We start from the raw sequence: 144,179 nt of genomic DNA, 5'->3' as shown, positions 1-144,179 counted from the left end.
CTACTGGTCACATAATAATAATAATAATAATAATAATAATAATAATAATAATAATAATAATAATAATATCTTTATTGTCATTGCCCCCTCTCAGGGACAACGAAATTACTTGACTGCTCCATAAAAACACTAATTAAAACAATACAGTATAGTACAGCAAGGAAGATTAGATGACTTTCAAAGTCCAGGCTTCCCATTCAGGGCTGAGATCGCTCTGGAGAAGAAGCTGTTCTTAAGACGGCTCGTTCTTGTCTTCATCGTCCTGTATCTCCGTCCCGACGGCAGGAGCTCGAAGAGACAGTGACCAGGATGCGATGGATCTTTTACTATGTCCAGTGCCTTCCTATGGCACCTTGTGGCATAAATCTGCTCTAAGGTGGAGAGTGGGCAGCCAACAATGCTCTCTGCTGCCTTAACAACTCTGCACAACCCCATCCTGTCCTGGGTAGTACAGCTTCCGTACCACACACATAAGCCATAAGTGAGCACGCTCTCAATGGCACAGTGATAGAAGGCAAGCAGCAGTTTCTGCGGAAGATGGTTTTTCCTTAGAATTCTCAAAAAGTACAGTCTCTGCTGCGCCTTCTTCACAAGCCCCCTTGTGTTGACACTCCAGGACAGATCCTCTTGTAATTCAATGCCCAAAAATCTGAACGTTGTTACCCTCTCCACACAGACCCCATCAATCAAAAGTGGCTGGATATTGCTCTTCTGTCTCCTGAAGTCCACCACAAGCTCCTTTGTCTTCCTTGTATTTATGAGCAAGTTGTTAGCTCTGCACCACTCTGTCAGCCGCTCCACCTCATCTCTATAGTCCGTTTCACCCTCCCTTTCAGGGATGAGCCCAATCACGGTTGTGTCATCTGCAAATTTGACAACCCTATTACTAGGGTGAGCAGCGACACAATCGTACGTGTAGAGAATATAAAGGAGCGGACTGAGTACGCATCCCTGTGGTGTTCCTATGTTAGTCTTAAGCATTTTAGAGGTATAAGGGCCCAACCGAACCCTCTGGGAGCGGTCTGACAAAAAGTCCAATATCCACCCACAAAGTGATAACGGAATGACCTGGAAAGCTGTCTGTGGACAAACACCAGCTCTGCAATTCTATGATTCTATGACCATCGAAATAAATGGTGAAGAGGTGGAAGTTTCACAATGGCTGCATGTACATAACTTTTTTAAAAAATACCCGAAGGCACATGAAAACAATCACATGAAGATTTTACGCAGATTGACGAAATCATATATGGCATAGAGAAAGCAGCAGGATAGGTCCCCCCCCCACTGTCCTGTAAATTCTACAGCTCAGGGTCACTCAATAATATTGACTGGCAGTAGATCTCAGATAGACCAAGGAAAACCCTTCACAGAATGGATGGCTTGCGTAATTCACTGCCATGTGGTGATGTGATGGGTTAAAAAATGGGTTGAAAGTGGGCTCAGACAAATGCATGGTGGGTGGGTCTATCAACGGTCTATAAGAGCCAAACAGCCGCAGGGGAATTGCTGTAGCTCTGTGAGAGAGTATCGGTTTTGCATGCAGAAGATCGCAGATCAAATCCCCAGCATGTCTGAGTAAGGGCCATAGGCTGGTAGAGCATCTGTCTAGCATGCAGAAGTACCTACATAAGCACATGAGAACAGCCCTTCTGGATCAGGCCACTGGTCCATCTAGCTCAGCATCCTGTCCTCACAGTGGCCAACCAGGTGCCTCCCCTCTTCTGACCCCCAGCAACTGGTGTTCAGAAGAAACCCAGAGGAGCAATCCGTTTGTACCTGCTGCATTGCAGGACATATTTGGGAGAAGAAAAGGCTCAACAGTAAACCCTACACAAATCCAGAATGAAGTCCCTAAGATGGTTGGGTGGCCCCTTGTGCGTCTCCTTCTGGCAACTCCTGCAGCCAAGCTGGTGCTAAACACATTGCTCTGCTTTCTTTGGTCCACATCAGCAATACCGAGAAGGTGATCTTGTCGTCTGGGCAGCCCAGGACCTCCAGACACACTGCCCAGGCTTGATTGCGCTCTGGGAAGCTCACTTCGGTACTGCTAACACTGGTGTTCAGAACAGTAGCAGACCTTGGGGATTTCAGCAGCTCCCTGCGTGATGCCAAAATACAGCAGCCCTGCCTCTCGCCTTCCATTCTACAGGGGCACCCTTTGCAGCACCCCCAAGGCTCTGCACCCAGTGCAACCAAACTGATTGGTGTTGTTTAGTCGTTTAGTCGTGTCCGACTCTTCGTGACCCCCTTGACCAGAGCACGCCAGGCACTCCTGTCTTCCACTGCCTCCCGCAGTTCAGTCAAACTCATGCTGGTAGCTTTGAGAACACTGTCCCACCATCTCGTCCTCTGTCATCCCCTTCTCCATCTTTCTCAACATCAGGGTCTTTTCCAGGGAGTCTTCTCTTCTCATGTGGTGGCCAAAGTCTTGGAGCCTCAGCTTCAGGATCTGTCCTTCCAGTGAGCACTCAGGGCTGATTTCCTTCAGAATGGATCGGTTTGATCTTCCTGCAGTCCATGGGACTCTCAAGAGTCTCCTCCAGCACCATAATTCGAAAGCATCAATTCTTCGTCGATCAGCCTTCGTTATGGTCCAGCTCTCATTTCCATACATCACTACTGGGAAAACCATAGCTTTTACTATACGGACCTTTGTTGGCAAGGTGGTGTCTCTGCTTTTTAAGATAGGTTGGTCATTGCTTTTCTCCCAAGACCAAACTGTTTGTGCTCCTCCAAATCTACCTCTGTTCAGAACCCTGGTGCCTCTGAACGTGGAGGCAGAGTATAGCCATCATGACTAGGCCCAGCTCTGTGTGTCTCTGTTGTCACTGAGAAAACCAGTACAGCAAACCCTAATAATAATAATAATAATAATAATAATAATAATAATAATTATTTTATTTATGTATAACCCACCCATCTGCCTGGGTTTCCCCAGCCAGTGAGTTTTTACCCATGCCTAGATTGTACAACTTGCATGCAATGCAATGCAGCTGGCTCCCAGGTAAGCCAGTGTGCCTCCAGTTGTGCTACAGACATATATTTCTCTCTCAAGCACACAAAAACAACGCAACTTGTCCTTGGATTATTTATTGATGTGCACTTTGCAATTGCAAAAACCCACACAAACTGTTGCTCATCCAAATGGAGAGGACTCTTTAGCTGGGATGCAGTCAGTCAGTCAGTCAGTCAGTTTTACTGCACATAGCCAAAGGCTGCTGCATTGTACACAGAATCATTCAACAATTAAAAGATTAATACAAAAAAACTTTAAACATTTATATTATCAAGACATTACCTACTCTAAACAGAGCTATAAAAGTACCTTAGTATACAGGTTAAGACATTAAACAATAAAATTTATAGGCTAAAATCGTCACATGGCCACTAATATATTAAAAAATAATGTTAATTAATGCAATGTGCAATTATATTTGGAGTTTGGTGATAAAGACAGAATATGGCTTGATGCAGATAGGGTCAAATAAATTCATCTCCTTTACAGTTGGTGGCTATCTTGGCTATATAATTTGCTCTAATTTTCCTAGCGGCAGTTGCAAAGAGTGCTACACACCAGGTCACATACTTATCTGAGATATAAAATCATGTCAGAGGGGTTCTGGCCAGGGGACCTTGTCATTATAGGTGCTGGGACACTTTTCTCGGCAGGGATTGGGTATGCAGGTTGTTGTGGTGGTGCTATTAGGCTGGGATTTGTTTTTGCTGCCAACTTCGTAATGCACCTGAACCTCATTGCTGCAGGAACCTTGCTGAGCCAAGACTGGGAATCTCTGCTTTGCCTTCTCTTTCTGGTGTGCGTGTCAAGTGAGCATCTCTGGGAGATACCAAGCGAGCTTTTCTCCAGAGCGCTTTGTTTATGGGGTAGGAGGGGGCGACTCATTAACAGGAACTTGAGCGGAAACACACCGCTGGCAGGTGGAAGACAAATGCTGTGATGACTGTGTCATTTATCAAACCAAGGGGGAATGACCTTTGCTATCCATTTAGAAGGGAACGGAAAGCTTTGAGGTTTTTCAGCTTGCCTGGAGTGCAGACAGGATGCTCCCGTCGCTACACCTCCAATTGGTGCTTTGCCCAGATTAATCAGAGAATACACTTTGCAAGCATTTAACTAGAGGTTGTCCTTAGGGATGGGCTGATCTGTAAATTTCAGTATTGCTACAGTTTCTCCTTTTTTTCCCCAGCCTTAAATCCCACTCTTCACATTTCCACATCAGTTCGCATTTATTTTTTTAAAAGTCTTCATGCAAATTCGTCAGCATTCCAGTGCAAATTTCTCCTTATTTTTTTTGCATGAGTTTGCCTAATAGACACATTTTTGCAAAGCAATTTCCCCGAAGGTACCACATTTTTGCATCCCATTTTCAATTTAGTTATGCTTTTTCTGCAGACTTTATCCCAGCCGGTCCTTTTTTTCCTTTTACACATCACTTGGCTGGGGAACTGCACTGAAAAAAATTGGAGAACTGCAGATTTCTAAGGATGGCTGTGCATATTGTTTCAGAATGTGTGAATTAGGTAGGTTTGCTTTTAAAAGCAATATGGAATTGAATGTCTCCCCCAGAACACGCTATTTTTAAAAGAAGCCTTCAGAAGCACTGCTGTTATTTGAAAGTCTCTCTCCCCCCACAACTGCAATTTATCTGAATGCATACTGAGTGTTGTAATGGTCAGATTCATTGATTAACGGGGTGCAATACAACAAAGCCCACACAATGAATTCTGCTAACATAACAGGGTTTCTCTCCCCTCCTTCCATGCACCTCCCCACCTAAAAGGGTGTGCAACAGATCTATAAATCTAAGTTAGCTCCACGTATATTACCAATCGATCAAACCTCTCCGTTCTGAAGGAAATCAGCCCTGAGTGCTCACTGGAAGGACAGATCCTGAAGCTGAGACTCCAAGACTTTGGCCACCTCATGAGAAGAGAAGACTCCCTAGAAAAGACCCTGATGTTGGGGAAGATGGAGAAGGGGACGACAGAGGACGAGATGGTTGGACAGTGTTCTCAAAGCTACCAACATGAGTTTGACCAAGCTGCGGGAGGCAGTGGAAGACAGGAGTGCCTGGCGTGCTCTGGTCCATGGGGTCACGAAGAGTCGGACACGACTAAATGACTAAACAACAACAAATAGTACCAATCGCATCAGGAATGGATGGTTGGAAATTTAATCCAGGAAAATTGGGCACATTTGTGATCTGGAGAAGAAATGATTGGAGCTTTATCAAGATTGGGCACAAGTTCAAGCCTATGAAAAAGCAATGCAGAAAGTGCAATGTGATTCCTCCCCCCTCCAGGTTATACAAATAAAAGGCCTGTTTAAATAGATTAGACCAAAGGCAAACGATAACATAGAGAACAAGTTGAATTTGGGAAACTGTTAACAGAGAACAAACCAAAAATGTTCTCAAGGTTATGTAAAATGTTATCTAATGTAAAAATAAAAAATTCGCAAGGCAATATGTGATAGGGGATGGCGAAGAATATTGCAATATAACGGCACAAATTTGGTGCTTTTTATTTAACAGAGGTTCTACGTTTCTGGTTTCGAGCAGTTATAAAGAAAACTGTTTTAAAATGACGCATCAGTGTCACTGGACTCTTTAGAAGTCTTTTAAAGTTGGAAGAAGAGGTGGCAGTAAGTGTTGGCACCGTGGAGCAGATCATGAAGGTGACATTTCTCACCTTTGCTGGCGATGCAATAAAGTGAAAGTCTTTGGGCAGGTGGTTATTACTATGTGTAATGAAATCTTTGGACACCAGATTCTACCAGACCATCTTCTGCGCTCGCTAAACTACGCGGAAGGTCATGCAAGAAGATGCCATTCAAACCAAGTGTTATATATTGCAAGGCAGGCTGGAATATTAGATGCTAAGTCATGGGGAAATAACCGAAAACCTAGTAAAATAGAACTCGCAAGGAAGAAGTCAAAACGTCTAAATGTTGCTAAATTAATTAAGGAGCGAAGTTTAGAGAAGTTATCGGCCAGAAGAATCTGGTAATGCAATCTGTAAAAAGAGAGTTGGGAGTCCCAGGACAGGGAATAATAACATGTACCCATGACGTTAAATAATGTTAACTGTTCTGGGTAAACAATAGTGTGAGTTTTTAAAAAGAAGAATCAGGAACTAGTCAACCAATTAGATTACCCTCCTCATATTAAGTAACTGCATTGCAAATGCATATCTTTGTATTTTGTGAACTTTGAAAGGTTCCTCCCTCTCCTTCTGCTGGGTGGTATCCAGCAAACACGTCCCATCAGTGCAAGGATTTTCACTTGTGCTACTCCTTCCTATTCTCCCCTGACATATGCCACCCGCCCTCCCCAAATCTGCTCCAGAAGGCTGGGAGAACCCTTACGACAGATTTCGGGGGAATGTGGGGGAGAGAAGAGGGTGGGAAAGTTCTGTCACACAAACAGAAATCCTTATGCTGATGGGAACAAGTCACAACTTGCTACTTCGGATTCAGTCTGCTGTTTAGATCTTCATGCCACGCTTTGCATTGATTACATGGCATAAATATCAAATAAATAAAGGATCAGACCGGCCTTCTTCAAACTTGGGTTCCAGGATGTTGTTGGGCTACAACTCCCATCATCCCTGACCACTGGTTGTGGTAGCTAGGGATGATGGGAGTTGTAGTCCAACAACATTGGGGGGATTCAAGTTTGAGGAAGGCTGGATGAGACACCTCTATCCATGGCTATTTGTCGCAATGGCTGTATGGCACCTCCAGGCTGAGAGGCAGTAGACCACTGAATGTTGGGGACTAACACTGGGAGAAGTCTCTGGCCTTGTTGCCCTTCTTGGGGTCTTCTTGGAGACATCTAGTTGGCCTCTGTGGGAACAGGGTGGTGTCTCAGCAGCGCTCTTCTTATGTTCTTCACCCTGGATATGAGATGCATCTACCCCCTTTGGCTCAGAGATTTTAATTCTAGGAAGAATGGGTGGGGGAGGGGGTTGAGCAAGGTCTCAAGGGCATCTTTCAGACGAAGATTGCGCATGGACGGATATAATGATATTTGGAACGTATTTACTGAAACAATAGTGACATGTGAACTGATGTATACTAGAAGGAAATGAGCAGCTCATCTATTTACATATATACTACATAGTTTTGTAACCTTAATTACATTGTATTGTCATATCAATGTTGGTATTTTCTTCTGCTTTCTTCTGCTTTCTTTATGTATTTTTATATGCCTCTAACCAGGCCTTTGGCTGACTGATATCCTATTCCCTTTTAAAATGTGTTGGGGAGGGGAGATTATTGGGTTGTTCTTGTTTTTATTATGTATATTGTGTTTTTATGTTGTGTTGTGAAATGCCCTGAGAGCTGTATTTACAGGGTAGTATACAATTTTATTTTTATTTTTAATAATAATAATAATAATGCTTTCCTTTACTTAAATTCACTGCAAAACTCTCAGTTTTTAAAGAAGGCACCTCAAATTCTCCTGCAAAAGCAGAAAAGGGACACCAAGTTGCCAGGAAGAAGTACCGTATTTTTTGCTCTATAAGACTCACTTTTTCCCTCCTAAAAAGTGAGGGGAAATGTGTGTGCGTCTTATGGAGCGAATGCAGGCTGCGCAGCTATCCCAGAAGCCAGAACAGCAAGAGGGGTCGCTGCTTTCACTGCGCAGCGATCCCTCTTGCTGTTCTGGATTGTGAGATTCAGAATATTTTTTTCCTTGTTTTCCTCCTCCAAAAACTAGGTGCATCTTGTGGTCTGGTGCGTCTTATAGAGCGAAAAATATGGTAATTAGGAAACAGAATCGTAGAATGTAGAGCTGGAAGGGATCACAAGAGTGATCTAATCCAACCTCTTGCAATGCAGGAATCTTTTGCCCAACATCGACCATGAGATTAAGAGTCTCACACGCTACCGACTGATCTATGAGACGCTTGCAGAATATGGAGAAAGTCAGAACCACTTTGTTGCTATTTTCAGGTGGAATTCGATTGCACACTTGAAAATTCAGGATGCGCAATTAAGGCGGAGTCCATGCTCTCTTCCAAGAAACCCCGAACTCTTTGCGGTAAGGAAAGTGACAGGAACTTGCACTGGGAAGTGATAACATGAGCTCGACACAATGTTGTCTAGCCTCCCTACAAACAGATCGGGATGGATGCTCGTTAAACAGTGACTGAAGAGTGCGCAAATTTCATTCCTGTGAACCCAGACATCATTTCCAGTGAAATGAGAAGTTCAGTTTCTGCAGGGTGTGTGTGCACACACCTTCATTTCAAATCCTTCTTTGCTCTCTAGAGGACTGGGACAGTTCCAGCAGCCAAGTGGAATTTAAAACCTGAGAACTTCTCTTTATTGACAGCTCAAGAGTGTGGGAATGACCTTGAACGAAAGACTTTGTTATGGCAGATGGTAAACAGAAAGAAGATTCACAAGAAACAACTTTGAGATCTGGTAGACAATACAAAGTGGACTCTTCTATGCAAAGAAGGGCCTCTGTATCAGGGGCCTCGGGAACTGCAGCTGTCACAAAGGCAAGAGTGAAAACAATGTCTTCGGAAGAAGCGTTTACAAAGGCCTTGGGAAAAATAAGTGATTCTTTAGAGGAATTAAAGAAGCAAGGTGCTGAAACAAATAAGAAAATTGAAGAAATCTCTGGGAAAATTGATTTAAATACTAAAAGTATAACTGACCTTGGGAACAAAGTGAACTCTAATGCAGAAGCAATTGGGAAACTATTGGAAGATTCAACTACAACGCGAAAGATAGCTGAAGAAGCTAAGGAAATTGCTACTGCTGTTGAAGGGAAACTTCCACCGGTGTACAGGAAACTGGATGAGTATGAACTGACACTTTCTATGCAGGATATGCAACGCAAAGAGAAAAACCTGAGGATTAGACTTGTGCCGGAAAAGGAAGGAGACAACTTGGTGGATTATTTGACAAAAGAGTTTTCTGACTTCTGGAAGCAAGATCTGAAAGAAGAAGAGTTCAAAATAGAGAGTGCATTCAGGTTGGGAATAAGGCAGAAGAAGAATAGACCCAGAGATTGTTTGATAACTCTAAGATCCAAAGAAGAGCGAGATAAAATATTGAACCTGCACTACCAAACAACCCTTCGAATTGAGGATTTTCATATTGAGATCTTTAAAGATATCCCTAAAAGTATCTTGGATGCAAGAGGTCCTTACAAGGATCTGGTGACATTACTGAAGAGGAACTACATACTATTCAGGTGGGAGTTTCCCCAAGGCCTGTCTTTTAAATACAAGGGGAAGAAAAGAAGAATAAAAACAGTGAGTGATAAAGACAAGTTCCTGGGAGAACACGAAGAAGACCTACAGAAAGAGACCTATCCAGGAGAAAGACATCCTTCAAGACTAGATACGGACACAGAACCACCGACAAAGGACGAACAACAATTGGGAGCTGTAGGAGGAACTAAATAACCCCATCATGGCTTTGCAACTTCTAACTTGGAACTGTAATGGTCTAAACAACCCCCGAAAAAGGAAAAATATATTTCATGCTTTAAAGAAAGACCAATTGGACTTGATTTGTTTACAAGAGACCCACGTGACAAGAGCACATAGAAAACTGTTAATAAACAAGAGATTGGGACAAGAATTTATATCTTCAGACAAAGTAAAAAAAAGAGGAGTGGTGATCTACGTAAAGGAAAATTTGCAGCCGAAACAAATTTTTAAAGATGATCAAGGAAGATACCTGGCAATTGAAATTCAATCTCAAGGAGAAAAATTTTTGATAGTGGGGATATATGCACCAAATGAAGGGAAAGCAGAATTCTTTAAGAAGTTGCATGAGACTTTAATGGACTATATGGATTACAAACTGATTATGATGGGAGACATGAATGGAGTAGTTTCAACAAATATGGACAAAGCACAAAGACAGGTAGTCACAAAAGACGGAAGACTACCAAAAACTTTTTTTGAAATGACTGACAATATGGACTTGATTGACATTTGGAGAACAAAACACCCATTAGAAAGAGAGGGAACCTTCTTTTCTGAAGCCAAAATGACATGGACACGGATTGACCAAATTTGGGTGACTAGCAATATGGCGTCGAATATAAAGAAAGTGGAAATCTGCCCAAAAACCTTCTCCGACCATAACGCAGTTAAGATGGTGATGAAGCAAACAACAACTGGTTCCTTCAGATGGAGAATGAATGACACCTTATTTAGAGACGAGGAGATTTGTAAGAAGGCCCAAAAAACTTTGAAAGATTATTTTGAAATCAACTTAAGGACTAAAGTAGAAAAAAGAATAGTATGGGACGCAAGTAAAGCCGTGATGAGAGGGTTTTTGATACAGCAAAATTCACTAAAGAAAAGAAAGCAAAATGAGAGGAAAGAGAAAATCTTGGAAAAGATAAAAGAAGGGGAAAGGAAATTAAGACTGAAGCCAAAATCACAAGAGATTTTAAGAGAAATTAAATTGTATCAAACACAATATATGGAACTGATGAACCAAGAAATAGAATGGAAAATTAAACAAATGAGGCAAAAGACCTTTGAATCTGCAGATAAATGTGGCAAGTTATTGGCTTGGCAAATAAAGAAGAGACAAAAACTCAACACGGTAATAAATCTAGAAGTGGATGGAAAGAACATATGCAACCCAGTGGAAATTAGGAACTGTTTCCAGAGCTACTTTAGACAATTGTATACACAAGGGCCGCAGAAAGATAAAGACATACAACAATTCCTCGAGAAAAATGGGCTGAAAAAGATTTCCCAGGAAAGTAAGACAATTTTGAACCAGGAGATATCAGCACAGGAAATAGAAGATGCCATTCACAACATGACGTTGGGCAAAGCACCTGGACCGGATGGATTGACTTCCAAATACTACAAAGTTTTGAAGGAAGGGCTTATACAACCTTTGAAGGAAGTCTGCAACGAGATTATGGAGGGGAGAAGGGCACCCGATACGTGGAGAGAGGCCTACATTACACTTATACCAAAGACAGAGACTGAAAAGACTCAACTTAAGAACTACTGACCCATCTCCTTACTAAATGTGGATTACAAAATCTTTGCTGATGTTTTAGCAAAGAGACTGAAAAGAGTTTTGATGGAGGAGATTCATGGAGACCAGGCGGGCTTTCTCCCGAAAAGGTATTTGTCGGACAATGTAAGAAATATAATTGACATTTTGGAGAAGTTGGAAGTGAACATAAACACTAAGGCTGTTTTGATATTTGTGGACGCCGAGAAAGCCTTTGACAATATTTCTTGGAGTTTCATGTTGAAGAACCTCCGGGGGATGGGGGTAGGCCAAGGGTTTGAAAATGGTATAGGTGCAATATATTCTGAACAGAAAGCAAAATTAATTGTAAATAATGTGGTAACAGAAGAGTTTAAGATTGAAAAAGGGACACGACAGGGGTGCCCTATCTCCCCATTACTTTTTATATCGGTCCTAGAGGTTTTGCTTAATATGATTAGGAGGGATCAGTTGGTTAAAGGGATTCAGGTCGGAGCTAAACAATACAAACTGAGAGCATTTGCAGATGACCTAGTACTTACATTGCAAGAGCCAGAAGCTAGTACGAAAAGAGTTTTGGAAATAATCCAAGAGTTTGGTCAATTGGCAGGATTCAAATTGAATAAGTTAAAGACTAAGGTATTGGAGAAAAACTTAACACAGATTGAAAAAGAAAGGTTTCAGAATGAGACGGGGTTGACTGTGGTTAAAAAAGTGAAATATCTGGGTGTGAACATGACAGCTAAAAATGTGAATTTATTTAAAGATAATTATGAAAAAACTTGGACAGAAGTGAAAAAAGATCTGGAGATTTGGTCAAATCTGAAGCTTTCCTTGTTAGGTCGAATTGCAGTTATAAAAATGAATGTATTGCCAAGAATGTTGTTTTTGTTTCAAGCATTACAAATTATGGACAAAATGGATTGTTTCAAGAAGTGGCAGAAAGATATATCTAAATTTGTCTGGCAGGGCAAGAAGCCCAGAATAAAATTCAAGATATTAACGGATTCAAAGGAAAGAGGGGGGTTTGCCCTGCCAGACTTTAAATTGTACTATGAAGCGGCAGCTTTCTGCTGGCTAAAAGAATGGCTGCTTCTTGAAAATACAGACATTTTGGATTTGGAAGGATTTAATAATATTTTTGGGTGGCATGCATATTTGTGGTATGACAAGGTTAAAGCGCATAAAAGTTTCAAAAATCATATTGTCAGAAAAGCACTATTAAATGTCTGGGTTAGATATAAGGACTTGCTGGAAAATAAGACTCCAAGATGGCTATCACCAATGGAAGCTAAGGCTGTTAAAAAGCTAAATATGGAGTCGAAATGGCCAAGATATTGGGAAATCTTGGAAAAGGAAGGGGACAAATTGAGATTGCAGAGTTTTGAAAAACTAAAAGGGAAGGTGAGAGATTGGTTACATTACCATCAAATAAACGAAGTGTTTAAATTAGACAGTAAAATAGGCTTCCAGGTGGAAAAATCAAAATTAGAGACTGAACTGTTAGAATCCAGTACTAAGAATTTGTCAAAAATGTATGATCTGCTGCTGAAATGGAATACACAAGATGAAATGGTAAAATCAAGTATGATTAAATGGGCTCAGGACATTGGTCATAACATCATGTTTGCTGATTGGGAAAAGTTGTGGACCACCGGGTTGAAGTTTACGGCATGTAATGCCTTAAGAGAAAATATAATGAAAATGATTTATAGGTGGTACATAACCCCAGTCAAGCTTGCAAAGATCTACCATGTGCCTGACAATAAATGTTGGAAATGTAAAGAAAAGGAAGGTACATTTTTTCACCTCTGGTGGACGTGCCCGAAGATTAAGGCATTCTGGGAAATGATTTACAATGAACTGAAAAAGGTATTTAAATATACTTTCCCCAAGAAACCAGAGGCCTTTCTCTTGGGTATTGTCGGCCAGGGGGTGTTAAAGACAGATATAACTTTTTTTATGTATGCTACAACAGCAGCTAGAATACTTATTGCAAAGTACTGGAAGACACAGGATCTACCCACACTGGAAGAATGGCAGATGAAGGTGATGGACTACATGGGTTTGGCAGAAATGACGAGCAGAATCCGAAACCAGGGAAGAGAAGCGGCGGAAGAAGAATGGAAAAAGTTCAAGGACTATTTAAAGAAATATTACAAAATTAATGACAGTTAAAATGATGTTGGATTAAAATAAATGGTTACTATCAGTGTAGGTTAAGACAAAGAGAATAAGGATGATTAACATAAATCTATAGTAAAATAAGGGAAGATTCGCTGAATAATTGTAAGAACTTGGAATACAGAAACGGGAAGCAAGAGGAAGTCGAGGAAGTAAGGTTTAAGAAATTAGGATATGAAATGGTATTTGTTTTTTTTTGTTCTGTTATTGTTTGTGGTTTGTTTTTGTATGTGTTGTTTGTGTTAACATAAAAATTGTTTAATAAAAAATATTATTAAAAAAAAAAAAACAAATCCTTCTTTGCTGTCTTTAGCAATGCCTGTGACCTCTGTTGCAGAGAACTTGATATCTCGTCCCCCCTTCCCTCCTCCTGGAGCTGAGCTATGGCTGGTTTCCAAGACCTGGTGCAGAAATCTCTTCGGCAATAATGGAGCAGCGATGCCTCCTTCAACCCTCCGGTAGCAAATTAAACACAACTTTGTGGCTTTGGTGGTTTGCTGGGAAGCAGCAGCGCGGAGCTCCCTATTAATAGTTCATGACAGAGTTCCTCTAGAGTTTCCTTGGCAGCCAGGAATGCCTTGGCCTTAAATCCACTTGTGGCAAAAAAATAAACAACAGAAGCATTTTAGGAAATAAAAGCCATCTTTGGGGGTCAAGTGAACTGTGCAGGGGGCTGCAAGGGTCTGTAACTCCCTGCCCATCTCCTGGGTTTTGCCTTCTGTTTTTTTTAATAATATTTTTATTAAACAATTTTTATATTCATACAAACAAAACATACATAAACAAACAAAAGACAAAAACAAAACAAGAAACAAGTACCATTTCATGTCCTAATTTCTTAAACCTTTCTTCTTCGACTTCCTCATGCCTCCCGTTTCTGTATTCCAAATTCTAATCAATTGTTCAGCAAATCTTCCCTTATTTTGCTATAAATTTAAGCTAATCATCCTTATTCTCCTTGTCTTAACCATTACTGATAGTAACCATTTACTTCAGTCCAACATCATTCTAACTGTCATTAATTTTGTAATATTTCTTTAAATAGTCCTTAAACTTTTTCCATTCTTCTTCCGCCGCTTCTTTTCCCTGGTTTCGGATTCTGCTCGTCATTTCTGCCAAGCCCATGTAGTCCATCACCTTCATCTGCCATTCTTCCAGTGTGGGTAGATCCTGTGTCTTCCAGTACTTTGCAATGAGTATTCTAGCTGCTGTTGTAGCATACATAAAAAAAGTTATATCTGTCTTTAACACCCCTTGGCCGACAATGCCCAAGAGAAAGGCCTCTGGTTTCTTAGGAAAGGTATATTTAAATACCTTTTTCAGTTCATTATAAATCATTTCCCAGAATGCCTTAATCTTCGGGCACGTCCACCAGAGGTGAAAAAATGTACCTTCCTTTTCCTTACATTTCCAACATTTATTGTCAGGCAAGTGGTAGATCTTTGCAAGCTTGACTGGGGTTATGTACCACCTATAAATCATTTTCATTATATTTTCTCTTAAGGCATTACATGCCGTAAATTTCATCCCGGTGGTCCACAACTTTTCCCAGTCAGCGAACAAAATATTATGACCAATGTCCTGAGCCCATTTAATCATAGTTGATTTAACCGTTTCATCTTGTGTATTCCATTTCAGCAGCAAGTTATACATTTTTGACAAATTCTTAGTACTGGATTCTAACAGTTCAGTCTCTAATTTTGATTTTTCCACCTGGAAGCCAATTTTACTGTCCATTTTAAACACTTCATTTATTTGATGATAGTGCAACCAATCTCTCACCTTCCCTTTTAATTTCTCAAAACTCTGCAATCTCAATTTGTCCCCTTCCTTTTCCAGAATTTCCCAATATCTTGGCCATTTCAACTCCATATTTAACTTTTTAACTGCCTTAGCTTCCATTGGCGACAGCCACCTTGGAGTTTTATTTTCCAGCAAATCTTTATATCTAACCCAGACATTTAATAGTGCTTTTCTGACAATATGGTTTTTAAAACTTTTGTGTGCTTTAACCTTGTCATACCACAGATATGCATGCCACCCAAAAATATTGTTAAAACCTTCCAAATCCAAAATGTCTGTGTTTTCAAGAAGCAGCCAATCTTTTAGCCAGCAGAAAGCTGCCGCTTCATAGTACAATTTAAAGTCTGGCAGGGCAAACCCCCCTCTTTCCTTTGAATCCGTTAATATCTTAAATTTTATTCTGGGCTTCTTGCCCTGCCAGACAAATTTAGATATATCTTTCTGCCACTTCTTGAAACAGTCCATTTTATCCATTATTTGTAATGCTTGAAACAAAAACAACGTTCTTGGCAATACATTCATTTTTATAACTGCAATTCGACCTAACAAGGAAAGCTTCAAGTTTGACCAAATCTCCAGATCTTTTTTCACTTCTGTCCAAGTTTTTTCATAATTGTCTTTAAATAAATTCACATTCTTAGCTGTCATATTCACACCCAGGTATTTCACTTTTTTAACCACAGTCAACCCCTGGGTTTTGCCTTCTGACTAGGAAGGTCCAAAGGAGGACTTTAACCACATTCAGTTGAACGTGGTTGGAATCCTCCCACAACCAGGAACTCCTGTACAGTTTTTATTTCTTTATTCATTCCTTCAACAAGGTTTGTATACCGCTTAATCATATTGCTTGTTAGCAGGTAACACCTTTGCTCAGAGGTCTGCACTGGCTGCTGATTTCCTATGGGGCCAAGTTCAAGGTGTGACTATTGGTATATATACAGTGGTACCTCGGGTTAAGTACTTAATTCATTCCGGAGGTCCGTTTTTAACCTGAAACTGTTCTTAAACTGAAGCACCACTTTAGCTAATGGGGCCTCCCGCTGCTGCCGCAACACTGCCGCGCAATTTCTGTTCTCATCCTGAAGCAAAGTTCTTAAACCGAGGTACTATTTCTGGGTTAGCGGAGTCTGTAACCTGAAGCATCTGTAACCTGAAGCGTCTGTAACCTGAAGAGTCTGTAACCTGAGGTACCACTGTATATAAAAAAAGCACTCCAGTTGGAGAACAGCCTTTCCCAAAGGTGTCATGGGCTTTGAAGACACTCGAACGCAGGACAAAAGGGAGAAACGTGCTAAGAGGAAGGCGAGCTTGGCAAATCCACACCGTGATTAACTCCCTCCCGGAAACCTATGTCCCCACCGTGGAAGGATGTGTGGATCTAGAATTGGCCTCCACGGTCACTTACGGACTCATTGTTAAAACCGTGTCTTTGGAAGACAATCTTACTTGGCTACGAGTGATCGCCAAAGAAGAAGATTGGTATATAAACAACTTACTAATTGCATTTATATCCCCCACCTTTTTCTCCAAGGAGCTTGAGGTGGAACACACCGTTCTCCCTCTGAATAAGAGGCACAGCTCCTTACAAGATGGTGTAGTCTGGCATCTCAACACACGATTTTGGTTCCAAGATGGCAGCGGCAGCAGCTTCCCAGTTGGCGACTGAGGCAGGGATTTTCGGCACCCCCCCCCCCAAATAGCACTGCTGCTGCCCATAGATAAATCACAACTGTTCCAAGAGCAGTTAGCTGGAGTTTAGGCCGGGCTGCGGCGTCCGCTATTAGCCCTGGCCAGGAGGTCTCCCTGGAGGGTGCGCCGAGTAATCTTTCTCCTCTTGGCCATCATGCCTGGCTGCCTCACAGCCGCTCGGATGTCAAGTGAAACCAAATGGGCTTTGACTACAGGGCAGGAGAAAACAGATTCCTGGGATGAACTAAAAAAAAACCAAAACCACACACCCGGGGGGATTAGAGCCATTTATTTTCATGGCCGCCCTCCTGGTTTCAGGATGAAATGGGAAGATTGGGTTTGTTGGTGTTTTTCCTCCGTTCTGCATGCTGGTTTTCCATGCGCAAAGCCACAGATCTATCGCTGGAGGACTTTGCCTGCCTCTTCCAAGATGGCAGTGCAGGCCTGGTCTGTAGTCATATAAGAAAATTTGGGGGTGAAGCCCTGAGGCGGCAGCAGGCCGGGTCCACCACCCGGACTTTCCTGCCAGTCTTCTACCTCTGGCCCATTCTCAGTGTCCCATCCCTAGTCCCCTGGCTCTGAACCTTCTTCCTCTGGGGGTTCCCTTGGGGCAGGGACACCATCTAGGGGGGCCGAGGGACCCCAAACATTTTTCAAAGAGGGGGCCAGGCCCCTTCAATATTTCTCGGGCTGCATTGGGTCCCACTGGGCTTTCCCACAGCTGCAACGGGCCCCACTGGGTCTACCCACAGCTAGTAGAAGGTTGCACCGGGAAACACGTGTGATATCACGCGTCACATGTTTTATATCACATGTGTGTGCTGGGCCCCTTCGATCTTGGAGGCATCCCGGCGCCTGTGCCCCAGGGGTTCCCCGGATGGTGCCTCCCACCGCTCCTGAATTTTGGCCTCACACAGGGCACTGCTGAAATTTGAAAGACCAAAGTCTGCCCCTGATGTATCCTAAAGGCATCATAGTCTCTGCTGACCTTCATTCCAAGGGACCCTGGAGAAGGACTTGGAACTCCCAGAGTCTCCCAGACTCGATTATTGTAACTCGCTCTATGTGGGGCTGCCCTTGAGACTGACCCAGAAACTCCAGCAGGTGCAGAATGCTGCGGCGAGACTCCTTACGGGGTCCTCGCTGCGGGATCACATTCACCCGGTGCTATACCAGCTGCACTGGCTCCCGGTGGAGGACAGGGTCAGGTTTAAGGTGCTGGTTTTGACCTTTAAAGCCCTATACGGCCTAGGACCCTCGTACCTACGGGACCGCCTCTCCTGGTATGTCCCACGGAGGACCTTACGGTCTTCAAACAAAAACATCTTGGAGATCCCAGGCCACAGGGAGGTTAGGCTGGCCTCAACCAGAGCCAGGGCTTTTTCGGCTGTGGACCCAATCTGGTGGAACACTCTGTCAGAAGAGACTAGGGCCCTGCGGGACTTGACATCTTTCCACAGGGCCTGCAAGACAGAGCTGTTCCACCAGGCCTTTGGCCAGGGCGCAGCCTGACTCCCTCCCTCGGCAATCTTCGCGGAGCTCTGGCCCAATGGTTGCCATTAATTTGATTTGAACTGATTTTATAATGAAATGATTTTAGAATGTTGTATTATTTTACTGTTGTTAGCCGCTCTGAGCCTGGCTTTGGCTGGGGAGGGCGGGATATAAATAAAATATTATTATTATTATTATTATTATTATTATTATTACTCATAGATTGGGGTGTTAGAAAAATAATGTTGGTTATTTTTTTATTTATTAAAAAGACAACCCCATGCTAGAAGGCAACCAAGATAGAAACAGTCAGTGTAGAACCAAATTCATGCAGTGTGGGGCAAGGAAAGGGGGTGGCAAGGCTGGAACAAATCTGGGTTCATCGTCTCTGAGTCCAGCACAGCCATCGCTTTTGTGCTTCCCACCTCTGTGCTCAAAGTGTTCCTTGTTAACAGTGGCTCGTTTCAAGAAGCAGAAGGAGAGAGAGGGAAAAGGAGAGGCTTTGTCTCTGCAGCCTGACGGTGCCAGCCATGCTCTGTGGGCGAAGGGCACAGGGGCGGGGGAAGCCCAAGAGGCAACCCACCCCCTTTGGCACCACCGAGTGCCTATTGATCCGTCCATCAGCACAAACAATGGGGGAGCAAGCAGGCTGGAGACCGGTGGCTGCCACTGCTAGGAAGTGGTGGCGCTTATTGGATCCGGCAGATGTGCTTATTTGACGCTGCAGATAAGGCTGCGAAGGAATATGCTTCAGGCTGGCTGGAGATGCTGCAGACTTTGTGGGCAGGACAGAATGTTGCACAGAACTCGGGACGCCTGCCTAAAGTGGCAGGCTCGAGTCAACCCTTTGGTAGATGTGGAACAATTCATGTCCCCACATCTTCCTGCACAGGAAGAACCAGGTACACAAATATAAGCCGGGGGATACTTGGTTTACTAGCAGTACATGTGAAAAGGATCTAGGGGTCTTGGTGGACCACAAGCTGAACATGAGTCCACAGTGTGACTCAGCAGCAAAAAAGGCTAATGCTATTCTAGCATTAGGGACATGGGTGGCACTGTGGGTTAAACCACAGAGCCTAGGACTTGCCGATCAGAAGGTCGGCGGTTCGAATCCCCGCGATGGGGTGAGCTCCCATTCCTCGGTCCCTGCTCCTGCCAACCTAGCAGTTCAAAAGCACGTCAAAGTGCAAGTAGATAAATAGGTACCGCTCCGGTGGGAAGGTAAACGGCATTTCTGTGTGCTGCTCTGGTTCGCCAGAAGTGGCTTAGTCATGCTAGCCACATGACCTGGAAGCTGTCTGCGGACAAACGCTGGATCCCTCGGCCAATAAAGTGAGATGAGCGCCGCAACCCCAGAGTCGGTCACGACTGGACCTAACGGTCAGGGGTCCCTTTACCTTTATTCTAGCATTAGCTAGAAGAATATTATCCAGATCAAGGGAAGTAATAGCCCCACTCCATTCTGCCTTGGTCTGGCCACACCTGGAACTGTGTCCAGTTCTGGGTGCCACAATTTAAGAAGAATGTTGACAAGCTGGAGGGGCAACCAAGATGATCAAAGGTCTGGAAACCAAGCCGTACGAAGAACACTTGAGGGAGCTGGGGATATTTCGCCTGGAAAAGAGGAGACTGAGAGGAGATATGAAAGCCATCTTCAAATATCTCAAGAGCTGCCACATGGAAGAGGGAGCAAGTTGTTTTCTCCTGCTCTGGAGGGTAGGACTCAAACCTATGTCATCTCCGAATCTCCTCTTTTCCAGACTAAACATCAGGGGTGCCAACTTGAATAAAATATTTGGGGGCCCAAGTAAGTCCCACCCTGAATCACAGGATGCTGTGCACACATGCCATTTGAGTTGCAATGCCCATCAATTTGGGGGGCAGCCTCCTCAAATATTATTTATTGTGGGGTAGAGGCAAAGGGAAATTGACCCCCAGAAATTGGCTCCTATGCTAAGCATCCCCAATTCCATCAACTGTTCCCTCCCATTACGTATACACATTCTGTATTTTGGGTAGGAGAACACACAGGGAGGCCAGCCAAAATTAAAATTAAAATGCAGATATGATAAAGGGGAGGAAAAATAAAAACCTCCTCCAGTTCCATCTGTAGGCAGTGACCTTTGCATAATTGGGGACTTGTTCCTCGTGGTAAAAGTGGCGGGTGGCTGCATTGCTTTGGTTGCTCTCAGTCTTCTCTCGGTGGACTGGAATTCCGAAAATGATTGATTGGCTGCACATTTTTAACATTTCAGGATTTATAAGCAGTGAGTGTTAGCCGGAGGCCCTGGGAAGGGAGAGCTGCAAGGGCTTTTGGATCACAACTGCGGATGGAATGGGAGCAGGACGGAAGTCACTGTAGCATGTTCAGTGCAGCTAGTAAGAAGCGCATCGCCTTCCGGCTCCTTCAGAAGGGTGGGGTGTTTTGGGGTGGTTGCATTCCGCAATATGTAATTGATGCCTTTGCAGTGGATTTATGCTGGACCGTGCGCACGTCATTGGGCTTTGTTATCATTTCTTCATTGCATTTGCACCCCACCATTTCCCTCTGAGGAGCTCAAGGTGGCAGATCCACGGTTCTCGCTCTCCCCATTTTATCCTCACAACAACCCTGTGAGGTAGGCTAGGCTGAGAGACAGTCAATGGCCCAAGGTCACCCAGGGTCATGGACTGGTTGGACAAAGAGGAATGGTGGGAGGAACCAGCTGGGGAACCCCCAAGAGAAGAAGGCACAGCACCCAGGGAGTGGTGGTGGGACAAGGATGAGTGGTCAGAGGGATAATAATAATAATAATAATAATAATAATAATAATAATAATACCGTATTTTTCGCTCTATAACACACACCAGACCATAACACGCACATAGTTTTTAGAGGAGGAAAACGAAACAAAACAAAAATTCTAAACGAAGCAGTGGATGTATGATTTTTGTGGCTCATGCTGTGGCCACAGACATGTGATCTGACAGTGAGTTTGGAGTAGCCCAATGCAAACATCCTGAGGATCCATGTGGATCCATGCTTTGTAACCACATTTTTTGCACCACTGTGGCCCCAGGCAACAGTGGGTGCGTGATTTTTTTGGTGCAAGCTGTAGCCATGGACATGCTATGTGATCTGATGGTGAATTTGGGGTGACCCAGTGCAAAACTCCTGAGGATCCATATGGATCCGTGCTTTGTAACCACGTTTTAAGTGGGGAGGGAAGGAAAAGCACTCAAGGGACAAGGAGCACGCGTGGGGTGTGTGGAGAAAGGATGCTGCTAATAATGCAGAAGAGGGGTATAAGAGGAGAAGGCTCCTCTCCTCTCCCACTTTGCTCCTTTAAAGCAAGCAGGCTCTGCTTCTCTCCCTCTTCCCCGACTTAGTGAGCTGAAAAACTTTGCTGCTATTTAGCGAGCTGAGTGGGGAGGAGAGAGGGACACAGAGCCTGCTTGCTTTAAAGGAGCCAACTGGACAGGAGCCGCTTACAATCGTGTAAGCGGCTCCTCTCCTCTCCTGCTTTGCTCCTTTAAAGCAAGCAGGCTTTCTGTCCCTCTCTCCTCCCCACTCAGCGGCTCTTCTCCCGCTTTGCTGTTTCAAAGTGAGCCACGGAGGAGGGAAGGAAGGGGAACCATGGATCCTCTGCTCACGACTGCAGCAGATCCCCCCCCCCATCTGTAGGCATTCACTCCATAACACGCACAGACATTTCCCCTTACTTTCTAGGAGGAAAAAAGTGAGTGTTATGGAGCAAAAAATACGGTAATAATATTTGTACCCAGCCCATCTGGCTGGGTCTCCCCAACCACTCTGGGCGGCTACCAACAAAGATTAAAAATACATTAAAATGTCACACACAAAAACTTCCCTAAAGACTGGGGGGAGGAGGCAATGGAAGTGGAAGGAGTAACAGGGCTTAGGGAGCAGGGAGAATCAGTGGTAGAAAGTCTAAAATCAGAGGCTGAAGCAGGGGAGGAGGGAGGCCAGGAGGCAGAGATGAGTTGGGCTGGTGAAGAAGCACTTGCCTCCTGGTGAGACAAGTTCCCCTCCCCTTGGTCTCCCAGAATCAGAAGAGGGCTGAAATGGGCAGAGCAGTTACAGATTGCACATAGACGCAGTCTCTGATTGCTTGGGGACTTAGACAGCTCTGAGGAGGAAGGAACCTCCAGTCTCGGCAACTGATTTCATGGAGCAAGACTACAGAGAATGAGCTGCTGTTGCTAATTAGGCCTGACGCTCAGCCAAGTCTTTGCTCATAAAGAGTTAATGTCAACTGCGAATTGAGTGACTACTCACCAGCACACTCTGACACCCAGTGAGCTTCAGAGATTTGAACTCTGGTCTCCTAGATCCTAGCCTGACACTCTAACCACCACAGCACACTGGCAGTGCTTCCCCTGGTGTTATTCCATTATTGCCATCTGGGGAGGCAACAACGGCAGGACAGAAACTAATCCGGAACATTTGTGGTATAAGAATTACAGTCATACCTCAGGATGAATATGCTTTGGGTTAGGCAAATTCGGGTTGCGCTCCGCGGCGACCCGGAAGTAACGGAGCACGTTACTTCTGGGTTTCGCCACGCGCGCATGCGCAGACCGTCAAAATGACGTCACGTGCATGGGCAGAAGTGCCGAAACACGATCCGCGCACGCACAGACACACCATTGCGTCTTGTGTTCCATTCGGGATGCAAATAGGGCTCTGGAACGGATCCTGTTCGCATCCCGAGGTACCACTGTACAGTATTTGGGCAGGAAGTTATAGGACAAGCCCCGCTGAGAAACAAAGCAATCTTTCTGCCCCAAAAACCTTTGCAGGTGCTGTCCGTACTGAAAACAGGATCACACATTACTGCCCTGATAACCATGATAGGCAAAAACAATCATGAATGCACAATGAAAAATGTCTTGGTTAGCGGCAAATTCTGTCTGATGCACAGGGCAAAACACATTCAGTGGAATCTGTGGGGTTGTTTTTTGTGGTTTATCCCTAAACAGGGTTTGGATCTGGGTGCCTAAATATCACCACTATAGGACAGTTTGCGTCTTTCTCATCTCTCCCAGCAAAGGAAATGAATGCAACAAGTCAAATTCAAATTAGAAAGAAAGGAAAGCTTGCATCCCTGTGCGAGTAATTAATCACCGGAAAGAGTCCACCCAAGGAGACTCTGGCTTCGCCGTGGTTTGCATTCTTCAAATCAAGATTTAATTCACTTGCAGAAAGGGGTGCTTTTGGCCAAACTCAGCAGCTCGATTGAGGAGCAGGGGAGGAAATTCTGACACTGCGAGGCTCTCGCTGGGTGCTTCTGGTTTTTAAATTCAAGGCTCAGCCAAGGCAAATTAGGAGCACTGCCAACTGAAGGCTTTGAACTTGCATGTAGATTGAGAGTGCGAGAACACCAGGAGTCCCTCCTCGCCCTTTTCCGGACAGATGTGCAAACCACCGCCTTGCATCCTGCTTGGGAGAAGCAGGTTCTTCCAGTCTGCAAGAGCCTGGCTATGCAGAGTGCTGATTGGCTGGCTCAGCGGCAGAAGGTCTCAGGCTCAAACCCAGGTAGGCAGGTGACAGAGTCTCCTGCCTGAAACTCTGGAGTGCTACTGCCAGCCAGTGTAGACAGTACTGAGTTAGATGGACCAATGGCTCTGACTTGGCAGCTTCCGAGGTAAGATCTGGTTCATGCAGCCCAAAGTTCGCTGTCCGTGTCAGATGAGGAAGAGCAGCCACCCAAGCCAGCATCAAAAGCTCCAGGCCAAAGAGCAGTGACAGCGTGCATCTACAGACCCAGAGTGATTGTGTGGCTTGTGAGTAGGGGGTCTACTCATGAGTAAAGAAGTCCCTGAAACTCCTTGACTACCATTGGCTGGGTTAGGGTGTGAACTAGTATGTAAGGTCTCCCTGTTGAGCCTTCTAGCTGATAGAAACATCATCATCATCATCATCATCATTTTATTTATACCCTGCCCTCCCCAGCCAAGACCGGGCTCAGGGCGGCTAACACCCGATATAAAAACAATTGATTGAAATACAACTTAAAATCTTACAATCTTTAAATAATGCTGCAACTCTCCACCTCCAGGCCAAGGGATCTCTTCACTCTGCCTTTTCTCTCTCTGTTTCCCTTCTCGACCCCTCCCATTGACCTGTGGCCCTTCCCTTCACAGCACTGAAGCAGTTCGGCCAATGGCAGCTGCCCGGTCACTCTGTGACATAAGGGCAGCTCAGCCAATCACCATCAGAGGCTTTCTCACCAGCAGTGATGAGCATCAGTATTGATGAGCACATGGACGGTGGCTGGGTCATGAGATGAGAACCCTGAATATAGCCCTTCCTTGCTCTGTCAAAACAAGAAGCCAGATTTTTATTTTTTTGTAACCACTGCAACGATGCCAATGGCAAAACAGAAAAAGGGGGAGGCGGGGCGGAAAAAGAGAGGCACTTTTGCCAGAGCTATTTGTAAATGTCAGTACGGAGGAAAACTTCAACAAAAGGCCTCCTTCACCACTTTAGGAAGTCGGCATGAGTAATCCCAAAAGCACAAACCACGAGATATTTAAAGTTCTTGCCGATAATTGACTGCAGCTGTGAGAACACTCCTAAGCAACTGCTGCATTTGTTGCTTCAGTTACAAGGAGGAATTTTCTGCAACTGCTGGAAATCATGGTTACTGTTCCTCCTTGCGGGAGGCCATGCTGGGAGGACAAGTTGACCCACAACGCATGAAAGACACAGATTGGGACTTTCTGTTTCCAACCTGCCTGACTAGCCATAGGAACAAGAGAGTTTTCACATCAAACAGACCTGACATCCACAGAGTGGCCTGGTAGGGCTTCAGAAAGGCAGGGGAGCTGGGGTTGTTTGTTGTTGTTGTTTAGTCGTTTAGTCGTGTCCGACTCTTCGTGACCCCATGGACCAGAGCACGCCAGGCACTCCTGTCTTCCACTGCCTCCCGCAGTTCAGTCAAACTCATGATGCTAGCTTCGAGAACACTGTCCAACCATCTCGTCTTCTGTCGTCCCCTTCTCCTTGTGCCCTCCATCTTTCCCAACATCAGGGTCTTTTCCAGGGAGTCTTCTCTTCTCATGAGGTGGCCAAAGTATTGGAGCCTCAGCTTCAGGATCTGTCCTTCCAGTGAGCACTCAGGGCTGATTTCCTTAAGAATGGATGCGTTTGATCTTCTTGCAGTCCATGGGACTCTCCAGAGTCTCCTCCAGCACCATAATTCAAAAGCATCAATTCTTCGGTGCCCAGCCTTCGTGATGGTCCAGCTCTCACTTCCATACATCACTACTGGGAAAACCATGGCTTTAACTATACGGACCTTTGTTGGAGTTGTTTATATACCACCATTTCATAATCACATAGCAAAGCAAGAATATAGTCACAATTTCATAACAACATAGCAAAACAGTAGTAAATGTAATAACACAAACCCCACTTTTCAATGCTAGAAACAAAAGATTACTTAAACAACATGCAGCATGCGATAGCAATAGTAACTAGGGAGCGTCACAGTTTTACCTGAGTCCTAGAAACACTCTTCCCTAGAAGTTGCTCACAGTTTCTCTCCTGCAGCAGCTTGTTACGAGGCTTCCCACGATGTAACTGACTCTCGTCTTACGTTCTAATGTCCACGTTAAATATTCACATTGATTTTTCGTGGCGTTCTATTGCTTCTTTTATTTCTTGCAGCGCAACATGAGAAATAAAAGAAGCAATAGAAACAGAATTTCACATCATGCAGCCTCTAGCACAGATAATTTAACTGTTTCCACAACAGGAAAGAAAATTCATTAAACCCCAAGGCTATCAGCAATTCTTAAGTGGTCTGCAGGGAAAAGAAGTTTGAGAAGCACTGCTCTAGGCAACGCTGAGCTAGATGGGCCATTGGCCTGACTCTGAATAAGGCAGCTCCCTATGTCTGCCTGTGTGTTAAGACCATAAGAAGAAGAGCCTGCTTGGGGAGGGAGGCGCCGAATTTTAGCGTTGATGCTGAAATTTGCAAGCCCCAAATTTCACCGCTGGCAGAGTACAGCCATCATGGCTAGAAGCCTTTAACAGCCCTCTCCTCCATGAATTTGCCTCTGTTTTAAAGCCATCCAAGTTGGTGGCCATCACTGCCTGTTGTTCGAGATTCTGGGATCGGGGCAGACTGGTAATATGGAGCCCTGAGCAAGGGCAAAATTTGGCGAATGCACTTTTGCAAATATTTCGTAATTCCTTTTGGTACATGAAATATACTCGGAGTCGAGAATGGTTTTCATGCTCTTTATTCAGCTCATCGTGGTGAGGAGGAATGGAAGTTCCCCCACAATATCTACTTTATATACATTATTTACACAATGGGCTGCACGTGATTGGCTAATTCCGGGATTCTCCTGTAGGCCAATCAGGTTGTGGATTCACTTCCATCTGGAGCTGGATTGGTGGCTCCTGCGGACCAATCAGACTGCTGCATTCTGAATCCTATTGTTCTAGCACCAATCAGACTGCTGCATTTTGGATCCTATTCAACTCAGTACATATCAGTACAGTTGATTTTATGGATCTTCTCAGTAAGTACCTGTATAAATGTAGGTATGATGATGATGATGATGATGATGTTGCACCCCTCACTTTGGTGCCCTGTGCGGGGGAACTGCCCATACTGCCCCAAAACCAGCATTGTCAGGGTTCATCGTAGTGCACAGATGCCATTCATGTAGAGAACTGGCCTGTTAAGCCTTCACTTGCCTCTGCTTACAGCAAACTCTGGAACAAGGGCTAGATAGAAGGGAGGTCATGGTTGGGTGATGGGTGGACCCCTAGCCAATTTCTAGTTGTCCACTTTGTGTTTTCCAGTTGCTGCAATTCTTGCTGGACGAGATGAACTTTGCCTTGGCCTGATGCGTCCAGGCACTTGTGCTTCAGCCATTAAGAGGTCCTGAGTACGCACTCCTCTTTTGCAAATTTACAGTGCTCTGGTGGACCACAGGTATGCAAACAAAGAAGTCAGCCTGCCCCTGCCTTACAACGGCTGAATCAGAGCAAGATCAAAGTGCAGCTTGGAATGTAATTTCACACAAACTCTTAATGCTCTCTTTTCCATTCCTGCAGATTGGGTAGGTCTCAGACTCTCTCCGTTTATTCAGCAATGGCAACAACAAAATGCCTTTTGGAGTTTCCATCTCCTTCTAAGTCGGGCTGCTGAAATAAAGGAAGTTCTGGGGGAAATCAAGAGTGGAATTTTTATTTTTATTTTTTGCAAAAGGGGCAAGCACTCAGTTCTGGTACAGTCAAACCTCGGTTGTCGAACGTATTATTATTATTATTATTTATTATTTATACCCCGCCCATCTGGCTGGGCCTCCCCAGCCACTCTGGGCGGCTTCCATAGAAACCAAAAATACAGTAAAATATCACACGTTAAAAACTTCCCTGAACAGGGCTGCCTTAAGATGTCTTCTGAATGTCAGGTAGTTGTTTATCGCTTTGACATCTGCTGGAAGGGCGTTCCACAGGGTGGGCGCCACTACCGAGAAGGCCCTCTGCCTGGTTCCCTGTAGCTTTGCTTCTCGCAATGAGGGAACCGCCAGAAGGCCCTCGGCGCTGGACCTCAGCGTCCGGGCAGAATGATGGGGGTGGGGACGCTCCTTCAGGTATACTGGACCGAGGCCGTTTAGGGCTTTAAAGGTCAGCACCAACACTTTGAATTGTGCTCGGAAACGTACTGGGAGCCAATGTAGGTCTTTCAAGACCGGTGTTATATGGTCTCGGCGGCCGCCCCCAGTCACCAGTCTAGCTGCCGCATTCTGGATTAGTTGTAGTTTCCGAGTCACCTTCAAAGGTAGCCCCACGTAGAGTGTATTGCAGTAGTCCAAGCGGGAGATAACCAGAGCATGCACCACTCTGGCAAGACAGTCCGCAGGCAGATAGGGTCTCAGCCTACGTACCAGATGGAGCTGGTAAACAGCTGCCCTGGACACAGATTTGACCTGTGCCTCCATGGACAGCTGTGAGTCCAGAATGACTCCCAGGCTGCGCACCTGGTCCTTCAGGGGCACAGTTACCCCATTCAGGACCAGGGAATCCTCCACACCTGCCCGCCTCCTGTCCCCCAAAAACAGTACTTCTGTCTTGTCAGGATTCAACCTCAATCTGTTAGCCGCCATCCATCCTCCAACTGCCTCCAGACACTCACACAGGACCTTCACCGCCCTCACTGGTTCTGATTTAAAAGAGAGGTAGAGCTGGGTATCATCCGCATACTGATGCGTAATCCTTTCCGGAAGCTCATTTGACTTCCGAAATGTTCGACAACCGAGGCACAGCTTCTGATTGGTTGCAAGAGCTTCCTGCACTCAAGCGGAAGCTGCGTCAGACGTTCAGCTTCCGAAAAGCGTTTGAAAACCGGACCATTTACTTCCGGGTTTTTGGCATTCGGGAGCCAAAACGTTCAAAAACGGAGCCGTTCGGGAACCAAGGTTTGATTGCAATGGAAAAAAATTCCCTGGATTGTGCATGTGCTCAGAAAACCTCTGTTCCTGCGTATTTGCCGCTGCCCCCCCCCAATCTACTGTTTTCTTGATGGACCTTGGTGTTATAGACCACCCTACCCCCAAACATAGCCCACAAGGCTGACATCTACCCATTCGTGCCCTAGATTATAAGCCTGTAGACAAGGCCTTGTTCTGTTCTCTTTGTAGACTAGCTCGTTTTTTAAAAAAAGCACTTGATTATTCATATTATTAATGCCCTTGGACCAGGTCCAGAAGCACCAGCTGGTGTAAAATGCTGCAGCTAGACTGTTGGTGGGGGCAAAGTACCTCTGCTCCAGCAATTTATGGGCTTAAGAGCTTGCACAGGATGCCCGTCTGTTACTGGGCCAAGTTCAAAGCGTATTAATTTACAGGGCCCCTAACAACTTGGGTCCAGGGTACCTTAATGTACAAGCATGGCTCCTTATATCGCTGCCTGATCACTTCAGTCTCAACCTTAAGTGATATGTAAATTGTTAAGACTGATCAATAATCAATCGAATTAATGCAATACTGTACTTGGTTATCCTTAACATTATCCCTAAAACAAACAAATGTCTGGTGCCTCTCCAGCCGCTCCTTCCATTGCTTATTTCTATTTTCTGGATGCGAGGCTGCCTCTTGTCTCTCTGCCTTCTCCTCCCTCACCCCCCGCCCCTCTGCTCTGAAGTAGAGAAAATGTAATTTAAAGATGAAGAGGCTATTATTCCGCCTCACCCTCTTCGCTGCCCCAGCTCCGTAGCAGAGACAGTTCCACATAAGTCACTGTCAAAACAACAGACAAAAGCTTTTCGAAAACAAAAAACCACATTAACCCAGTGCTGGATGCCTGGGCTCCTGAGGTTATCTCCGAGGTAGATTCTGCAAGTAATGAGAAGAATACAAGCCTTTAACTCTTCTTTTTTTAGCCAAGCCAGCTCTGATCCCAAAGGGTGGAGTTTCCAGATGTGTTGGCTTCTAACAACAGGCTTGTATTTTGCAACACGAGTTTCCAACAACAGCAACAACAAAAAGACGCCCCTTTGCAATAACCTTGGTTCTGAGGCCACCACATCAATGTCACTGTTCTGACTTGACCAGACATGTCCCGTTGTGATTACTCGCATACTCTCTAATATTTCACAGCTGGAAAACAGGGACACCCTCATTCAATTGTATCAAAAAAACCATAGCAACAGCACATCTGGATATCTGATTCAAATTAAAGAGTGTTATTTCGGTCAATAATGTACACCAGAAAACTGGGATTGTCCTAAAATATGTTACTGGTTTTAGCAGTTCTAAGGGAATCTCCCCAGCTGGAATGTGTTAAATGGCTACTTGGTTCCTTAGTATGGGAGGCGCCCAAAAACTAGATTCCGTCTCTAGAAAATCAAGGGAGAAGAAGAGAATTGAAATCCTGAGGGTGGAAACTCCAGCAATCCGTACCTAAGAAATTTAAAGAAGGACTCTCCAGTCATTCAGTTCACCTTGGAATGTAAGCATTCACAAAGTACCAGAAATTTTATTTGCTCAAACAACGTGAATTAAAGTGCTCTGCTGCCCCAATGCAACAAATCTACCTAAAATGCAATGGACTTTTTGCGGTTAGGAAAGTGATGGGGAAAACGCACTGGAGAGTACGGGATGAATGAATCATCAACAACCCCATGAGCAACTCAAGATGAATCTCCATAGTCGTATAACTGCCCCTCAAACAAATAAGGGCAAATGCTCAATTAAACACCAGGCATAGTCTAACCCCCGTGTAAGTCTTGTGCAAGCAAATCAGGATGAAGGCTCAGTAAGTAGGTCATCTGCAAGTGCCCACAAAAGCAGAATATGAATAAAATTGGGACAATGATTTAGCAGCAGCATGTATTGCAGAAGAAGATTTCTGTCCAGTAAATCAGGATAGTTGCAGCAAGCGTAAGGTAAAGGTAAAGGGACCCCTGGCCATTAGGTCCAGTCGTGACTGACTCTGGGGTTGCGGCGCTCATCTCGCTTTATTGGCCGAGCACAATTCAAAGTGTTGGTGCTGACCTTTAAAGCCCTAAACGGCCTCGGTCCTTTATACCTGAGGGAGCCGGCGTACAGCTTCTGGGTCATGTGCCCAGCATGACTAAGCCACTTCTGGCGAACCAGAGCAGTGCACGGAAACACCGTTTACCTTCCTGCCGGAGCAGTACCTATTTATCTACTTGCACTTTGATGTGCTTTCGAACTGCTAGGTTGGCAGGAGCAGGGACCGAGCAACGGGAGATCACCCCATTCGAACTGCAACCTTCTGATCGGCAAGCCCTAGGCTCTGTGGTTTAACCCACAGCGCCACCAGCGGCGTGTAAATTTGTGTGTGTAGCAGGGCTCGCCCCGGGTGTTAGGGCTGAGCCATAGGCAGCTACTAGAGTGAAGCCAGGGCCAAGTAATAGCACCAAAGAGCAGAAACGCACCAGAGGGAGGACAACTGTTGCTGCCCAGGAAGAGTCCCCATCCACACAGGAAGCTGTTTATAGCTCTTCCTGCCCAGGAGAGCCCAACAGCCAACCTGGGAGGATGGAGCTACAATGGAGACCGAGAATACTTGACTGCAGGGGCTGAGGAACTGTGGATCAAGGTATCCAAGTCTCTCCCTCACTGGACCTCAGGAATTGCCCTCATCAGCCTTGTTCTCCACCCTCCTTTGGTGTTCCATGGACTGTAGGAACATAGGAAGTTGCCTAATACCAAATCAGACCATTGGTGCATCTCATACGCCTCAACTGTCTTGGTAAAATTGGGTCACCCCGTTTCTTCACACGAGAGCACGGTGACCATTTGGGGCACCGTGATCTCATCCTAAAAAAGTGCTTCTTCTGGAGCTACAATCTCACGAGGCGCCCCAAAATGGCTCAGGTGTGGGAAACAACAACAATTGCCAACAGTAGAAGAGTGGCAGCACAAGGTCATGGAATATGGGGAAGTAGCCAAATTAACGGGGAAAATTCGACAACAGGGTGATGAAACATTTCAAAAAGAATGGGGAAAATTTATGTTATACATAGGATAAGGTGAAATAGTGAAATCAGTAGAATGGAAACAAACCTCATAATGGGAAATTAAAAGAAACTTTATTGGATGTTAACGACAATATGAATTAAAATGTAAAATACAATCAAGGTAACTAATTGTATCTGTAAATGAATATAGAAAAACAACAAGAAGTGTATATACAGAAAAGTTTATTTTTATATAGACACTGTATGGATAAAGTTGAAAGAAGAACAACAATATACAAAATTGATAAAGACAATGCGAAAAACTTAGAGACGACATAAAAAAGCCAGAAGAAGGAAGGAGGGAAGTCAACTCTTAGGAGTAAATGTAAATGTAAAGTAATGTGTATATGTATAGTATGTAATCATAAAATCAATAAAGATTATCTTCAAAATGTGCGGTTTTGGGTGCTGTGCTCTTGTCAGAGAGCCCAGCTTCCCAAAAGTATGACTTTTGCGGCCGCAATCTTGCATGGGTCACGTGACTCACATGGGAGCCCAGCCACGGAAGATGTGCGTCCTGGTTTTTCGTGCATCCCAGTTGGAGGGTATGCCGTCCAGCTCAGCACAGTTGACACCAGCCAGCAGTAGCTCTTGGGAGTTTAAGGCAGGAATCTATCCCAACTCTACCTGGGGATGCCAGGGATTGAACCTGTAACCTGCATGCCAAACATTCGTTCTCCCCTGAGCTAAGGCTCCTGCTTCTGTATTAATGCCCCTCAAGGCCTAGGACCCTCGTACCTACGGGACCGCCTCTCCTGATAAGCCCCACGGAGGACCTTAAACAGCAACACCTTAGAGGTTCTGGGCCCTAAGGAAGACAGATTAGCCTCAACCAGAGCCCGGGCCTTTTCGAGACTGGCCCCGGCCTGGTGGAACGCTCTGTCTCATGAGAACAGGGCCCTGCAGGATCTGATTTCTTTCCGCAGAGCCTGTAAGACAGACTTGTTCCGCCTGGCCTTTGGCTTGGAATCAACTTGATCCCCTCCCCCTCTTTCCTTTTTCTTTTCTACTTCTGAGATGGAACTCCTATTTGGGGACTTCCCTGGCTTTTTTCTGGCCCATGTAAGTCTGGATACTTGGCCTTGGTGAAGATTTGACGTTTTCATCCCCCAAAAAGTTTTTGATTTGAGTTTCTACTGAAATGAGGCTGCATTTTAATGTTGTATTTTAATCTTGTTTTTAAGTTGTATTTCAATCAATTGTTTTTATATCAGGTGTTAGCCGCCCTGAGGGAGGGCGGGGTATAAATAAAAATTATTATTATTATTATTATTATTATTATTATTATTATTATTATTAGAGCCACATATCACAGAATCATAGAATTGTAAAGTTGGAAGGAACCCCAAGGTCATCTAGTCCAACCCCCTGCGATGCAATGTTTCTCCGCCCACTTTTGCCTAGTCTACACACCCCACCCAGACAAGAGGGTGCAAAGTGGGGCTGGTGAAGAGTGTGACCTTGGAAGAGGGGGCATGGGCTGTATAGTGTCCTGGGGGCCAGGCTGAGGCACGTGGAGGGCCGTGTAGGAGCCCCTGGGGGCTGAGGTTCCCCACCCCTTGCTCTAGGGACAGCCTGTGGGACATGGAAAGTGAGACTGATTTAGAGGAGGCAGAAGAGGTGTTTGCCATTGGAGTAAAATGTGGGGGTGCTCAATGAAGGCCAGCCGGCTGGTTTGATTTCTCACGTTGCTTGCCAAAACGTGTTTGCTTTCTCTGACAGCGAGTTACAGGCACAGCTTTCTTCAACGCTAACCAGGCCTAATAAAGAAGATAAATCTGTAATAATTCAGCTCCTGGTTTTTAATAAAATCTCATCTTTCTCCCTTCTCCCTCGGAAGACGCCAGAAAAACCCTCAGTGTTTTTAAGATTAGCTGCTTTCCCCCACATTTCCTTATCTCTGGAAATGACAGAGGCAGGTCTGCACCAGGGAAATGAAGAGCTGGAGATCATTTCAGTCAAGGAAACCGGAAACCCCTCAGTCAAGCAGGCTAGTCCTTTGGGTTCCTGAAGCCTTTGCACCAGCCTGAAAGTCCATAACTCAAATAGGGTTTGAGAGCCATCGGCTATCCTCACCTGGTTTTGCTGGCCAGTCAAAGCCATTTCCCAGGGTGTGGCCGCTGTGGCATGCTGGCAGCTTCTAGGAGCCACAGGTGAGAGCTGAGTGCAGGGTGGGGGCTAAAATTCTACGATTCTATGAAAGGTGGACAAACTATCCCAGAAGGAGCTAAAACCCCTCCCCTCCAGCCAAGCAATATGTACATAAATGCTTATGCATCAGGGTTAAGTGTGCATCTATTAGTGAAAAAAATATAGCAAAATGTGTTATATTAGGGGGAAGTTGAGCTGCAAAAATGTTTACATTAGTGGAAATTGCATACAAATGTGTGCTGTATTAGGAGGAATTTGCACTGAAACGATGGGGAATTTTCACAAGGACTTCTTCTTGTTGCAGCAAACTGATGTGGAAATCTGGAGGACCAAAATCAAGTGGAAAAATTGGAAATGGAGAGAACCCGAAATAGACAGATTCACTAATATTCAGAATAGTAACCATGAACTGCGCATTTATTCAAACAAAGGTGTCTGCGAACGTGACGTATGAAGGCTGGCAAAGCCAACCCTGCCCTGTGGGAATCCCTTGCAGACAACAGCAGAGCCTGGAGACAGACAGGTTGTGCATCCACTGGAGTGACCAGAGGAAGGATTACTGCTGGGAGGAGCACACAGAGAAGAAACGCCATGGTGCAGCAGCAGCAGCAGCACCAGATGCCTTCATCTGCCCCAGCTGTGCCCTCCATCTTTCCCAACATCAGGTCTTTTCCAGGGAGTCTTCTCTTCTCATAAGGTGGTCAAAGTCTTGGAGCCTCAGCTTCACGATCTGTCCTTCCAGTGAGCACTCAGGGCTGACTTCCTTAAGAATGGATAGGTTTGATCTTCTTGCAGTCCATGGGACTCTCAAGAGTCTCCTCCAGCACCATAATTCAAAAGCATCAATTCTTCGGCGATCAGCCTTCTTTAGGGTCCAGCTCTCACTTCCATACATCACTACTGGGAAAACCATAGCTTTAACTATACAGACCTTTGTTGGCAAGGTGATGTCTCTGCTTTTTAAGATGCTGTCTCGGTTTGTCATTGCTTTTCTCCCAAGAAGCAGGTGCCTTTTAATTTCGTGACTGCTGTCACCACCTGCAGTGATCATGGAGCCCAAGAAGATAAAATCTCTCACTGACTCCATTTCTTCCCCTTCTCCTTAATGGATCACTGGATTGCCATGGCGCAGGGGCTTGAATAACTCAGAGAGCTATGCCGTGCAGGGTCACCCAAGATGGACAGGTCATAGTGGAGAGTTTTGACCAAACGTGATCCACCTGGAGCAGGAACCAGCAAGCCACTCCAGTATCCCTGCCAAGAAAACCCCATGGACAAAGACAACAAGCATAAGCAATAGCTATACACAAAACGGACGTTCCCAGCAAGCAGTGCTGGAGTGTAAACAGACATGTGACATACAACAATCCACACATCTGTTCTTAAGGTGGAATGGAATATTCTAACAGTGGACTCTCTTAGCCTCCTCTTCTCCAGGCTAACACGACTTATTTTTCAGAAATCCATGCTGACTATTGGTGATCACAGCATTCCTTTCTAGGTGCTCACAGACTGTTTGCTTAATGATCTGCTCCAGAATCTTCCCTGGTATTGATGTCAGACTGACTGGGCGGTAATTATTTGGGTCCTCTCTTTTCCCCTTTTTGAAAATAGGGACAACATTTGCCCTCCTCCAGTCTGCCGGGACTTCGCCTGTTTTCCAGGAATTCTCAAAGATGACTGCCAGTGGTTCTGAAATCACATCTGCCAGTTCTTTTAATACTCTTGGATGCAGTTCATCTGGCCCTGGAGACTTGAATACATCTAGACTAGCCAAGTATTCTTGTACTATCTCCTTAGTTATTCTGGGCTGTGTTTCCTCTGCTGAATCATTTGCTCCAAATTCTTCAGGCCGGGCATTGTTTTCTTTATTGGAGAAGACTGAGGCAAAGAAGGCATTGAGGAGTTCAGCCCTTTCTGTGTCCCCTGTTTGCATTTCACCATCTTCTCCTCTGAGTGACCCCACTGCTTCTTTGTTCTTCCTTTTGCTACAAACATACCCATAAAAGCCTTTTTTGTTGCTTTTAACCTCTCTAGCAAGCCTGAGTTCATTCTGTGCTTTAGCTTTTCTGACTTTGTGTCTACACGTGCTGGCTATTTGTTTGAATTCCTCTTTGGTGGTTTCCCCCCTTTTCCATTTTTTGTACACATCCTTTTTTAATCTTAACTCAGTTAAAAGTTCTTTAGATAGCCACCCTGGCTTCTTTAGGCACCTTCCATGTTTCCGTCTCAATGGTATTGCCTGAAGTTGTGCTTTTACTATCTCCCTCTTAACAAACTCCCAGCCATCATGAACTCCCTTTCCTTTTAGTATTACTGTCCATGGGATCTCACCCAGCACTTCCCTAAGTTTTATGAAGTCGGCTTTCTTAAAGTCGAGAAATTGAGTCCTAGTATGCTTGGCTGCTCCTTTCCGCTGTATAGTAAACTTCAGAAGAGCATGATCACTCGCGCCTAATGATCCTTCCACTTCTACCCCACTAACCAGTGGGGTATATCTACTTGTCTGTCACGTAGCCCAACGGACATTAATAATTTGATCAACTGCTTTTATCCACAAGTCCAAACCAAAAAATGAGAGAGAAGGATGGAGAAAAATGTTCCTTTACATAAAAAAGAGAGAAAAGAATGATATAATAACCCTGCTCAGCTCCCTAAAGAGAAAGAGCTGTAAAGCTCAGGATACTTGTTAAGGCTGGAAAGATAAAACAGCATATAAATGACTCCAAAGAGGGAACATGGACTTTAAACATTTTCACTTTAAACTGTTCATTTAAAAAGTGTGTGTGTTTTTCTAAAAAAAAAATAAAACTCCCTGAAGAACAAAGAATCCAGCAGTTAAGACAATTTATTTTCATCTCAGAAGATGAAACAGAATGGAAGCGGTTGAGACCAGAGAATTTAAAACTGTCGTTTCCAATTGCTGATAAATTAAAGCCCAGAGAAGAAAAGTCACTTACCTCAGCTGCACACCGAACTTCTTGATCCCCCAAACAAGCCACACTGGATTTAAACCGGCACTTCTTCTCTGCCTTTGATGCCCTTCTTAGGGCAGACTCCAGGTTACATGCAGCTGGATATTTCTTTCCCTTGATTTTTCTGTATACTCTATTGAAAAACAGGCTTGGTGGCTGACATTCTGAGCAGAAGAGTGGTGGCGGTGGAAGAAAGTTTGCTTAAATCCTGTATCCGCTGTAGGTCAGAAAGCAGTCTCTGGTGGTGGGGTTTATGCTGATAGCCAAACACTACTGCTATTCTAAACAGGTGCACAAAACTTTTCTTCTGTGTACACATTACCAACTTAAAAAACACAGCTAGGTTGTTCCTTTTCTCAGTTTGGATCAAAGCTGGTTTGGGGAAAAACACAGAATCACAGAGTTGGAAATTGGCCATGTGCTCCTTGGATAAAGGTTGGTATATAAATTTAATAAATAAAACAAATAATATTAAATGTGGACACTGCTTTCCAAACCAGCACAAACCAGAGTCAATGGGAGAATGTGTAAACAGCTAGTTTACTTTTAAAAGACAACTGAAGGTGGCCCTGTTTAGGGGAGTTTTTAATGTCTGACGCTGTATTGTTTTTAATATTTGGTTGGAAGCCGCCCAGAGTGGCTGGGGAAACCCAACCAGACGGGCGAGGTATAAATAATAAATTATTATTATTATATATATTACACAGCCTAAATCTTTGAAGGAAAGCTATTCTGGCACAAGTCAATATTTCCTCTTATGCGGCAGTGTGCACTCAGTAGCCCTAGAGCTCTGCCTTCCTTGCTGGCATTAGCTCTACAGTTTTAATGAAAGGCCTGGTGTTGTGCTGTTTTTAATTGTAATAATTTGTATGGATTTGCATAGATTTTTTATGTGTGTGTACATGATCCTGTTGAAATTCCTGCATTGCGGGGGGTTGGAATACGTGACCCTCAGCATCCTTTTCAACTCTACAGTTTTTTATTCTATGATTCTATACCGTTTATTGCTTTGCTTTCTTTTTTGTTGTGTATTTTGAGTTTTTATCTTGTATTTTTCTGCCATGAACTGCTCTGACGTCTATGGATGAAGTGTTTCATATGACTTTTATGAATAATAAAAATAAGATAACAATGATGATGATGATGATAATAATAATAATAATAATAATAATAATAATAATATATACACATAATCAGGTGACATATATATCTATAAAAAGGTAAAGGGACCCCTGACCATTAGGTCCAGTCGTGACCGACTCTGGGGTTGCGGTGCTCATCTCACTTTACTGGCCGAGGGAGCCAGCGTACAGCTTCCGGGTCATGTGGCCAGCATGACCAAGCCGCTTCTGGTGAAACAGAGCAGCGCACGGAAACGTCGTTTACCTTCCCGCCAGAGTGGAACCTATTTATCTACTTGCACTTTGACGTGCTTTCGAACTGCTAGGTTGGCAGGAGCAGGGACCGAGCAACAGGAGCTCACCCCGTCGCGGGGATTCATAGAATCATAGAATCATAGAATCATAGAGTTGGAAGAGACCACAAGGGCCATCGAGTCCAACCCCCTGCCAAGCAGGAAACACCATCAGAGCACTCCTGACATATGGTTGTCAAGCCTCTGCTTAAAGACCTCCAAAGAAGGAGACTCCACCACACTCCTTGGCAGCAAATTCCACTGTCGAACAGCTCTTACTGTCAGGAAGTTCTTCCTAATGTTTAGGTGGAATCTTCTTTCTTGTAGTTTGGATCCATTGCTCCGTGTCCGCTTCTCTGGAGCAGCAGAAAACAACCTTTCTCCCTCCTCTATGTGACATCCTTTTATATATTTGAACATGGCTATCATATCACCCCTTAACCTCCTCTTCTCCAGGCTAAACATGCCCAGCTCCCTTAGCCGTTCCTCATAAGGCATCATTTCCAGGCCTTTGACCATTTTGGTTGCTCTCCTCTGGACACGTTCCAGTTTGTCAATGTCCTTCTTGAACTGTGGTGCCCAGAACTGGAAACAGTACTCCAGGTGAGGTCTGACCAGAGCAGAATACAGTGGCACTATTACTTCCCTTGATCTAGATGCTATACTCCTATTGATGCAGCCCAGAATTGCATTGGCTTTTTTAGCTGCCGCGTCACACTGTTGGCTCATGTCAAGTTTGTGGTCAACCAAGACTCCTAGATCCTTTTCACATGTAGTGCTCTCAAGCCAGGTGTCACCCATCTTGTATTTGTGCCTCTCATTTTTTTTGCCCAAGTGCAATGCTTTACATTTCTCCCTGTTAAAATTCATCTTGTTTGTTTTGGCCCAGTTCTCTAATCTGTCAAGGTCGTTTTGAAGTGTGTTCCTGTCCTCTGGGGTGTTAGCCACCCCTCCCAGTTTGGTGTCATCTGCAAATTTGATCAGGATGCCCTTGAGTCCATCATCCAAGTCGTTGATAAAGATGTTGAATAAGACCGGGCCCAAGACAGAACCCTGTGGCACCCCACTAGTCACTCTTCTCCAGGATGAAGAGGAACCATTGATGAGCACCCTTTGGGTTCGGTCAGTCAGCCAGTTACAAATCCACTGAGTGGTAGCATAGTCAAGACCGCATTTTACCAGCTTCTTTACAAGAATATCATGGGGCACCTTGTCAAATTCGAACCACCGACCTTCTGATCGGCAAATCCTAGGTTCTGTGGTTTAACCCACAGTGCCACCTGCATATATATAGATATACATCTGTATCTAGTTTTAATTCTATAAATTTCTAATTATGTTTTGATGGCTATTTCCACAGCTGTGTTTTTAGCTGTTCCTATTCTTGCCTACAAACCGCCTTGAGTCAGGTGGAGGATAGTTAATAATAGATAATATAGATGATGATGATGATGATGATGATAATAATAATAATAATTTCACGCAGTTTCCAACGTCGCCCATAGGGGGCGCTCCTCCTCCTCGCCCACTCCCAATCCTATACCTATGGTTTATGAAAGGCGGCATTGACTTTAAGAGGCGGCGGGCCCTTTAAGCGCCTCCCCCTCCCTTCCCCTTTACTCCTCTGTTTACATAACAGAGCGGACGATACCATCGCGGCTTTTGGGACGGGAACGGAGGGGGGTGTCGAAGGAGAGGCTGAGAGCCGAGGGGGCGGGGCCATTCCACGCCTCCTCCCCCTCCCCCTCTTCGGAGGCGGCGCTTACTGACTTGGTCTCTCCCGACCTCCCCCTCCGGCAGTTGGGGGCTGTTGTCGCTGGGCGCTCGCTGAGGAGGGGAGAGCGAGGAGTCTGCGGCGGGCGGGCGCGCGAAGAGTGGGGGAAACGGGGGACGATTTCGACCGACCGAGCGACTGACTGAGGGAAGAAAGAGAGAAAGAAAGAAAGAAAGAAAGAGAGAGGGCCGAGAAGCGGAGGGGAAGAAAGAGACGCCGGACGGACTTCTTTTTTTATATAGATAAATAACAAGAATAAATTATTATTCTTCGTTTTACCCGCCCCGCGTCAGGTTTTGTTGTTGTTGTTGTGGTTGTTGTTGCCCCGCATGGGATTATAGCGGAGGCTGAGGCGGCGGCGGCGGCGGCGGCGGCCCCATGTTTTCTCCCAGCCAGGAGGAGCACTGCGCGCCCAACAAGGAGCCCGTCAAATATGGGGAGCTCGTGGTGCTCGGGTGAGTCAACTCGCGCGCGCGCACACCTCTGTGTCTGTGTGTGTCTCGTGTGGACGCGCGTTCACGTGTGCGCGCGTGTTTCGCGAGGAATCCCGCCGGTGGTGCCGTTGCGATGGGGTGTGTGTGTGTGTGCGGACCCTTGTTTGTTTGTGGGGCCCCCCCTCTATTGTGTGTGTGTGTCGTGTGAACGCGCGTTCACGTGTGTGCGCGTGTTTCCTGAGGAATCCTGCCTGGTGGTGTTGTGTGGGGGTTTTTGAGAGAGAGGCTTGTTTGTGGGGGGACCCCCATTGTGTGTGTGTGTGTGTGTGTGTGATAGAAAGGGTGGGTTAAATTCCAGGGGGGGCGGTCTTTTTTGAGGGGTGGGTGACTCGTTTACTATGGGGGTGCCTGTTGTGATTGATCGGCCTTGTTGAGGGATCCCCCTCTTGTGAATTGACAATGTGTGAAAGTGTGTTGTTCTGTCCTGTTGGTGGGGTTCTGTTCAGAGATTGGGGTCTCCTCTTTTTTGAAGGGTGTGTTGAGTAACGGGGGGGACGTGATGCTGATAGTGGGGTGTCCCTTGGTGCCTTCCTGACCCTGTTTTTTTGGGGGGGAGCCCTTGGAGTTGGCCTGGGTGTGGGGATGTTGATAAAGTGGAGAGATACTTAGGGGGGGTCTTGTTTGTCTTGGAGAAAACTGGGGGGGTCTGTTGGGCGAGGGCTGCTGGCACCCCCACAATGTTTTTTTTTGGGGGGGATTGTTCAGAGAGAGTGCCCGCGAGGGGAGCCAGGACCCTTGTGCATTTGTGTAGAGAAGTCAGTAATATATTGGGCGGGTGAGGTCTTATTGGGGATCCCTTTCTCCCCAATTAAGGGAGGGGTGGAGGTGAGGAACGTGCAGGGGGGGAAGGGAAGAGAAGAAGGGTTTCCCCTGGGAAGTGACTCTGGAGTGAGACCCCGACGTGCCCCATGAGAGAGACCCCTAAAGTGATGGGGAGCGTTGGGCGTGCAAGGGAGGATATGTGTTAATCTCCTGTGTTCTTTCCCACCCATCTATGGCATAAAATAGTAATATATCTGTTACTACGACTGTGTTTCCTTTGAGATGCAAAGGGATCTCGGGAAAGGATGGTTGGAAAAGATTGTGTTTAGCTCTTGGGGTGAGGGTGAGGTTGCTTTCCCTTGGAAAATTACATCTTTCTCCCTCCCCCCCCCCTAATTTTTGGAAGCAGGAAAGCCTCTGGGGGCTGTTGGTGGGATGGGAAGACATCTGCCAGGAGTGTGTGTGTGTGTTCGTTGTCGGGAGAGGAGTCTTGTGTGTCAGCTGGCAGGGAGGAGGTAAAGAGGAGTTTGGTGGCTGGAGGAAGACCCCCTGCAAAGGGAAAGAAGCTAAAGGGGGTCTAGTCTGTGTGAGAAGTAAGGGGGGGATGGGGGGGAATCAGGAGGATTAGTGAGTGTGCTTGAGGGGTAGGAGTAGTTTGCATGTGGGAGGGGTGGAAAGGGTGCAGAGGGAGGGGCAGGCAGGTGCTAGCACGCCTGGGGCCCTGTATGCTTTGTGCTTGAAGTTAACAGATAGAGACAGATCCTAAAGTTGATTCGTTCATGTTTGGCTTTAGGAGAGGAGCCCCCATTCATTAACAGGGGGGTTGATCCTCCAGCTGCCTGCTCCTCATTTTCTCCTGGGATGTAAGGATGTGGGAGGGTGCACTGTTCTGGAAGAAAACACCCCCAGGGTGAAGTGAGGAGGGGATTCAATGGACTTCTTAAACTTTGGCCAACAAGCATGGCTTTTGTGTTTTTGCGTGTGTGTTGTTGGGGTTAGGGACTGGTTGTGTAGCCCTACAATTGTTGGGGGGGTGGGGCTTGCTTTCTGCAGACGTTAGTCACAGCTTGTCAGGAGGACATGTGCTTTGGTTAATCCTTGACCCACAGCTTAGTCAGTTCCCTTGGAGCTTGTGTTTGCCTCTGGCCTAATATGTATCTAGGACTGAATTCCCCCTCCTATCTTGGCTGAGCCTGCAGGATTGCCAGGCATAATAGCTTGGCTTGTTACATGGGAGCAGTAGAGCTGAGGGCTGTGTGCTTAGCCCTCTCAGGCATGCCACTGTTTCAGGGCAAGGGAGAAAGCTATCAGTGCCGTAAGATACAGGAGCTGCTTCCAGCTTGGATGGATCTCAAAGAAAACTTGCAACGTTCCCAAGTATGCAATATGACAGCAGCAGAGATGGTGACAGACTCTTTTTCTAAGTTCGTCACATACAGAGGAATGTGCAAAAGGAGATTATCCATCTCTGCACAGATCCTAGTCTGCAGATGGCTACTCCCTGCCTTTATGATGCTCTTTGTAATTAAAGGCTTCGTGCCATCCACTTCCTGACTCCTGGCAGTGTATTATTTACTGTGCTAGACATTGTTTTGTTTCCCCAGATGCTATGTGGTGTTGCTGATGCACAGTGGATGGCAGATGTGGGGGGGGGGCGGGATATATAAGAGATGGACAACACTCCTCCTTCACTGCCAGTTCATGGGGAGGGGGCTATTTGTGTAATCCGCTTGGTGTTATGCTTCAGCCCTGCTGTCCTAGCTTGGAGCCTCGCTGCTGAGTGCCACAGAAACTGATGCTGAACGTAAGGCATCTAAGCCCATGTTCACTGAGCCCCAGCAAGCCCTGCAAGTGTGTTTAATCTCGATAGCTGAGCGTGCATATGATGTACAGCGGGCAAGTGAACTTGTTTGATCGAATAAACAAAGCATGAAACACTCTGTGAAGCATAGTCCTCTGCATGGAAAACCCACCCCGCCTATGAAATAAGGCTCTGGAGTACACTCCAGTAAGCATTAGCTGTTTTTGGACATATCCGAAAGGATTCAGGATCAGTGGGCTTGAAACAAAGCCAGCAGCAGAAAACTGCTCTTACTTTAGCCTTCTGTTCTTGGTAAACCTTTGTAGCCTGTGGTGTGAGTTTCTTAACACTATTCTGTGTTTGGCAGCACAAGGAATCTGTCAAAATCTGGTTACTAAGGAATGGATTATTTTAGCAATCGCTGTGAAAATGTAACACGACTTCAAATACTTGAAAGGCTTGAGATGTGGCAAAGCTGTTTATCTCAGCAGTTTCAGGTGGAAAAATCCATGTTAAGTTGCTAACAGCAGCAGCGACGCGGACTTATAAAAAATATTGGGGGGGCCCGGGAAAGCTCATGAATAATAAATAAGCTCATGAATATGCAAATAAAGTGGCGCCGCCTCCTCGTGAGCGAATAGGGGAGAGCGTGCTGCGCCTATTAATCAGCTCCAAAGGAAATTGGGTGGAGCTTTTGCTCGGGAGGGAGGGCAGGAGGCATGCAGCCCGCCCCCCCTGTGCATTTTGGGCTGGGGGAGGGGCGGCGATGGCGCTCTGCTGGAGGGGCGCCGGAGATTATTGGGGGGGCGGAGCCCCCCCAAACGAATTTTTGAGGGGGCTCGGGCCCCCTCAAGCCCCATGGAGTCGGCGCCTATGAACAGCAGAGAGTGGTTTACTTGGAGTGGTGGCATGCTGAAAGCAGAGGGGGAACCTCAGCTGTGCTGTTCAGGTTGTGTCATTTCTGGAACTCCCATTTAATGTCAAATTCTTAATTTAATTAGGTAGGACAGATTCATTTTGTGCTGCAGCTGCTTGCTTGGTCACAGCTGGAATGGAAAGGAATTAGCTGTTGTGGTTTTTAATAGTAATTGAAAGTACAGAGGTGCAGGACACTTTGGTTGCAATTTGAACTTTGGTTTAGTTTCAAAACGTTTGTTAAGGGATATTCTTACTGATTGCTTTCTATGAACAAATGTATCCTGTAGCTGTATTTTACTGCATTGTGAAATAATAAAAACAATGTGTGTCCCCTTTCTCAGTAGTCTGCAGTCTTGGATTTAGGGGTTTGTGCTGTGTGCCCCCCCGAAAGCCCACCTCCCCCAGCTGTGTGTTGTGAAGCATTTGAGATTTTAAACTATATCTATGTAACTGATACACAATTTTAATTATTTTATAAAAGTACCAGCCACCAATATTAATAACACTGATATTAAAGAAGATTTATGCTTTTTACTGAAGCAGTTCTTCAGCTATGCCAGTGATACATCTAATCCTCTCCTGGCTGGATTGTAGCAAACCACGTTTTGAAACACAAGGTGCCATTAGGGCTGGAATATCTGGACAACAAAAATCTGTTGAGCGGACTGAGGGTGAGGTTTTCTGCTTGAGCCTGAACCAATTTATAGTAGTCTATTTTGGAAAAAGAAGAGGAGATTTTAAGTTGTTGTTTTACTCAAAACATCTTCCTCTCTTCCTTTTTCAAGATGCTTAATCATTCAGTACAGTGCTACAAATAGCATTTTGCTATTTTTCCCCCAGAATTGGATCATTAGTAGGAAATAATCACAGAACAGCTTGAACATCTGTTCAGCATTCTTTAAAAAAATTACAGAATAAGTAATCTTTGTGTAATCTTATGCTATTACCAGTGACTTAAAATGAAGAACTCCAGGTAACAAGGTTTTGAATGAGATAATCACATCCTTGGAGGATTAGAAATAACTTGAATGGTTTGTGGTTTAGAGGTGTTAATGTAATCATAACAGTGCATCTTGTTGTGACAATTGCTGAACTGTAGATATAGTAAAGTGATCTGTTTAATAATAAACAAACAAGCAAAGAAACAAATAAAACTAGCTAATTTCCCTTAAATAGCAAAGACGGGTTGTGCTGGAAATAACTTTAAAAATATAAGAAGACTGAAGTGAGTCATTAGCAATACTAAAGGAAATAATTTCGGACCTTCTGTCTGATTGAGTTATCTCTACCCTTCAGTGACTGCTTCACATTCAGACGTGTCTGTATAGGGATAGTTCTCTGTACAAATGTAAACTTGGGAAAAATTAATTGCGCTGGAAGAACTGTGCACACTTGCCAAAAATAGCATGTTATTGCTGCTGTAAATGCATTTTAATGACCTTTCCCCAGTAGCCTAGCTTGAATTCTTTGTAAATATAAGTAATGTGGTAGTAAATGTGTGAGAAAGGCTTTCTTGTATACTTTTATGTGGCTGATACTGTGATGAAGAAAATGCATGCTCCTGTAAATTAAGCCAGACCAGTAAAACAACTAGTTGAGAAGGACTATCTTTGTGATTTGTAAGAATATCCGGCAGAGTTGCCTACTCCTGATAATATATATAATACTTTGGTCCACTAATTGGGAAGCAGAGCAGCCTGCCTCAGATATGAAACCTAGGAAGTGCAAGAGACTTAGCCAGTCAGCAAGTCTGTATCCATGTGCTGTATGTGTGTTCATGCACGTTTCTAAAACATATATAGGCACAGGCACCAATTTCAATCCCTAGGGATAGCACTGAACCGTTGATTTTTTTCCTACTCTGTGTTTCCTGTTTCTTAGGACTTCTTTTGTTCCATAACTGTTAAGGTTACTCAAAAGTCTTTTGCAAGGTACTAAGACTTTTAAAATGCTTCTGACAAAGCACACAGTGTCAGTTGAACTTTATTTTAGTATTAAGGATAGCTGAATCTGTCCAGTTTGGTTTCTCTCAGTTTCTCATTTTTCCAATCTTAAGTTCAGTTATACACACTTTCACATCAGTTTCCTTAAAAAAAAAGCCATGAAATTTCACCAGCTTTTCCATGCAAATTTGTCATAATATTCACATGTTTGCAAAGCAATTGCCCTCCCATTATAATGCCATTTTAAAAATTTATTTTTAAAATAATTATATGCATTTTTATGCACACTTTACCTCACTATATTTTTGTATGCATTACTTGGCTGGAGAACTGCATTGCAAGATTTGGAGAAGGAGTGGAAATTTCAAAGAATGACTGTTTAAGTTTCTGTATGGTTTCAGAATGTGTGAATTAGGTAGGTCTGCCTTTAAATGTGAATCTATTTCCCCTTGCTTATCCTTGAGAAGGATGGAAAAGCATTTTTATAAGTACAGGGTGCAAGAATCAAAATGGGTGGTGATTTTAAGCATGCTGTTTGAGTGTGCATGTTTACTTTTACTTCTGGCATGATGTTGCTGATGCAAAGCAATCTCTGTCCTCATATAGTAATATATGAAGTCAGTAGGATGTACAGTGGTACCTCTGGTTACGTACTTAATTCGTTCCGGAGGTCCATTCTTAACCTGAAACTGTTCTTAACCTGAAGCACCACTTTAGCTAATGGGGCCTCCCGCTGTTGCTGTGCCGCTGCTGCACAATTTCTGTTCTCATCCTGAAGCAAAGTTCTTAACCTGAAGCACTATTTCTGGGTTAGCAGCGTCTGTAACCTGAAGCGTATGTAACTTGAAGCGTATGTAATCCGAGGTACCACTGTATAAGTAACAGAAGCATGGAAGCCCAGGTTTCTCTGCCATAAGGGAAGGCAGAAAAGAAGCTCAGGCCTGGATATCAGCTCCTGAAGTCAGCCTCAAAATGTTTTGTACCATTTGTTTGTTTAACATTTTAATTGTAAACCACCTTGGGTTCCTCAGCAGAAAGGCAGTATGTAAAGGCAGTAAAATAAGTAAGTGGCAACCAATAGTTTGCCTCTATAGTATATATAAATGTTTAAAATAGACTGCATACCTTTAGCTGCTTTGCTTTTAGAAAAAGAAAAAGGGAGGGGGAGAGATAAAGGTACTGCTGGTGGCCTATTGCTCTGAAAGAGTTCTTATACTTTGAGGATACTGAAATATTTACAGTAGGTGACAAACACACTTTCTTTTTTTTTTATAAAATTTTTATTGGTTTTTCAACATATAATATAAGACAATACAAACAACAAACACTAACAAACAAACATATAAACATGTATAATTTCATAAAATTTTTTCATATACCCAATTTCAACGACTTCCCCATGCCTCCCTTTTCTGCATCCTTGTTTTAAATTTTTCCAGCAACCCCTGGTCTTAGTTACTTATTAATTCCTTTCTTTAACCCTTTTCTTTCCTCATATCCAATCCTTTATCGCTGCAAATCTGCTATGCTTTACCCATGACATTTTAACACTCAATGATTTTACAAGAATTTTTAAGATAAAGTTTAAATTTCTTCCAATCTTCCTCCACCGTCTCTTTCCCTTGGTCACGGATTCTGCTCGTCATTTCTGCTAGTCCCATGTAGTCAATCACCTTCGTCTGCCACTCTTCCAGTGTGGGTAGTTCTTGAGTCTTCCAATACTTTGCTAGTAACACTCTTGCTGCTGTTGTAGCATACATAAAGAAAGTCCTATCTTTCTTTGACACCCATTGGCCCACTATGCCCAGGAGAAAAGCCTCTGGTTTTTTGTGAAAGGTACACTTAAGCACCTTCTTAATTTCATTATATATCGTTTCCCAGAAGGCCTTAATCCTTGGGCACGTCCACCAAAGGTGATAGAAAGTACCTTCAGTGACAAACACACTTTCAAACTGCCCTAGCCCTCTGCATCCTGTCCTCTTCAAAGAATCAATTTTTATGCAAGATACAGTATATTAAAAGGGCACTTGAAAAGCTTCTCCTTAGGATTGACTTTGTTTCTCAGGTGTAATACTTTGATGCAGCGCACATGTATTTCAAGGGATTTAGAATCTGCCTTCTAGAGCTACAGTCCAGCTAAAATGGGAATTGTTGTGCCCCTGGTTACATTAGTACAGTGGTACCTCTGGTTATGAACTTAATTCGTTCCGGAGGTCCGTTCTTAAGTTGAAACGGTTCTTATCCTGAGGTGCCATTAGTGAAAGTGCGCCTCCGGTGTGCGACTTCCACTCGCATCCCGGGGCAAAGTTCGCAACCGGGAGCAACTACTTCCGGGTTAGTGGAGCTCATAACCCAAAGCGTACGTAAACAGAAGCGTGCGTAACCAGAGGTACCACTGTACCAGCTATTTGGTATCCTGTGCTCAGCCAGCACCATCTTGCCCACTCCTCCGCCTAAAATTACAAAGTTAAACATCATAATGCAAGAACTGCAACATGCCCACTAGAGTCCAGTGCCACTTTACATTACTGCACAGTCTGCCAGTCATGCTTGCCATACCTGGACACAATCCCTAACACCAGCACCAGTCAGGATGCTGAAAGATAATTCTTTGTTGCTGCTAACACCTAACCTTTTGTTTTCCCTTTCCTCACTTCCTTCTGGACTGCTGTGTTGAAATTGTTCTTTAACTTGTGTTCTTGTTATTGCTGATGCTTTAACTCCCTTGAACACCTTTTGGTTGATAGGCAGGATACAAATGTAACAAAGATGCAAATAAATAAATAAATAGGTCTCCAGGGGTAAGAAATATTCTTAATTATTCTTCTCAGCCTGGAGCTGAGAAGCTATAACATATGAAGGTAGACCCATGAAAGCTTTGCCCAGCTGTGGATTTTGGAATTCTTATTTCTAGTGGATCGTGATCTACTTTTGCTATTTATGGTTTCTTTTTTTTAAAATATGAAGTTTTCTGAAGGAAAAGAAAATCTATATAGTGACTAAATATAAATGAATAAGTCTGTATTGATGGGTTGGGTTTGTATGAGTACGTTCATGAAGATGCTTGGGAGCAGTAGGTGTTGATAGAAATTAGTGTTTTATTGAACTGTTACACAGTGCATTTTTACTGACTGGGTAGGTCACTAACAGAGGCAAAGCTCTGTTTTCCTGTAGGTCAAACACCTGTATTATCCAACTGAGTTGTCTGTGTTTCGTTTTTGGTTTATTTCTTTGTTTGGTCCATTGTTTTCTCCCTAGCATTTATTGTACTACTTGCATCTTTGATGAAACTCATTAAAAACACAGGTGTTCTTATTTTATTTGTGCAGTGTTGTTACCTGTTCAATACATTTGCATGTATTCATACAAGGCAGCCATGTGATGAAACCTTGACTGGCTGACTTGACTGGATGATGGTCGTCCCCCCCCCGGGTTAGTGGGAGTGCTATTTTTTGGTGAGCATTTATGCTGGTAATGTCCTTCCTAATAGTAATAACTAACTGTTCTCTCTTTTCACCCCCCCCCCCGAGACATTCTACTTCCTCTTTGCTTCTGCGAGTCTGATTAATTGATCTAGAAAGAGAACAAAGGCCATCAAATCAGTATCCTGTTTGGTTTCATCTACCACCCGTGCCCTCCCCCTCCTAAAAATACCCCCTATAGTTTGTGTAATGGGAAATGGTGTTGCTCATGCGTAAAACTCCAAACTGCTCCAAGCAGGTTATATAGCTCAAACTTTCCCTGGTTTGACAGCGCCTTGCAAACGCGACTGTCTTAATCACTGCCAGAATCCGTCAGTGGGCGTTTCCTGAACTTCTTCCAACATAAAAATTCCTTGACAGCCAGTCTCCGCCTAGCTTCTCTGCGCGGAAGCCTTCTGCGCAGAGTAGGCGTGCCAAGCGGAGGTCCTGCGCTCTCCCCACTGGTCTCACTGGCAGAGTCTCGGAGCCTTCCCTCCGAAGTACTCTCAGCCTCCCCTTTCTTCCTGGTGTCACCTTGGTTTCCTTCCCCAGCCGAAGCTCTCCCTCTCTCCTTGCTGGTTCCCTCCCCTGCATCCTCGGAGCGACTTCCCTCTCCGTTGATCTTTGATGTCAGTTCCCTGACAGTTTGTATGCCAAAATCAGAAAGCTGGTATTCTGCAGGAAAGTACTATTTGGTTGTGGCTTCCAAGACATTTACACTTAAGGTCTTAGTAAAGAATGCAGATACTTCAGATATGCTGACTAACCGCACTTCCTGTCCCCCCCCCCCCATCTGCAGTGACAAAATATTCAGTCTACTTGGATGTTTTGAAAGAGCTCCTCTTCCCTGCTCAGGATTTGCTTCTCAAGTTATTTAGTTTAAGAAATAGGGTACATGTACATCAATCAGTCTGAAGATAGATGGGAATTGCAAGACCTCCAGCTGATTCCAAGAAAAGAATATATGTGTATGGCAGGACTTTTTGCTCACAAGGTTTCTTTTTGCTCAGAGACAGATGTAATAAATGTATGTGTACTTCTAATAAATGTACTTCTGGCATGACACAATAAATTGCTTTTAGATCATAATGCGCCTTGTAAGAATTTATCTTTTTTTAAAAAAGTGAGAACTGACCCTGAGCAGACAAAAATGGTTTAGGTTTTTTCCCAAGCATGGTCTGGTTCTTATTTTCTTTCTTGGGCCCATATATGAATCTGTCAATGACTTGCCCTTTTTACCAGTCCTGTGTCCTAGAAGGGAAAAGTGGGGTCCATAATGCAACACCACAGCTTTGAATTTTTTTTTAATGGTAATCAATAAGAATCATTCTGGGCATGATCACAGATTTTCTTCTCAGTGGACATGTAGAGGATTACATTGAACTCACTAGGACTTGCTCCTGGCTAAATGCAGACTATACCTTTGTAAACTTACCTGGAAAATTAATTTTATTTCAAAAACAGAATTTACCATACTTCAGAGTAAACATACATAGAACCATAGAATTGTAGAGCTAGAAGGGACCCGAGGATCATCTAGTCCAACCCCCTGCAGTGCAGGAATCCTGCCCACAGCCATCCCTGGGGGGGCTTGAACCAATCTTCTGGTTAAGAGCCAGACACACTGACCCATTGCACCACAGAAGAACATAGGATTGTGCTGCACATGTCTTATTTGCCTTTTCTTCCTTTGCTGTAGCTTATCTGAACTTAAATTGCCAGACTTTTACCCTGATCTGGCTGCACTAGGGAAAATAAATATTAAATGAAACAGAGCCTTTTAAATTTAAACATTATTCTAGCAGTTCACTCCTCTTGAACTGTGATTTAGAATTTTTGAAGAGATCTGAGAATGGATTTAAACTGAACATTGCCTCTGGGCAGAAAATGACAGCATTGTTTTCACACACACTTGGCTTGAACAGTCTTCTACAAGTTGTAGCCCTGAGGCTGTATTTTGGATAGGAGGAGTCCCGGAGGCTTCACTGAAATTTGCAATCGGCCCAGCCCGTCTGAAAAGTTCCTTGCAGATCTATTACAGTTAGATATTTGTGGACTTCTCTTTAAGTTTAATTTTATTACATATAGCAATGGCCTGGTTGGCACACAATGCTAAGCTAAACTATGATTTAGCATGGCAGGGGGTTGGACTCGATGGCCCTTGTGGTCTCTTCCAACTCTATGATTCTATGATTCTATGAAGGAGCAAGTGAACAGTAAGAAAGTCACAGCCCTTTACTCCTCCCTCAGTCCTCCTGCTGCTGCACTAAGCCATGGTTTGTTCTTAGCATTGTATGTGTTCCATACTCTGGGTTGCATCAAAGTAATGACAAGCTGCAGCCAGGGTTTGTTCTTGGCTTCAAACTTCAAAGTGAGTTTTCCATTATTCTTCAGTACAAATGGGGATACAGTTGTACCTTGAATCTCAAATGCCTTGGCTCCCAAACAAATTGGCTCCTGAACGATCGAAACCCGGAAGTGAGTGTTCCGGTTTTTGAACGATTTTCAGAAGCCGAACATCCGGTGAACTCCCGGAATGCATTCTGTTTGAGAACCAAGGTACAACTGTATTATATACTACACCACACAGATAAGTATCTTCAAGGCAACTCATTGGTGAGCTCTTTCCTAACTTGTTGAGATGCTCAAAGGACCTGAATGATTTCTCTGCCTTATCTCTGATAGAACTGCATAATACATTTCTACTGCTCTCTTGGTTTATGCAGTAACTGAGTTAGACATTACTACTGTAGTAGCTGCCTTGGGCAGCATTGCATATGAGTAGTTGTTCTACCTGATTTGTGGATTTAGTATACGCCTCAATGTACTCCAGATGTGTGGAACTGATGTGTGTTTTAATCTGTAATTTTAGGTTATACTTTTAGCACTAAAGCTTAATCATTATGCTTTTTATTACTTGCTTTTAACATTGGTTTTCCTGACATTTCTAATGCACGTTTTATGTTCTATGTAAACTGCTTAGAGGTTTTCATTACAGTTAAGCAGTATACAAATTTTGTTAAATAAACAAATTGTAGTCACTTACCAAGAAAAGTCAAACTTAGCTGCTGCTTAAGTAAAATTAAATATGATAGTAAAATATGCACTGTAGACCTTTCTGATAATGCTAGTCAGCTAGTGACTTCTGATAACAGCAAACTATGAGCATAAATTTTGCAATTCATATACATAGTGGAAAGTTTCTCAGCTGTTTTTAAAACCATGTGGTTGGTTTTTCTTCACTTACCTTGCCATAGTGAGCCCCTTAAGAGGAAAAAAAGTTTTGTTAGCTTTCATCTTAATTCAGCTTAATTTAGAAAAAAGTTGACATTCCTTCCTTGCAGGTAGGCACCCCCAACCCCCTTTATCTTCCTTTCTGCCACTGCGTATGTGGTTTCCTATGGCGGGGTGTGTAGATGTGAGAGGGATGGGAAAGATGTGCAAGGTGGATTGAGTGAGACAAGATAGAGTGGGTCTTCTGTTCTCTGCTACCTATTTTCCCCTAGGTTTGGGAACTCATGAGCCGTAACCACATTAGGTTTCTGGCCTGTTGTCTGTATTGAATTACTAATGCAATAACTGGAGTAGAATGTCACACTTTCTCCCTGCTCTGCCTCAAGCCAAAAAGAGCATAACCTGAGTTTCAAGTTCTGAAAGGATTTGAGGCTTCCAAAATGTACTGTAAGAGGAAAGTTTTTCAGCAGACCTAAAAATTACTGAGTTGGTATGTTGCTAATATAACTTAGTAGGTTTTCCAGGATCACTTCAGGACATTCCATGTCTACTGATATATAATAATGCCCAATATCTTTAGCTCTCTTCTCGTGTCAAGAGAAAAATGAGGACTCAAATTGTGTAGGGGGCGCATATGCCCTGCCCCAGTGTCCCTGTGGATGGGGGCCTTATGTCCTCCTAATTCACAAAGAAGAGGAATTGTTGTCTCCAAACCTCGCTGCCTGCTCCATGCCTGTCACATGTAATGCCGGGTTTGGGGATGATTGTAAGATAACGATTGGGACTCTCAAAATGTGCTCCTGATTGTTCCTTGGCAAGTGAAGATTGCTGTCAGTGCCAATGAGACTTGCAGTAAGCTCTGGAGGGATTTGCTGTGCCACAGGAGTCCTGCTCAGGAACTCCATAGGGAAGCTGATCCCTTCCCACAGTGGGGTTTGCTGTAAGCACAAATATTCCTTTTTATCACCAGCTCAAATTCAAGCAGGTTATGCAAAGGTGTGGTTTGAGCTGTGCCTGCATCTGAAAAAAAATATGTAATCTGGCATCACCTAATAGATTGTGGCACTACATGATTGACAGGTGGGCGTACTGTCAAAATGACCCGTGTTGGGTGGGGCAGGTCAGATTCCCCCACCTCTGGCTTAGAATGTTTCGATCCACAGGGTGTGAACTCTAGATTCTGTAGGGGAAGGGGATTAAAGCCATGCATATGGGCTAAATAAATAATATTCAGTGTACCTTAGAAATCCCCCCTCTATTTTTTTCTGTTTTGGTGTCATCTTTTTTCTTTTCTGCTTCTGAGAGGAAAACCTAGGACTGTGTCTGCTTGTCTGCATGCCTCTACATTTCCTCTGTCTTTCCTCCGTCTTAAGGATTATGGGCCCTTTTTAGTGGGAAAGAACTTTTAAAGGCAGGTGTACAGATTGATACAGTGGTGCCAAGTCCCAGCGTGCAGCTGCTGGAAATACAGCAGGTATCTCGATCATTTGGCAGGACTTTCGCCTTCTCTAACCCTCCCATGGAGCTCCCATGGTTGTCTTTGCCTTCTGGCACAAGGCTGAGGTGGCAGCCCTGCCCAGCTTTCTGCTTTAGCAGGAAGGCAGGAAAAGAGCTGCTTGCTTAGGAAACTTCCAGACATGAGTTTATTGTGGAATTGTGTGCTTCTGGTGCTTGGAAGTTTTTGCACTGTCCACAGGATCTCATCTAAATACCAGCCCATACTTTATTTAACAGCCAAGCATAATGGTTTTTTTACATCTTCAGAAGCTGCTAGTGTGAAAGCCCATTAACATGTTCTGTTTGTTTGTTTGTTTGTTTGTTTAGGGTGTTTGTTGTGTGTATTAAGGCTTCAGTGGGTGGCCTTTTTATGCTACACCCTACTTCCATTTATTCTTCACCTGAACATAGCCTAGCCATGGTTTTATGGTGGTGCCAATCTGCATGAAATTGGTGGGAGTGGCCATTATGAGATTCAGGGAGATGTGTCACTAGAGTGCTGATGATACTGAGCTCTATTTCTCTGGAATATCTGAATTGAGAGAAGCCATGCAAGCCCTGGGCCAGTGTGCCTGCACTTACTGGTGGGCTGGATGAGGGCCAGACAACAACAACAACAACAACAACAACAACAACAACAACACACTTATTATTTATGCCACCCATCTGACTGGGTTGTCCTGAACCCTTTCAGAGTATTTGAGACTGATTCCTTTTTCAGTAAGACAAAAACTAAATAAGAAATAAAGAATAATACACAAAACAACCATGCTGATTATCTGATGCTTGTTTTTAAAATAAAAAAACCATGTTTGGTAAGAACTAGGGTGCTGGAAGAGGGCGTTTCCACCCCTTTCTGCTCATTTTTTGACCCCAATCAAAATCATCCTCATGCTGTCATTTGTCTTGCGGGGGTAAATACTGCTATATTTTTAAAGATGTCCACAAATGTTGGCTTAGCTTACTAGGCACTTGTTGTGTTTGGCTGACATTAAGAAACAGCAGGAGTCTCTCTCTCCTTCCTTTGAGGGGGCTCCTGCTGTTTATCACCAGTTTAAAAACTAATGAAATGAGGTCTCAAATATAGGGATCTGTGTGGTGTCAGGTGTCCTTATTCACAGAGAGTAGCTATGTGGATGCTTGTCCTTGGGCCTCAGGGCAGAACATTAGCTGAGGTGTGTGACCTTTGACTCTGAAAACTATGTTAGGAAAGGGAAGTATTGAACACCTTTCACCCAGCACTATGTCTAATCAAATTGGCAACCCCATTACTGCATTTCACTAAAAAGAAGTTGGTAGATCAAATTCTGGATCTTTCGTGTAACATATAGATGGAGGTTTTAGGGGCCTAGTTTTGCTTTGCATTATATTTATTTTCAGGGTCTCTTATTTTTGTGTGTCTCTTTAATAGTGGTGTTTTCATAGGTGTGTTGTTGTTTTTTGCGGTCATAGTCATTTTGCCTGCACAAGTTTTAAACATATATTTGTAACCATAAGGGCTAAAATACTTCTTAAAAAAGAAAGCTGAGATATTAAATACATTACATTTCTACCAGTTCTGTAGTCACCATTTTGTGCTTACACAGAAACATGGAACATGTGCTGCATCTTTTTTTTGTGAGAGAGGGTTTATTTCCAAGGGCAGAGTTTGAAACTACCAGCAAAGCCCAAAACAAAGGCAAAATTGTGTTTGTGGACTTAGTAAACCTTTGGGCATAGTTGGTCTAAGAGATTACTGTTAAGTCTAAGAAGCATATCATGTGATGGAAATTTTTTGAACCCAGTAGCTGTGGATTTTTTTTCTTCTCAAAGTTCAAAGGGGATTTTTTTTTTTTTGCAAGCCCTCTCATAAGAAAAGTTATCACTGCTTTCTAATCTGTAAGAGTGTGTGATGCAATATTCCTTGGAGCAAAGAATGGCTGTGTCCTAGTCCATTAATGCTTCTGCGGTGCACAGTCATCTTTTCGGATACCCTCAGGAATGAGAGCCATATTGTTGAAAGCAACTTGAAAGCACCCTAAATAGGGATGAGAAGCTTCTATTCCAGACAGACTTCTATTCTTTTTGAAAAGGAGAAATACAACAGCTGAAGATTTCTGGAGATACAATATGGAAAAAGTTTCACCAGCTGAATTTTTGTCTTTTAAAAGCATAGGGAGCTGGCAACCACAAACTCTCTTGGATATTCTTGGCAATCTATTATATCTGTTTTGCCGCTTCTGCTTTTCCAAAGCTGGGGAGATCCCTTCCACACCTTTCACAATGTGCTGAAGTTTTGAGCTGACATAATCTTCTGCATTTTCTGCATGCTCAGTGTGGCATGAGATTCCCCTGCCCATATTCTCTTCATTTCATGGGGAATTGAGGGCAAGGAATTTGCTCGGCATCCTGGCCAGAGGCTATTGCTCTCGGTGATCAAACTTGTGGAGGTCTTTTGGGATTACACAGATGATGTGGTGCTTGTAGCACCACAAAGTGCACCAGTTTTACAGTACTACTAAGAGGGTGGTGGCGGAAAGGCAGTTGAAGGAACCTTGTTCTTGAATACAGAAGAAAAACGGCCTCGAGGCTCGTTCATTAAACACAATGAATATGTAATTGTGCTTGTTTTTCAAAGCCGCAGAAAGGCTTGTGGGAGGAAAACTGCTTACATTGAGGAACAACTCATTCAAAATGTGGGTGGGCAGAGCATGGATTGCAGGCTGATTTCAGGTTGACTGTCTTTAGCACCTTGCGTCTGGCTATGGCTATTGAGGTTTCCTGGTGCTCAGAATGCTTGCTACTTGCTCTTTCATGTGCCTTTCTGAGCTACTGAAACAGATGGGGTGGAGTTCATTGGCCTAGTGAGGGGTAAATACATGAAGTGCCTTTGTGGAGATTAGCTGAGGAAATCAGTGCGTCGGTCTAGAGTTGGGGAAGGTAGAGATGGTTGATCATGTAATAGATATGGAGCAACTGCAGATGGCTAGGAGATGACAGTAGCAAAATTCCAGGTGTGTCATAGAGCTTGATAATATTGTGGTCAGTGCCATAGGAAACTACCTTCTATTGGATTAGATTGTTTGTTAACTGATGCTTTTTAATTGGTGATATTGAGGTTTGAACCTAGGACCTTCTGCATGCATAAACCGAGCTCCCCCACCCCCACCCCCCGCAACAAAAATTATGGGTCAGAACCTGGACTGTGATTCCCAGTGATAGAATGGTTTGGAACTTAGTCTGGTTTACAAAAGGCTTATCAGGAGAGGAGATGTAGTGAAACAGATTGAGGCATCCTAAATGCCATCTAGCTAGGCTTAGGACTTGTTGGACCTACCTTCACATGTCGTCATGGGTGCCCTTTAGAAAACATCAAATGTTTTGCAAGTCTGTGTTGAGAAGTAGCAGGTGGCCTTAAGAGAGTTGTGTTGGGTGGGTGAGTTGTTCATTTCCTGGGGAAATGAGCAAGGTGTTCTGAGCCATCTTGGGTTCCTCTCTACTGCCTTTTTTATGTGACTTGGAGTGGAGAGCTTCGCAGACATGTTTGTCCTCTCTTCTCTATGCTAGATGAAAAACCTAGATGATTTATCTTTCCATTGGACACATTGTATGGTTTTCATTTTTAATGCAAAGAACCAACATGGGTAACTCGCGTTAATAGCACCCAGTTGAACTTGAAATATTGTTTACCATAGTAAAGAATCTCCCAACTTTTCTGAAGCTATTTTAGCTCTGGTGTGTTACTGGAATATTCAATTTTCCCATCCTGAATACCCCCCCCCAAATGTGACTGTATTTTATTTACAACAAGTAATAGCTTTTGCTCATTAAACTAAATTACTTTATACTCAAGAAGATTGTCCTCTTTCTGCAGTCTCCTGAAAGTACCTTCCTGGAACCTTCTGAATGTGTAAATTAACTTACACTTAATCGTCTAATTTTAAAAACTTGCTTCTACTTTTTAAAAGTTGTGTTTCACTATGTATTAGATGTCCTTCAGGATACACCCAGATATTCTTTCAATGGTGAGCTTGCTGTGGAAACACTCTTCCTGCATTTTGGACTGACCTACAGTTTTTTTGTCAGATGTAGCTGGAGTGGGAAACTGTTCTTCCTGTTTGGGGCTGAAGAGACTGCACAGTGCAGATTGTCCATCACAATAAGCAGTTAGGAAGCCATCTATTCCCTCTCACATTTCCTCATCCCGTCCTTCAGATTTCAAAATGCTGATTTAAATGAATAAAGCTCCCCCCAAAATTTGACTGGATAAAAATGCTTTGTTCACAGTGGGAGACAAAGTAGACAGCCCTCTCTGCAGCATGAGAAGAGTTGTGAAGCGGTAGCAGCAATCAGTATTATGTTTTATATTATATTATATTATATTATATTATATTATATTATATTATTGAAAAGGGGCAGTGATAGGAAGGAGAGATAACCTTGGAGCAGACAGGCCCCCCTCCCCGCTTCTTTTTGCAGGTTTGTCTGTATGGAACCTTATATTTATCCCTCCATCAGACTAAGAATCCTGTGATTAGTACAGGAATATCCTTGAGAACCCAGCTCGCCAGTCAACTTATATTTGAATAAATCTGAGTGCATTCGGGCTATTGTTTTTTCTTGACCAAGAACTTGAACTAAAATGGTTTTGCAGTTCTGAGGAATTGTTCACATACCTTTTCTGCAACGACAAAATCATTCACATTCTATATCCTTGCAGTTGTTTCTTGTGTAGGATACTTCTGATGTAGCTCCTGTGACTGATAGTATTTGTGAATAATGAACATGTCGGTTCTTTTTAAAAATTCAAAAACTTAAACAACCTAGGAAATTATTTATGGAGAAAGTTTTATAAAACGCTTAATTGAAGAGCTCTCTAAGCAATGTGCACAATTAAATTGCATTTAAAACAAAGCTAAAATTGTGCTGAAATTAAAAATATTCCTCAGGTGAAGTTCCCAAGGAGTCGGTGGCTAGAGTAGGTAGGGGTTGTTGCATACCTGCCACATATGCAGCCTTTGCCACCTCCCTCTGCCTTGCTTTGGAAGGGGAGAGGTTGCGAATATTGCTTGCTATGTGGGAGGCAGCAGGGACACCAGCCATGGCCACTGATGCCACTCATTTAACTCTAAGGGACAGCCTTGGTCTTGGGTAAAGCAGAGTATTTATCTTCATTCTCTTGAATTAAGGAAATATGTGCCTGCACGTTGGGTGCTGAATTAAGCCATAGATTGTTGGAGCGCCTTCTCTGTTTTTGCTTAACGAATAGATGACAAATGAATATTGTTCCCATTTCAGGTTTGTCTCGGTATGTGTAGCCCAAGTTTGTAGAAACGAAGGGAAGCAGTAGTGATTTGCCTCCACTATATTAGCATTACTCATAGCTGTTCTTTGCAGATGCCTGGTCATAGTAAATACCTTCCCTACGACAACCTTATCGTTACATGGATCACTTCAAACTTGATACATGTTGGCATTGAATGTGAGTTTGAAATGGCTAAAGAAATCTGTCATCCTTGGAGGAAGATTGGTTCATCAAATTCAGTGTTATGTCAGAGGTCTCTGTCAACCCTCTGACCTGAGATCATTTGACTAGAAGCATAAGGAGTTCTGATTCATCTAACTATGGATCCTCAGTGTGAAGTATATCGTGGATTGAGAACAATAGGGTTAAATGTCAATGTTTTTCTTTGAGTGTGCAAAGTTTGCTTAAAACACAGGTTATTGTACATGTAGCTGTGTGTACTTAATTTTATGACCAGATTTACAAAAGAACTCATTATTCCGCTAATTCTTTTCTTCATTCTTCCTGGTTCCTGTCACCCCAGTTCTACTTAAAATAAAGCTAGTGACCAGGTGGAGGGGGGGTCATGGTGTTAGAGCAGGGGTCAGAAAACTTACCGCACCTCAGACCAGTGTCTCCAGCGCCGATCGCGCAGAGGGCGGGGGAAATGCATGCCTATACGCGTGCGCACACACTATTTCCGCTGCACTTCCGGGTCGGAGGAGCACCAGAAATAGCTTGTGCGCATGTGCATGGGCCTCCTCTGACCCGGACATGCAGCGGAAATAATGCTTGCACATGCATACAACGCTTGCACATGCGCACAAGCTATTTCCGGTGCTCCTCCGACCCGGAAGTGGGCAGCCGTGCAGCACAGCGTCGGTAAGAGCGGGTGGTGGCAGCAGGCGGCGGGGATCGCCACGGGCCAGATAAACAAGTCCCTCAGGCCTTATCCGGCCGGCGGGCCTTGGTTTAGGGACCCCTGTGTTTGAGCCTTGAGATGTTTTTAAGCGCAGGACATGGCAACTCTCCTGAATATATACGTATCCAAAGGAGAAGGTGAGTAATGCATCACTTGAATGTGGCATTCTTTCTTCCTTTGCGTAAAAGCTTATAAAAGGGCAAAAATAATGAATTATGTATTAGATCTTCCCTATAGCAGTGGGAGAAAACTGGGATAGGAAAGCTATTCAGGCACAGGGTACCTGGAACCTGGTTTTGGCAGCCGAAACAGAATGTTTGCTCAACATGAAAAGGTACCTGTGGAGCCAGGTGGAGAAATCAAGTATCAAACCTGGCACCTGGGCATCTCCACATCCTTCCAAAAGGCTGGTTGCTAGTCGTAAAATGTGACTGGTGCCTGATCGGTTTAAAACGCTGCCCTACAGCAACCCAGAACTTAAGTTTTAGTGTTGAATACACTTTCACATGGATAACAAGTTTCTTCACCTCAGCAAATCTATAGGCAGCAGACTCTGTGGCAGTTAAGTCTCCAAGGACTTTCAAGCCCATTCTGATGTGAATGGAGGATGTTTTGAGGTTATATAGCATCAGTGATTGGTGATTATCTGTTGTGTATATTCCATCTGGTATGCAAAATGAAGTTGCTGCTTCTATTTACAGTTGCACAAATACTTCATTTACTTAATTGCTCTTACAATTAATGCTGCATTAATTAGAATTAATACTTAGAAATAAAACAGGGTGGGAAACCTATCCTTCCCTAATCTACAGTTCCTGCTAATAAGGGTTCAGCTGTGCATGCTACCTTTACTTCCCGACTGAGATATAATATTGTAATTAATGGAAACAGTTAGCTTGAGAATGGCATCAGATAAAACTGAGCAAGTTGGGGTGGTGTTTCCAACCATATCATACTGTCAGGCTTCAAGGTTTTTGTTTTCAACGAGTTGCCTAAAATGTAGCCTCCTGAGTGCTCAAGATTAGTTTGTGGCTACAGCAGAGCAGTCAGATAGGGAAACCAATGTCTTCCTTGGGAGCAGGCACTGAGTTTAAAGACACTTCATGCAGCCTTTTTATTTCCACAGGCGCTTATTATGAAGATCTTTTCATTGTTTTCCAATCTATTTAAGAGATGTAAATACAGTAAATATTGGTGGTGGAGGAGGAAGTGCAAATGCAAATCATGATGTAAACATTCCTGGCAGTTAAATGCACACCACAAGATACTGTATTGCCCAGAAGGTAATCAGGCTGAGGTTCAGGTTCAACTAAGCTTTGGGGGGAAACGGTTTAGAGTTGGGGCGGGGAGCCTTGAGTGCTCCTTTTTTTGGCATGCACCATTTGTATGTTGCACTCATAAAGTGAGAGATTATAATCAGGACTGTTTCTCATCTTACCTTCTGAAGACTCAGTATAGTCTAGTGAATGATACCCCGTATTTGAAGCTATGGGAAAATGTAATATGAGGCAGTAAAAGATCTGTGTCTGACTCGGAGCAAAGAGACCTGCGTGTGACAAGACACTAGAAGCTGGGCGTCTTTTTCCACGATTTATACCTGTAACATTCACATGCCTGGACTCTGATGTTTACCAACTTGCTCGCCCGCCCTTGTGGTGTTGGATTTCCCTAAGCAGAGATGAAGGAACAGATGACTGACTGTTCAGGCTTCAAGTTTCTTAGGCCTTCAAGTTAAAACCACAGCTTGAATTGTGCCTTAGCAACTGGGGAAGGTGGGTTCAAGTTCCAACCCCTCTCCTATCTTTTTGTTATTGTTATTATTATTATTAAAATTATTATTAAAAGCAGCATAAACTAGATAAACACCATCATGGGCAGTCATGGTTTAGTAGGAATGGTGATCATCCTCATCAAAGGGGCCACCATTGTGTAATGATTCCAAATTAAGGCAGGACATTAGCTTGCTTGTTGGTTCAATAATTCCTCTGAATGGAGCTGCCTTCTATTTACTAAGTTGTTGTTTGCCGTTGTTGGCATTTATTTATTTCACAGAAGTTATGCACTGCTTGATTGTAAACAACAACAACCCTCAAAGCAGTTTACAAAGTAGTTTATTTATTCAATTTAGAAGTCGCTTACTGCATACAGACTCTCCAAGTCACTTGCACAATTGTTGTTGTTGTTTAGTCGTGTCCGACTCTTCGTGACCCCATGGACCAGAGCACGCCAGCCACTCCTGTCTTCCACTGCCTCCCGCAGTTTGGTCAAACTCATGCTGGTAGCTTCGAGAAAACTATCCAACCATCTCGTCCTCTGTCGTCCCCTTCTCCTTGTGCCCTCCATCTTTCCCAACATCAGGGACTTTTCCAGGGAACTTGCACAATTAGAGGAATGTAAAACAACGAAAAACAACAATACAATACCATTTAGATGCCCCTTGTTGCGACCTTTGCCCCGGGATGCTAGCGGAAGTTGCACTCCGGCGGCGCGGCAGCAGAGGGAGGCGCCATTAGAGAAAGCACGCCTCATGTTACGAGCAGTTTCAGAACGGATTAAGTACATAACACGAGGTACCACTGTATTTTACCTGATACCTGAAGGATGTTAATTATGGTGCGCAAGAGGGGAGCTGCAACTGAAAAGGCCCTCTCTCTCTTTTGCCATCTTCCACACTTCCCTCGGCTGAAGACTAAAGGGCCTCGGTAGGTTCATATCAGGAGATGCATTTTGGAATACTGAGCTTTACAAGGTTTTATAGGTCAAAACCATCACTTTGGACTGGACTTGAAAATAGGCATGGATCCAGTGCAGCTGTGGCAGGGTCAGTGTTATATTTGGCTTGCCTAGAGACTTGGCAGTTGGGTGGTTGCATTCTGTACTAGCTGCAGTTTCTGGACAGTCTTCAAAGGCAGCCTCACGTAAAGCACCCTGCAGTAATCCAGTCATTACGTTACCATAACACAGATTACTGCTGTCAGAAATCCTTACCCAGATAGTGTTATAGTTGGGTCATCAGCCTAAACTGATGGAATGTACTTTGTGTCGCCCAGGCTGTCTGTGCCTCAGGTAAAAGCAGTGGATTCATGTATTTTAATCTTTTGTTGGAAGCCGCCCAGAGTGGCTGGGGAAACCCAACCAGATGGGCAGGGTATAAATAAATTATTATTATTATTATTATTATTATTATTATTATTATTATTATTATGGATCCAGGAGGAACCCTAAACTACAGACCCTCTCTGTCATAGGGCATGTGACCCCAACTAGAGCAGGCTGAATAATATCATGGTCAATGGTATTGAAAGCTGCTGAGAATTTGTTTGCTTATGATACTCAAACCCTCCCATTTCCCCCACCCAGTCCGTAACACCAGGGTTTGAATTAAACATAGAATGTTACCATTTGTGAGCATGGTTCTTTCTGGTGGCTGCTTGATTTTCATGGGAAGAATCTGATGCACGTGCCAGTTGCCCTGTCTGGACTGGGTACACTTTCTGGGTTAAGTGATGAAATAGCGACAGGGCAGTGCTGTCACTATGCAGAAGTGAGTGAAGTTCAGAGTTCAGTGAAGATACTTAGGACAGCTTCTTGTACTTGGGTCTTCTGCACGTACTTCCACTATCAATGCTGAAAAATGCATTGGCACAGTTCAGGCCACCGGGTGAGCAGCACCCACGTGTGAAGGGGGTGAAGGGAGCTTGAGTTTTATTGGAGATCTGTTTCCCACGTTTGTGTGTATGCCGACATCCTGCAGTTGCATGGGCCAGTGGTGCACTGCCTTGTCTCCAAAGCCTGTGTTCCAGATCATTTTGTTTTTAAAATGTGAATGCTTATGAAGGATGTTGCTGAGACTCTGGAGTTCCTTGTTGATGTGGAGTGGTCAAGACTTTTACTTTTTATTCCACAAATAGCCTCCATTGTTTACCACAGCTATCAGTTGCCTTTTGCACAGTCTCTTTTCCTTTTATAATTAACCACGATGGGAAGCACCAGCTCTTCAGATTACAGCTTCCTGTGGTGGGAGCAGAGCCTTGCCAAAGTAGTTCAGTTAAAGGGTTTTAAATCCCCTCTTCCCTGCTCTTTTTCTCTACAGTGCATAGAGTGACGGAGAAGGGTGTTTTCCTACAGTAATTATCTGCCTTATCTTAGAGATGTGTGCATTCACATTCCCTCTTCAGACTATGGAAATGCTTTTAGAACCCTGCTGTGTTAATTTCTGAAACGAATTTATTTCTTAGACACAGCTCATTGGCAGAGCATCTGCTTTGCCTGCAGAAGGCCCCTGGTTCATTCCCCAGCATCTCCAGGTAGGACTGGGAGACAGCCTCTGCCTGAAACCCTGGAGAGCTGCTGCTGGTCAGTGTAGACAATACTGAGCTTGATAGACCCAGTGGTCTAACTTAGTATAAGTTAGCTTCTTGTGCTCCTGAGTATCCTGTCAGTCACAAAACCTTGAACTTGTTAGCTTATATGCAGCCAGTGCCAATCTTTCAACACCAGTGTAAAATGTGTAAAACTGGGTGTCCCTAGCAGCTGCATTTTCTACTTGCTGCAGCTCCTAAACCAGGTGCCAAGGGTACCTCCACATACAGATCATTACAGTTGTCTGATATATGAATGACCGTGAGAAGTCTGTTGCTGCCCAGTAATGGTTATAGTTTGTGCAGAAGTTGGTAATGAGCTCTTGATGCTGTTGTATAATAATAATGATGATGATGATGATGATGATGATAATAATAATTTATACCCTGCCCATCTGGCTGGGTTTCTCCAGCCACTCTGGGCAGCTTCCAACAAAATATTAAAATACAATAGTCTGTTAAACATTAAAAGCTTCCCTAAACAGGGCTGCCTTCAGATGTCTCTTAAAAGTCTGGTACAGTGGTACCTCAGGTTACATATGCTTCATGTTACGTTTTTTCAGGTTGCGTCCCGCGGCGACCTGGAAGTACCGAAAAGGGTTACTTCCGCGTTTTGCTGCTTGCGCATGCACAGTGGTGCTAAATCGTGCTTCGCGCATGTGCACAAGCGCCAAATCACACTGCGTACCTGCGCAGATAGGGTGCTTCAGGTTGTGGGCTTTTCATGTTGCGAATGCGTCTCCGGAACGGATCCCGTTCGCAACCAGAGGTACCACTGTATTGTCAAAAGGTTATTTAGAGGCATGGCTGCCTCTTGTCCCTTACTTGCAATGGCATATTTATTCCACAACTATGCAACTAAGCTACCTGATCCATCCTGCCACCCCTTGTAAAATGCTACACTTTGGACATGAAAGCAGCAGATATAGTCAGTGATAGAGCCAAACTCAGCAGTATGTTTTCCTGTTTAAGGCTTCCGCTGCAGGGTTCCCATCCTGGATTATGTCGCCTCTCAAAAAGATGATGATGAAGAAAATGCAGTTTGCTTGCCTTCGACAGATGTCCTATGAGGAGTCTTTGTTGTACTCACAAACCCACTCTCTGTTGCTAGCATCTCCCATGTTTACAAGGGGTATTCCTGTGGTGGTCATGAAGGAATGCAGCAGAAAGATGTTTTTCCTACCTCTTGAGGAGGAAAAGTTTCCTCTTGAGGGAAGAAGCCTGAGTGCTAGCTCCTCAGCTTGAGTGCTAGTTAGGTTGCAAATGACAGTCAGCATAAGAGCAGTATCCTGATCTGTGTGACTTCACAGATGACCCTTTAAAGAACATCACATACAAGTGAAAAACCTCCTTTCTACAATCATTATTTCGCTGATTGGAATCTGTAGACAGAATAATATTTTTAAAAAGCTATAATAAATAAACTGGCATTTCCCATTACTACAGGGGGTGATTAAAAACCTCTCAGGAGTTTTCATAGCAGTATGGGCAGATTTAAAGAGTGGGATTTTATAAATCCAACTTTTAACAGAACACATAGCAATAAAGTAATTGATCAGATGCATTTAAGTCTATCTGCAGTGCAAATGGAATATGCCTAAGTTTCTACAGAGTGATGTTTGCACATTGGGACGTGGTTTAGAAAAGGGTCAGGAGATACTAATATTCCTCTTCTAAGAATGTGTGGACACATTATTCCTATGCTTAAACCCACTCAGAACAACAGTTTCACCCAAATTTGTTGGGCTGCCATAGATCATTATATATAGGGACCAATGATGGACACAATACAACAATGTTATGGCCTTCCATTACTGACTTGCTGCATAACAAACTAGAGTTTGATCTTTTGAAATGGTGAACAGAGTATCCCTTGCTATAAATAGCTGGGCATAGCCTCAAATGGTTGTGAATTTTAAAAGCCTTGCATAATTGAACGCTTAAAACGCTTTTAGTAGTTCTTTAAATTATAAGCTAGATAGATGTCATTCCAACATTAATGACATATGAAAGCCAGCAGTAGGGTGTTTTGTTGTACTGCTATTTTTTAAAACCATTCCATAAAGGACCAAATGTTAAAGCTTGCTAGCAGCTGCAGGCCTTCCAGGCAACTTTTTTTTATAAAAAAACTGTAGCTTGTACTGATAAAAAGAAGACATCAATGTCAATAAAGACTCTAAGTAGAATTGAGAATACTTGGGCTTTAGGGAGCAAGAATTCAAAATGGGATGGTTTCATTGCTACAGTTACTGCAAAAAAAAGTAAAGTGTGCTCAGATTAAGAATTACTACTATATATAAAAGATTGGTTGTGCTAACTTTTCTGCAGAACAGGTATAGCAAAAAGGTAGGCTTAAAATGTTAGTTATGGGATCTTTTGTGTATTTCACTTACATCTGTATTTACCTACAATGTGGGGCTGAATTCAGAGTTTACAGAATGTTGTCCTAATAAGTAAGTGGAATGTGCAGAAGCTTCAGTTTTGGGTTGAGTTGAAATATCAGATTGACTTTTTTTTTTGCAAGCTGAAACCTGCCTGCATATTTTGCAGGGGCTGCTGGATTGTTGTGGTGGGGTTTTTTTGTTTTTTGTTTTTTGTAGACTTCCCGTCTATAACTACTTTAATCAAAAATTATTCAAATGATTTCATATGATTTTTCACAACTCAAGGCATTATCTAACTACTTGATGCCTGGAATTGTTGTTTCATACCTTTCTGGTTTTGAATGTGAAATGTCGTCAGCAATGGCATTACTTGCAAAGTGGTTTTTGATAGCTCAGTTAAGTGATATTTTATTTAGAATACTAATCTGCTTTGCAGCCTCGAGAGGCACTCTCATAGCAGCTTACGAAATGTTCTCAAAGTAAAATCATGCTAAAATCTAGCACAGTGGAGATGGGAAAACTGTGACCCTCTGGATGTTGTTGGACCAAACGACATCGTATCCAGCCTAATGGTCAGGGCTAATGGAATAAAAGTTCAGCAACATCTGGAGGGCCACAGGTTCCTCAATTTTGTAGTGTAGTAACAGAAATTACAAGGTTTCCCTATAGGATTAAGATTATTCATGCAGCATTTCCTGCCATCATTGTCCTTTCCTGGTCATACCAGGCAGTAGCTCCCACCAGATTGTCTTAAATTGCAGGATATCACTCAGCTGATAATGTAAGCAGTCCTTCCTTCCTGGCAATTGGCAAACAGCGGGTCTTCTGAGGCAAGGGAGTTGGGGCCAAGGAGATGGAACTTGCTTTGCCTAAGTATAATTCTGAGTCCTCTATTGTTTTAGGGGATCAGAGCTAGGCCAACATCAAAGTACAGTGGTACCTCGGGTTACATACGCTTCAGGTTACAGACGCTGCTAACCCAGAAATAGTGCTTCAGGTTAAGAACTTTGCTTCAGGATAAGAACAGAAATCGTGCTCCGGCAGCGCAGCGGCAGCAGGAGGCCCCACTGGCTAAAGTGGTGCTTCAGGTTAAGAACAGTTTCAGGTTAAGAACAGAAATTGTGCTCCGGCGGCACGGCGGCAGCAGGAGGCCCCATTGGCTAAAGTAGTGCTTCAGGTTAAGAACTTTGCTTCAGGATAAGAATAGAAATCGTACTCTGGCGGCGCAGCGGCAGCAGGAGGCCCCATTGGCTAAAGTGGTGCTTCAGGTTAAGAACAGTTTCAGGTTAAGAACAGACTTCTGGAACGAATTAAGTACTTAACCCGAGGTACCAATGTATGTGGAAAGCAAGTGGAAAACTTTCATAGTTTGAGCCCATATCTTGTTGCCTTTTTTCTCATGCTTCTGTGGTGACTAGTATATCTTGGAAATACATGACTAGGACCAGTCCTATAGTTCTCTTCTACCCTGAATATTGTCTTCTCCCAGTCCATCAATATTTGAATGGGAAGCGATGATTCAGTTGACCCCATCCACATATTACCAGAGCGGTGTGGGAAGAATCTCTTGGGAAGGAGCACATCCACATTGTAAAAACAGTCTGGCCTTAAGTCTGAATGTCACAGTCAGAACCATGGCTATTTAAGAAGGTATTAGTGACAAATCTGTTTTGCTGCTCTGTGGTGTGGGTTATTCTCTGTTCTACTTCATGGTTTTGGTGTGGTCATACATACTGATTCTGTGCCTACGTAGTTCCTTATTTGGGAACATTCTCAGCCTGGGCTATGTGCCCCCATCGGCCCACCATCCAATTTTGTTTTGACTGTCACTGCAGAATCCTTGTAGGAAACTGCTGTCTGATAATTACCTCAGGGGACAACATTTTCATTCTTTCTTTGTATATTTCCACTTACATTTCTCTGTACTATTCCATGTTTTAGTATTAGTCAGCCTTTGGTCATCGTCCAGTTGGCTACAGTTACTACGCCTTTGGTGGGGAAAGAGTTCCTCTTTGAAGAACGATTTATTTTACATTCTTCCACTGTGTGCCTCTTGGTCTATCTGATGATTAAAAACAAATGCTTTGTTAGCCACTTTGACTTTTACAATAAAGCAGGATACACACACACACACTAAAAAATGGATAAAGTGGGAATTTGCAGCAATGAAATATGGCTGTGAATCAGTTGTTCGAATGTTGGAGGATTCAAGATAGATAAAATGAAGTACCGTATTTTTCCATGTATAAGACACCCCCATGTATAAGACACCCCCTATTTTGGGGGACTCAGATTTAAGAAAATGGGGGGAGGTGGCCCGGAGTATAAGACGCCCCCTAAATTTTGACATTCTTTTAAAGGAAAAAAACCTAGTCTTATACATGGAAAAATACGGTACTTCTTCATTCAGCACATGAACTATGGACTGTGGAACTCCCTCCCACAGGAGGCAGTAATGACTATCAACCTGGGTGACGTTAAAAGAGGTTTAGACAAAATCACAGCGCACAAGGCTGTCAGTAACTACTAGCCATTATAGCAGTGTTGTACCCTCATGGTCAGAGGCAACATGCCTCTTAATACCAGTTGCTGGGAATCACAAGTCGGCAGAGTGCTTTTGTCCTGCTTGTAGATGTGACATTGGCCTGATCTAACAGGCTCGTCTTACGTTCTTAGGTTGTGTTCTTCAGCACTCCATTCAGTTTAACTTGCTTCTTTTATGGGAATACTGTGAAGGCCTTTTAAGTGCTAAATGCATCATCTTGTTTCTCTTAATAATTTTTCTGCCTGATGCAGTGGAGCTTTTTATCTACGTTCCCTGAATAACTGCTGCAGAGTGAAAGACAAAAAGGAGAAGCATTGAACATCTTACTGTGTGTAAACACAGTTCGTTTGTGTGCAAGGCGATGAGGATAAATTTAGGGTTACTTTTTATTTTAATATGACACAGCAAGGGCTAATTCATAAATAGTGTTTACATTTAGCATCATTGTGTTTTGACAGTTGTTGATTTTGTAAGAACTGGGTTGTAGGATGAGTGAAGGGGAGTGAAAGCGACACAATTGTCTACACTCTTCCTATAGTAAAGAGTGATGAAATTGTGCAAATATAGTAATAGACAGGGCTAAACTAGCAGACTGTTGATGGGCACGATGGTTTACATGTGGGTAATATGTGCCAGCTTCAGCAGCCCCATTTATTCCAATGAGTGGCTCAATTTGTGTTTTGTTGCTGGGACATGGTGTGTGTATAAATATGAATGTAGAATTTCCACTGGTAATTACTCCATTTAGGACTGAATACTAGGATTCTATCAATACATAGCTAAGGTTACACTTTGTTGTTATAGGGGACTTGAATGCAGCTGCCACTAATGGAAATGATCTTATTGGGGTTATTGGGTTGTTGTCTTTATTTTGAACAAACAAACAAACAAACAAATTTCTTTCCAGTAGCACCTTAAAGACCAACTAAGTTAGTTCTTGGTATGAGCTTTCGTGTGCAGCTTGCAGAAACTGATGGCTTTAAAACTTTCCATACAGCGTGGATTCAGTAGACACACAGAGAGAGACATAAGATCATAAAAAGAGCCTATTGGATCAGGCCATTGGTCCATCATTTGAAATCATTTATTGCTTCGAACCATGGAGGCAAAGTTTATCCACGATGGCTAGTAGACATGAATAGCCTTCTCCTCCAGGAACTTGTCCAGCCACCTTTAAAAGCCTTCCAAGTTGATGGTCTTCACTCCTGTTGGAGCTAATTCCATCGTTTAACTATGTGTGCTTTCATTTGTCTTTCCAGAATCTTGGGTGTCCAAGTATTCTAGTTTTATGCGAGAGGGAGGAAAGCTTTTCTCTAGCCACTTTCTCCATGCAGGTAGGTAGCCGTGTTGGTCTGCCATAGTCAAAACAGAATAAAAAAATTCCTTCCAGTAGCACCTTAGAGGCCAACTAAGTTAGCTATTGGTATGAGCTTTCGTGTGCATGCACACTTCTTCAGATACACTATTTGTTTGTTTTGAAATTTGTTTGTTTGTTTGTTTTGAGTATGGCAGACCAACACGGCTACCTTTCTGTAACTGTCTTTATTTTGATTATATATTTTGTGGTTTTATATTTTGATTTTGTTCTGTGAACTGCCCTGAGACCTCCGGGTATAGGGCGGTATATAAATTCAAATCATAATTATAATTATAAGAAGAAGAACAAGGTTTTGTGCTTACTGAAATCAGCTCCTGTGCTTAAAATCCATAATAAAAATTGAATGTTATTCAAGAACTAAGGGAATGTGTGGTTTTAAAAACTCCACTGCAAAGTGTTGGTTCTAAGTAATTTATAGCGTGGAGTTCTCAGCACAAAGCAGCAAAGTCATATTTCCCTTGAAATTGGGTTATTCTTGGGCTATATCTGAGCTGGTGTCAGACAGATGAGTGCCTGTGGGAGATTTTGGAAACATTATTCCATGATGAGCTTTCGATTAGCTAAACAGGTGTGGCTAAATCAGCATGTCATGAGCTTTCATATTGGTATGGCTGGCTGGGCAATTTTGAAGCCTTTTGTTGGCAAGCATTAGCTGTCTCCTGCAACTTCTGCTCTGTTTTAACTAGACACAGTACTTGAATTAAGCAAAATCTTGTACTTAGAATAGCAACAAGCTTAGTGAACAGTAGTCCGTACAATCATGAATGCCAACCAGCTTAACAAATGGCTTGAAAATGGAAGGAGTACTTCCATTTCCATAGAAGCAGACCAGTGGTTCCCAGGCTTGTTCTTCATGGGCCATTGAACATTGCTGAGGCTTTTGGTGGACCACGTAATGATTTTTCTGCCTGCTGTAGCAAATGTAATGCACTTTGCTGGATCCTGTATAATTTTTAATTGCATTTTTATTACTTGTTTTATTTCTCATGTATTACCATTTCAAATTTATAGAATTCAGATTGTAATACAATAAAAGAAGCAACAAAAATACAATTTAAAATCTGTATAAATAGTTAATACTCTGGATATGCCATCTCCCATACCCTAGCCACAAACCCACAAACATACCACGAGTCATCTGAATGAAGTTTGCATTCATACAACTGGTGGTCCACAGTCCACACTTTAGGAATCTATGACCTAGACCAGGCTTCCTCAACCTTGGCCCTCCAGATGTTTTTGGCCTACAACTCCCATGATCCCCAGCTAGCAGGACCAATGGTCATGGATGATGGGACTTGTAGTCTCAAAACATCTGGAGGACCGAGGTTGAGGAAGCCTGACCTATGGTCATGGATGATGGGACTTGTAGTCTCAAAACATCTGGAGGGCCGAGGTTGAGGAAGCCTTACTGCCGTCTTTATGACTTTCAACTTCCTTTTCCACTACATGTAAAACAGTCTCTCAAATAACTTTTGCATTTGTCTTCCTAGGTACAATGGCTCCCTCCCTAATGGTGATAGGGGGCGTAGGAAAAGCAGGTTTGCTCTCTATAAGAGACCCAAAGCAAACGGCGTCAAACCCAGCACAGTTCATGTGATTTCAACACCTCAAGCATCTAAGGTAAGCACTTAAGCCTCTGAGATTGCAAAAGGATGCTGATCTTACAGAGTATTGGCGATTAGGGGTGGAATTCAATCTTGCAGTCTTCCAATCATGTGAGAACACTGCAGTTTGCCCAATGGAATGATTCCCTTCTCCTCCCACTGCATGCTTTTCTTGGATTTCTCTCTCTTGTTTTATGGAGAAGGGAGCCCTGTTGAATAAGCAGAAGTCCTTGTACAGGGCTTCCGCTGATGGGGCTGGTTAGGTGAATCCCCCTCTCCTGTGTTTTTCTGCCTTGCCATTTGCTTGCCTTTCTAGATATGTACTGTATCTTCTTTTGCAGTTGTTCATTGAGAATATGTTTTCGGTTCCATCAAGAATAGTGTTCTGCATTCTCTCATAGCAAATCGTTAACCAAAGCCAGACCCCACTCCTCTTACTGAAAACCCAATTCATGGTTAATTTTTTTGTTTGACAAGATATAGAACTTACTTAGTTATACAGTTTATATTTCTCTTCCCTGTCATGCACTACAGTGGTTCCGCGAGTCTCTTCGTCTTGTGGTGTTTTCGTCTTGCGAAGCAAGCCCATTAGCGGCTTAGCGGATCAGCTGATAAGCGGCTTAGCGGATCAGCTGTTAAGCGGCTTAGCAGATCAGCTGATAAGCGGCTTAGCGGCTTGGGAAAAAAGGGGGGGAAGGGAAAAAAACCCTGCAGGAACTCGCAAGACATTTTCGTCTTGCGAAGCAAGCCCATAGGAAATTCGTTTTGCGAAGCACCTCCAAAACGGAAAACCCTTTCGTCTAGCGGGTTTTCCGTCTTGCGAGGCATTCATCTTGCGGGGCACCACTGTACTTAGCTAATATATCACTACTGTAAACTAAGGAATAGTTTTTTTTCTTTCTGATATATCTTTTTGCAAGACCAGTTCATCAGTGTAGTTGAGTTTTATGTTTTCTCTTTAAAATCCTTCCCAAGTCTCTGATACCCAAGGCAAAAGCCATGTGGACAGGGACTTGGAAAGCTGATTGTGTTTGGTTGTGTCTGAATGACAGTGGATAGTGGACTGGAAAAATCCAACATACCTTGTTGCCCAGACACACAGAATTTGATTATAGTATCCCCAAATCTGAAATACTCTCAATCCATCTGCTAGGCAACTATATTGCATTAAGAGAGGATCACCGCAGATTTAAGGACACATAAAGATAGTCTAAATGAAGGAACAATGTGGATGTGAAACTGAGTACTCAAATTAAGCTATTCACTCTTATACCGTGATGGCAATTTAATAATAGCTATTGGAATGTTACGAGTCCATGCAACAGCCAGCTGTACTTCATAAATTTCGAATGTTTTTCGCAATAAAATTCAAATGCTGGATCTAAACATGTTTGCAAGTATTTTTTATTTCTCATCTTACTAAGAGCAGACAGGAAAGTTGGGCTCCTTCTTAGAATCTGCAGAGGAGTTTAGAGGTCTGTCCTGCTGTCTGTCTGTGTAATGCCATTGGGAGGAGTTTAGATTAAAACTGAAAGGCTCAAGAAAAAAAATAGCTGTCTAAACATGATCTGGCATGGTATTCTGCAGTCACCGAAAGACACTGCTCTTCTGTTGAAAGGATGAGCTGAAATAGGGGAATCCTCAGTTCCTCTGCTGTAGGGGTTTAACAGATGACTAACTGTTGTTGGTTTATTCTTGCATTCATATCCTGCTTTTCTTAATACCTACTTGCTTAACAAAAAGGAACTTTGCAGTGTTTGCCTTCATCTTCAGAAACCTTATCTGGTAATTTTGTAAGGCATGGATGATGCCATGAGCAGAATCTTTCTTCATGGGACGTTGCCCATACTTCCGTAATGATGTCCCAGTTGAGGAAAGACTGGAGAGGTTCTGGGTTTCCCCTAGTGCAGACTGCATTATAGCTGACGGGTGTGAGGAAATTCACAATATGGCCGAGCAGCTTGAATCTAAAGCATACCTCCTCCCTCCCCATGCGTACTTGCTGAACTTGGCCATTCCTAATGTAAGATGTTGTTTTAGTTTGCTTTTCAATAAAACAAGACCTCCAAAGAGCCAAATAATAGGAAACTATTTCTGGAACACACACAGTGGTTCTGTATGATACTCACTCTGTAGAGGAACCTTGTTTGCGATGGAAATGCCGATATCTGTATCCTGGAAAGAAAGAGAATACTGATGATCTGAAATCTGTGATATGTAAACTGTATGTACATTTGTGAATTCAGATAGAAGAATATATAGATTTCCAGAATTGATGGAATGTTCTTTATAAAGAATAAATCTTTGTGATGTTATGGGAAATGATATATTTTTTAGCAGTTCTGATATAAGGCAAATGCACCAGAAAACCTACTCTCACAGATAAAAGGCTATTAATAATAATAATAATAATAATAATAATAATAATAATAATACTCTGCCGTTTTCCCTGACTCAGAGCAACTTACAGCTAAAAACATGCAGAAGGAGAATAATTAAAAAACAATTAAACATTAATAGAATTATCTATATCTATCTATCATCTATCTATCTATCTATCTATCATCTATCATCTATCTATATCTCATACAAATAATTACAATAAAAACAGCATGGAACCAGCCCTTTCATGAAAAGCAGTCTCTTCCCCAAACAGTGTTGGAACAAGAAAGTCTTCTCCTGCTGGCAGAAGGACAACAAGGAAGGAGAAAATCCATTGCGCATGAATGAGAGCCCAAAATGTGGTGCCTGTTTGAAATCCAGTTGGTTCTCTTCTCCCCACACCCCTGGACGACTCTACACCTTTCACTTCCTAGCTTCCCCAAAGGAACAATTACACCAGGAAATCTCATCCTTATTGGACTCTGGGTTCTTTCTGACAATCTGTTAACAGAATTTGCTAGATTGATGCATAATAATAAAAAATTATTATTATGTCAAAGGGAAAAATAACTATCAAACTTTTAGAAGACATCTGAAGGCAGCCCTGTTTAGGGAAGCTTTTAATATTTAAGAGGTTATTGTATTTTAGTGTTTTGTTGGAAGCTGCCCAGAGTGGCTGGGGAAACCCAGCTGGATGGGCGGGGTATAAATAATAAATAATAAATTATTATTATTATGATGTAAGTCCAAGACCATCTTGCAGTCTGCCTAGGAGTTCGTGATGGAATATTGTCTGAAAGGGAGTGGAGGAAGCAAGAAGAAAGAATGAAAAGTACCACAAATACCACAAAAAAATTAAAGAACTGGTTAAGAGAACTAGAAATCCTTTGGGATGTTTACATATGAAGCAAATGGCAATAAGCTTATTGTGGATTTCAGTTTCAAGTGCAAGTACTGTTCAGAGTGAGTGGGTGTATATTTTTGGGGGGTGGGGTATAGCAGGTAGAGTCTTAATAGTGAACAGGCACTGATTACAACTTGACCTCTGAAGAGCACATTTGAGGATCCGGTAATTTCTGAGGAAATGGGAGTTGTATATAAAGAAGTTCTGTGCCTGATATACTGTATACCCCCCCCCCAATTCCTACCGTGAAAAGCTAAACTGCGGCTTAAATTCGTGACCTTACAAAAATTGGCTTTTACGACATCACTGCTGAAATAGTCATACGGTAAAACGGAACGGGTGTGAGTGCCTGCGTAATTTTAAGGGAGCGGCTTATATTTGGGTATTGTCTCCCCCCCCCTTCAATTTTAAAGGTGTGGCTTATATTCAGGTGCGGCTTATATTCAGACCAATACGGTAAATGTTTCTGATGTTATCAGGTGATTTGGATAGATGATGCTGCTGCATTACTATTTCTTACTTGAGTTCTTTGCTGCACGCTTTTAGGTGGAGTGCACAGCTCTCTGAGAACACAGCATTCTTCATGTATAACTACTTGGGGTGATTTTTTTTCATATCCACAGTTCCATGTTGTAGGGTTATTCTCTTGGGAATCAGATACAACAAATTCTACTCTTTTGTACATGTGTATTGTCAAAATGAGGAATTAAGATCAGAGGAAAATTAACATTTCTCTGCACAAGCCTTGCTTGTTTGCACTCTCAGTTTTCATGAGGGTAACAGAAAGGGGAAATTGCACCCAATACCATATTTTCTAACATCTGGATTTCACAATAGCTAATCACTTTGCCAAAAGCCTGTTGAGAGTGCCAGAGGCACCTTGTTACCTAAAAACAGCTTCAACCTGATTACATATCATGCACCTTGAATTTAATATGCAGAATACTGGCTTTTGTGAGTACAAAGACAATAAAAGTTAAGTGAGATATGGTAATTAAAATCCTTTATTATTTTGCATTTCAGTGGAAATTGATGCCAGGTTCAACATAATTCTCTTGCACTTTCTTTGAACCCTTATGAAAGAGCTTTTGTGCTTTTTAAATCGCTGTGTAAGGTATGGTTTCTGGATGTCTGCCCAGAGAACAGTGATGAAATGGGTTACAGCTATTGCTGTTTCCAAAGTGCAAAAGCAGATTTGAATTTAAAAAAATAAATAATAAAATAAATTGAAAGATTTTTTCAGATAGCTTTTCTTGGAGCTTATGGAGCCTGAAACTAAATCAAGAGGGCCAGGAATTATTTTTGCATGTTCCATAGTCATATGATTTCCAAACTCAAATACAAAAGAACAAGAAACATGCTTTGTTCTTAGAAATAATTTCCAGACTACCGTAACATTAAAACTTTCGGTTCTGCTCTAGCTCTTTCAGCATTGACCTTTAGCATCTGCAAGAGACTAAATGCAATTCTCACTTTACAGAATATTAATGCATTCTGGCCTCTGTGTCATGTTCCTTTCTTAATGTCCGGCATGTATTTCTGAGTTGTTTGCCAAAACAAAAATTGCATTTTTCTGTTTATTCTGTCCTTAATCACCCGAAACCGCAAGACCTGATTATTGCAATGTGCTCTGTGTGGTGCTACCCTTGGGCCTGATCCAGAGGCTCTAGCTGGTGCAAATTGTTGCAGCTGAACTGTTGATGAAGACAGACTATCACCAGCACATGACCCAGGCACTCAAAATCTTGCACCAGCTGCTCATATGCAACTGGTCAAGATGGTTCTTGTATTAATTTACAAGGCCCTAGCAACTTGGGTCCAGGATACCTCAGGGACCACCTGATAACTTATATCTCTGCTCCAGTATAGAGGTATCTGGGGGAGTCACTGTTAGTGCTCCCCCATGACTCAGATGCACAGCTTGTAACTACAAGTAGCCATGCATTCAGTACTGTGGACCCAGTTTTGTGGAACTCTCTTCCAGTTGAACTTCAGAAAGCAGAACCTACATACACAGTGCTCTGTATTAATTAATTATCAAATTTCTATCCTTTTTATCATTCTGTTCAATGCACAGACATTAGGGGCTGTTGGGAGTGGTGCTGGCCGCTGCAGTTCTCCTCCATGCATGTGATAGATGCACAGAAGCAAACAAGTCTGCACTTTTCTTTGTAGGTTCTAAAATGTGTGTGAGCGCAAAAACACATGCCTGGATTTGGAGTAAACATATATTGTTACCGGGTGTTGGTAGTTGCTTGTCAGAAGTCAGTGTAGTGTAACCCAGTGCTTAGGTTAGTGCACAGCAGTGAGTGAAAGATAAAGGCTCATGCACTCCTGTACTATCTTTTCGATAATGTCAGCCCATCAACTGTGGTGAATGTTTAGGAATGTAAACAACAAGGGCTGTTTTGATAATGTCTTGTGAATAGTTGAACTTACAAAGCATGAAATGTGATGTGTTGGCTCAGATATTGAAATTGACCTAACTGAAAATGGGGTCTTCCTTCCAGATGGTTAGGACTCATTCTAAAACCACGTAATGCGGCCATCTTGATATGAAGCTAAACAGGTCTGAGTCTAGTCAAAGTCTGGATGGGAGACTGCTTCAGAACACTGTATGTGCTACATTTGTAAGTTTTGAGGAAGCATGGAATATAAACAAAATCTAGATAGAAAGAACCTGTCGGATTTATATTTTGAATTATTGCATTTGTTCTGCTTTCCGGACTCATGAGAGGCACCTGGAGAGCAGTGTCTTGGATATGTACCCTCTTAGGAAGATTGTGATCAGAGGGAATATCTCTGGTGTGCAGAATCATGATGCTGACCACCATCTTATGATTATATATAAGTGTAGATATGGTGGGGCTATATGCTTCCACCAGTTTTTGCATTCTGCACCAGCTGGAGCTTCAGAACCAGACGCAAGGGCAGCCCCATATGGAGAACATTGCAGTGATCCAGCCTAAAGGTTACCAAGGCATAGGCTACAGTGGTCAAGCTATCCCTGTCCAGGAACGGCCATAGCTGGTGAACCAGACAAAGGTGGTGCTTGCTCCTTCAGAGGAAGTGCAACCCCATTCAGAACAGGCAACTTGCCTGCCTTCTAAACATGGGAGCTAGCCACTCAAAGAGGCTCCATCTTCCCAGGATTTAAGCACAGTTTATTGGCCCTCATCTGGTCCATCACTTCATTCATACACCGATCCAGAGCTTTCACGCCTTCTCCTGATTCAGTTGTTATGGAGAAGTGGAGATGCGTGCCATCAGCGTACTGGTGACATCTTGCTCCAAAACTCCTAATGACTTCTCCCAGTGTCTTCATATAGATGTTAAATAGCACTGAGAGGAGGATAGTTCTCTGCGGAACACCAGAGGGGACCGAGGAACACTCACCCAGTCCTCCTATCTCGATACAGCCCTGAAGATATGAACAGAACCACCATAATACTGTGCCTCTGATACCCATCCTACTGGGCAGTCCAGGAGGAGAGAGACCATGGTCCATGGTATCAAAAGCCACTGAGAGATGGAGTGGAAGTAACAGGGTTGCACTCCCTCTGCCCCTCTCAAGATAAAGGCAGTCCATCAGGGCAACCAAGGCTAAGTTCTGAAGCTGGGTCTGAACCCAGATTGCAGTTGATTTAGATCATCAGTGTCATCCAGGAATACCTGCAGTTACTGAAATACATGTAAATGGGGGGTGGGGGGTGTCTGTCGTGTCAGACCATGAAACCAGAAGAAAATAGGCTTTACTTAATAGCAGCTAGACCAGCAGGAGGCCTTGAACTTTTAAAAAGGAGAAACAAGCCCCAGCCATTAGAAATGAGCTCACAATTTTGTGTTGAATATACATTTCAGAAAACAGATGTGGCCGAGGCAAAGAGAGACACCAAGGCAGGAAGGTGCAAGATAGATCTCTCTGACTTTTCGCTCTTCTATCATGTCATCAGTCACTGTCAGCAGTGTTTTTCTTGGGTTGAGATGACAAGCTGCCATCGGTTTCTTACTTATGTAAGCATCACAATAGTTTCCTTTGATCTGTATTTAGAGGGCTAAGTAAGTTATTTCTGCTGGTCTGCAATATCTTATTGTACTCTAGCATGACCAAGAAACTGAAGGCAACATGGGGCAGCCTAAATCTGATTGACTGGGTTGATAGGGGCAGGAAGCTGTTTAGTCCCCACCCCAACAGGTTTTCATAGTTGCCCACTTCTCTTTTCTTCCATTAACATGAATCACAATAGTTGTGATTCACTTGTGTTTCATTTAGTGATGTCCCTGTGGTGAAAGCAAAATCTGCTTCCCACCCAGGTAACTGGACATTCCATGATTCTATGGAGTGTGGTATGTCTGCATGTGTCTTTGTGCACAGGTAAATTGTATGTGGCCCATCTATCAAAATGATGAAAATTTCTAAGTATAAAAGCTAGCATCAAGAACTCTCATAGGAAATTGCTTTATAGCAGATAGGGGTGCTTGAACAGTTAAGTTTTGTGAATTCTGAGACAAATCGACCTGATCTGCGCCTGGACTAAAGTACACATTGGAACTTAGTCATTTACTGGCTTTTTCACTTCCTGAATGTTTCAAAGGAATTATTGACTTTTAAAAAAGTATCAAATACACTTAAAATGAATAAATGGAGAGAGAATATGTTTAGACATGTATGTTTTGAGAAAAATACATTTTAAGGTAAGTATTCAAATACAATGCAAATGTTCATGTGGATTTAAAAAACCTCACAGTTAGTATGAACATGGGAATATTGAGGAACACATGCAAAAGTAACATGGACTGGAAATAGATTTGCATTCCTAATACCAGGTCAGCCCATTTGTCCTTCTAGTCTTTTCTTGCATTGCCTACTCTAACTGGCAGCACCTTTCCATATTCTTAGGCAGAGGTGGGACTTCACACATGGCCCCTTCCATAAACTGTTATTACTCAAGTCATTAAGAGTAGAAAGGAGAGGTTATGTGCACAAGGTTGGGTGTGGGAAGAAAGAAACAGCCATCAAAATTGGCTCTTACTGTGCAGGAGCTCTTTCAGTCTTCACTCTTTTCCAAATCCTGAAGAACAAATTTGTAGGGGCTGTGGCCTCCCTGAGTAAAAGCACTCAGGTTGTACATTTTGGAGGTATTGATTGCAATTAGCAACATCCAACTCTAGGCAGATCTTCCCAAAGAGTGATGTGGAAGGAGCAGCATGTGTGGCTGTAGAAGTTACGAGTTGCCATGGACAGGACACAAAGGAATGATGGGAGGCACCAGCTGGTGAACTCCCAAGGGAAGAAGGCTTAGAGCCTGGGGATTGGTGGTGGGACAATGATGAGTGATCAGAGGGAGAAGATTTGGGAAGAGGAGGTGTCAGAAGCCAAAGAGGTAATAAGGTTTAATGGGCAAGGAGAATCTGGCAGAGAGAAGTCCAGAATTGGACGCAGAAGCTAAAGCAGGAGAGGAGAGAGGCCAAGAGGCAGAGATGAGTCAGACTGGTAAAGAAGAGGTGTCTTGCCTTCTAAGCTCCCCTCCCCCTAGTCTCCCAAGACCAGGAGAGGTATGAAGTGATAGGAGCAAAGGCAGGCACACTGGCATAGTCTCAGATGGCTTGGGAAAGTTCCAGGAGAGGAGGAGACTTAGGCTGCTGTGGGAAGGCGGGGACCTCCTGTCTCCACAACTGCCTCATAGGAGCAAGACTTGCTACCAAAGAAGACTTGCTGTTCTCATTAGGCCTGGCACTCCTGAGCAGAGCCTGTTTCTTCTAATAGAGAATTAATTTCACTTTATGTGATTTATTGCTGGCTCACACCTGACACTAGTAGGCTAGTCTGTTTGATTGGGGTTGGAACCAGGGGCCCCCATGCCCTTTTCATTTACAGAGTGCTCCTGTAGGAAAACTATTAAAACAAATAATCTTTGGCATTGCTTAATTAAGTTAAACTGAAATTGGGACCTTTCAGTACCAATATTTCTGGTTATATTTCCTTCCTGTTGAAGTGGCGTGGGAGAGAAGAAAAAGATGATTTTTTTCAAGTGTCCCTCTTGTGAGGCAGTGTGAGGAGGGCAATGTTTAGCTTCCAAAGTCCTTAAAATACACTTTGCTCTGTATTTCCCATTATTTGCTGGTGAAGATTGCATTTTTTCCCAGTGACAAAATATTGTTGTGTTTAAATGCTGGCCAAATGTGATACTGCTGCCATAGGAACATCATCCTTCAGGGAGAATGTCCTTTTTCTTAAGTAACAGCTGCACATTTATTCCAACGGTACATGAAGCATGCTTCTTAATATTTAAACCAATAAAATATCAGGTAAAGGTGTTCTCGGGACGCGGGTGGCACTGTGGGTAAAACCTCAGCGCCTAGGACTTGCCAATCGCATGGTCGGCGGTTCGAATCCCTGCGGCGGGGTGAGCTCCTGTCGTTCGGTCCCAGCTCCTGCCCACCTAGCAGTTCGAAAGCACCCTTAAGTGCAAGTAGATAAATAGGTACCGCTTTATAGCGGAAAGGTAAATGGCGTTTCCGTGTGCTGCCCTCGTGCCGGTTCGCCAGAGCAGCTTCGTCACGCTGGCCACGTGACCCGGAAGTGTCTGCGGACAGCGCTGGCTCCCGGCCTCTTAAGTGAGATGAGCGCACAACCCTAGAGTTTGTCAAGACTGGCCCGTACGGGCAGGGGTACCTTTACCTTTTTAAAGGTGTTCTCAGTGGCTTTTCCTGCATTGCTGTTCTGCCAGATATGGGCCAGTGCTGGTGTGTTTCAGTTCTCAGGTGCATTTTGCATGGGGCTTCTCAGCTCAGGAGAAACAGAGGCTTTAGATCCACGCTCTTGGGTTGCTCGCAGAGGTGGTGGTGGATAAAGTGGTACCTTGGTTCCCCAACGACTTAGTTGTCTAACAAATCAGCTTTTGATTGCTGCAAACTTGGAAGTAAGTGTTCTGGTTTGCAAACGTTTTTCGGAAGCCTAACGTCCAATGCGGTTTCCGATTGAGTGCAGGAAGCTCCTGCAACCAATCGGAAACCGTGCCTTGGTTTTTGAACAGTTCTGGGAGTCGAAAGGACTCCGGGAACGGATTAAGTTCAAGAACAAAGGTCCCACTGTACTTGAAATTCCAACCGCATTTTTGGATTCTCAGGCCTTGCTTTATCCTACAAAGGGTGCATTCATCATCCAGTTGGAAGTCAATGGTGGAACTCTTTACTGAGATGTCTCGATGAAAATTACATTCAACACCATTCTCATGTAATTGTTTCCCTTCTCTTAGCATTCACAGTGCCTTGAAGTTTTTATATGTGCAGTTTTTTATTATGTATTTCCATTTAGGCATTCTATAGTGAGGCACTATCGGTCTTCCTCTTGTCTTAAATAAAACAGCTGGAAATGGCACTTAAGGCTTTTCTGACCCCCCCCCCCTCACTGTTCTTCACTTGATCAAAGTGTGTTTGGAGGTCATCTATATTCTCAGTTTCTTCATCTTCCTGAACTTTCCTGATTGAAAGCTAACCTGTTGGTAAAATGTCATAATCTTTGGCCTCTTACATGTGCATTAAACATCTCTTGAACTTGGAGAGGTTAAGAGCCAAACTACGGTAGTTGTTTCCTTAGTACATAGCAGGTAGCCACTCATTTTGTCCTCAAAGAATTACAGGACTTGAGGAACAGGATTCTTTCTAATAAGCCAGTATACAAGAAAGGGAGACTTCTTCTTTACTCCCCCTTTATGATCAGAACGGAGATTCCCACCCCACACCTCGGGACTAGGAGTTATAGAGAAAGGTCCCAATTTTTCTTTGTTGAGAAAAATGCTGCAGCGTTTGTAGGTGGACTTCTGCAACTTTAACATGTTGATCTAATAATAATAATAATAATAAAATAAATAAATAAATAATGTAATAAAATTATGTCTAAAACAGTCTGTGCTTGAAACTCTCTTTCTCTTTCTCTGGACCAGAACCTATAGTTTGTGTCAAGTGAAGAAAAGTGGGTTAAATTCCAAAAGCTTTTCTGTACAAAATTTGAACACAGGCAAGAAATCTTGGGGAAAGGATTATCAGTTGGTGGGTCATCTCCAGGTATGAGCAAAAACTGCTCGTCTTGGAAGTTTCCTCTGCAATCATATGAGCTAAAATGCATGTGTGTTTATCCTTTCCCGATATCCATAGTGTATGCAGTTATTGCATTGTCTGGGTGTGCTGTATCTAAATGGCAAGTTCTGCTTCTAATCTCTACGTATTTTATTTTATTTTTGTAAAACCCGCACACATACGATTGTTCTCAAAGAGGGTTTCCAACTGCGCAGAAAGTATTCTGTGTAATTATACTTGTATGCATGGGGTATTCTTTGACCTTACTGTGAACACATGTATGTGGGGTGATGGAACCTGCTGTAATACTGCCCCCCACATTAATTATTATAGGCAAAATTGTTTTATGCTATATTGTGAAATCTCTTTGAGATGCTTCATGGGAAGTGATTTATAAAGAAATATAATAATGAACATTTGAAATGGGCTTTGATTTCAACTCTGTTGGCATTGTGAAAGGCAAATGGCCGCTCTCCAATGGATTTCACATTCCATGGTCTGCAGCCTTCTTGTGGTCATGCAGATTTCTGGATGTAGAGAGGGAATAATACTTGGGCGCTTAATAATTTTATTTATTATTTCTTTCTGGCTTCTTGTCCCCCTTTGCTTAAAATAGAAACCAGAAGGCTGTCTCTTTCTCTAAAAGATCACAACTAAGCATGAGAAAATAGCTTGAGTAAAAAGGCATGTAACATGTAACACCAATGGTTCCTCATGGAGGATTGGGTTGATTGGGAGTCAACAGTGGAAAGTATGATAGGAGCTAGAACCCAGGAAGGCCCAGGCAACAGCTTGCCACATTGCATTAAAAACCACTTTCTGGTTAATTGAACAGAACTAGACATTTTAATTGTTTAAAGTCTCCTAGAATACAGCGGTGCCAACAAAGGTCCGTATAGTAAAAGCTATGGTTTTCCCAGGAGTGATGTATGGAAGTGAGAGCTGGACCATAAAGAAGGCTGATCACCGAAGAATTGATGCTTTTGAATTATGGTACTGGAGGAGACTCTTGAGAGTCCCATGGACTGCAAGAAGATCAAACCTCTCCATTCTGAAGGAAATCAGCCCTGAGTGCTCACTGGAAGGACAGATCCTGAAGCTGAGGCTCCAAGACTTTGGCCACCTCATGAGAAGAGAAGACTCCCTGGAAAGACCCTGATGTTGGGAAAGATGGAGGGCACAAGGAGAAGGGGATGAGAGAGGACGAGGTGGTTGGATAGTGTTCTCGAAGCTACCAGCATGAGTTTGACCAAACTGCAGGAGGCAGTGGAAGACAGGAGTGCCTGGTGTGCTCTGGTCCATGGGGTCACGAAGAGTCGGACACGACTAAACGACTAAACAGCAACAATAGAATACAGCGGTACCTTGGAAGTTTGGGAACCAATTGGATGATGGGAATTGTAGTTTCAAAACATCTGGAGGGCCAAGGTTGAGGAAGCCTGTTATAGAAGAACCAAAGCACCCCACAGAACTAGTGTTGGTGCAACTGGATCATAGTTAAGAATTGCTTGGTGCCAGATTTGTGGCACTCTTGAGTTGGCATCTTCATATATGAAACTGAGATGGCATCATAAGAACTTTGGCCTTGGGCAGATAGGTTAGTGAGACTGGACTAACCCTTGCAGAATCCATGCTAGTTCTGCTCTGGCAAGACTTATTCTATCTTTAATAATGTTTCCACCAGTTTCCTTGATCCCTTTTAAAACTCAGTGTTAATTTAGCCACTGGCCAGTCCTTGGATATAGAGCTTATTTTATTAGAAGACCAGCAATTTCTTCTTCTTTTTTAATTCTTTAAGAACTCCTAGGTGAATGTCTTCTGGATTTGGTTCCCCTCGCCCTGCTGTTATTAATTTGCCAGCTCAGGGCAGTGTTAACAATTAGCCAGGCACCAAGCGCAGGTCCATTTGTGACCATGCGGACCTCTCTGGATGCCAAGCGACTGATGTCTCCATCAAGCAGAAGAGCTTATTTATTGCATTTATCTCCCACCTTTTTCTTCAACGACCCTCCAACGACCCTGTGAGGTAGGTTAGGAGACTGCTACTGACTCCAAGGTCACCCAGTTGACCGAGGGGGGGGGTTGAATCCCGATCTCCCAGTTCCTAGTCTGACACTCTTGAGTCTAACCCACTGGCTTCCTAGCAGGTGAATAAGTATGGGGAAAGCAAAACGTCACTTCAAGAAGAATTGGAAATCTTTTCCTGGAAGCTTGAATTTGTTTTCTTCTGGATTGTTTTATTTGATGTTTTAATGTGCTGTCAACTGCTTTAAAATCCAAAGCAGTACAGTGGTACCTCGGGTTACAGACGCTTCAGGTTACAGACTCCGCTAACCCAGAAATATTACCTCGGGTTAAGAACTTTGCTTCAGGATGAGAACAGAAATCAAGCTCCTGCGGCGCAGCAGCATCAGCAGGAGGCTCCATTAGCTAAAGTGGTGCTTCAGGTTAAGAACAGACCTCCAGAACGAATTAAGTTCTTAACCCGAGGTACCAAAGTATAGAAATGCAGATGATGATGATGATGTTGATAAGCCTCAGTGAGGTGGAACTGGCACCTAGACATACCATTGTGGCAACCACAACCCAGGTTTAAGGTTCCATTTGTCAATTAACTTATAGGGACGCGGGTGGCACTGTGGGTAAAAGCCTCAGTGCCTAGGACTTGCCAATCGAAAGGTCGGCGGTTCGAATCCCCGTGGCGGGGTGCGCTCCCGTCGTTCGGTCCCAGCGCCTGCCAACCTAGCAGTTCGAAAGCACCTCCGGGTGCAAGTAGATAAATAGGGACCGCTTACCAGCGGGAAGGTAAACGGCGTTCCGTGTGCTGCGCTGGCTCGCCAGATGCAGCTTCGTCACGCTGGCCACGTGACCCGGAAGTGTCTGCGGACAGCGCTGGCTCCCGGCCTATAGAGTGAGATGAGCGCACAACCCTAGAGTCTGGCAAGACTGGTCCGAACGGGCAGGGGTACCTTTACCTTTACCTTTTGTCAATTAACCTACTGTATATATCAGAGTTTCTTAACACTGGATCATGGTATTACTTCACAAATTCCCAGCTTCAGTCTGGCATCAACAGTTATCTACTACCTGAGAATCTGGAGACATAGCTGCTAGTCATTGTCAGCAGTACTGAGCTAACAGGACAATGATAGGCTGGCTTGACTCGGTACAGGGTATCAATATGTGTAAGTAGAATATTTTTGAAAGAACTAGTAGGCTGAAGGTCTATATAAAAATTTACTTCAGATGACTATATTGAAGCATCCGACCTCCCAGTCTGCTGTCTTTGCTGAGATTATTTAGATTTTGACGTTGCTTCACTTAAGGAGAAGAGTGTAGGATGCATGCTGTGCTTTATAGCTGCCATTGCTCAAAACTATCATTTTTTCTGTCATATTTTTCTTCTAATTCTAGCTTCCAGCCAGATAAGTCATCTGTATGATAAATGGCAGAGAACTCCCTTTACTGATACACATTGCTACAAATAAAATAAATCCACTCTTTGGGGTTGGGGGGAGCAGGCGGTGAACGAAGGGAAGAATCCAAACCATTATTTACATTTGCAGTCTTACTGTACTATAAAATGTCTTCAGCCTAGGCTGTAACTATCTTTTACTGAATTGCATTTTGCTCTGGGGTTGTTGTTGTTGTTTTCTATTTCTATTCTATGCACTAGAGATATACAACGTCTTCGGGGCTTGGTTCACGAAGAAAAGTACCAGGTTCTGAATGCTGGTACCAGATAACTAGAATAAAAAATAAGCACTCTTGTAGCTTAGCTATTCTTGACACCACTAAACAATTATTTTAAATTTGATTACAGAAGCGGCTTCTTATCAAGGATCTCTCCACTCACAAAGCTGGCCAGGTTTTTAGGGTGCAGAAAAATCCAAAAGGGGAGAAATAGGCTGCCATCATAAAAGGGACGGGGTGGGGGAGGTTTAGATTTGAAAGAAAAGGGGAATTATCCTACAAAATTTGGGGAGACAAGAAAAGAAGGGGCCATTGCATTTGAACATAGGGATGAAGGAAGGAGGAGAGAGCAGAATGGTTTCCTGTAGAGAGACAGGATCCAAACAAAGAATGCATGGGGTGGTCAGAAGGGAAGAAATTGAGGGGAGGGGGGATAGCCAGACAGTAAAAAGGAGAATAATCTGGTGGAGGTGGAGAGGAAGAGGTCAAGGGAAGGTTGTGTGGCCCTTCTGTTTCTTGGTCATCCTTGAACTACTTCTGGAACATTTGGTGTTCCTCAGAGACTGAGGAGCCACAATACTTCAGTGAATTGATGGGACTGTTTGAAAATTAGCTGAGTGAGCAAGTGGAGGAATCTCTCTGGCTGTGGAGCAATGATTTTGGCCAGCTTCTCCTCTCCTCTAGATGTGCAGTATTTGTGCCTCTTTCCATCCTCAGATCAGTTTGCATGTCTGCTGACACTGATACACCTTTTCTAGGTCAGGAGAGGGTGGACGCATGATCTCCCGTGTTGGACATAGACCTTTTTGCACCTTCTTTTCTCTGCTCATCTCAGTAAACTGACAGGAATCAGTGTGTGCTGTGTAAAGCTTATTTCAGGCAAAGACCCAGTTGGCTATATACTGGTAGAAAATAAATGAAGAAGCTCTTAATGCTTTAATTTGTCTCTTTCTCCTGAAGGGCTTTGTTATGCAAAGTCATGCCAGTGCTGCCGCCTCCTCTCCTAACCTTCAGAAATCCTGGAAAGCACAGTGTGTGTGGGTTGCAGTTGGCAACCTGCTTGTGAAGTGGCAAATAATCATGTTTACATTTCGTTTCCTTCTTGTTGATGATTTACGTATGTCCTTCTTTTCTATTTTAAAAAGGGGAGACTTCAGCCATAAAGTACCAGCCTACAAACAGTTATTGGAATACACCAGGGGTGTCTAACCGGTCGACCGCGATCGGCAGGTTGATTCCCGGATGAGTGTCTTTTTTTTTATTAATTCTGCATATTCACTTTTTAAAAATAGTTCAACAACTCTGAACTCCACCCCCCCCCCATGAGTAGTTCACTGCCAGTTTTTCCCCCCAGGAGTAGATTGCAGTCTTTTGGGAGTTGGACGTCCATAGAATACACTCATCAGACATGTTTAGCAAATGGTGGCAGTGAGCTATGAGAATAAGAAATGCCTTGCTAGATCGAACTGAAGGCACACTTAGTCCTGCATTCTGTTCTTGTGGTGGCTAACCAGATGTGTATGGAAAATCCATAAACAGGACCTGAGTACAAAAACTCCCTCCCACTAGTGATTCCTAGCAGCTGGTATTTGGAGGCATGCTGTCTCTGATACCAGATGAAGTATATAGTCATCAAAGTTAGCAGCTGTTGATAGCCTTCTGTGTCATTGTCCAATTTCCTTTAAAAGCCATCCAAGTCGTGTGTGAAGAAGTACCTTCTTTTGTCTGTCGTGAGTCTTCCAGCATTCGATTTCATTGGATGACCCCTGGTTCTAGTATTATGTAAGAGCGAGGAAAATTTCTCTATCCACATCCCCCTCCCTATGCATAGTTGAATACACCTCTATCCTGTCCCCCACCTCCACTCACCTTTTCCATAAATGAAAAAGCTCCAAATGTTCTTAATATGAGAAATGCTTCAGCCCTTTGTTTTGTTGCCCTTTGTGGACTCAGTAATAACCTCCTCAAGCTGTGATGACCCAAACAGTACACAGTATTCCAAGTGTGATCCCTAACATGGAGTTTGCCTTTTATCACAGCTGCTGCGCACTGGGTTGGCATTTTCATTGAGCTTCCTGCCACAACTCCCAATATATCTCTTCTGGCCACCATCAGTTCAGATAAACAACTCACAGGGTGCAGTTTTGGTGTTGTACAAATAGCTTCATTGAAACAAGATTAAGTACAACTTGTGCTAAATGAACAGTTATTTTAGAAGCACAGGGCATCCATTATCTGTTATTATGAACTAAAGGCAATCTGGAGTTATGTGTGTAGAAGAACATGTGTATTAAGCTACCTAGTGAGAATTAAAACTTGGAAATTATTAGTGTTAAAGGATATCTGAGATGCTTCTATTAAACTGGGTTTGCCTTGTACTCCCTTTATAAACAGGCTGTTTCCAGATATCTCTATAACTTTGAGATGAGAAATTCAGTTTTTCTTTTTGAACATGGCTCTGTGATTTTTTTTGTGGTTACACAAAGGTAAATAAAATACTTATGGCTTACTCATGAGCAAGGCTAAGCACCTGTGTAGATGCTACATTAAATGATATGCAAGAGACATCTTGCTGTGCTATATTGTAATGAGAGCATAATTAACTCAGTGACATGGGTAATAGTGTAAACAGCCACTGCAAAGTTCTGGAAGCTTCAGCCATAGTAATTTTTCTTGAGAATTTGTTTACTGTGGTTGAGATTAAATTCTTAACTAGAATTCAGATATCATATTTAATGCATAATCCTACAAAATCCCCACAAAACAGCCAGACAGCTCTTCTACTGATTCATTCTAATACTCATTCATTGGTATATACTGGGCAAATTACTTGCCTAGTAATACCAACTGTTTTAGTCCATGTACTTGACTGGAGAGCTGGACCATAAAGAAGGCTGATCGCCGAAGAATTGATGCTTTTGAACTATGGTGCTGGAGGAGACTCTTGAGAGTCCCATGGACTGCAAGAAGATCAAATGCATCCATTCTTAAGGAAATCAGCCCTGAGTGCTCACTGGAAGGACAGATCCTGAAGCTGAGGCTCCAATACTTTGGCCACCTCATGAGAAGAGAAGACTCCCTGGAAAAGACCCTGATGTTGGGAAAGGTTGAGGGCACAAGGAGAAGGGGACGACAGAAGACGAGATGGTGGGACAGTGTTCTCGAAGCTACAAACATGAGTTTGACCAAACTGCGGGAGGCAGTGGAAGACAGGAGTGCCTGGCATGCTCTGGTCCATGGGGTCACGAAAAGTCGGACACGACTAAACGACTAAACAACAACACTTGACTGGAGTGTTGAAACAGCTCTGAAGCACTGTTAATTAATCCTGCTTGTTTTGGTTGCCAACTGCATAGGTTTCTTACCTATGTCTTTGACACCTCTACAATTTTTGTCACGTTCATAGTGTTTACTTCTGTAAATACTTTACCACCTCAGACTGCCAAGTCAAGGAAGTCCAAATTATGGGGGAAGACTATATGTAGTAAGAAAAGTTACATATAGGTTGAATGTATTTTCTTTCAAATTTGTCAGAAACAGCCCTTGTTCTCAAGATTTCAGATGTACTGTGCCTCAGATTTTATAGATGTGCACATTAGCTACGCCTGATGAATGTCCCCTTTGTTAACAATCGAAATTTGTCTTGCTTTATTGATGTTGGGCTTTAACTGTTTCCAGCAGAATAAGATGGTTATCCTATGTTTGAGAGAAGCAGTGACATTATGCTGGAGGAAAATGTTTCCTCTCAAAAGATGTAGAGCGGACGAAAAGTTTCTGAGTGGCTGCCAACTCACTTGGTTTTTAAAAAGGATTGGGGAAATTAATTGACTGTAGGTATAATTGACTGTAGGAGAGCCAGTGTGGTGTAGTGGTTAAGAGCGGTAGACTCGTAATCTGGGGAACCGGGTTTGCTTCCCCGCTCCTCCACAGGCAGCTGCTGGGTGACCTTGGTCTAGTCACGCTTCTTTGAAGTCTCTCAGCCCCACTCACCTCACAGAGTGTTTGTTGTGGGGGAGGAAGGGAAAGGAGATTCTTAGCCGCTTTGAGACTCCTGAAGGGGAGTGAAAGGCGGGATATCAAATCCAAACTCTTCTTCTAGGTATATAAAATGGCTATTATCCATGAAAAACAAATTGACCCCTCAAGTGACAGACATCTGCTTGTGCAACAAGGCTTCTCCTTTCTTTCATTCCCTTGTGCACCTTCAAAATCTACTCCAGAGGATTGGGGGTAGGCTCTCTGGAGATATTGGGTGCACGCAAGGTAGATGAGAGGAAGACTACATCCAGTTGTGCCAGCAGAATGACATTTTCGCTCAGAACTCAAGAATTTCCTTGCTGCATCTGTTGAAGGTCTACCTTGCTCAACATTCTGTTTCCTAAAAGTGGCCAACCAAATGTGTTTGAAATCTCATGAACAGGCACTTCAGTGGTGAATTTATGGCTAGGCAGTATATTTAATGTTCATTATGCATTACTTTACTTGTTGTTCAATGTAACCAGACATTTCAAAATAGGTATATTATATCAGCCGATATTGCAGAGTTAACAAAGCCTGGGGATAGCACAACGTAAGACTTAACTTCAAGAACATTAAGTGGCTTTGAAAACCTATTCCGAGCATGATGATTTATGGGCAAGTCACTTTGACATAAGCACAAATGAGTTTTCGGTCTATTTTTGAGCAGCAGAACCGAGGGCTTTCTTTCAGCATCAGTGACATTTAGAGACTTTTTCAAAGGCATTTGTTTGTCCCACACCAGCATGTCTTCTCATACTACGTCTTTTTACTTCAACTTAGAAGACCTTTTATCTGTACTCCATAAAGATTTTAACTCTACATCATTACGGCTAAATTGTTCTGATTATAAAATTATTTAGTACAATAATATTAAATAAGTTTTGGTTGTATTCCGCAGGCATAGCCAAAATCATTTAACGACAGATAATGGTAAATTGTACCAAGGGCAAAGAGTAATGCTTACATTATCATGCATAGCCCAAAAAATGTTAGGAGTGTGTTGGGTTACCCAAAGCAAGGACTATAGAGAGATGTTAGTAGTGCTAACTTTATGTTATAAAATGACATAATTTTAAGGGTTTTGGTTGTTGTTTTCGTTTTCCTTAAAAAAAGATGATGAGGCTACCGAAGACCTGCTGCAGTGTGAATTTAAGGAAAGGCTTCCCCTTCTGAGCACTTTACAGTGGTACCTCGTGTTACATACACTTCAGGTTACATACGCTTCAGGTTACAGACTCCGCTAACCCAGAAATAGTGCTTCAGGTTAAGAACTTTGCTTCAGGATAGGAACAGAAATCGTGCTCTGGCGGCGCGGCAGCAGCAGGAGGCCCCATTAGCTAAAGTGGCGCTTCAGGTTAAGAACAGACCTCCGGAACGAATTAAGTACTTAACCTGAGGTACCACTGTACTAATGTATTAGCAGACAGCCTAGCTGAGTGCTAGAGTTTCTGTTGCATTTCGGATGTTTGTGCCTGAGAGCAGATACGTAAAGCTATAGGAAGCAGGGTGGACTAATTTTATATCAAGACCACTTAATTGGTCTTCAGCTGGTAGAACTGTGGCAGAGAATTGGCATCCCAGTGCCACTCTCCTTTTTGTTTATATTGCTTAATACGAGGACAAGTAGGATGGGGGAGAAGGACAGAGTGGGTCAGGATGGGGGGGGGGGATCCCGAGTCTGAAAGACTGGAAGACTGCTGATTTAAATGTTTTCCTATTTGTATTTTAGATACTTCCTAGACAAAACCACATAGAAATCAATTACTTTCACCATTAAAGCATGATTACGCAACCTAAGGTGGTAATTCAAAACTTGTGCTCACATGTCATCTGAAGAGACAGTTGAGAACATCTGCAAAATTAATGGACTTCTGTTTGACCCTCTATAATTACATTTGAATCTCTTGAACAAGAGTTGAAGATATAAGTACAGAAGGCTTTCCAAAAGAAAGAACTAGGTGCTACTGGGGATATAGGTCACATCCTCACCATACATTTAAATCGCTTGGTTTCCCCCAAAGAATCCTGAGAATTGTAGGTTGTTTAGGGTGCTGAAAATTGTAGCTCTGTGAGGGGTAAACTAAATTTTTCAGGATTCTTTGATGGAAACTGTGTGTTAAATGTGTGGTGTGGATGTTCCCTATGGCGCTATTTTCCATGGGACAGAAAGTAAATGTTCTGGTTGGCTGACAGATAGTCATAAATATTTGAGAAAGGAAACACTGAGCTCAAGATGTTCAGTGGGTTGTATAGCAGCCTTCCTGATGGGATGATGTACTCCAGACATCTGAAGGGCACCACATTGGGGAGGGCTGGCATATACAGTATGAGAACACTCAAGCTGCCTCTGTGAAGGAATGGCCCTGTTGAGATACAGTGATGTTTCCTGGAAGCAGGGATAGGAGCTGGATCTTAATACCTGTGATAGGTCCCTGCGGCTGCTGTTTCAAGCCCCTGATAGTAATATAGTTTATGGCTGTTTTGTGCTAAATTGCAGTGCTTGGAGATCAAAAGGCAGATATATTGTTATATCAGTGTTGGTGCTGACCTTTAAAGCCCTAAACGGCCTCGGTCCTGTATACCTGAAGGAGCGTCTCCACCCCCATCGTTCAGCCCGGACACTGAGATCCAGCGCCGAGGGCCTTCTGGCGGTTCCCTCATTGCGAGAAGTGAGGCTACAGGGAACCAGACAGAGGGCCTTCTCGGTAGTGGCGCCCGCCCTGCGGAACGCCCTCCCATCAGATGTCAAAGAGATAAATAATTACATGACATTCAGAAGACATCTTAAGGCAGCCCTGTTCAGGGAAGTTTTTAATATGTAATGCTGTACTGTTTTTAACACTGATTGGGAGCCGCCCAGAGTGGCTGGGGAAACTCAGCCAGATGGGCGGGGTATAAATAATAAATTATTATTATTATTATTATTATTATTATTATTATTATTATTATTATATTTCCCCGCTGTTTTTTTCTTCTTCTCATGGAAAAGCAGCCTTCAACCAGCTGTCCCCCCCTCCCCCCGTTTGTGTTTTGCTATTGCACAGCATTAAGGGATGCCAGTTGTGTGCGTAATCGATAGCATTTTGGCAAGGGTTAATTTCTTGTCTCTGCTCGTTTCTCACGAGAGAGATTGGGAAGCTGTTTAAAGGTCTCTCTTAAAGTGCCTATCGAGAGTATCTTTGGCTGTCAATACAAAATAGATTTGCGTCAGATTCAGTTTGTAGTGTCCGAAAATAATGGAGTTATTTGATGGGTCTTATCTCATTAGTTTGCTATACCAATGAGAGTGCCTGCTGTTTACCCACTCAAACTCTGAACTTCTTGAAAGCAGTATTACAGAACTTACAAACCATCACTTTATTTTTCCTGCTCTGATCCCAATTTACAGTGGAATGTATGTATATTCATAGTTCTAATGAAGGATTTGGCATTACAGCTATTTGGGCTCAATAATATGAAATCTAATCTGACATGTTTGGTCTTGATTGTTACCAGCTATGAGAGTCTCTCTCAGTGAGTTAAAGGAAGCGAATATTGATGCTGGTTCAACTGGTTTTGACACCTATCCAAAATTGACTTAGTTTTGCACGAAACCATGTGTTGTGGTGAGAGGACTCAACAGACAACATTTGCTATGTACCTTGTGGTGACTGCAGTTAATTTTTCACTATCTCTCTCTGCCTGATGGTGCAATGAATTGGTTGGGGAGCAATTGTTATTGGAATAATTGATCAATCTTCTCTGGATTTAAGTCAGACATTTATGTGCAGGTAAAGTATAAATTTTATAATTTATTTCCTTTAAAGTTTTCTGTGCAGCCATTCCAAAGGGGCAAGCTACTTTACCTGTTCAGAACAACTGCATGGTGTACCTCAGCAATGTTGGAGGTTGGGGACAAGTACAGTTCAGACTGGGTGGAGAATTGTACATAAAAATCAAACTTCCTACATGTAGAAGTTGAGCACACCCTAAAGTGTGCTCTCAAACTCTTTTTTTCTCAATTGAAAATAAAAATGCAATTTAGAATTAATATGAATATCACTGCAATGGATGTGCTCTCTCCCATTTTCAACCACAAATTCATACACACCACATAACTAAATACATTTGGCTGTGTTCTTGTGAGCAGGTGAGAGCAATTTAAATGTATATGGACATTTTCACCAGAAGTGCAGAAAAACTCTCAAGGGAGGGAGATTTTGTGGGGTGGGGGTGAAGGCACTGCCAAAATGTTTTTTAAAATAATGAGTAGTTTTGACCTAGTCCTACTTTAAAAAATATTTCTCACCTTTATGTTCTGCAGCATTAAATTCTCAGTGGGATTCAAAGTGTTTTAAGCGCTTCCAAAATGCACATGCTTAGCTGAGTTATTTTTTAAAGACCTTATCTTGCAAGAAAAAACACGGAAGATGGCCAGGTGTGTGGTTAAAAGCATGTGGGAATTCTTTTAAAAATGGTTTCTAATATTCTGCTTCAGATGGGCTTCCTTCTCGGCACTCAAAGCTCATGAGGTTTCCATGGCAATGTTCTCTTTTGCTAAAGGTTACCAGAAAATTACACTTAATGGCTTTATTGGCAATACAGATCAATTTCACTTCCCAGATTTACTGTTGTCTTACAACATAGAAGCAGTAATTCTGGCCAATTAATTTTCATCTGGTGTGTGTTTAACAAAGTAGCAGTCTTCTCTACATATAAAGTGGTGGCAGTCCAAAGACAGATGGTGACATCCCTCGTCTGTCCATTTCACCGCCCTCCCATTTCCAACGACTGCTGTTTAGCAAGAGGAATAGACTCGATAATGCCAGGGCCAGCCCAGCCATAAGGCACACTGCACACTTAGGTGGTGGAACCCCACCATAGCTGTCAAGCGTCCCTTATTTGGTGGGACAGTCTCTTATCCCAGCGCCATGTCCCGCTGCTGTCCCTTATTGATGATGTCCCTTAAATTTCCCAGGTTTCAAAGGAAGCAGCTCCTCTCCCTCCCTCCCTGCCGGCCAGGGAGGAGGGAGGCTCCAACTGTGTTGCTTGGCTGCGTTGCTCACCCAATAAGGAGTCTAAGAATGACTGGGGGGTGGAGCTTGCATGCCTAGTGCCGATCAAATCGGCCGTGTTGCCTGGGGACTCGCCTTTGCTCAGCGCTTCCCAGCGGAGAGGTGACGGTGGTTTTCCTTGCTGCATCCCCTTTGTCGGATTGCTGCGCTATGGAAATCACCACTTGAGGCTTCGTTTGGCTGCTGGTTGACTAAAATCCCTTATTTTGGCTGCTGATCCCTTATTTTTGAGGCTGCTGGTCCCTTATTTTCAAATCTGTAAGTTGACAGCTATGCACCCCACCTGCCACCACCAGATTAAAGGAGCAGCGGCAGTGGGGAGGCGGGGAAACCGGCAATCTCTTGCTGATGCTGGGACTTCTCCAATAACAGTGGGAAGGCTTCTGCAGTGGCACTGGAGACTCCCAAGTAAAACGTGCATGGATTGGGGACCTCAGTGACTAAAGCTGCGTGTGCGTGACGAAGGCTAGGGTGAAAGGGCTGCTTTTGTTATAAAAGAAGTACTGTTTAAACTAAGTTCAAATCCAGCACAATACTTTACATAACGCGTCCTACACACACATATGATGGTATTTGAAAATATTCATTATTCTCATGACTTAGGGTTTTGGCTGCCATTGCAGGGGCTGAGCCCCATTTATGTCTGTGGTGTCCAATTAAGAATTGCTATTGAAAATATGATATTAACCATGTGTCACAGATGTGAATAGTGAATTAGTTCATGCATTTCGAAAGAATAAATAGAAAGTGCTGCTGAACGGGGGTGGGGGTGGGGAATGGCAACTAGCTATTCTGTTTTTGCTTCCATAACCTAGGTTCCAGAAGCCATTTCTATTCCTAGTTTCTAACACAGGCATGTGCCCACCCCCACCCCCCCATTGGTAGAAGTGGCTCCTCAGTGAAAACAAGTCCTAAGAAAAACAGCATAGACCTTGATTTTTGATTACTAGGAATCTTGTAGCCATAAATGCATAATGTATCAAAATTCTTGGTGAACTTAATTGGCTTTTTTTGGTTGAACATTGAGCAGTTAGCAGTTTTCTTTCTGCATGATGGGGTACCATATACTCTTAATTCCATTAGTCCTGTATTTTGTTACAAAAATCAACCATTTTTAGTTCAAGTTGTTCTACAGGTCTGCACATAATTCAGTTTTAATGATTCCAAATACCACAGCTTTCTTATCTGTTAAGCAAAATGACCGGCTGAACAACATCTGTTAGTAATAGTTAACAATAAATCTGTACAGTTGGTCTAGAGAACCAACGGACATATAAAGGGTTTAGGAAAATAGCAAAAGTAAATCTGTGAGTGGTTATTTTAACAAGAATCAAATATTCATTTAAGAAGTGGAGTTTGAACATTAGCAATATGCTATAGGATATTTAGAATAAATGAGAAGTTTTCACCAGGTCTTAAATGTCAGCTCCTGCATCAGTTGGATTTGTGGGGAAGTCTGCCATGGCCTTTCACAAGCTAATGAGGACAGAATTCCACTCTGCTACCCTAGGCAGCAGAGCTAAAAATAACTTATTAGGAATATCCTGCCCCAATTAGTTCCCTAGAGGAAAAGGAGTCAAATTTGCTTGAACAATTGTCATTCATATTAATGATTCCAAATTCTCAGTTTAAATGGGATGGGGGCATTAGAAAAATAAAAATGGATTTGTTTCACTGAAGCAGCATTTTGTGCCAGACTCTCACTTAGCGTCTTATTTTGTTTTCCAGTTGTGTATAGCACTGGGCTGCACGTTTTCTGCTATGCTGCCCTTATTCTTAAGCATGTTCAGCCTAGGATCCAGAGTTTGTAATGATTACGGCACTTTGGCAGTTCACTCCTAACAAGCCACCTGAGTCCTTGACTATGTAAATGAGGCTACTATGCCTGGTAAAGCTGCACTGACCCCTTTTCTAATTATAAGCAGGTGTCTCGGTGCAGTTTGCCCTTCCATGTGGGCTAGTAGCTTCTGTAGACACAAAGGTCTTTTAACTAGTCTCCCAGTCCCTTGCACCCTTTATCAAGCCAAGTCATCTGTAAAGCCTTCATCAAAGTGAAGTCTGTTTCTGACCTGTACAGATGGTAACCCTTTATTGCTCCCAATTTATTACTGCAGCAGAAATCAAAAGGGCACAGTCTTAGGGAGGAGAGAACCCCTTAAAAAAATAAAATTGAACTTAAAGCTAAGGCAGGTTCAGATGCACTCACTGTTTTCTACTTTTGATGCATTTTTTACTCAGTACTGCACACAAATTCAGTAACATTTTGAAACCCCTGAAAGAGGAGCTTCTATCTTGGAGCATCTCAGAATGTTATGTTAAGACTTTTCATTGAGCAAGGATGCCAACTTGAATAAAATATTGGGGGGGGGGCAGGTAAGCCCCGCCCTTCAAAACCCATCAGAAGATACAGCAAACACATACCATTTGAATGGCAGTGTCCCATTAACTTGGCCCCCCCCCCGTCCACCTCAAATATGGGGGTGGGGGCTGAAGAGACCTCAGAGCCTAGGAGTTGGCTCCTATGTCTTTGAATATTTCACAGTTCCTTGTGTGAACTCCAGTCCTAAACAATCCTTTCATTGTTTGCATAGCCACTTGGGGCCATTTAGAATATTGCTCAGCAACCGAATTGGTTTGTCACAATGTATGTGCTCAACAAGAAGACAGTTATGGTTTTCTGACTGTTGTGCTTTGTATGAAGTGTCTGTTTCTCTTAACTATTTGGGGTTTTTTGCAGTTGTACTTTACATTGTTAGATGTATGCTTAATGCATCTTAGGTGTGCACCCAAACAAATAAAAACCAGTGAAATGGCCCTTATCATCCAATAGCTGAGAAGCCCTGGGTGTTGGCTGATATTCTTTCAACTTTCTTCCACTTCTAATCAAATATCTAAACAGACAGAGACAGAACAGAATTTAGGGTCATTTCTCTCTAGTGCACCGGCCATCAGACTCTGTTCTCTTTTATGGAAAGTTCCAGCTTTTGAAGCATATCTGTCACCACTGTGGCTTCATCTTTCCCCTTTATTATGGGAGGGTCCATAGCTCAGTGTCAGAGACTGGTTAGTGAATGCCAGCTGACTGCTTTTTATTTAACTGTGCTTCAGAGAAGCTGCCTTAGTAAAATTGCTTTCAGAAATCATTTCTGCTTTTCATAGGCACCGTTGCTTTAATTTCATGATCCTGGTATTTCTGGATAAAAGCCAAAGGAGAAAAGGGTGGATTTCAACTAATGGGTTCCATCAGTGGAAGTCCTATGAGAAGATTTTCTCTTGTGCAATGGGGCTTCCCCCCCACCCCTCACTGGGGGGGGGGGGTGTTAGAAAAATCACTGCAACAGCATATGGGAGGAGAAAGGGGAAATAGTTCTGTCTGGTAAGCCATAATGCCTGCCCTGGCTGAACAATCACATTGAATTCCTCCCAGAACATACCGTATTTTTTGCTCTATAAGACACACTTTTTCCCTCCTAAAAAGTAAGGGGAAATGTGTGTGTGTCTTATGGAGCGAATGCAGGTTGCGCAGCTATCCCATAAGCCAGAAGAGCAAGAGGGATTGCTGCTTTCGCTGTGCAGCGATTCTTCTGGCTGTTCTGGCTTCTGGGATAGCAATGCAAAGCATCTTCAGGGCAGCGGGAAGAACGCTCCCCCTGCCCTGAAGAGGCTTCGCGCGGCTGTTCGATCCCTCTTGCTGTTTTGGCTTCTGGGATTCAGAATTCCCCCCCCCCCTGTTTTCCTCCCCCAAAAACTACGTGCGTCTTATGGTCTGGTGCGTCTTATAGAGCGAAAAATATGGTAGTTAAAAGCTATGGGTGGTAGTCAGTTATGTTTTACTCATAGTAGACCAATTGAACTTAATGAACATTGATTTCAATAAGTTTACTCTGAATAAAACATAGCTGACTGCTATCCCAAGTTATTTGTTTATAATTTTTTTAAAAGTTAATTTCATTTGTGATTAGCTCAGCTATCAAGCAAGTTGATGAAAATACCTTTTTGTTCTAAAAATGCTTTTAAAATATCTGACCAGTATTTGGCAAATTTTCCAAATCTGTTTTTACCTGTTGCTCAGTACATGGATGCTTTTCGGTTTTGTCCCTGATATCTCTAGTTAAAGATTCTCTAGAAGCAGAATAGGCCTGGAAAAGATACAGTACCTGTCTTTGAAAGCCACTGCTCCTTCAAGGCATCTGGGTTAGATTTGGTAGACATGGTAAAGAAAACAGGCTGTTTTTCTTTTTTGATTATGGAAGTGGGTCATTTGAAAAAAATTGTGTGCCCAAAAGAGAGAAAGTGTGAAAAGTGAAACTTGCATGGTTGCATTCAAGATTCATTTGTCTTGATTCTATCTTGGTTTGTTTTTTAAAGGACAGATCTTCGTAATTTTCTGTTCATAAACAAGAGCTTTGCTCGTGGGGGGGAAGGGTCACACCTTGCATGGGAAGTCCCTTAGCTATGCTCTTTGTTGTGATCCAGAGTTGCGGCTGAGCCACACTTGCTGCAAACCGCATAAACAAATTGAATTAGCCAGGATAGGGAGAAACTCGGTAATGGCCTTAACAGCATTTACAAATGTTGAAGTGATGTGCTTTTCGCTGACTCGGGCGTTACTTAAATAAAGCAGGAACTGTCTTATTCCACAGGCCATCAGTTGTAAAGGGCAGCACAGTATATCCTACACGTTGTCAAGAAGCCAGACGGTGGTGGTGGAATATACACACGACAAAGATACAGATATGTTTCAGGTAAGTGCATTTGCATGACCTAAAAACAGCTGTTTGTGGGCTTTTACACCGTATTTCCTGTGTGAAGATGTCCTGAAATGGCTTACAGAAATGGTGTCCTGGAGTACAAGGTTTATTCTCAGATGTTGCTCTCTCTGAAGCAAGGGTCTCACCTGCTGGTTCCTACATGGGCAGGTTGCACATTGGTTTTAGAAGTGCACACTGGGAAGCTTTGGTACACGTACATGCAGCAAAGTATGTGCTTTGTTGTCATGTGTGACTGCACACTAACTACTTGCATACTTGTTTTTCTGACACTGAAAAGCTTTCCCACTATGTCACTCTGAACTGTCACAGCTCTTTTTTTGCTCAGTGTGTCATCCTTTCAAAATTTACTACTGGCTTTTCTTATTGGCAAAAGTGTAAAGGCATTCTACAGGCCTTTCAATAATAATCTTGAGCCTGGACTGTGTCCCACTCTTGCTCTTTTGAAAGCACTCCCAGTGGGAACTGGTGGTGGCTGCATTATTTATACTTTCATTTAGTGATGCTCTCTAGGTCTTTCCAATGACATATTCATTCAGCAGTAAATATACTGAGTTACAGATGCTCAAAAATAGGTTGTTGGTTTTCTTCCAGGAGCACAAACAAAGCCATTACTTAAATGCATTGTTTCAGATTTTCATTCATGGCAGAGGTAGTTCTGGAGTGTTTAGACAGTAGGTAGGTTCATCAGTTTTTCTTTGTTCCTGCATGTACCTAGATTCAGTTAAAATACTTTCTGCCACATCCGTATGTGCTTCACAGCGATGAGAGGTCTCTTGTGCTTTCAAAGCACAGTGCGTACTAGAATATTGTTTGTTAATTTAAAAACCTGCCTGTCTTTTGGAAAACTCAACATATTACATGGAGCTCCCAGTGTTGTCCTATTCTTCCACTATGTGGGTCCATTTCTCTTTAGATTCACTAGTGTTAGGGGATTAGATGCTCCTTGGTCCATTCACGGTCATGATGTATACAGTACTATCTTATGCCACACAAAATACTGTATTTCTAAGCTGTGAACCATCCTGAGATCTATGGATAAAGGGCAGTATACAAATTTTATTAATTTATTTATTAGTAATATGCGATCCTATACATATCTAAGGGGACGTGGATGGTGCTGTGGTGTAAACCACTGAGCCTTGGGCTTGCCGATCAGAAGGTTGGCGGTTTGAATCCCCGCAATGGGGTGAGCTCCCGTTGCTTGGTCCCAGCTCCTGCCAACCTAGCAGTTTGAAAGCACACTAGTGCAAGTAGATAAATAGGTACCGCTCCGGCGGAAAGGTAAACGGTGTTTCCGTGCGCTGCTCTGGTTTCGCCAGAAGCAGCTTAGTCATGCTGGCCACATGACCCGGAAAAACTGTCTGCGGAGAAACGTCGGCTCCCCCGGCCAGTAAAGCGAGATGAGCGCCACAACCCTAGAGTCGTTCGCGACTGGACTTAACTGTCAGGAGTCCTTTACCTTTATACATATCTGGGCTTTCTGAGAATGCCATTTGGTACTGAAAATGCAAGGCTTATGTTTGGGATAAATATGTCTAAAATGAGTTGACAGTTCATCGATTCATAAACTGTAGGATTTTCAGCTGGGTTCGATTTGTTTTGGGGCAGGGAGAAATCCAGGGTGAGTCCTTTAAAAGAGGCCCCATGGATACAGAGTACACATGTTCCACGGGGCATTTTTTAAAAGACTCACGATGTACAATGTTCCACATTGGCTCCCTTTACTCCAACACCCTGTGGTCTTGCTTTGATCACCCCACTTGAGCCAAAGTTGTTGAATATCTTCAAGGAGTGAAGTGGTTGTGTTATGCTAGATCGAATAGCAGACAATGTGTGAAGCTTTCTAGGCGATTTATCTTACAAATGTTGGACTATTACAATTGGCCCTTAGACATAGAGGGGCTGGTAATTCCTTAACGGTTGAACTAAGAACATAAGAAGAACTTGCTGGATCTGCCAGTGGCCCATATAGTCCTACCCTGTTCTCACAGCCTCCAGCCAGTTTCCCCCCGAATCCTGCAAGCATTTTTTAAAAAGAAAAAGAGGGTGGAAAGGGACAGGCACCCGGGAATAAAAACTTTGGCAATCCCACCCACCATTGAACCCGATGTGTTTTGACAATACAGGATTTTGGCTTTATGCGCTATTCCTGGACCATAATCCCAGCGTAAATTGAAAGTCACCTGTACTATATTTTCATCTTTTCTACAGAGGTGCTTGATTAGCATTTTAGTAGAATAAAGTAAGAAGGCTTATCTTCGCTACCCTGTCTTCCAGAGCAAATATTTCTAGCAAATAATAAATCTGGCAGAATTTTGCAGTTAGAATGTTTCATAAACTCAAATGACACAGCAAAACAGCACAACCCTGTACCTTGGTAGTCAATGTCAAATATTAGAAGACAGCTTTAAATAGAATTCTCTTTTTTGGAAGAAAGAATCCATGCGATTCAGATATTTAATCTGATATTTAATTTGCTGCATGTTTCTTTCCAATTCTTAGATGCACAGAGACCCAACTTAAAATCTGTTGATTTCCTTGCTGTTGTCTAGGATGTTCATAATTCTGGTTTATGGCATAGCTCCAAGAAGCAACATTAGTCTCTTCAAGAGCAAGACAAATATATATTACTTTTACTGCAGTTAAAGCGGTATCAGAAATTCAGGGCTTGCCACGTTCATTTTCACCCATCACAGTGTTTCTGCAGCTGAGCAATCTGTAATAGTTTTTATGCCATAACACACCACTAATACCTCTTCTTTTAATAAGTGAAACATTCAAGTGCAGCCGTTGACATCTTGATGCCAAAAGGAGTCAAGTAATACCAATGAAGCAGAAAATTTGGTGAGGGCTATAGCTCAGTGGTAGAGCATCTGCCCTTTGTGCAGAAGGTCCCAAATTCAATTCCTAGTAACTCCAGGGCTGGAAGGGACTCCAGCCTGAAACCCTGGAGACCAACTTCCAGTTAGTGTAGACAGTACTGAGCAAGATTGAGCAATGTTCTGACTCAGTATAAGTCACCTTCTTACATTCTGTGCTCCTAAAATATTTCATAGAAAGGTGGAGCCATGAGCACGTATGCATTCTGCAATATAGATCCCTCTCTGGGTGAAATGATTTCCTCCTTAGCATTTAGTGAAAGGCGCTGTGGTCTAAACCACAGAGCCTAGGGCTTACCAATCGGAAGGTCGGTGGTTCAAATCCCCGTGAGCTCCCGTTGCTCGGTCCCAGCTCCTGCTAACCTAGCAGTTCAAAAGCACATCAAAGTGCAAGTAGATAAATAGGTACCGCTCCGGTGGGAAGGTAAACGGCATTTCCGTGTGCTGCTCTGGTTTCCCCAGAAGCGGCTTAGTCATGCTGGCCACACAAACCGGAAAAACTGTCTGTGGACAAACGTCGGCTTCCTCGGCCAGTAAAGCAAGATGAGAGCCAGAGTCATTCGCGACTGGACTGTCAGGGGTCCTTTACCTTTACCTTTTAAGAGACGTTAGGAGAAAATCATTCTTGTGCTAAGGTATTGTTCTACCATGGCAAGCAATTTCAGCTTGTCAGATAGAGTGACCCCCCACCCACCAATGAACCATGCTGTTCTGGGCGTTCTCCCCCCAAAAGACCAGAAACTATTTTGGGGTAAGCCATGCGAGGAGAGGAGGGGGAAAGTCCCACTGAGAAGGCCTTCTGCTAATGGAATTCATTAATTGAACCCATTGTGTTATAATTTGTATACTAGGGTGTCTTAAAAGTAATTCAGGATCACTTAACATTGGTTTGTAGAGTGGATCTTTTAAATCTAAAAACAGACAAAAGCTTTTATACATTTTTGTGGGGAGGAGGGGGATCTTCTGAGGGGCTTGGTTTTATTACAAGCCATTCAAATTTTGAAGGTACCCCATGTAACTAAAACAGTTTTAGAATGAGAGCAAAATGCCTACTTACGTTAATTGTTGATTTGTGGATAATACTTGAATCTACCTGGATGTACAATTACCCATAGATTTTGCTTATTTAAGGTTTCACATGCTCTCACATTGCATAGTTCTCCAAAGAGTCAGTTAGTCAGTTTATTGTGTTTTAGCAAACAACCTTTCTAGACATAATGTATAATGTAACAGTATCATCTAAGGTATTTCTCTAAAATATGTTTTCAATGTCTTCAGGTTGGCAGATCGACAGAGAGCCCCATAGATTTTGTTGTAACAGATACAATTTCTGGCAGTCAAAATGGTGATGAAACTCAGATCACCCAAAGCACCATCTCCAGGTTTGCGTGCCGCATTGTCTGTGATAGGAACACACCATACACAGCCAGAATCTTTGCAGCAGGATTTGACTCTTCTAAAAACATATTCCTTGGGGTAAGTACATGTAGTTTCTCTGCAAGCCTCTCTGTCGTGATAACTTGTTGCATAAACCAGCCCACTTATCACAACTTGATGGCTGTTTGCTGGCATTCAACTGCTGATTATTTTTTCTTAATATGAACACATAGTACATAGGAAACTGTCAGATTATTGTCCATCTAGCCCCAGCATAGTCTACTCTGAGTGGCAGCAGCTCTGCAGTGTCTCAGTCCAAAATCTTTCCTATCACTTGCTACTTGATGTTTTTAACTGGATATTCCAGAATATCAATTTGGGATCTTCTCCATACAAGACTATGTGCTGCATCATGAGCTAATGTTACCATAGTAAATCTGGAAGTAGGATTGATTAATATCACCCTTTGCTTCCTCATTGCAATGTGGAATCAAGTGCCCAGTTGGGCAAAATTGACGATAGAGGAGGTGATGGAATGCTAGTGGAATTGCAGAAAGGCCCATCCTTCCATATGCTTGAGAGGTGCTGGAACTGCTATCTGTAAGCTTGGTTACCATGCTGAAAGAAGAGGTCCAGCGACTTGAGGCCCACCTGTCCACACTTCAAGCCACTGGGTAACATGAGGACATTCTTGCTAGACTAGAGTGGACTGTCCTGGAACAGAGATGTAGGCAGAGTACCCCTAGGGAGGAGGAAGATTGCCCAATTCAGGAGACAATCCTCTGGAGGAACATGACACAAAAAGTAGGACTATCAGGAGCATGCTGTGTCTCTGGAGCTACAAAATTGATTCTATGCCCTCACCTCGGACACTGATTCTTGGCCAGAGAAGCAAGAACAGTGGTTGCAGACCTCAGAACACATCAAGGTGGCAGCAGAAGGTACAGCATACAGAACGATTCCTGCTACTTCCCAGAGAAGGAAGAGACGTGTGGTGGTGGTGGCAGGTGACTCCTTATTGAGTGTTATAGAGGCAGCAGCAGTGTGTTTCATGGTTTCAGTTGTCTCTACACAAATGCACAGAGTATGAGAAACAAGCAAGAAGAACTTGAGCTCTTAATACAGGATGGCACATGTAGGCTGCTGTGGTGAGACTCATGAATGGAATGTAGAAATTGAAGGGTACAACTTGCTCAGATGGAATAGATCAAACAAGAAGGGAGGAAGAGTAGCAATATATGTAAATGGTGTGTACACTTGTGAAGAGATCCATGGCTTGGAACATGGAAGGCTGATTGAGAGTAGGGAAGGAGGCAGTTTTTTCAGATAGCTGGGGCTAGGCTGTTTAGGACTTTAACACTAATGTGATTTTCTTTCTGTCCCTTCTGATATAGAGGCAAGCTGTTTTATTAGCCAAACTATTAGTAATAGTTGTAATTGTGTGCAGATGTTTACTTTGCTGTTCTGTGCTAAATGTTGAGTTTAGAATTCGAAGCAACCCTTCCTTTATTATAGCTATTTTTCTTTGGGAAGCTTACTTGTGGTTGCAATCTTGAATACCGTTACAAGTTTTGAATGTGGAAAGGCTGAGCAATTTATCTTTTATTTCTTCCTGTGGCCTTCTGTATAGGAAAAAGCAGCAAAATGGAAGAATCCCGATGGACACATGGATGGATTAACAACCAATGGCGTTCTAGTCATGCATCCAAAAGGAGGGTTCACCGAAGAATCGAAACCGGGAGTCTGGCGGGAAATTTCAGTTTGTGGTGATGTGTATACTCTGCGTGAAACAAGATCTGCTCAGCAAAGAGGCAAACTAGTAAGTTGGGAAGTTTATAATAGCAGTTTTATTTCAAAACTTTCTAGCCATATTTCTCCATATTACTCAAATTGGCTTCCATATGAAAAGAAACCATAATTAAAAATGCAACCTAGATAGTATAAGGGAGTAAAGCAACAGAAACAATACAGCAAACAAAGCTCTAATCCTCTAGTCCTAAAAATCTCCTAAATAAAAGTGTCTTAGCACCATGAGAAAGGGGCCGGGAAGACCTAGCTAGCAATCCTTGAAAGTGTGGTAGCACAGTTAATTATTGAGATAACAGCCCTTAAGATACAATAATAATTGAATAATTATTATGCTGCCCGTCTGGGTTGCCCCAGCCACTCTGGCCAGCTTCTAACAAACTGTAAAACTACAGTAAAAATATACTGATCCTAGGCCTAAAGCTCAGTGCTGCCATTTTCAATTAACGGTAAAGGTAAAGGTACCCCTGCCCGTACGGGCCAGTCTTGACAGACTCTAGGCTTGTGCGCCCATCTCACTCAAGAGGCCGGGGGCCAGCGCTGTCCGCAGACACTTCCGGGTCACGTGGCCAGCGTGACATCACTGCTCTGGCGAGCCAGAGCCGCACACGTAAACGCCGTTTACCTTCCCGCCGGTAAGCGGTCCCTATTTATCTACTTGCACCCGGGGGTGCTTTCGAACTGCTAGGTTGGCAGGCGCTGGGACCGAGCAACGGGAGTGCACCCCGCCGCGGGGATTCGAACCGCCGACCTTTCGATCGGCAAGCCCTAGGCGCTGAGGCTTTTACCCACAGTGCCACCCATGTCCCATTCAATTAACTGTAGAAGTACCTAATAAGCCCCTGAAGTTGGGGTAATAATTCTGTTGGGTGCCCTCACACCAGCTTCCAGCTAGGACTCTTGATGTTTTGCACTACTTGTAGCCTCAGTAGCAGCCCCAATAGAGCATGTTGCAGTAGTCTCACCCTGATGTTACCAAAGTGTGCATGATTGTAGCCAAGTCTTTCCATACCACTGGGAATTGTCCTTTACTGGGCTCACAGTGGTTGCCTTGTGGTGTGTCGCAGGTTAACTTGAATGGTGGCTTAATGTTTTGTCCTATCCTCTGGCCTTATAAGGGAGGGGAAAAATCCACCTTGCTCCAAAAATGGAATGTCTCCTGAATGCTAGGCAGAAAATGCTGCTTTGCATTCTTCTCAGCCTGCAGTTTCTGTGATGGATGGTTCTAACCATGACTGTGAGAGTCTGCAGTATGACCTTTCTGCTTCATTTAAATCCAAACTTGTTGCTGATGAATTGTGTGCCAAAAGAACAAAAGTTTCAGAAGAGTTTTAGTTTTGAACACAATGCGCATGACAATCTTGAAGTAATTCTGGCCTCGTCTCCTAATAAGCTGAGCCAGTGTGGTGTAGTGGTTAAGAGCGGTACACTCGTAATCTGGTGAACCGGGTTCGCTTCCCTGCTCCTCCACATGCAGCTGCTGGGTGACCTTGGGCCAGTCACACTTCTCTGAAGTCTCTCAGCCTCACTCACCTCACAGAGTGTTTGTTGTGGGGGAGGAAGGGAAAGGAGAATGTGAGCCGCTTTGAGACTCCTTCGGGTAGTGATAAAGCGGGATATCAAATCCAAACTCCTCTTCTTCTTCTGAATGTGTGAAGACATGCCTGTTGATGATCTCTTGCACTTTTTGGCCACAGTTGTGTACAATTGTGGCCAGACTCACTGTGCATGCATATATAGTGATACCTCAGGTTACAGATGCTTCAGGTTACAGACGCTTCAGGTTACAGACTCTGCTAACCCAGAAATAGTACCTCGGGTTAAGAACTTTGCTTCAGGATGAGAACAGAAATCGCATGGCAGTGGCACGGCGGCAGCAGGAGGCCCCATTAGCTAAAGTGGTACCTCAGGTTAAGAACAGTTTCAGGTTAAAAACGGACCTCCAGAACGAATTAAATTCTTAACCCGAGGTACCACTGTACTCTTGCCAACTTGCCATGTCATGCCTCTGACAAAGTGGGCTTTGTTACAGTGAATGTGTTTAGACTAATAAGAGGCCACAAGACCCTTGCCACAACAACATAGTATCATGGCTATCCTGCAGGATCTGTCAAAAGATATTACTCTTGTTTATGCAGTTACACCAGTTTACATGATACATTGAGTGACATGTGCATTGTAAGTTCCATTACTTTTGCCTAATTTAGCGGTAAGCAAGACAACAACAGTTGAGGAGGAAATGGAGATACCAGGACAGAAAGGAATTTGGATTTGCTTTTTTTGTTTAATCTGTAGCAGCTTGCTGTAGATGAGGGGCTGTTGCATCAACATTTCTACATAAAATCCATGTAGGAGAACAGAAGGAAGCTGAACGCTACATTGGATGTACAAGAGGCTGACAGAAAAGGGGTGTGTGTGGAAAATGCATTGCGTGGGGTGGGGTCACTTCGCTTCAGAATGAATTAGCTGTCAAACAGTTCTCCATCTCCGTCTGCCCTTTTAGGTGGAAAATGAAACCAACGTCCTGCAAGATGGTTCTCTCATTGATCTGTGTGGAGCCACACTCCTGTGGAGAACAGCAGATGGCTTATTTCATACACCGACTCAGAAACACATAGAGGCTCTACGGCAAGAGATCAATGCAGCGAGACCCCAGTGCCCCGTGGGGCTGAACACGCTGGCCTTTCCCAGCATCAACCGCAAGGAAGTGGTGGAAGAGAAACAGCCCTGGGCTTACCTCAGCTGTGGCCACGTCCATGGCTATCACAACTGGGGGCACCGTAGCGACACAGAAGCCAACGAGCGTGAGTGTCCTATGTGCAGAACCGTTGGTCCCTATGTGCCTCTCTGGCTCGGGTGCGAGGCAGGCTTTTATGTTGATGCTGGTCCGCCAACATATGCTTTCACCCCTTGTGGGCATGTGTGCTCGGAGAAGTCTGCCAAATACTGGTCCCAGATCCCACTGCCACATGGTACTCATGCGTTCCATGCTGCCTGCCCTTTCTGCGCTACCCAGCTGTCCGGAGATCAGAACTGTGTCAAACTTATTTTTCAGGGTCCAATTGACTGACGACACCATTTTACAGATGACCACGAAAAAGCTCACATGGTTAACAATTTACTGTGAAGATAAAGAATTTGCCACTAACTCTAGATTTTACCTTTTTATAGGATTGTTATTAATGAGGGCTTTTCGGGGGCGGGTTGGGGGGAGAAACCAGCTGGGAGTAATGTGGAGTGTGGTGATACACTGATACCTGGAACCAAACAGATATCAGTGGCATTGCATGCTCAACAGAAGCATGTTCATGATGACATCTTCTTGGTAAAATTGTAGTATATTTGTAATATTTTTTTCTTAGTACCCTTGATCAGAAGAAGAAAAAAAGATACCAATGTCTTAATGATTTTTTAATCTTGGATTTTTTAACAGAAATGCTTTTCTTCTAAACTTTGACAAGCCTTTAAGACACATATTTTTTCAAGCTAAAAGGAGCATACAGAATGTAATTTGTCTGTCCTTTTCTCTCTCTCTCTCTCTCTCTCTTTTTAATTTGCAATATAATTAACTTGAATAGCTCATTCTCAAAGAGGATGTACTGAATGTGTGAGCAAACCTGGGTGAATGTTCACTAGATACATGCATTAAACAAGCCGTGAACACGAAAGGTTGGCTTCATAAACAATAGCACAAAAATATTATGGAATTCTGCAGTGTGGTGTAATGCAGCTGTCCAAAAAGAAAGAAAAAATACTCAAAATTACTTGAAATTTGGAGATCGCTGTCACTTCGCATATTAATGTCTTTTTGACACAGAAGTTACCCTTGCATGTTCTTCCTGTATTTAGCATTACACGTGAAACATAATGTGGGAAGATTTAAGATACGGGTTATCTGGTCCAACAGATGTGTTAGGTCACTTTTTTTATGTGCAAAAAGATTAGTTTGCTTCTGACTTTCCTGAGGCAGCACAACTCTCTGACAGCCACTGTACTACCATCCTGCCCTGTGTTTTATAGATTTCGCACCAACATTAAGCTAATTTGTGACCAACCTTCAGCCCCTTCATACATTGTCATAGTGTTGCAAGAGCCACTTTTCTGTGACTTCATCCTATGCCCTTACTCTGTGTTTGAATGACTTTGTTATATGGCTGTGCCATGTTGTGCATGCCCTTCCCACCAAGGCTGGTCTTGCCTACATGGCTCCATCATTTTCTGGTGTTGCTGCAGCACCAGGGGTTGAACCCAATGAAAACTGGCTCCTTCACCAATGTGGGAACACAGGGATTTGCGATAACATGAAAACAGCTTTCATGAAAACCTAGGGGTGGTAAGGCACAATATGCTATCAGCCCTTTTCAGCTTTGCATCTGATGCAATTTGTGTTATTTTTTACATATATGCAGTTACATTCTCCATGTTCACAGTTTTCTGTCCGTTTCTAATTCTGCCTTTTTGGCTTTATTGCCACTTGATATCGTTTCCCCTTGCATGTCTTGGCCCTGTGAGCAAACTGACTTGTTATAAATCTAGTTATTTAAGTGGCTGCTTTGCTACATCAGCAAGAAGGTTTTGGTCTGCTCTCTTGCAAAACGTAAGACACGCTGGCCGTGATGTGATGGCTGGTTTGGGACACCTTTTGAGTCTTAAACATGCGAGTCACCAAGAATCCTCCTACAGATGGTTAAATATTTGGTAGCTATTTTGAAATCAGCAATTAAAAATAAGCTGTTTTGCTGAGCTTCCTTCTATGATGCTGTCCAATGTGCAAACATCCTTCAATAGTTTAACACAGTTTATTAACTTTTCAGTTTGCCATCTGTCCTCCCCACCCCCCTTTTCTCTATTTTGAGATTCAGAGAAACACCAAATGTTACTATTAAATACCCAGAATTAATTCATCCCCTATGTGGTTTGAAATTCCTGGTTTGAAGTGGGTGGGTGGAGTTGTGGGAAAGGAGGCAACTCAGTGCTCATTGTGAACTGACTGGGATTTCATGTGCTATACTGCCCTTACCATATTTGCATTTTCATCTGCTTGGGGTATTTTTATGCTTCTCCATCCATCCCCCCCACCATAATTGTGGTATCAGAGGTATTAGTTCTTCAATGTTGACATGAAAAAAGAACCCACAGGGAAAAATTAATTGCACATCTGAAGTGATTCTGGCAGTTTGGATCTCCATTTTGTTAAATTCACAGCAACCCCTTGCTATGTGTGTGCCCTTTGTATAAATATATAATTTATATGATTTTAATATATTGTGTATATACTTGAACTGGCCTGTTCATATTTTGGATGTAATATTGTTTTATAGTTAACCTTTTAAACATTTTCAGATGTTCATTGCCCACTGGGTGATGGGGCATGTTGTTTTTATCTGCTGCTGTTTAATACAATTTTGCTGTATAAAAAAGTTCAGCATTTTAAGTTGATGCACCAATTTCTTTTGTTTGGAAAGGTTTCACTCACTCTGCTGCATTTTCTGTCAAATGCCATACTCCGTAGCTTGCCTGCCCCACTCAGTAGGTTGGGAAATAGGGCCAATTGTTTTATAAACACTTTGTCCTAGTGCCTTTTTAAAATGAGTGCTCCTCACCTTTGATATTCCTCAAGACAAATGTGTAGCTCAAATTCTGACGATAACCCTGTTTTTGTGTCATGGTTTGTAACCCCATCCTGATCTTTTATCATAGGTGCCTCAGACCTCTCCTTTATTCTGTCTCCTGCTCTCCCGGCTCTGTTATCAAGAGGCCTTTTGCCGACTGGCAAAATATCATAAAATCAGAGTTTTGAAATCTGCCTTGCTTGCCAACTTGAAGGGCAGAAAAAACACAGTAGCGATGACTCAGGCCCTGCTCAGGTGTAGAATATCCCCACAATTAGGTTTCCTTCCATGTGTGAATGTATACCTAGAGATTGTTCCCACTTCAGTTGTGGATTACATTGAAGCTACTCCAGACTCTTTCAAGAAGGATCCATTGGACAGTCCAACCTGTGATTCTGAATCCATTTTTGTGACCTAGGTTCCGCACAGTGACAGGTGCACCTAGTGGGTGGATTGCTAGTGGGCCGCTTTGAGAAACAAGAAGAACTGATTTACTGTAACATTAATGTCAAAAGTGTTGGATTCACCCCTGTTTTCATTGCATTTTTGTGAGAAAGAGAATGATGTTGGAACAGTTGGAAGATTTCCCAGGTTTCCATAATGCTCAGGCAGTGTTCAGTAGCTCTGAAGCACTGACTTCTCTGTCATGCTCATTTCCATAAAGTTTTCCGGTGTTCTGTATATCCAAAGAGTTGTCGAAATTGCATTGCTTTTCGCTCTTCTCATAGTTCCTATACTTCCTAGTTGAAGTTTAGATTATCCCAGACTTTACCGTGAATGGCAAAACTAGTGTATAAGATCGCTGTTGTGCTGCCATGATTGTCAGTGTTTGAGAGCACATTGAATCCGGACCCATGCTCCAATGCTGATTAGCACGAGAAATACTGAAGTCAGAGGAGTTAAGTTCTTTCTGAATCAATCCAGATTTTGTTGAACAAAGTCTCATTGTGGCTAACACTGAGTGAGTGATACTGCTGGCGTGTAGGGCATAGGTAGACGTCACAATTTCTTGCCATTGAAAGCTTTCATACCTCCACGTTGTAAGACATTGACTGCTTTAGTAAACGATAGTTTTACCTATGTTGTGTGCATCTGTCTCTGAAAGCATCATAACAATATGAAATCTGTTTTTTCCCCACTGAACTGTTCTTGTTTAGCTGCTTCCAAGCAAGCTTTGGCTAAACTCCAACTTCTGGCTCTAAACGTCTTTTCCTGCTGATGCTTGTATGTCTTTCTCACTATTTCTAGGTAGAAAGTACAGGAGCAGTTAATGTCTGTAGAGAGGAAGTTCATTTTGAACTATCATATTGCCTAAGATTGATTTATGATGGCTACACGTTCCATGGAGGTTGGCTCTCCAGTTCTGGATAACCCTTTTTGGTGCACCTGTTTTTAGAGAATAGCCTAATTTAGAAAATCCATAATAACTTACTATTCTAGCCCCTGCTCTCCTTTTTGCCCCAAATTTGATTTTAAATGGGCGTGCCTTAACCAGCCATATCAACCCCATGATCCAAACGACCCTGGAAAATAATTTGAGCCCAGCAGCAACTTTGGTCCCTTAAAAATTTAGTGAACAGTCCTAAATTGATCTTGAGATGTAACTTTCTCCTGCAGAGATCAGCAAACCATTTCCCTTTAAAATAAGCAAAAAAAAACAAAAATTCCTATCGATCCCAAGTTGCTTATGCAAATTTCTCCTTGGCTTCACTGAGAAGCTTGCTTGGGGGGAAAAAGAGCATTCATTGTTTTGAGAGATGTGGTTTCTTTGCAGCAAAGCAAGCAAGGAGTCTTGTGGCACCTTAAAGAATATCAAATTTATTGTGGCATCAGCTTTCAGAGACTCAAACACACTTTGTCAGGCTTGATGAGCCCATGAAAGCTTATGCCACGATAAATTAACTAGTATTTAATTTGCCCCAAGACTTTGTGTTGTTTAGAGCACTTTCTAGTTTTTGATAGCTGTTGATATTGCTGGCACAGAAAATGCATGTGATAATTATTTGAAGGGCAATCTGGAAGGAAGAGCAAAGCAGGGCAGTGGGTAGTTGTGGAATCTGAGTGATTTGGGATTTTAACCTAGCCAACCTGTGCTGTTTCTTGACCAGAATGGTGGTGGTGTTTAACTTTGTCAGAAAAGCCTATTTCAGAGAAAGAAAAGCGATCAAAGTACTTGATCTGCTCTGAGCCATAAACAGGAGGTGACTGAGGGGTGAGATGGTCACCCAGAAGTCGTGAAAAGCATTTATTTTATTTTATTTTGCCACATCTCTTCCCCAACAATGGCAATACCATTTCAGTCTTGTTTCAGACCATAGCACACAGGCTCTGACGTAAGTTTCCAGATACCTGCTGAGTACTGTCTTGAACAAGCAGTGGCTCTGCCCTCTGATGGCCTCTGCCCAGCCTGATCTTCAAGGTTCTTTCAACGAAGGTGCCAGGGATGGAATCTGAGACTGTTTGCCTGCAAAGCCATGCCTTTGCCAATGAGCTATGGATTTTCCTGAGACTCCTATAGTAGTTTGCCATGTATCTGAGAGAGATTTCAGCAGCAAGCCCTCTGCAAACACATTTCAATGCACACATGACTTTTTGACATTCTCCTTGTGAACTCGGCACCTGGATAAAATTGTAGCATGATCCAACAAGTAAAAGTATATTTTTGCTATGCTCTAAATACATTTCTTAAAAACAAAACAAAAACCCAAGCCCAAATTTCAGAACTGCATCTCATTCCCACGAGCCCACTGGGAATGGGGCTAATGGCAATGTTTACTTCAAAAGTGTTACCAGCTGTTGAACGTTCTGAGTTATGTTTGTGAAAGCTGGCCTTTTATATACATCAATGTGAATGGATATTAACACAATTTAACTGTTGTACGTTTTGGAAGTACAAGCCATTTTACAGGAGGGGGGGAATAAAAGGTATTCGAGTATTACCACCTGACTCCTTTTGATTCTTTTTCACTCTTCAGAGCTGTCAGAGGAATTCAGTGTTTGCTTTGTGAATAATGCTTAGAGGCAGCGCCGCATTGTGTGACCAGTTGAATAAATATTTGTGTGAGAGTGAAAGAGCAAGTGAGAACGCCCTCTTACTAGATCATGGATGGATGGACCTCTTTAGTGGACCCTAATTCATTTAAAATTCTGGGAACAATATTTGAATGACACAAATTTAGGTATTTTGGCATAAGATTTCAAAGGAAAACAAAAATGAAAGCTACTCTAGACTATGGTTAATATGGTGAAAATTGAGCATTGGGCCAATCCAAGAAGCAAGGAGGCTAATGCGGTCTGTCTCTGTCTGCCTCGTCCATTTGGGAACCACTTGGCTGCAGTTCAACTCCCTGTGGCTAAGTGCTAAGTCCTGCTGCGGAAACCTGGTGGGAGGGGCTGATCAGGTGGGTCTTTCCTAGCTGGGTGTCAGTTGGGTAGAAATTACCCCTACAAGTGCACACATTTACAAACACCCAGAAATACTAGCAGTCAAATCTTGAGTCAAATGAGGAATAGAGTCGTCCGGAAAGTTTAATGTAAAACTGAAGTCTGTGTGGCATAATTTGGACAAATCCAGTCTCATGGGAATTAGGTGTTGTGACACTCTGCATTGTTAACTTTCTTCTTGCGCAAAAGAGGAAGCCTTACGTCAGATGAGTTTCCAGAGTATATGCCATCCTTGGGCTGCCTCTGTTGGCCTAGTTAAAAAACAACACTAAGCCATACTTTATTAAACCCTGCCCAGCCACTTAGCTATTGATCTGTTTAACATTGTCTGAAACCATGGTATCTTGTTTTACAAAACTTTGTTTGCTTTAAGTACGGTTGCTATTGCGTGTGAACACAGCATCCTTCCTTAAGTGTGTGTGTTTTTGGCCACTGCACCCCTAATGCTTACCAAGCTACAAAGGCAGTAGGTAAGAGCAGTTAGAAAACAAGCTAAGCAATGCAGAAACAAGCCATGGTTTGTTTTTATCGTCTGTGGGGCAACTCATGGTCAAACCATGGCTTAGCATAATGTGTGAACCAGGCCATTGGCAATATATATTGGTGCAGCTTTGTTGCTAGCTGTTCCCTGTCTTCATGTAAGGAGATTAAAAGGGGATGGCTGGATGATGAGGAATGGAAAATGTGGAAGGAGAAAGATTCAGCAGGAGAGGAATCCAGAGCTTTAGGAAATCCACTTTTCTGACAATTCTTCCTGAAAACTTAGCGCAGCAGCTTGGACTCAGCTTCCACCAATTCTCAGCTCAGAGCTTTTCTTTTTCTTTCAAGAACTTAACACATACAAGTAGAAAGGGATGAAGGGTGGGCAGATCCTCTAGGAGAGGGCGTCCCAGCTTTTCATACCAAGTGAGCTGTAAGAGTACTTTGACACGGAATCTGTGAGCCGCACACTAGCTAGTTGCAAGGGAGAAGCAAGACCAAAACTTGACTCCCCACCCCCAGCCCTCATGCTGCCTTTCCAGAGCCATGTAAGTGAGACACTGGGCTTTGGGAAATAAGGCACGAGGCCTCTGACAGGTTCTTAGATACCATATCAGTGGTATTTGCCAATTTTAGCAAAACTTGAATGTTCACATTCTGTTCTAAGAAGCCCAGTTATGAGATGTGAAAGAAACGCACAGCTTTATGACCACTGCAGCTACATCCTCTTCTGGCTTATCATAGAATCATAGATTTGGAAGGGACCCCGAGGATCATCTAGTCCAACCCCCTACAATGCAGGAATATGCAGCTGGCCAATGCGGGGATCAAATCTGCAACCTTGGAGTTAATCAACTCCATGGTCTAACCAACTGAGCTAACTCTGGCAGGTATTCAGTTTCCGAGCTTTTCGGTTTTCAAGACTTGCAGTCTATTCCCTCCCCCCTCCCCACCAAGTTGGTATAAAAAAAAATCTACGGACTAGAAACTTTGTGGGTTTAAAAAAATATAGGGGTGGAAAATACAAAGATTCTGAAGATACTAAAGTCTGCCTCATATCCAATGCTTATGAAAAGGACCTTTGAAGTTCCAGCTCTCGCCTGCTCTGTCAACTTCACACACAGAATCAATCTGCCTTGTCTGCCATCACTGTTACAACGGCAACTTGCTCTGAATCTCTCACAATAGCCTATATTCTGTTTCTCTTGGCTCCCCTCCTATGAAATATTCCTGGCTTGATCAGGTAGGAGCTTTTAGAGTGTGGCAAATCTCTTTCTCTGATCAAAGTCCTCATTTTCTCTCTTCTGGTGATTAACTAATACCAGTCTCACTCTTCTACTGTGGGTGACCTCACACTGCGTTAAGCTGCCTATCACTTCTATTAATAGGATTATTATGTAAAATGCTCAATAATACCCCAAAGAGATCAAACGGGAACACGGGGAGAAATTATTATACTGGCTCGCTTCACTGCTTTAATTTCTGCAGCCCTGTGAGAACAGCAAGCAAAGCGGCAGCAAAAACAAAGCACCCTTCTGGATGGGGAAGCTGGGGTGAGGGTGCAGTTTAAAAGGGTGCCTAGGGGTGCCTGTGGGGTGGAGTTCCTGAAGCCTTAACACAATGAGTGGAGTAGTGGACATCAGTGGGCCAGGCTAGCAAAGGGAAGGTACAAGTGTAGTGAAATGATGAGCGTTTGGTCTATGGAGAACCTGATGCATGCTCTTTCGATGCTCTTGGACTCCCAGCTTCCATCAGCCCCAGCCAATATGGCTCATGGGGCAGGGCTGATGGAGGTTAGGAAACCTGTGGCCCTCCACATGTAGGAGTCTATCCCCGGCTTAACCCTTTAATGCTCAGCCCCAGCTGAAATGAAACTTGGGGAATTGGTGCATTTTAAGGAAGGGAGAGTGATGGGCTAGAGCATCTAATTTGCGTGCAGAAGGCCTCAGGTTCAATATCCAGGTAGGTATTGTGTGATTTTATATCACAGAATTGTAGAGTCGGGACCCTAAGGATCATCTAGGCCCAACCCCCTGCTCTGCAGAACTATGCAGCTGTCCCATACAGGGATCGAACCTGCAACCTTGGTGTTAATCAGCACCATGCTCTAACCAACTGAGCTTGGGGAATAAATAAAAAAAATAAATAAAAATGTCCAGTAGCACCTTGGAGACTAAGTAAGTTTGTTCTGGGTATAAGCTTTTGTGTGCATGCACACTTCTTCAGATACACAGTGTATCTGAAGAAGTGTGCTGGCACACAAAAGCTTATACCCAGAACAAACTTTGTTGTTGTTGTTTAGTTGTGTCCGACTCTTCGTGACCCCATGGACCAGAGCATGCCAGGCACTCCTGTCTTCAGAACAAACTTAGTTGGTCTCTAAGGTGCTACTGGACAATTTTTTCATTTATTTTGACTGCGTCAGACCAACACAGCTACCTACCTGAGCTTGGGGGATTTTTTAAAAAAAGGCTAACTCCAGCCTTGTTATACAGAAAGGGATGGAGATAAAACAGACTAGAATCTTAAGGTGCATGTGTTGGGCTGTTGTCGCATTATCTGTTTTCAGTATCTTGGAGCAGGATGGAATTTACAGTATGTGGAAGCCTTAAAATAATGCTCACTTGCTTTGCTTTCTGGATATAAGGGCCAGGTGGAAGGCGGGTGTTCTCAGTATCTGACGGGACAGGGGTGAGTGATTCATGAGGTTTGGTGGACCCTTGTCATTAAATATAGGCTAAAAAGTGGCCTCTTGAAGAGTATGTTCATTATCTACATGTTCATGGGCATGCGCCAAATAGCTGCTTGTAGACCCTAGAGCTTCTGCTGCTTTGATTTTCAGGGAATGTGTTTTGCCGTATTACATGTCAGGCCTCTTGTACATATGCATATATATTGGCTCTCAATTATCACCTGTGGTGCAGACACCTGCCACACAGCCTTGCACCAGCTGGCCACGCAAAGATTGCCAGGTTATCAACTGGACCGTGAAGGGCAAGGTCTCTGCATGGAAGGAGTTAACCCGGTTCCAATAGCCATGAGCTTTCCCAAGGACCATATGGCTTGCAGCATCTCTCAGGCTTTAGGCAGCGTACGACTTGTCTGGGAAGCTACGGGTGGCTGGCTGCCTCATCCCGATGATGAGACAACAAAGCTTTATCCTAAAATAACTGAGCTTTCAGAGCCTGGTGTTCAAGGAACACCACCTCCACAGCACTGGCATTTGAGAAATGACTAAGTCAGCGTACTTGGCGTGATTTTGGGTGGTAAGGAGCTTCTGAGCTGTGGTCAGCCCTATCCTTTTTGATAATCCTGATAATGTGCAAATTCAGGAGTGCAGGGTCCCTTAATGATAGCCACAGCCCTGCTAATATTACACGCTAATACTATAATTAGATAATAATTAGGGATGCGCTGCAATGATGGATGCGGATCTCTGTTCGTTGCCTTTTTGCTAGATCTACTCTTTTTCGGTGCACGTACGTGGGCAAGTGATTTGGAGTGCTGCAATATATTCTTTCGGAGTCACATCAGGAGTGTTTTCCTCTAAGTTCCACGGCATATAACAGAACTTGCACACCGTTCTCTTAGAACTGAAGCACGTTCCGTTTTCAGTGTTTCTAAATGCTTAGCTTTGGGACGCACAGTGGCTAAAAAGCTGCCCTTCCATGCTTATTGGGTGGCTCTCGTACCCTGGAGTCAGGGACCCCGCTGCAGAAATAGTATTAGGTCTTTATTGGAAGCCCCCAAAGAAATCATTGGAGTGCTTTAAAAAATCTGGGTAAATTTGAAAAGTGGAGCTACTAAAACAAGATCAGCTTGTTCATCTTTAGAAAATGCTTGCTGTCCTCCTTTTGCACGCTACAAGCACACGCAGATCAACTCACATGTGCTTTTTCTTGAAACTTTTCTAGGCATGTAAAGAGCCGTCCTTTCTGCATCCATCTATCTACCCCCGAAACCCTACACAGAGCAGGTGTAGCCATCCAACCCCTGCCTCAAAAAAAAATAATCAAAAACTTATGCAAATATTTTGACTGGGGTGGGATGCCCAGGGCCCGAGACATTTTGGTACCCAAGTGGCATAATATTTTCAAAAAGGTGGGGTGTTGGGGGGGGGAGGAGAATCACTAGACCAAGAAAACTGTTAGATTCTATCCAGAAATGTGTGATAGAACTCTTAGTTTTTGTATGCATGCTACCTGTTGATTTAGAAATTTTGTAACTTCCTGTGGTGGGATTGGCTAGTGATCCCAAGGGTGAGATGTGCCCAAAGCCCTCTTTATGTTTAAGCACCAGTCAAAGACTTTTCTCTTTCCCCAGCCTTTTGGCCTTTTGTTCAAAGGGTGACATTTTGGCTTCTTTTAATGGGGCGGGATTTGTTAGTCCTGCCTTTTAATTGTATAGCTGTGTTTTTAGGGTTTTTGTTGGTTCTTAATTGTTTCTAATGCAAGTAATATCAATAATATCAATAATTATATTGCTTGCTGGGATGCGGGTGGCGCTATGGTCTAAACCACAGAGCCTGGGCTTGCCGATCATAAGGTCAGCGGTTCAAATCCCCGTGACGGGGTGAGCTCCCGTTGCTCGGTCCCTGCTCCTGCCAACCTAACAGTTCAAAAGCATGTCAAAGTGCAAGTAGATAACTAGGTACCGCTCCGGCAGGAAGGTAAACGGCGTTTCCGTGCACTGCTCTGGTTCGCCAGAAGCGGCTTAGTCATGCTGGCCACATGACCCAGAAGCTGTACGCTGGCTCCCTCGGCCAATAAAGCGAGATGAGCGCCGCAACCCCAGAGTCGTCCGCGACTGGACCTAAGGTCAGGGGTCCCCTTTACCTTTATGGTAGCTTGCTCGTCAGATCCATAGAGGGCTCATCATACAAACATATTGACAGCATGGGGATAAGTTCATGGAAGAGCAAGACATGATGATGAATTCAGTGAGGTCTACTGTGGCCCCTTTAACCTTCTCCCAGATCCAATCTTCTTGCGATACTTCAACATCAGCTATTTATTTATTTTAAAACAAGGTTGGCTCACCTGTTGCCTTCCAGATGTTGTTGCTCTTGAACTCCTTTCATCTCTGACATTTGGCCATTCTGGCTGGTTCTGTTCTTAAATGCACTGAATACCCAGCCATGCATTGAGCTAAATCCCCCTGGATAAAGTCCAAATATACCATGCTAATTAATTTCTAATAGAGAAGCTACACTTAGTTTTGACTGATCCCAATTTCTGCCCTTTTGTTGCAATGTATGGCAGTCACCAATAGCAATTCGGTTTTGAACACCCTCTTATAGGGCCAATTCCATTTAGACAAAACCTAGGGCAGCTCTTAGGAGTATTCTTGACTTTGTGTCTCCAGTTCTTATCAAAGAAAAATTAGTTATCAATGTGCTGGATGAGGTGAAAGGTTTATTAGTAATCAGTTTGTTAAACTGGCCAGATCTCCGCTTAGCAGCTTATATAAAGCATTGGACTACCAAACAGCATGTGTGATAAATTAAGCTGTCAGGATTCACTCTGGCCAGAGAGGAGACAACGTCTCCTAAGCAATTGGCACAATAAATCAAAAGCACAGGAATCTCCAAATGGGCAGCGAGAGTCCTTCGCCTTGCACAGTGTTTGTGCATATGTGATATGCACCCAGAAAATATATCTGGTTGCCTTGGGATGGGGAGGGACAACAGTGGATAGAGCCACATGTACAACAACAACATGCATTGATGTCACGGGTCTTCTTAAAATATATTAATAACTTTCATATTTCTCGCACTTCAACACATGCACACTCCACACAGGGAGTGCTACAAATGGTGTCCTATGATAGAAGTGGCAAATGGGTTTCCAAATGCACTGGAAGCAAAAAGAGACACGAACCCCAGCTGAGTGGAAGAGATGTCGGTGGAGGACAAAGGCAGACTAAGCTCCTACTTGGGAAAGCGTTGCAAAAAAGGTAAGTGATGAAATATTTGCAAGATAGTCTTAAGCGTATTCGTATTGGGCTGTATCCAAGTAGAACAGGTGTGTGGAAGCTTTGGTCTTCCAGAGGTTGTTGAAACACACCTCCCATCCTTCTTGGCTATTGGCCATGCTTACTGTAGGTGATGGGAATTGTAGTTCTGCAATACGAACCTATACAGACCCTGCAATCATCACCAGAGGCTCCCCTTCATGTGCCTCCTCCACAAGCGGCCCAGTGGGTCCGGCACAAGAGCAGGCCTTTTCTGCAGTGGCTCCCCGTTTGTGGCATGCCCTCTCCATGGAAGCTCACCTGGCACCTTGATATCTTTAGTCACCAAGCAAAAGCATTTCTCTTCCTTGAGATTCCTGCATTCCAGGAGAAGCCCCTCAGGGTCGCTTCCAAGTCTACAATTCTATGATTCCATTATTCTTCCAGGCCTTTGGCTAATTATACAAACAAACAAGCTTTGTGAAAAATTGTCAGTAGCTTGGACCAAGCCCTTATTTTTGCACCCAGCGCTGTCTACCAGGAAGTTCTTCTGTAGCCTGGTGCAATCTCATGTTTCTGTCATCCTCTTTTCCTCCTCCTCCTCCTCCTCGGAGAACCCGCTTATGAAACATAAAATTACTCATGCAGGAAACTGAAGGATGCTCTGCTTCTATGTTTAATAGCTGCTCCCCCCCCACCCACCCCCTTATCGCTACCGCTTCACTATTTTTTATGCCCGATATAAATATTTTCTGCAGTAAAACCAAGGCAAGAGGAATGCGAAATGGACTCGGAGGCATTTGGGATAGATTTGGGTGATTTGGGAGCTTCTAGGCAGTGATCTGCAAGCCAATGAAGGTGGTACAGCCGGGCTTCCGTGTGTTCGCTTCTGCAGACGTCAGTGAGGCCGAGGCAGTTTATGAGCCTTAAGTGGTCTCTGGACCACATCACAAAGGTTGTTTACTTTGGGCTAATCCAACCGGAGGCCGAGTTGCACACATTGTTCTTTTCAAGTGCGGCAGATGTGAGAACTGTTTGTACTTTCCCTAACCTGAAAGATGTAGAATATGTGGCATGGCAGACTACGGCCTTAGAAGCGTAAGATTATCTAGTCCAGGGGGGGGGGGAGAAACTGTGGCTCCCACCCCACAATTCCCTATCATCTCTGACCATTGGCCATGCCTGCTGGGCCTGATGGGAGTTGGTGTCCTACAAGATCTGGAGGGCCACAGTTTCTCCATCCCTGATCTCACCTACTTTGTCACCATCACAGAGGTGCATCTAGCAACTTCGGTGTACAGCTTTCACTGAAGGTTCACCTCTTTGTCCTTGGCTTTGACAGCTAAGGTGTTTTGTTTTGTGGGATCTACTGCTTTTGCTGAAATTATACAGTTAGGTTCCACTTGGAATGGTTTTACTCTCTTTATAATCACTGTCCAGAATTAGGAACTGACTAATGCCAAATGTCGTGGGTGGCGCTGGAGCCTAGGACTTGCTGATCAGAAGGTCGGCGGTTCAAATCCCCGCGATGGGGTGAGCTCCCATTGCTCGGTCCCTGCTCCTGCCAACCTAGCAGTTCGAAAGCACGTCAAAGTGCAAGTAGATCAATAGGTACCGCTCTGGCAGGAAGGTAAATGGCGTTTCCGTGCGCTGCTCTGGCTCACCAGAAGCGGCTTAGTCATGTTGGCCACATGACCCGGAAGCTGTATGCCGGCTCCCTCGGCCAATAAAGCGAGATGAGCGCCGCAACCCCAGAATCGGCCACGACTGGATCTAATGGTCAGGGGTCCCTTTACCTTTACTTTTAATGTCAAATGTATACTTGCAAGTTAGCAAAAGTCATGTCCATCAGATCCACGTCTCTCAGCTACTCCTAGATGTACACCCAAGGAAGCAAGTGCTGCAACAGAGAGGCCCCTCCCCCAAACTAGGCTTATGTATCTCCCTCACCCAAGCTGCGCACAAGCAGGCGAAGACTATGCCTCCGTGCATCCTGCTTCTGCTCCTCTCTCTTCAGTCCTCTCCTGATCCTGGGAGACAATGGGGGCAGGAGGAGTAGGTGTGGAAGTCCTTGACTCTACTCCAGCCTGACCTCTCCCTCCCTCCTCCTGCACCCATTCTTCCCTCTCCAGTCCTGCGGCTTCTCCTGCCTCTGACTCTCTTCTCTCAGCTGTTCTCCCAGTTCACTGATTCCTTCTTCCAAGTCAAATCTCCAACCCCTCTTCTCCCGGTGCCCACTCCGCAGAATCTTTTTTTTTTTTAAAAAAAATTTATTAAGAATTTCAACATAACAAATTATCAAAACACATCATCTTCATCCCCCCCCAATTTTTCCCCTCCCCCCTCCCCAAGAAAGACCCTCCCTCCCTCTCCCCAAGACTCCCCTCAGCTTCTCTCTCTGATTTTCCAACACATGTTATTTTCTGCATATGGTAAAATTGTAAAGATCCTCAAATTATCTGTCTATTATATTAACAATCAATAAATTTGTGTATGCTTATTCAAAACCTGCCAAGGAGTCCAGTTCATTTTGTTGTTTTTATAAGTAATTTGTAAAAGGTTCCCATTCTTCTTTAAAGTCACAGTTGTCCTTGTCTCGCAGTTTGTACGTCCATTTCTCCAGTTCTGCATAATCCATCAATTTCTCTTGCCACTGTTCTTTTGTCGGGATTTCCTCATTCTTCCATCCTTGTGCTATTAAGACTCTTGCCGCCGTTGCCACATACATGAATTAGTTCTTTATTTTCCTTTCAGCTCTTTTCCTACAATCCCTAACAAAAATGCTTCTGGTCCCACTCCACAGAATCAAGCCACCACTTCTCAGTGGGCAGCCAGTTCCTGGCAGGTATCAGTGGCTGCTAGTCATGATGGCTATGTTCTGTCTCCACTATTGGAGGTTGTATGCCCCTGAACACCATTTGCTAGGAACTGCAAGTGGGGAGAGGTCTATGGCTGTCTGGTCCTTTTTGTGGGCTTCCCATGGCCATCTGTCCACGGGACAAGGCTATCTAACCCAGTGACCGTTGCCACCTCCAGCATCGACTCCCAGTTCATACTGGCTATGCCAGGTTGATCTGTGACTCTAAAACGAGATGGCCCTGTGTACTTTTGGAGGAAGAGCAGGACGCAAATATATTTCCCTGCCCTTAGTCCTGTGGAAAGAAGTGTGACTTTGTGGCAGTGATTCCAGCCAATTTAATTCAAGGAATTTGCTTTTCTGTTACAAAAACCTTGGGTCATTTCTGTGACGGACAAAGAACATCAATCAAGTTTGTGTTTCGAGGGAAAGTTTTGAAACATCGTAGAATCATCGTAGAAAGGGAGCTTCAGGATAATCTATTACAACCCCTTGCGATGCAGGAATATGCAGCTGTCCCATACGGGGATCGAACCTGCAACCTTGGTATTATCAGCACCAAATTCTAACCAGCTGAGCCATCCAGGCTGTTGGTCCAAAGGTAGGATATGTTACAATGGGGAGGAGGATGTGTTAATTAACATGTTCAGAGTATCGACTGAGGGAGTAGCTGAGGACAGATGAAAATTGCTGTAGACGTGACCTTGCCAGTGATCTCGGCATGTTCACGTTGATTAGAACATTTGATAAGCGATTGACTTTCTAGCCTGAGCTGTTGTAGATCTTATCATCAAAGTGCTGCTACATATGGCAGTGGAATTGTTGTCGGGTTGTTAATTAATTGGGGTCACTTAGGAAATAAAAAAACCAGACCCCAATATCCTGTAAATCCTGGGCTTTTATCTTTTCTTTCTTTTTCTTTCTTTTTAAAAAGTAGTTTCTCTCTCTCTCTCTTTCTCACTCACACACACACACACACAAATATGCACTGGTCCGGGTAGACAAATGGTCTAACCTCCAGGATAAGGTGGTTTCATGTCTACCTATCGCTAATCTTTGGAAACAGCCAAGGAAGAGGATGCTGACAAGCTGGAACCATGTACAGAGGAGGGCAACCAAGATGACCAGTGGTCTGGAAACCAAGACTTATGAGGAATGGTTGAAGGAGCTGGGTATGTTTAGCCTGGAAAAGAGGAGGCCGAGAGGAGATATGAGAGCCATCTTCAAATATCTCAAGGACCGTCACATGGAACATGGAGAAGCTTGTTTTCTCCTGCTCTGGAGGGTAGGACATGAACCAGTTACTTCAAACTACAAGAAAGGAGATTCTGACTAAACATCAGGAAGAACTTTCTGACAGTAAGAGCTGTTTGACAGTGGAACCGCCTCTCACAGGAGGTTGTGGACTCTTCTTCTGTGGAGATTTTAAAGCAGAGGTTGGATGGCCATCTGTCATGGATGCTTTAGTTGAGATTCCTGCATTGCAGGGAGTTGAACTATAGCCCTCGGGGGCCCTTCCATCTCTACAGTTCCATGCTTCTATGATTCTAGCCTCAAACTTTTATTTATGTCAGCATCCTTCGTCTTCCTTTCATCGCCTGCCCTGTTTGATTAGCTGCATCTCCTGTTGTTGGAAAGTGATTGGTTTTAAGCCTTGCCGTTCAGAGATGAGTGCTGATTTGGAGGGGAGGGCAGGAAAGGCCAGCTCTTGACAGAGGCTGTGACAGGTTGGCTTGGGGAATTATATCCCTACCCATCAATTGTTCTCCCCAAGCCAAGCAGGGGCTGCTATCCCTGAATTAAAGTGACCTCAAACAGTGACCACCAGAACGATTGGTTTGCTTTACCTGCCAGTGTGCTTACTGAGACATGGTGAGGTCACTGCAATTTACACCTGCCTGCCTAGATCCACGTTGTTAATCTGTGAGAATTTTTCAAGCCAATGGTGATTTCTGTAAAAAAAGGAAGGTATCTATGAAATAGAGCTACTGGGAGACATGCGTACGCATCACTTGTCTCCTAGTAGTTCAGTGATAGAGCATGTAGAAGCTATGGGTTCAATCCTTGGCATAGTTCACTGAATTGTTAAAATTTCTATACCACTCAACTAGGATGAGTCTGTCCCAATTTTGGTTTCTCTCCGTTTCTGTTCAGTTCTCCACATTTCAATTTGTGATTTTTCTCTGAATTTTGCAATGCCTCTCTCCAACCAATAAAGGCACATAAGTTTGCACAAAAGTCTGCACGGTCATTAAAAAGACAAGCAACATGCATTACATTATAGCAAATTCTTTTGCAAAGATGTGCATATCAATCAAAACCGTGTACCAAAATGTGTGTAATTAGGAGACATTCGCTCTCAATGGCTGCCTGATTTTCATGAGGTTTTGTTTTTGAAAAAACTAAAATAAAATTGCAAATTGCTGCAGGAATGTGCAAACGTGAATTTACGACTGGGAAAATGAGAAATGGAGAGAAACCAAAATTGACAGATTCACACATCCTTAGTCTCAACTGAACAGGGGTTTGGAACTGACAAGGGGAGCCCCATATGTGATCCTAATAAAGCGAGCAGGCTTATGTGAGCAGTGGGGGCCTTTTAGCAGCCCTGCTCCTAAGCTGAGTAGTGCTTTAAAGGTCATAGCCAGCACTTTGAATTTGGTCACACGAGTCGATGAATTTATCTCTCAGAGTTTAGTAGGGGATTTGTGGGGAAATGGGACGCGGGTGGCGCTGTGGGTAAAACCTCAGTGCCTAGGACTTGCCGATCGCATGGTCGGCGGTTCGAATCCCCGCGGCTGGGTGAGTTCCCGTCTTTCGGTCCCAGCTCCTGCCCACCTAGCAGTTCGAAAGCACCCTTAAGTGCAAGTAGATAAATAGGGACCGCTTACTAGCGGGAAGGTAAACAGCGTTTCCGTGTGCGGCTCTGGCTCGCCAGAGCAGCTTTGTCACGCTGGCCACGTGACCCGGAAGTGTCTCCGGACAGCGCTGGCCCCCGGCCTCTTAAGTGAGATGGGCACACAACCCTAAAGTCGGACACGACTGGCCCGTACGGGCAGGGATACCTTACCTTTACCTTTGTGGGGAAATGGCAGTCCGTTGCCTATAGTTCACCCCAGCACTGCACAGTGAAAATACTATTGTGGCTCATAGATGTGTGTTCAAAAATATACGTATAAAATAACATGAAGCAATGTTTCAAGAGAGCAACTTCCCTTTCCCTCCCTCTCTCCCTCCCCTGTAGTTCAAGGCCCTTGGATTCCATGAAGTAATTGTCTAAGCCTTAGCCTCTACGGGAAAGACATCGCAAGCGAACCAAATAATTAGTTTTTGCTCCAGCGATTAATATAACTCACACACAGGTAATCTCAGCCCAAACAGGCATGTCTGCAGCAGCCTGTCTTCAAGAGAGGGGAGGGTGGCAGGCAGCAGACCCCATTTCTGGTATTAGAAAACATTGGCAGCTTCCCCCAAAATGGAGTGTGGCACCTGGAAGGTTGTAGGATCCTGCAGGATTCAGGCTAGGAAATCCAAAATGAGCAGGATCTCTCTCATTTTCTCTCTGCCCTGACCCTGCTAAACAGCATGCTTGTAAGCGCCATGCCAAAATTGTTTCGAACCTTTCAAAAGCTGCTGAACAGAATGCCGCCATCTTGTTTATTTGCTGGATCCATTTTTTATCACCCCTTTCCAAACTGGCGCCCACTGTCTTTAATTTCCAGAAACACGTAAATATATTTTTGTTCTGGCAAGCCTTTCCAACTGGTGGGTGAATGAGTTTTTACCATGGGTGTCTACTTGGTGATTTATTTATTTTTTTAAGTTGTGCTCTGTTTGTTGTTGTTTTTTAACCCGTTTTTTAAAGCAGTTTTTATTATATTTTGTACATTGCCTTGAGGCAGATATGGAAGGTGTGACAGACTCCCTCGCCCCAGAATGAGAACTGGGTAACTTGACTGTTTTTCTGGGTATTTTAAAAAAACCAGCTCTCCCTGTTAGCAACGCTAGAGAGGTCTGTTTCAGTTTTCTGTGGTAGTGTTTTCCTTTATTATACCACAGCCAATTGTTTTACTTGTGTGAAGGATGCTTTTTGGCTGCTTATTCCCCCCAAGCAGAGGTTCATTTTAATGAGGAGGCACATCTGGAACAAAACTAGACTTCTTATTTCTTTACACTCAGTGAGGTTTTTAAGCTCGATAGTTATTCAGGTGAGGCACAATGCTTAGTTTCAGGCAAATGCTCTCTACACAGAGCTTTAAAACCTTACTGAGTACTCTAATTTGAAACCTAGTCTGTGGATACTAATAGAACGGTTATTAGTATTACTATATCAGCAACACTCTCACAGCTTCTTCTGGGATTTTTTCTTTCCCCTCAGGGAATTAAACCAGGTTGCCCTGCCTAGCTAACCCCTAATTTCTCACAAGGCCCTTCATTGTGTGCCCCCCTCCACGGGAGGTCCAGAGGATGGCAACATGAGAACAGGGACTTTTCTGTGGTGGCTCCCCATTTGTGGAATGCTCTCCCCAGAGAGGCTTGCCTGGCGCCTTCATTGCATATCTTTAGGTGCCAAGTGAAAATGTTCCTCTTCTCCCAGGCCTTTGACTAATTAAACAAGCTTTGGCTTTTAAAAATCTCTCTCTGTGTGATTGTTTTGTTTCTTATTGTGTTATGTATTTACATGGGGGTTACGTTCTGGGGCACCACACGCATCCGTGAAATCATGTATATTTGAAACACCATTGAAAAAGCCTGCAAACACCCCATCCAGCCCCCTCCCCATTCTGCCCCTTTTTGTGACGTTTTAAGTCACTTCAGGGTTTGGTGCAGATGCTATAGAAATTTAATAAATAAAAATAAATAAAATAACAAAACAGGTTCCTCTCTATCCAGATTCCTATGTAGGTGCTTTCCCAAACCCTCCCTGATCCCTGACTGGCAGTTTAACTGCCAGTTCTGAATTTTTGAATTGCCAGCTCCTCCTGATTGGCTGGTGTTCGAACCATCTCCGATTGGTTGCTGGGTCACCAGGAGGCTGGCCCAGGGTCCATCCATCCATCACAGAAGGTGATCAATTCATCAACAGCAATAGTAACTGTCGGGGTCCCATGGTCTCAGTGGGGCCTTGGGCCTTGAGGTGGTATGAGCCCCCTTTTAATTTCCCCGCCAACTTACTCCAGTGCATTGTGGGGAATTTTAAGTGAGGGGGTGTAGCTGTCCGCAGCTGGCCCTGATCTGGGAGCATGAGTTTGCTACGTTCATCACACTGGTTGTGAAATCTGCCCCCATGATATTCCAAGAAAGTGCATTCGGCTCCTGAGAGTTTCGTTTCTCGTGTGCTATGGAGAGAGAGAGACCTATGGCTGCTAAGAAACATTGCGTGGCAAGTTCCCTCCCCCTCCCCAGTGGAAAAAATGACATATGACACAATTATTAAGGTTAATGATCTAAATAAGGCCACAACTTTATTGGTTACAGGTGATGAGCGGTATTGGCTTAGGCATTGGTCCTAATCGACTATATCTGGCTTCAGCCCGTCTGCTTGAAGTCCAGGAAGGGTTAACCACCAGTAGGGGGAGTCCTGCTGATGCACATCAACTAGGAACCCCCCTGGGGTAACCGCTTGGGGGCGTGCATTAGGCCCTCACCTCCATAGGCTCCGGACAGGGCCACGCCCCCCAGAATCCTTTACCGGACTGCCCTTCAATATGCGGGGCAGGTGATGGCGCTTCCTCCCCTCTTCCATCTACAGAACAATACCAATGCCTAACCGCCAGTACCCAGAAAGTTGTGACGATTTGCTACCAGGTAGGCGAAAACCAAGTGGCTGGTGCCAATTTGCCAAGTGGGAAAATTCCTACCAGGCCCTTCAACAGCGACCATCCGAGGTCCATAGCAAGGTCAAGGAACGAAAACCTTATAGTACTAGAGGGTGGGAAAAGCAGGAACAGCTGGTAGGCGGCAAAAGAGGGAGATCCCCGGCCACGCCTTCCTTAAATAGGGCAGGCCACGCCCCCAGAGCCAGCCGATTGGCTGGCCAGGGGGTGACACGGCCGGGGATTCCCCCAATCGCACGGGGAGGGGGGCATGACGCCAGCAACCCCCACCTCCTCTGCAGGGCGGAAGTGGCTTTTTAGGAAATAGCAGTTGGGATTCTGAGCCAAGTTTTCCTATTTGCTCGCATGGAGTAGTCAACCCTGCTGCTGTGTAACGAGGCGCAACTGGAACGATCCGTGCCGATATTGAACACGGCGCGTTTTGAGCTCTTCCCGGCCGCTCGGCCGCTGGCTGGTGCACATCTCTCAGGTGGGCAGGAATTGATCGTATTGATTAGGGAGTGTTTGGCGCCTGTAGCTGTTTCAGGTGCAACGATCGATTCCCTGCATGTGTGTGTTTTACGACACACAAACCCTCTCGCCTACGGCAGGAAGAGATCAGCGGCTCTGACGTGGAGCAGCTGCCGGAGAGGCTTGCAAAGGAACCGTGTGCGTCTCTCTCCTGACATTTCAAGGGGGGGGGGGAACCAAATCCATTTTAGAAATTGATTTATGCTTTAATCGGTCTTGGGGCTTCATTATGCTGTCCATTAGCCCGACTGATCCAGGGGCCTTATGTGTTAATGCTCTGAGCGAGCGCTTGATGGGTTCGTCTTTCATGTGTGACCCAAACGGCTCAGTGATCCATCTCCCCTGCCATTGATTTATTAATGATGTCTTAGTTATTGGAGGGGGGGCGCTTTTATAGTGCCTTCCTGTCACATGCGTCCCCTCAAGGAACCATGGGTCGGGGGAAGCTCCCCCCCCTGTCTTCAAACCCCCTTTTCTATTCCTCATAAGGCAGAAATAAAAACTCCCCCAAAATAAGCAACAGAGATTAATTGGAACGGTAAGCGCAGCACAGAAAAAACCTCAATGCGATGTAACCTTATTGCAAGCGGAAAGAATGGAATCCATGACTAAATTTCTGTTCTCTTTGTGTGTCTTTCAGACAAAAGAAAAAACACAGCACACACACAAAAAGACACCGGGGGAACTACTTGCATGAACTATAAATTAAGCTAAGAGGGTGTTGTTGATTTATTAACTGCGGTGTCCTCCTCATTGAGGGGGGGTCTGCTTTTATAAGGTCTTCCTGCCATATGTCTCCTTGAGGAATGTGGAAAGCAGGAACCTCCATTTTGTCAAACCTTCATTTTCATTCTGAAAGTATCATCTCACAGGAGGACTCTACAGTTCATGGGCCGTTTTTGTTCTTGAGCGCATGAGTCGCTCTCGGTTCCCCGTTCCTTACACTGCGATCAAGAGTCCTAGATTTTAGTACCCTAGGATAAAAATCACCTTACGTTCTTCGACCAGAAATCCAGTTTCTGAATTTCAATTATCCAGACTACACTGAATATTCTCAGATTTGGTTGTGGGGTTGTTGGTTTTTGGTGGGGAAGGAGAAATTCTAGCAATATTCATGGCAGAGAAAACTGGAAGATGGGGTGAATGCGTGCCTTTCCCCCAGTCCAATTTGGCTCCCATTTTCTTTTTTCTTTTTGCTGTGGTGGCTAAATATTCTTTCTACCTGATGTGTCCCCCCCTTTTTTGGTTAGACGAGTGGGTGATCCTGATCAGGGATTGTGTAGTGAATTTTAGTAGTCACAGCTCCAAATAACCAGTAGATTTGGCTACATGACATGATGACATCACTGGGGGCAAGTGAGGGCAACTGCTTCGAATCTACCTTTGAGGCCCTTCTCCAGGTCTCACTGCCATCAGAAATGAGGAGAACCATGACTGGATAAGGGGAGCCTTGCCCAAACTGGTGCCCATCACTCCCAGTCAAAAAGGCATACAAGAATAGTATACAGTGGTACCTCTGGTTGTGAACGGGATCCGTTCCAGAGGCTCGTTCGCAACCTGAAAAGAACACAACCCGCATCTGCGCACGTGCTGGTTGCAATTCACCACTTCTGCGCATGCGTGTGACATCATTTTGTGCGTCTGTACATGCACGAGTGGCGAAACCCAGAAGTAACCCCTTCTGGTACTTCCGGGTCGCCACGGGACACAACCTGAAAATGCTCAACCTGAAGCAAATGTAACATGAGATATGACTGTATAAGGAGAAAATTGCGCTGAAATGCTGTTGAATTTCCTTTTTTTAAAGTTCAAAATTATAACAAGACGTATTATCCAAAAACATATCATCCTTGTTTCCCCCCCCATTTTTCCTCCCTCCCACACAAACCCCACCCCCACCCCCGACTTCCCTCAGTTCCAGTCTTTGGTTTCTCTAAGAATGCTGTTTTCTGCATGTTACAAAGTTGTATAGATCCTCAGACTATTTAGCTGATTATTATCAATAAAAAGTTTGTGAATGTTTATTCAAAACCTGCCAAGGAGTCCAGTTTGCTTTGGTGCGTCTTCAGATACTTTGTAAAGGCTTCCCATTCATCTTTAAAGTCACAGTTATCCTTGTCCCGTAGCTTATATGTCAGTTTTGCCAGCTCTGCATAGTCCATCAATTTTTCTTGCCATGATCCTTTAGTTGGGGTTTCTTCAGTCTTCCATCCTTGTGCTACCAGAGCTCTCGCGGCTGTTGTCGCATACATGAAGATGTTTTTCAACTTTTTTGGCAGGTCTTTGCCTACAATCCCCAACAAAAATGCCTCGGGTTAAATGCTGTTGAATTTCCAAGGTTGCAAATACAAATTGTTGCGGCAACATGGAGAACTGAAATTAAGATGGGGAAGGTGAGAAGATGAAAGTGGCAGATCCATTCATTTCTACTCTGGCGGGCATCACCGTTGGCTGCCACTGAATTACACACATGTGCATGTACACGATCTCGCTCAGCGATCGACGCGCAAGAGCCATCCATGCACGTCCCCATGCGGCAGCAACATCCATGGAGGAATTTTTTCGCTTCTGTGAAACGAGGCTCACTGTGTGGTCTGGGTGAACTTTGGGTGCCTGCCAGTAGTTTGTTTCCAGAGTGTAGATGCTCCACGATAACTTGTACTTCCAGCTGCATTAGCTTCACGTCAGCGCTGCAGAACCGGGCTCTTGATAAACATCCCTTCCCCTCTGATAATTCATTTGGAAAGAGCTCATGCGAGGCAAAGCCCACTGTATATTTTCCTTAGGAACTGTGTGGGTTTATTTATTTATTTTTTTGGAGGGAAATGTGTTCACTCTTCTTGGCAACCTTGAGCTGTTTGTGTGTCCAGACCAATTCTAGGCCAGGCCTCCTGCAAAGTGCATGTCTTGTCTGTTACTGAATGAATTTACTTTATTACGGTCACAGACCAGCATAAGCAAAACATCTAAATAAATAGCATAACAGTATGAATCTAAGTGGATCATTATTAAATAAACGGGAGCAAAAGCCAAACGTAGATTGAAACATATGTATAGAATACTTAATTAAGCATAAGTAATGAGTGACGCGGGTGGCGCTGTGGGTAAAACCTCAGTGCCTAGGACTTGCTGATCGTAAGGTCGGCAGTTCGAATCCCCGCGGCGGGGTGAGCTCCCGTCGTTCGGTCCCAGCTCCTGCCCACCTAGCAGTTCGAAAGCACTCTTAAGTGCAAGTAGATAAATAGGTACTGCTTTATAGCGGGAAGGTAAACGGCGTTTCCGTGTGCGGCACTGGTGCTGGCTCACCAGTTGCAGCTTCGTCACGCTGGCCACGTGAGCCGGAAGTGTCTTCGGACGGCTCCGGCTCCCGGCATCTTGAGCGAGATGAGCGTGCAACCCTAGAGTCGGTCACGACTGGCCCATACGGGCAGGGGTACCTTTACCTTTACCTTTAATGAGTGAGTAAAAACTAATAAGAAAAATTAAAAGAGACCAGTTAAAACAGCTCTATGGGGTGGGGCTTCAAAAGTGTGGATCTAACAATATGGGTCTTCAATTTAGGACTGATTTGTAGCATAGACCATCCTTCGACAAATATCTATCATGTCTGTTATTGACCAGATTAATTAACGAACTCTGCGTACTTATGCAAGCAGGTGAAGACTTTCTTGTTCCTACAGGTTTTTGGGGAACCGACTGCTTTCAATGAAAGGGCTGGTGCGGTGCTATTTTTATTGTTAATTATTTGTAATGGTTTTAATAGATTTTATATATAGATGCATAGTTTTAATTCTACCAATGTTCAGTTGTTTTTTAATTATTGTATTTCTCCTCCGTTTTTAATGGTTCTTATTTTTAGTGATAAGTTGCTTTGCGTCCCATCGGGGGAAAGGTGGAGTATAAATAAATAAAAATAATAAAACAATAAATCAAGGAGAAAACCAAATGTTCTCAAGAACAAAAGCACACTTACTTTGTTTTAAAATGAGAACTGTTATCTTAAGAACTGTCCTCCTTTGCCTCCCTTACTGCCGAGGAAGCATTGCCTAAGAAGGAAACTGTGTCTGTACGCTTTAGAATTAGTCATAAAAATAATAATTAAACATCTGCTGGCTGGTTAATTGGGGTCATCTCTTTCGTTAATAATTCAAATACTTTAACGACAACTTTACAGTCAGGCTGCAGTTTTTTGTTAATTAATATGTTAGGTTTTGGTTAAAGTAGTTTACAATGTAAAATGAAAGCAAGTCAGGTTAATGTTTCAGTGATAGTTGCTAACTGTAATGGCAGGTCACGCAACTGTGTCTTTGAAAGCACTTTGATGTGCAGATGTGTGGAGGCAGTAATGCTTATCTCCATGCCATGAAACCCTTCGGTTTCTGATATCTCTGCATGCTGAAATCAGGCAGATGTTCAAGGCGCAAAGCACCAGGCAAAAATCTGGACGCAAGATGAAATTTCAGAGATATCAAATATCTGAAGGGCTGTCCCATGGAAGATGGAGCAAGCTTGTTTCCTGCTGCTCCAGAGGGTAGGACCTGAACCAATGCATTCAAATCACAAGGAATGAGATTCTGGCTAAACATTAGGAGAAACTTTAGGACAGTAGAAACTACTGGGTTTTCCCAGTAGTGATGTATGGAAGTGAGAGCTGGACCATAAAGAAGGCTGATCGCTGAAGAATGGATGCTTTTGAATTCTGGTGCTGGAGGAGACTCTGGAGAGTCCCATGGACTGCAAGAAGATCAAACCGATCCATTCTTAAGGAAATCAGCCCTGAGTGCTCACTGGAAGAACAGATCCTGAAGCTGAGGCTCCAATACTTTGGCCACCTCATGAGAAGAGAAGACTCCCTTGAAAAGACCCTAATGTTGGGAAAGATGGAGGGCACAAGGAGAAGGGGACGACAGAGGACGAGATGGTTGGACAGTGTTCTCAAAGCTACCAGCATGAGTTTGACCAAACTGCAGGAGGCAGTGGAAGACAGGAGTGCCTGGCGTGTTCTGGTCCATGGGGTCACGAAGAGTCGGACACAACTAAACAGCAACAACAAACTGTTCAGCAGTGGAACTGACTGCTTTGGGAGGTGGTGAACTTTCCTTCACTGGAGGTTTTTAGCAGAGGTTGGGTGACCACCTGTTAGAGATTCTTTAGCTGTGATTCCTTCATTTCAGGAGGTTGGACTAGATGACTCTCGGGTTCCCTTCCAACTCTACAGTTCTGTGATTCAAGACCTTTGCAAAACCAACCAGCCAAAAGCCAAAACAGCATAAGGAAGCTCTGCCCAGAATACATTTCCCATTGAAAGACCTCAGGAAAGATGAATCAACAACCCCTCTAAAACTGTGAATGAGTAGCAAACTTAGCTGGGAACGGGACATTCTGGCCCTGTCTCACCTCTTCAAAGCCCGCTGCCTCTCCTGTGAAAAGGAAGGATACAATCTGCATCAGAGATCCTTCGGTTGCTTAACCCTTTCCTCATGCACCAGTTTCTTCCTGCATCTCTCCAGATAGTAGGTGCTTAGCAGGATAAAAGTTTAAGTGCCCACATCTGGACTGAAGCTTCTCTACTGCAAATCACAGCCTCCCAGTCCTGCTGTGAAGGAGGCAGAAGCAACTCCAGACTTTGAAAGTCTTGTGTTTAGCCATTTCAGAGAACATGCCCCACACTTGCCGGCTTTGACCGGGTGCTCTGCAATTTAAGCTACTGACACATCATCAGGGATGCTAGCAGACCATTTCCTTTGTTAAGCAGATGGCAGGTTAATATTCCAGGAAAATCAGCTGATTATGTTTTCATCAACAGGTTAGGTTAGGACAACTTTCGTCAGCCTGGCAGCCCCTAGATGTTTTGGAATATAATTGTCATAAGCCCCAGTTAGGGGCAGATCTACTAAGAAACTAACTTAAAATTCAGGGCCCTTAATCCCAGAAGTTTTAAAATTTTGGCTCTAGTAGATCCAATTTTAGTTACACAACTCTCATATTTTTGAAGACTCAGAAGAGAAGCCTGAATGTAAACGAGATGCAAGGAGTTTATACCACAAGCTGGGAAAGATGGAATATGCCATTTATTTATTTTTAGTCATTTGGGAAGAAGTGCTAGAGCATTTGGAAAAAAACAACAAGTAGGAAACTCCAAACGCCTGGTATTTAAAGGTTGTCTCCTGCTATCTACCGTATTTTTCGCTCTATAGGACACACTTTTCCCCCTCCAAAAATTAAGGGGAAATGTGTGTGCGTCCTATGGAGCGAATGCAGGCTCCTTGGCTTCAGCGATAGCAACGCGAAGCCTCCAAAGCGCAGAGGGAACACTCCCTCCGCACTCCGGAGGCTACGCGTTGCTTTCGCTGAAGCCTGGAGAGCGAGAGGGGTCGGTGCGCACTGACCCCTCTCGCTCTGCAGGCTTCAGGGATAGCCGCCTGAAGCCTTTAGAGCACAGTGGGAACTCGCGCTGCGCTCCGAAGGCTTCGGGTTCCTTTTGCTGAAGCCGGGAGAGCAAGACTCTCCTGGCTTCAGCAGAGAGGGAGAGCTGTGCGGCGCCCCTTCAGCGAAGTGGGAGGAGAAATGGAAGGGGCTCCGTATCTTCTGCCGCTTCGCTGAAGGGGCGCTGAGCAGAGAAGGGGAGATATTATTTTTTTCTTGTTCTCCCCCTCTAAAACAAGGTGTGCCTTACGGTTGGGTGCGTCCTATAGAGCGAAAAATACGGTACTTTCATTTGTTGAAGAACTCGGAGAAAATTCAGCCAATAGGACTGCACACTGTGAATCAGAAGCTAAAGGTTAGTGTGAAGATACCACCCTAAGTTATTCTGATGCTTCCAAACACATTGTTACAAATAATTTTTCAGATGGAACAAGTGGTGTAGCTTCTTTGATAGGAGCTGACAAATTTATATCAGCTCAATGACTGCTTGACAATCCAGCTGAGCAAGAGGTTTGACCCATATGAGCAGGTTATGAAAAGGTTCAAATTTCTCCCAGAACTGGTGAACAATCCTGAAATTAACGAGGACAGTATTAAACTGATAGTATCGCATCACAAAGACAACATTGACCTCAAATTAGTAAATGAGTGTTATCAGTTCAAAGAATATTTGCACTTTGGGAAATCCCAGAAGAAAACATGCCATCTAAAACGCAATGCTCAGAAGTTCTGCAGCTTATTTGTGACCAAAACCTAATTAAAGTGTTCCCCAATATTACTACTGCACTTAAGCTGTACTTGACATTGCCTATCGTGAGCTATGAAGCAGAAATTGATTTTTCAAAGCTATCCTTTATAAAGAACAAATTTCAGTCTACCATGACTGAAGAGTGCTTAAATTCTTCAAGCATATTGTCTCTAGAAAATGACATTGCAAGGAAGTTCTCATATGATGAAACTGTATGTATGTAGCTAGAAAAACCAGAAAAAATAGTATTTTGTAAAATGTGCTTCATGTAGTATTTAGTCTCATAGGTGTCTAAAATAAAATGTTGTATTGACTGTAGTGTTTTGTTTTATTTTGTTTTGCTTAGTTTTGTTTTGTTTCACCATTCTATGAGGCATCATGTTTATATATAATTTCCCTAATTTCCATCCCTACCATAACTTGAAAACTATTAGGAATAGGACATTTTTATTCACACCAATGACTTTGACATGTGAGATAATCCAGTACTGTGCACCAATTTTAAGGAAAAACTGAGATGTAGTAGTTAATTTTTTTTTAATTGTGGTGATCTGTCATGGAACAATCCCATTGAAGAAGATAATAGTTGTTGTTGTTGTTGTTGTTGTTGTTGTTGTTGTTGTTGTTGTTGTTATTTATTAGATTTATATACCATCCTTCATCATAAGATCTCAGGGCAGTTCACAGAATAAAACTTTACCCATGTATAAAAGGTTACCCAGACCTCGTTGCTGGTTGCAAAGGGGCTCACAGGGGAGACAACTTGGGCCCCAGGTTATGGGTGCCCAGTGCACATGGCGTCATGATGTCATGTTGTGACGTGACCTCATGACATCACACCCACACACCCAGCCTCAGAACCTGACTTCTGGTGGCACCGGAAGTCAGGTTCTGTGACCTTGCGAGACCTCTGAAAGCATCTCCGAGGCCTTGTGAGGCACCAGAAGTTGCGTTGGGGGCCGTGTGGTGTGGGTGTTGAGCACCCACAACAAAATTGTTGCGGGTGCTTGGGCATCCAGAGCCCCTTATAGTTGGCACCCCTGGGACCTCTATAACAGTTCAAGCTTCCAGCATTCCAAAAATGTAGGTCGCCCACTGGCTCCAGTCAGCACAGCTGTGCTGACTTGGGGATGATGGGAGTTGTAGTCCGAAACATCGAGAGGGGAGCACCTTGTTGGAGAAGGTTAGGTTACGTGATGGTTTCCTGATGAGAAAGGCATCTCTGTGCTTCAGTGCTGTATCTGGGTTCAGAGAATGCCCTCTGTGCTTTTGCTAGCTAAGGGGGAGCAGGCAGACGTGAGCTGTTTCTCTCTCTCTCTCTCTCTCTCTCTCTCTCTGTGTGTGTGTGTGTGTGTGTGTGAAAGAGCAAGAAAGCCACTTCCGCCTTCAGGAGGAGATGGGGTTGCGGGCTTCACGGCCCCTCCACGCGCGCGGTGGGTGGAGGCTAGCCCTACACGATTGGGGGGATTCCCGGCCGCGTCATCCCCTAGCCGGCCTTTGCTGGTCCCGTGCGGCGAGGTCCGAGTCCAGTCAGAGGTCGAGGATGCGGTATGGAGGCTGTCCGTCAAGGCTGTAGCTGGGTCCAAGGCAGGGAGTCGGGTAAGGTCAGGAACTCTGGCAGAAGAGCAGGACAGGGTGCAGGCAGGAACAGGCTAGCAACAATGTTCCTCCCACAACTTGGGACTGGGGCTGGCTGGCTTTTATCTGCCCCGAGGCATAGGGCGGCCCCGATCCTCAGGTGACTCGCCTCTCCTGGCCTGGAGGCGAGCACTCCTCCTGCGGGAACTTAGTTCCCTCCGCCTCTCTGCCCTGAGCCTCTGCAGCTCAGGAGAGGCTGGAGGGTTACTGGACCCAGAGGCAACCTCCTCTTCCCCTGACGGGGCTGAGAGTGGAGCACCTGCAGGCAATGGGTCCTCCATCACCTCAGGAGCCAGAGCAGACTCAGCTGGTGCCTGCACCTGAGGATCCAGCACAGGTGAGGACCCTTCAGGCTCAGGCCCCAGCCCCGGCTCAGCTGGTTCTGGAGGCGGGGAATCCTGTGCAGGCTGGCATTCCTCAGGTTCAGCCTCCGAGTCCGAATCCCAGGCCGTCACAAGGCCAATTGGATGACTTGGGGGCATGGCCTGCACTATAAAGGCAGGACAAGGCCAGGTATCTCCCTCTTTGCTGCCTGCCAGCTGTTCCTGTTTTTGACTCCTCCTTCCTCTCTCTGACTCTCTTTCTGTGTGTGTGTGTGTGTGTGTGTGTGTGTGTGTGTGTGTAAAAGAGCAAGAAGAATCAGTTCTGCTTAGGCATTACTTAACCATGCATCAGAGGCAGAGGAGGAAGAGAATGGGGCCATCCCTCAGGAATCCTCCTGCCCACATGTTGGAGGGAAAGGCCTGTCCTGGTGAGCCTGCAAACACACACACACACACACACACACACACACACACACACACACACACGGTGCAATTCTGGACCCTGTTTGTTCAGGGTGTGAAATGCCATAGAACGAGCTCCCTGCTCCAGGTTTTTTCTTCCGTTGTGTGGAGCCCAAGGTCATCAGGGGACATAATTCTGAGGGTGGGGCTGGGGATTGGGACCATGCCCTCCCCCCTCTTACACCGGGGACCCTGTGAATGACTAGCATCCAACCGCGGCAAGAGAGACGTGGAAAAAGCGTGGGGTAAACCTGGAGAACAAGCACACCCTAAAGAAGAAAAATGGGGATTTGGTGGGACCAGCAAAAAGCTTTAGGCATCATGGGATCACAGTGGGGGATCTGCAAGAGCAGTCAATCTTTTAATGTCATTTGGGAGGGTCTCGGGGGCCACAGTCCCCTGGTTTTCCATGTTTTATAATATGTGGGGAGCCGCCCCTTCAAAACATTGCCCTCCCACGCATGGAGGTTGATTGAAATGGAAACTAGAGGGGGGGACAGATGATGCTCACCCCCCCAGTGCCACTGTTGACATGTTAAATTAACCCTTCTATCGACTGCCTGCAGAAACCTCATGACAATATCCAGGTCTGCTCCGGCAGTTCTGCAGCTTGTTTCTTGCCTGTTGTTTTTTCTCTGTTCCAATAAACGCCTTGTTATTAATCCCGGAGATGGAGGAAGCTGGCAAGGCAGCGTTTCCTCCGTTCGGATCTACCTGCCTCGCCTGCAGGCAGCCAAACGGCAGCGAGGGCTGCTCATTTAATGCTGGCGGGGCCCCGCGAGAGGAAAAACCAGAGGCCTGTGCCATAATTTCCCTCCCCTCCTTCCTGCCAGCGACGGCACTTCAGGGAAAGGAGGAGGTGGTTTGCACCGAAGATCATTATGCCTGAAATATGCCAGCAATTTTGCTGCCGTCTGCCAGGAGCTGTTTTGATTTCACTGAGGGTTCCCCCCCAGTCCCCCCCCCCGAGCAAGAAGCGTGCCATCTGATTGCAAAATCACAATATTGATCAATTCGATTTGAAGTAGAGCCAGCTGCTTAATTTCTGAGTTCTCTCTCTCTCTCTCCCCCTCTCTCTCTCTCTCTCTCTCGTGTGTTTCTCTTTAATCTGGCCTTGGAAGCAAGCCTGGAAACTCCAGCAAGGTGGGGGGCGGCAGGGTAAAGAAATAAAAAGGAGAGCAGGAAAGAGAAAACGGAAGCGTTGGTGTCACGATAGATTTGCAGAATGGCCACAGTCTTCGACGGTCAAATTGCTATCAAGTCCCCTGGCACTTGCCAGGCAGTAATTTCCTGAACTGTGTGCCACAGCAGGATTGCAGGAGCAGCAGGAGAGAAACACTGAAAGCTGTTGCGAAAACATGGCAGGAAGCCGTTTCCGGGCGTAGGGAGGGGGTGGGGGGGCAAATTTTGGTCCATTTTGGTTTCTCTCCATTTCCAGATTTAAGTTCGGTTCTCCACATTTCTGTGTCATTTTGCAATATTATTTTTATTGTTTTAGAAAAGTCCACATGAAAATCCACAAGCGTTTTAGCATTTACCTTTCTCCTACTCTAGAAATTTTTTCCAAGCGATTTTGCTTAACATGCGCATTTGGGCAAACAGCTTCCCTCCATGTAATGCATTTTTTTTTGCATGTTATTTTCACAATTCTGTACATTTCTGTGCACACTCTCTCCCCCCCACTCCAAAAATCGTGGGCATTTTATAAACATAATTCAGGGAGGAGAACTACAATGCAAAATTCAGAGAAATATGAATTTTGGAAGCTATCTGTGATTCTGCTAACAAATTATTTGAGTGTGGATCTGGTCGCTTCACCTGTAAATGTGAATTGAGTTGGTTCTCTTTTCCATCCCTAGTTGGAGAATATCCAGGCAACGGGTGGAATTCATCGTCATGCTATGAAGAATGTTTTGTTAGTACAAGGGTTTCGGCTTGCCAGACAGAATGATTCCCTTTCTCCTCTCCCTGAACGCTGTCTCAGGGGTTCTCCTGACATGCCCCTAAAGGTAATTTGGGGTGGAGGACAACAAGAGGGGAAGCCCCATTGTGCAAGCAGAAGGCCTTGTACAGCGCTGCTCCTGCTCCTGGGGTTTCTGGTGATGTTTGGAGGCAGGTTAGATGTCATGGACTGGTTGGAAGCAGAGGAATGGTGGGAGGAACCAGCTGGGAAACCACCAAGGAAAGAAGGTGCAGAGCCCAGTGAGTGGTTGTTGTTGCTGTTTAGTCATTTAGTCATGTCCGACTCTTCGTGACCCCATGGACCAGAGCACGCCAGGCACTCCTGTCTTCCACTGCCTCCCGCAGTTTGGTCAAACTCATGCTGGTAGCTTCGA

The 144,179-nt window shown here is 43.8% G+C and overlaps 1 protein-coding gene and 1 long non-coding RNA gene across 2 annotated transcripts; one reads left to right on the top strand and one right to left on the bottom strand.

Annotated features, from left to right (window-relative positions):
• Positions 1-40,040: 40,040 nt before the first annotated feature.
• On the top strand, positions 40,041-112,988 carry PELI2 (pellino E3 ubiquitin protein ligase family member 2). The gene is made up of 6 exons (XM_053395799.1): positions 40,041-40,473; positions 72,475-72,604; positions 101,364-101,465; positions 105,650-105,847; positions 107,379-107,567; positions 110,058-112,988. The coding sequence occupies exons 1-6, from the start codon at positions 40,397-40,399 to the stop codon at positions 110,622-110,624; spliced, it is 1,263 nt and encodes a 420-aa protein (XP_053251774.1). The 5' UTR covers positions 40,041-40,396; the 3' UTR covers positions 110,625-112,988.
• A 3,760-nt stretch (positions 112,989-116,748) lies between these two features.
• LOC128417798 (uncharacterized) lies at positions 116,749-130,110 on the bottom strand. Its single transcript, XR_008331562.1, has 3 exons — positions 129,520-130,110; positions 127,747-127,851; positions 116,749-116,861 (listed from the first exon to the last, which is right to left on the bottom strand). It is a non-coding gene; the product is annotated as an uncharacterized LOC128417798 (long non-coding RNA).
• Positions 130,111-144,179: the final 14,069 nt, after the last annotated feature.

Source organism: Podarcis raffonei, chromosome 1 (genome assembly GCF_027172205.1).
Source record: "Podarcis raffonei isolate rPodRaf1 chromosome 1, rPodRaf1.pri, whole genome shotgun sequence".
In the NCBI taxonomy this organism is placed as follows: Eukaryota; Metazoa; Chordata; class Lepidosauria; order Squamata; family Lacertidae; genus Podarcis; species Podarcis raffonei.
This window is presented reverse-complemented; position numbering and strand designations above follow the sequence as displayed.

Bases quoted from the DNA above. Each gene is read 5' to 3' on its own strand.
- PELI2 (XM_053395799.1), top strand. From the start codon at position 40,397: ATGTTTTCTCCCAGCCAGGAGGAGCACTGCGCGCCCAACAAGGAGCCC. The intron at 40,474-72,474 runs GTGAGTCAACTC...TTGTCTTCCTAG, and splicing joins GGGGAGCTCGTGGTGCTCGG to GTACAATGGCTCCCTCCCTA. The intron at 105,848-107,378 runs GTAAGTACATGT...CCTTCTGTATAG, and splicing joins CTAAAAACATATTCCTTGGG to GAAAAAGCAGCAAAATGGAA.